The 135899-nt window shown below is 55.8% G+C and overlaps 8 protein-coding genes across 11 annotated transcripts in view; 1 reads left to right on the forward strand and 7 right to left on the reverse strand.

Annotated features, from left to right (window-relative positions):
• The first annotated feature begins 4550 nt into the window (after positions 1-4550).
• Positions 4551-6105, forward strand: H1-10 (H1.10 linker histone). Of its 2 annotated transcripts, none has more exons than XM_085590519.1 (2): positions 4551-5822; positions 5937-6105. In XM_085590519.1, exon 1 carries the CDS (start codon positions 4744-4746, stop codon positions 5398-5400), a length of 657 nt encoding a protein of 218 aa, XP_085446645.1. In that variant the 5' UTR covers positions 4551-4743; the 3' UTR covers positions 5401-5822; positions 5937-6105. The 2 variants fall into 2 exon arrangements, with proteins under 2 accessions (XP_085446645.1, XP_085446646.1); XM_085590520.1 differs by having other exon boundaries at positions 4551-5802; positions 5931-6105.
• A 2936-nt stretch (positions 6106-9041) lies between these two features.
• LOC110471541 (histone H2A type 2-B) lies at positions 9042-11438 on the reverse strand. Its single transcript, XM_021532257.3, has 2 exons — positions 11391-11438; positions 9042-11322 (listed from the first exon to the last, which is right to left on the reverse strand). Exon 2 carries the CDS (start codon positions 11254-11256, stop codon positions 10876-10878), a length of 381 nt encoding a protein of 126 aa, XP_021387932.1. The 5' UTR covers positions 11257-11322; positions 11391-11438; the 3' UTR covers positions 9042-10875.
• A 1600-nt stretch (positions 11439-13038) lies between these two features.
• HMCES (5-hydroxymethylcytosine binding, ES cell specific) lies at positions 13039-18474 on the reverse strand. Its single transcript, XM_021532268.3, has 6 exons — positions 18270-18474; positions 16412-16555; positions 15954-16073; positions 15244-15404; positions 14593-14785; positions 13039-14181 (listed from the first exon to the last, which is right to left on the reverse strand). Exons 1-6 carry the CDS (start codon positions 18450-18452, stop codon positions 13975-13977), a joined length of 1008 nt encoding a protein of 335 aa, XP_021387943.3. The 5' UTR covers positions 18453-18474; the 3' UTR covers positions 13039-13974.
• Positions 18475-18543: 69 nt separating this feature from the next.
• COPG1 (coat protein complex I subunit gamma 1) lies at positions 18544-39294 on the reverse strand. Of its 2 annotated transcripts, none has more exons than XM_021532286.4 (24): positions 39167-39294; positions 34946-34998; positions 34093-34173; positions 33924-33995; positions 33055-33134; positions 32107-32182; positions 31860-31952; positions 31458-31544; positions 31151-31308; positions 30419-30552; positions 29783-29850; positions 28850-29038; positions 28302-28397; positions 26694-26937; positions 26212-26287; positions 25816-25919; positions 25578-25703; positions 25120-25188; positions 24611-24753; positions 22999-23170; positions 21960-22057; positions 20502-20640; positions 19488-19586; positions 18544-18909 (listed from the first exon to the last, which is right to left on the reverse strand). In XM_021532286.4, exons 1-24 carry the CDS (start codon positions 39192-39194, stop codon positions 18779-18781), a joined length of 2616 nt encoding a protein of 871 aa, XP_021387961.1. In that variant the 5' UTR covers positions 39195-39294; the 3' UTR covers positions 18544-18778. The 2 variants fall into 2 exon arrangements, with proteins under 2 accessions (XP_021387961.1, XP_021387955.1); XM_021532280.3 differs by lacking the exon at positions 39167-39294 and adding an exon at positions 37350-37533.
• A 3429-nt stretch (positions 39295-42723) lies between these two features.
• COL7A1 (collagen type VII alpha 1 chain) lies at positions 42724-72163 on the reverse strand. The gene is made up of 120 exons (XM_085590522.1): positions 72060-72163; positions 71341-71431; positions 71052-71232; positions 70815-70974; positions 70628-70721; positions 70386-70544; positions 70023-70186; positions 69795-69924; positions 69583-69705; positions 68893-69042; positions 68090-68209; positions 67824-67970; positions 67543-67659; positions 67319-67468; positions 66987-67115; positions 66755-66901; positions 66466-66591; positions 66253-66396; positions 66046-66171; positions 65825-65971; positions 65616-65744; positions 65391-65537; positions 65111-65230; positions 64880-65026; positions 64666-64802; positions 64457-64583; positions 64235-64378; positions 64006-64163; positions 63861-63902; positions 63683-63709; positions 63523-63567; positions 63219-63311; positions 62862-62933; positions 62516-62551; positions 62388-62441; positions 62151-62219; positions 61953-62066; positions 61625-61651; positions 61452-61505; positions 61277-61339; positions 61104-61163; positions 60923-60958; positions 60742-60786; positions 60493-60528; positions 60342-60386; positions 60206-60241; positions 60099-60125; positions 59978-60007; positions 59749-59820; positions 59585-59644; positions 59441-59476; positions 59211-59291; positions 59049-59084; positions 58919-58963; positions 58750-58821; positions 58551-58595; positions 58418-58444; positions 58294-58335; positions 57604-57684; positions 57410-57445; positions 57276-57311; positions 57110-57190; positions 56885-56920; positions 56587-56658; positions 56309-56353; positions 56091-56126; positions 55926-55961; positions 55714-55818; positions 55539-55574; positions 55327-55362; positions 55116-55163; positions 54962-54997; positions 54656-54787; positions 54288-54497; positions 54159-54194; positions 53935-53979; positions 53695-53766; positions 53516-53560; positions 53322-53384; positions 53191-53235; positions 52908-52943; positions 52595-52630; positions 52366-52410; positions 52094-52126; positions 51873-51935; positions 51749-51784; positions 51562-51642; positions 51394-51462; positions 51266-51301; positions 51137-51178; positions 50935-50979; positions 50744-50788; positions 50585-50620; positions 50401-50460; positions 50151-50276; positions 49945-50016; positions 49701-49736; positions 49389-49448; positions 49182-49226; positions 49073-49108; positions 48912-48947; positions 48766-48822; positions 48464-48535; positions 48138-48209; positions 48021-48056; positions 47858-47938; positions 47720-47773; positions 47455-47508; positions 47316-47378; positions 47150-47212; positions 46804-46920; positions 46370-46447; positions 46237-46290; positions 45986-46034; positions 45873-45908; positions 45345-45434; positions 44917-45000; positions 44705-44824; positions 43843-44022; positions 42724-43717 (listed from the first exon to the last, which is right to left on the reverse strand). Exons 2-120 carry the CDS (start codon positions 71420-71422, stop codon positions 43668-43670), a joined length of 9084 nt encoding a protein of 3027 aa, XP_085446648.1. The 5' UTR covers positions 71423-71431; positions 72060-72163; the 3' UTR covers positions 42724-43667.
• A 12617-nt stretch (positions 72164-84780) lies between these two features.
• UQCRC1 (ubiquinol-cytochrome c reductase core protein 1) lies at positions 84781-93549 on the reverse strand. The gene is made up of 13 exons (XM_021532328.3): positions 93454-93549; positions 92940-93080; positions 92387-92473; positions 91269-91398; positions 90334-90532; positions 89680-89759; positions 89418-89533; positions 88869-89012; positions 87989-88149; positions 86959-87044; positions 86421-86509; positions 85851-85926; positions 84781-84999 (listed from the first exon to the last, which is right to left on the reverse strand). The coding sequence occupies exons 1-13, from the start codon at positions 93523-93525 to the stop codon at positions 84935-84937; spliced, it is 1446 nt and encodes a 481-aa protein (XP_021388003.3). The 5' UTR covers positions 93526-93549; the 3' UTR covers positions 84781-84934.
• A 4243-nt stretch (positions 93550-97792) lies between these two features.
• On the reverse strand, positions 97793-106128 carry SLC26A6 (solute carrier family 26 member 6). Of its 2 annotated transcripts, none has more exons than XM_085590524.1 (20): positions 104772-106128; positions 103234-103391; positions 102685-102824; positions 102478-102588; positions 102036-102208; positions 101793-101957; positions 101513-101665; positions 101248-101330; positions 101010-101157; positions 100797-100910; positions 100614-100691; positions 100389-100484; positions 100160-100266; positions 100002-100071; positions 99747-99839; positions 99540-99644; positions 98832-99008; positions 98654-98708; positions 98248-98369; positions 97793-98168 (listed from the first exon to the last, which is right to left on the reverse strand). In XM_085590524.1, exons 2-20 carry the CDS (start codon positions 103347-103349, stop codon positions 98145-98147), a joined length of 2130 nt encoding a protein of 709 aa, XP_085446650.1. In that variant the 5' UTR covers positions 103350-103391; positions 104772-106128; the 3' UTR covers positions 97793-98144. The 2 variants fall into 2 exon arrangements, with proteins under 2 accessions (XP_085446650.1, XP_085446649.1); XM_085590523.1 differs by lacking the exon at positions 104772-106128 and adding an exon at positions 103759-103854.
• A 128-nt stretch (positions 106129-106256) lies between these two features.
• The window catches only part of CELSR3 (cadherin EGF LAG seven-pass G-type receptor 3), a 31249-nt gene continuing 1606 nt past the window's right edge, over positions 106257-135899 (reverse strand). The window contains exons 1-36 of the mRNA XM_031505916.3: positions 134379-135899; positions 128207-128839; positions 126426-126648; positions 125943-126058; positions 125481-125569; positions 124914-125071; positions 124567-124730; positions 123975-124100; positions 123634-123803; positions 123226-123411; positions 122973-123083; positions 122544-122712; positions 122174-122315; positions 121878-121998; positions 121383-121566; positions 121198-121299; positions 120570-120584; positions 118861-118955; positions 117935-118144; positions 117308-117491; positions 116685-116834; positions 116196-116376; positions 115758-115925; positions 115230-115356; positions 114867-115073; positions 114591-114765; positions 113961-114073; positions 113584-113663; positions 112824-112950; positions 112078-112191; positions 111815-111951; positions 111616-111722; positions 110816-110989; positions 110471-110671; positions 109221-110298; positions 106257-108525 (exon numbers count right to left, since the gene is read on the reverse strand). The exon at positions 134379-135899 is cut by the window's right edge and continues 1606 nt beyond it. Coding sequence (XP_031361776.3) covers positions 108498-108525; positions 109221-110298; positions 110471-110671; positions 110816-110989; positions 111616-111722; positions 111815-111951; positions 112078-112191; positions 112824-112950; positions 113584-113663; positions 113961-114073; positions 114591-114765; positions 114867-115073; positions 115230-115356; positions 115758-115925; positions 116196-116376; positions 116685-116834; positions 117308-117491; positions 117935-118144; positions 118861-118955; positions 120570-120584; positions 121198-121299; positions 121383-121566; positions 121878-121998; positions 122174-122315; positions 122544-122712; positions 122973-123083; positions 123226-123411; positions 123634-123803; positions 123975-124100; positions 124567-124730; positions 124914-125071; positions 125481-125569; positions 125943-126058; positions 126426-126648; positions 128207-128839; positions 134379-135899 — 7886 coding nt within the window. The 3' untranslated portion in view covers positions 106257-108497. The remainder of the gene's footprint in view (positions 108526-109220; positions 110299-110470; positions 110672-110815; positions 110990-111615; positions 111723-111814; positions 111952-112077; positions 112192-112823; positions 112951-113583; positions 113664-113960; positions 114074-114590; positions 114766-114866; positions 115074-115229; positions 115357-115757; positions 115926-116195; positions 116377-116684; positions 116835-117307; positions 117492-117934; positions 118145-118860; positions 118956-120569; positions 120585-121197; positions 121300-121382; positions 121567-121877; positions 121999-122173; positions 122316-122543; positions 122713-122972; positions 123084-123225; positions 123412-123633; positions 123804-123974; positions 124101-124566; positions 124731-124913; positions 125072-125480; positions 125570-125942; positions 126059-126425; positions 126649-128206; positions 128840-134378) is intronic.

The raw sequence follows: 135899 nt of genomic DNA on the forward strand, positions 1-135899 counted from the left end.
ACAAATATGTATATGTGCATGCAGGGAGAGAAAGGGCATTGTGTGTTTTTAAGGCTACAGTGTGTGTGTGAATAACTCTAATTATATATGTAATAATATATAGAATGATGTATTGATATATATATGTGGATATATAGCAGAAGAGATTTTGTGTTAGTGTGAACAATCTTGGTGAATACACTTTTCCATATCTATATCCCTGCAGAGAGAGGTGAATGAACAGGTCACTCTCTCTGCCCTCCATATATGGTATATATGCATATATGTGTGTGTATATTTATAGAAAAGTGTGTGTGTGTGTGTGTGTGTGTGTGTGTGTGTGTGTGTGTGTGTGTGTGTGTGAGAACAACTCTCTCTCTGTAGATGCACATGTACCTATGTGTGTGTATATATAAATATATATATTGCAGGCAAACTTGTATGCAAAGAGCTCTCATCCCTTTCTAAGCACAGTTCTATGTATATAAGTGGAATGAGAGAATTACACTCATTGTGAACATCTGACATGTTTTTGCTCTATATATGTACATGAGTGTGCAAATAGTGCTTTCTCCAGTTATATATGTATATATATGCATATAAAAAGAGAATTCTATGTGTGACGTTTATATATATATATATATATACAAATATATGTACACATATTGGTTTATTTATTACAAAAAAGCATTTCATGGGTGAGACCATGTGTATATACATAGAGAGAATATATATCAGAAAGTGTTATATGTGAAAACAGTTCTCTGAACAGCTCAGTGTGTTTGTATGTGTGCACATCTATAAATATATAGTCTATGTCATATATAATATATAATATACTTTATGTTCAACATATTACATATACCATACCTGCTACTTCATCCTCCTAGCATCTAAGTGTATATGTATAGGTACATGGAGGGTGTGCACGTGTGTGTAGCAAGAAAATTGTGTAATTGTATGAAAGAACAACTGTCTCTCTGTGTAGATGCATGTATATAAATATGTATATCTGTGTGCAGGAAGAGAGGAAGAGAAGTGTGAGTGTTAGCAGCTCTTTAAGTACAATACAGAGTGAGAACTGTGCATGAAATCTGTATATGTACATATATATATGCATCTCTATATTCATATATAAGGCAAGAGAGCACTGTGTGTGAGAATGGCTCTTAGTGTCTCTGCTCATGTGTGTAACATATGGAGAGAGAATATATCAACATATATACATAGATATGCATATATTTATGTATTCCAGAGAGTATGTATGGAGAGTGGCAAAGAGCGAGAGAGAGAGAGAGAGTCATGGAAACTGTGTTCATGTGTATGAATTGTTCTCACTCATTTAGTTATTTATATATGTCTAAATATATAGATATGGCAAGAGAGAGGATATGTGTGAACAGAGACTGTTGCTGTGTGAGGATCTTTGTGTGTATGGGTGCATTTATTTATATATAACAAGAGAGAATTGTATGTGTGTGCAAATGGCTGTCTCTCTAATTATACATGTATAATGTATATATAAATATGTAGAGAATTATGTGAGAAAACAGCCTCTCTCTACATATAGAAGTACATATATATGTTACAGCTTTCTCCCTAAATAATATATTTTATATATATTATAAATAGTATTATATATAATATATATTGTATATATTATAAAATAGAAAATATATATTCAATACAATAATATATATAATATATATAAATATATATTATAATATATATATTTACGTGTATACTCATGTAGTGAGCAATTTATGTGTGTGAACAGCTCTCCTCTAACTCTGTATGTTCTGTTAGAATTATGTGTGAACATCTGTGTATATAAGGGTATGTATGTATATATGGAATATATACATATCTATACAGGAACAGAAAAGAAAGGACTGTCACGTGTGAAAACAGCTCAGTATATAGGTGTATATGCATATATATGAACAGAGAACAATATGTATAAGTAAAGATTTCTCTAATTATATTTGTATAAATTCATATATAGATAATTATTACTGAACACTCTCTGTACACATGTACACTACACATTCAGAGAAAGAATTATGCAGAGATGATACAATTATATAGGGTAGGGAGAGAGAGAGTGATATAAAATCTGTGTGTTTGAGACAATAGGTCTTGCTCTTTTCCTCGGGTATATATGTACATGTATCTATAGACAGCAAGAGAGAATAATGTGTGTGAACAGCTCCCACTCTGTGTCTCTGTGGATATATGGATGTATAATAGTGAGAGAGAATAGTGTGCAGGTATTTGTGTGCACACAGAGAGGGCAGGAGAAAAGAATGAGAGCTTATCCCCGTATCAGTATATATTATTATAATAATAATATAATAGACTGCATATATGTCTGCGTGTGCATAGTGAGAATGTTTGAACAGCATGCTCACGCTCATCCCCCATTTCTATATATGCCAACATGGGTGTGTATATAGCAGGAGAGAGCTGCCTGTGAACCTCTCACACTGTGTCTGTGGATTGGATGGATGGATGGATGGATGGATGGATGGATGGAGGAATGGATGGATGGATATGAGTGCCGTGTGTGTGAACAAGGCTTGCTGTGTCCATGTAAGTGTAGGTGTTTGTATGGGGACTGTGTGTGTGTGTGTGTGTGTGCTGGGGCTGTTTTCTCCCATTCTCTGTTTCTCTCACACACACAAGCAGCCTCCCCCACACATTCTAGTCACATAGATATACCTGCATGTACTTCCACACGTGTGTTCCATTCCCTAGCCTGTCTTTGGAGGGGAGGGAGAGAAGCCCTCGCTGGCGGCCCTGGCTCTCTGTGGCTGGGGCTTGGTGCTGTTAGCCTGTGCTGCTCCCAGCCACACAGCCGGGGGGAGATCAGTGCACTCACTGCCCAGCCCTGCCTGCACACCCACCCACCTACACACATGTATTGCTCTTAAATTTTCATTTGTTTATGTCAGTATTTCAAAATACATAGCTAAGTCTTTATGTGTATGCATGCACTTATATTTATTTTAAATTTACATGTAGTTATGACATTAAACAACTATCAGATATCACACATCCATAACAGACACAACATGCATACCAACCACACTCTATAGCCGGCTTAGCTGTAAGCTTCCATCCGGCCGCAGCGTTTCACGTACACGCGTACAGGTGTGTGTTTGCATGTCACACACACGTACACATCGTCCCCCCGGCCAGTGACAGCCGGTGACAGGGGCGATGCTCGGTGCTCCTGGTGCTCCCGCTGGGGATGCCGGGGCCTCCCTCGGTGCCCGGAGCCCCTCACGGCGGGGCGGGCCGGGCTGCAGGGGCAGAACCCGCTGCTCTGGGGCTTCTCTCGCGGGCTGGGGGAGCGGGGCCGGGCCGGGCACCGCGCTCCGGCTGGGGATGGGCTCACACAGCGGCCGGGCAGGATCCCGGCGCCCCACGGACCGCCGAGACCGCGGGCAGGCAGCCGGGGCTCGTCCCTGCGCGGCGGGGGCTGAGGGCCAGGAAATGGCGGAGAGAGTCGGGGGATGGGGATGGGGATGGGGAGGGGGAGAAAGGGAAGGCGGCGGGGCTGTGCGGGCTCGGCGTGCGTGGGCAGGGGGCGGGGTGAGACAGTCTGTGCGGTGTGACCGTGTGTGTGTCTGTGCATGTATGTGCGTGTGTGCATGTTTGTGTGTGTGCATATGTAGGGGGTGTGCACACCCGGGCACGCCCCCGTGCCTGTGCCGGCTGTGGGGCTGCCGCCGCGCACTCACACACCCGGCCCACCCGCGGCGGGGGCGCACGGATCCCACGGATCCCACGGATCCCACTCCCAGGAGCGGGGGCAGACGAGCCCCTGCTGGGCCAGCGCCGGGGCTCGGCCGGGGAGGCGTCGTGCGCTCCCTTCTCCCCTCCCCCCGAAGCCGCGTTTCCCCGGGGGGATTTGGGGAGATAGAGTGAATTATGGGGGATGGGGGGAGGGTGGGGTGTGTTCAGAGCATCGCTGCCTCCCCCTTCCCCCCAGCCCATACAGAGCCGCGCCTGCAGCGGGGTTCGAGCCCCCCGCCCCGCTAGCACGGCCCGCAGAGGCTGCAGGGGCGGACACAATTCACACACTCCCCCCACACCCACGGGCCCCCGGGAGGCTTCCCGGCCCCTCCCCAGCCCTACCGCGGCCCCGCCGCGCTTTTTGTATCCTCCGCGGCGGGGCGATGGCCGCGGGGAGTGGGGGTCACACCGGACACGCAGGGCTCCCCCGCTGACCATGGGGGTGAGGGTCGGTGGGCGGGCGGCCCCAGTCGCGGGGACGGGGACCCGGCCGCGGCGGGGCATCTCTGCGCTGCTGCCGGCGGCCGCGGGAGGGCGTCGCCTGTGTTAGCGCCCCGCGGAGAACCCGGGGCCAGCGCCGCCGCCACCGCCCCCCGCCCCCCGCCCGCGGCGGCCCCTCTTGGGCGGCGGGCGACGGCGACGGAGCCGAAGTGAGGCCCCAGTCGCCTCCGTGCCGGGCACCCCCCTCTTCGCTGCCGCGCCCCCAAAATCTGGGCGGGGGTCGTCGGGCGGCGGCGGGCCCGGGGCGGGGGGCGCGGCCGCGCAGAGCCCCGCGCAGCGCAGCCCGGGGCTGGCGGCCGACCAGGCTGTTGTTGTTCTCAACGTGGTCCGCCCCGCGCCCATATAAAAGGCGGCGGCGGCGCCCGCCCCGGCAGAACGCGCACCGAGTGGAGCAGGCACAGCGCGCTCGCCGGGCCCCGCCGCTGCCCCCGCCCGCGCCCCCGGCCCGCCACTCCCCGCACCATGTCGGTAGACCTTGAAGAAAGCGATCTGCCCCTGGCCGAGGCAGAGGAGGCGCCGCTCTCCCCGGAGAAGAAAGCGGCTGCTAAGAAGGCGAAAGGAGGCGGCGGCGCCTCGTTGTCGCCATCGAAGAAAAGGAAGAACAACAAGAAGAAGAATCAGCCGGGTAAATACAGCCAGCTAGTGGTGGAGACGATCCGCAAGCTGGGCGAGCGCAATGGCTCCTCGCTGGCCAAGATCTATAATGAGGCCAAGAAAGTGGCGTGGTTCGACCAGCAGAACGGCAGGACTTACCTAAAGTACTCAATCAAGGCACTGGTGCAGAACGACACGCTGCTCCAGGTCAAGGGCACCGGTGCCAACGGCTCCTTCAAGCTCAACAGGAAGAAACTGGAAGGCGGCGGGGAGGGGGGCGCGGGCAACAGCGCCCACAAGTCCCTCAAGAAGGCGACGGTCTCCTCGACCCGGCGGGCGGAGAAGCCGGCGGCCAAGAACAAGAAGCCCGAAAAGAAATCGCACAAGAAGGGAGCCGGCGGCGCGGCGGCGAAGAAGGACAAGGGCAAAGCCAAGAAGGCCACCAAGAAGGGAGCCGCGTCCCCCGGGGGCAAGAAGGTGAAGAAGTCGGCAAAGCCCAAGGCGCTCAAGAGCCGGAAGGCATGAGATCGAGGCGCTGGGAGCCTCCCGCCGCCCTCCGGACTGAGAGCCCCGCGGCACAGACTGCTCTGAGGACAGACCCCAGGGGACCCGCTTTGTCTTTGTGTTGCCGACTCGCCTCCGCAGCCGCCGCCGCGCGCGGTGAGCGGGGCTGCGGCTGCCCCAGCCCCCCTTCCCCTTCTCTGCCGCCTTATTTTGTCCACCCCTTCCCCCCCATCCCATTCCGCGGCTTCTCCCCGATCGCGCCCTTTTGTTTTCGGCCGTGCCCCTCCCCGCCTGTAGACGGTTCCCGGCCCCCACCCCCTCCCGCGTCCCCCCGGTTCTTCACGGCGCTTTTTCCCGCCCGGTTTCCATAGCAGCCATTTTGCACGGGGCCCCCCCCGCGCCACGTGGGCCGGTCCCGCTCCCGCCGCCCGCGCGCGCCCCGCCTGGCCCCGCCCCTCGCGCCGCGCCCGCCCGCGGCCGCACCGAGGCGCCACGGCGCCCCCTGGCGGCCCGCGCCGCCGCCGCCATGGCAACGGCGGGGCCCGCGGGAGCGCCGCCCCTCGGCCGCCGGCCGCACCTGCAATGGCCTTCAATGTTTTTGTATGGGGCTGGGGTGGGTGGGCTGGGGAGGGTTTGGCTTAGTGGGGTCATTTTTTTTGGTTGTTTTTTTTTTGTTTTTTTTCCTTTTCATTTATCGTCGTTTCAAATAAATTGGTACAAAACGATTGTCCCGTGTGCTCCCTGCAGGCGTCGGGAAGCGGGCAGGAAGGGGGCTGGTCCTGGGGAGGCTTTCCTGCTCCTCGGGGTCCGGCCGGGCGCCGATGCCCAGAGCCCGCACGCTGGAGGGTCCCCGGCCGTGGAGGCGAGGGAGGAGCGCCGCCCTTGCGCAGCGGCGCTCGGCGGAGCTCCTGGAGCAGTGGGGCGGGGGCAGCCCCGGCGGCCACCGCAGCACACAAACGCCCCCGGCCCCTCAGCCCTGGGTCGGAGCGGGCGGCCGGCCCCGGCCCCGGGCCGAGTCCCGCCGGCAGGAGCGGCAGCGGGGGCAGAGCCGGAGCGCCCCCGGCGCTCTATTTATAGCGCAGCCGGCGAGGTTGCGTAAATCCCGACAGGGATCTGGGCCATCTTGTGCTGCTGCGGGAGGGCGAGGGACGAGCTCCGGCTCATTGCCCTCCTGCCCTGGGGCTGCGGGAGAGAGAGGGGACAGGAGCGGCAGCCCAGCCCGTGCAGCGGGGATGGGAAGCGAGGCACGGAGGGCAGGAGCGGGTGGAGGTGCACGGTACCTCCCAGGCCGCCTGTGGGTAAGCCCCTGGCTGCGCTGCCATCGGCCCAGCTCTCAGCCCCACAGCAGGGCCCTGCCCCACGGCCTCCACCAGCCAGGGAGAGCTTCAGGCACTGCCCGAGAGCTGCTGCAGCCCTGGCGAGCTGCTGTGCTGGAGCATCAACATGCTCCCTGTGCCTAGGGAACACAGCATGGATCAGCCTCATAGCCAGCATCCTGCAGGAGGAGGAGGCAGGGACAGCAGCCAGTGGGCATAGGGACTGTCACACCAGGCGGTGGCAGGGCCTTTCAGCACTCCTGGAAAGGAACAGCCCCTTCCTCCAGGGCCCCAGTCAGGGGGCAGGCCTGGGCCTGCTTTATCCCTTTGTCCCCTGAGAACAAGCAGGGAGAAGGGAACCAAGTTTTACTCCCAGAAGAAAAGTCCTTTTTATACATACAGCAAGAAAAGCCAGCCATGCTCCTGGAAGAGACCAGCACTGGTCTGCTACAGGAGGCTGCAGCCTCCCTCCAGGTCTGTATTTAGAAACAGTCACGATCCTGCTGGCCCACACCAAGAGAGACAGATTGCTGCACTGTGGCACTGACCTGCAGTTGTGTCCTTAGTCAATAGCTGCAGGTTTGGGAGGGCCAGAGGGGATGCCCTCACCAAGGGCTGGGACACAGGAGGGGGAGGTTCAACCAACCCCATCTCAGGGCTCAGCTCTCCTTGGCACTCATCTGCATGGCAAACTGTAACCACGTCTCCAGGCAGAGCAGCAGGCACACTCCTGTGGGCAGGTAAAAGCAGAAAGAAGGCAGTGACCCTCCAGCTGCCCAGCACAGGGAAGGCAGCAGGGTGACACTGTGCCGATCCAGCTGGAGCTGTCTTACCTCACAGGCTGAGCCTGCCAGGAGCCATGATGCTGGGGCATCCCTGAATGAGCTCCCTTGGGTGCTGCCAACCATGAGGGCCAGGCTCTGGAGACAAACCCAAGCCCTGGGGACTTTCAAGAGCCCGTGACTCATCTCATCAAACTGCCAGAGCTGAGGGACACAGCTGGCAGAGACTGTGCTGCACGTGGTGATGCACAGCAGCCTCCCACAGCAGGCAGCTTTCAGCTCCCAGTCTGCTGGAAGTCATCCCAGCTTCAGGTACCCGAGAGACAAAGGAAGAATCCTGCAGCCTCCCAGCCCTCTTCTTAAGGGAAGCACGCACCAAGAAACACTCTTCCAGGTTCACTTCACCTCTGAGGAAGGCTCTACTCAGCCAAGCCCTTCACATTTTATATGCTCAGCTATTCTGGTGCTATGAAGCATTCAGAATAGCCAGGATCAGTAACACCCCTCCAGAAAGGACAAGACCTGTCCCTGAAGCTGCCAGCTTGACAGTGACCACATTTACTCCAGCTTTATAATGAAGACTAAGACTTCCAAATCTCCTGGTCACAATGTTCAGCTGTGAAGTTTATGAGGTGATAAAGGCCAAGCACTTCAGCAATGCTTGCTGCGACAGACAGGATTTCCTTTGGTCTGGCTTGCCACATCCCAGCTTTCCCAGCTGGTCTGTCACATGCCAGCAGAGGAAGTTCAGAATCCAGCTGGAGCTCAGTGTCGAGGACACTACGTGCCACCAGCACCCAGTCACTGCACCCTCACCACTCCACCAGCCCCAGCAGAGGCACACAGAACCCAGGGGGCTGCAGCACCCAGGCAGCAGCCCCCCGTGTGCTGGCAGTGCAGCCGGCAGGGCAGCAGTGACACTGCCCTACAGAAACCTGCCCAGCACCCCCAGCCTGCACCCACACCTCCTGCAGCCCTGCAGACCAACCAGCACCCAAGCCTAACACCACTTGGATTTGTCCAGGCTTCCCACAACCCTTCCTCCCTAGAACCCAACCATGGTGCAATACTGGTTTGTAGAGTAGCCTCCAGAACAGCCAGCTGGGAATGTCCAACAAAGGAGAGGGTGCGAGAGGAACAAACAGCCTTGCATCTCAAGGTTCTTCCCTTCAGGATTGCTTTTCTCATCTCTGCCTACTTGCCTGCAAGGTCACCCAAAGGCTCCTGGATCAGCCCATGGGGCACCTTCAGCACTGGGAGAGGGTCCTGGGTCCAGCCTCAATCCTCCTCCACTGCACCCAGCCAGGAGCAGCTGAAGCTTCCTGGCACTCGTGACAGACTGGCAGTGTGGCACTCCCACAGCAGGGAGAAGAACCAAACAGTATTATCTTCTCCCAGGGTAGGAAAAGACTCCCTAAGTGAAGGGCAAACACACAGTCTAGCAGTGGTCCTGTCTGGTGTTTTACTAGTCCTCCCCTTTGGAGAACACAGAGCCCAGACACCACAGAGCCTGCCAGATTCCATGAGTTTGGTGAGGTGACAAGACACGGCACATTTAAAAGCATTCAACAGGGAACCAGTTTAATCAGGTATCAGGTTTGCACCATTCTTTTCAGAATCACAAGTTCTGCATTTTTCTAAGAAATACAAAGCACTCTCAGGTTTACAGAATGCTGGTCCTGGAGAAAACAAGAGGGAAAGAACAAGACACTAGGATACAGACACTAGGATACTGGGCAGAAAGGGAACTGCTCATCCCCACGTCGCTGATGGTAACAGCCCCTGCAGGAGGCAGAGAGATCCCAGGGGGTCTGTGCTGCTGCAGTGGGGCTGTGCCCTGCTGTCCCCACCCACCGAGGTCAGGATACCCCCGTGGGATTGTAGGACACCTCCACACCCCCATCAGCACGACTCCAATGAACACAGCGCTCCCACATACCAGAATGAAAAACCCCTGCATAAAGCCAGCTGACAAGCATCCAGGTTCATCTACTCTAGGTAACATTAAACTCAGATCCAGGGTAAATTACTTCATCCACAAGAATAACAGCTGATTCAATAGCTTGAACACATGCTACTTACAGCACATAAATAGAAGATACTCTTTTTTTTTACTTAAAAAACGTGTGATGAAGGTCTAGGTCTGACTGCCTCAACACTGCTGCATGCACACAACTATGGGCCTCACAGAAGCGGCTGCGCTGGGCAGCAGGAAAGCTGTCTCTGCATCACCTATTCCAGGGGTCACGGGACAGCTGTCCTGCCCCCATGCTCGACATCAGCCACACAGCCAGGAAATAAATATGGCACTAGCCAGGAGTGGGCTTTAATACAAACTCTAGTGGTTTTCAAAAGAAATATTAATCCATAAAGGGTTACAGTTAACAGGTATCATCATCACTTTATTTCTCAGAGCCAGAAATAGTGCTGAACAAACAAACAACAACAAAAAAAGAGACAGAGTATGTAATTTCCAGAAGTGCAACCAGGGTACAGGGTAGCTCTCAGCGAGACGAAGGGCTTGTGCAGCTGGGAGAGGAGGGGAGCCATGGCAGAAGATGGCAGCTCCCGCTCCCGGCGGGCGCCTGACCTTGCGACGCTCTCCGAGGGGATTTGTCACCGCAGCCTCCACCCCACCCCGCTACCAGGACCCACGGCATGCAGGAACACCGAGCACCCCAGCACCCACCGAGCCGGGGAGCTGCAAGGAGGTGACTTTACAGGGATGTACCCAAAAATAGAGACCTTAAAATAAATAGGACCAAAGCTTCTTTACAGTAGGCAATGCACTAGTTTTACCATGAACAAAACTAAGACTAACAGCCACTTCTTGCCAATGGAGAAACTTTTTCTCCTCTTCACGTTTTCCGGCCCCCTTCCCTCGCAGCTGCAGTGCGGCCAGGATGGCATTGCTGAGGATGGAGGCGGGGGCACGGCAGCAGCGAGTACACACCAGGGCGAGCAGGGCCAGCCGGGGGGGCCCTGCATAGTCCCAGGGCTGGCAGAGGGGAGAGGCAGCCGGGGGTGCCTGCGTCCATCCCTTTGCCAGCTACAACAACCCTCAGCAGCTACCAGCAGCTCGGCACCGTGACCTGACCACACGGCTCCAGATGTCACCACTGCCAACGGCTGTGACCCAGCTGCCTTCTCCAAAACCAATTCTTCCAGAGGGAAGAGAGGCAGAGCAGGGGCACAAACAGGGCCTGACCTCACCCATGCTCACCCAGCACCCTGCCACAGCCCAGGCCAGAGGGGCTAGTGACGGGCTGGTGGGGTGCTGCCAGGGCTCACCACCCGGCCCGGGCTGGGGGGCAGGACGGGGAACCCCAGCCCCACTGGCAGGAGAGGTGAGGCAGCGGTGAGAAGGGAGCTGGGGGCAGGGGGTCGGGAGGCAGCGCTCACTTCTTGGAGCTCTGCGTCTTCTTGGGCAGCAGCACGGCCTGGATGTTGGGCAGGACGCCGCCCTGGGCGATGGTCACGCCGCCCAGCAGCTTGTTGAGCTCCTCGTCGTTGCGGATGGCGAGCTGCAGGTGCCGCGGGATGATGCGCGTCTTCTTGTTGTCGCGGGCCGCGTTGCCCGCCAGCTCCAGGATCTCAGCCGACAGATACTCCAGCACGGCCGCCAGGTACACCGGCGCCCCGGCGCCCACCCGCTCCGCGTAGTTACCCTTCCGCAGCAGCCGGTGCACCCGCCCCACGGGGAACTGCAGCCCGGCCCGCGACGAGCGCGACTTGGCCTTGGCCCGCGCCTTTCCGCCGGACTTCCCCCGGCCCGACATGGCCGGCAGGCAGCGGCCGCTCGGCCCCGCCTCTGAAGCAGCGCCGCGCACAGAGGGTCCCGGCGCCTGCGGGGAGACAAACGCCGTTACACCGCGCGGGGCCGCGCCGCCCCGCCCGCGCCCGCCGCCCTTACCGCAAGCGCTGCCGCCGCTCCGCGCCGCGCGCCGCCCGCCGCCGCACTGCCCGGCCCGCCGCCGCCGCGCCGCGGATATCGCCGCCCGCCCGCCGCACGCCTCGTCCCATTGGCTACCGCCGCTGCCGCCACGGCGCTGATTGGTTATCGTGCCAATCCCTGATTTGCATAGGGCTCCCGGCGCCGCGGCCCCGCCGCGGGCCGGCGCCCAGCGCGGGCAGCGCCGCGGCTCTGCCCGCTCCGCCCGCGCTCCGCTGCCGCCTGCCGCCGCTGCCGCCTGCCGCCGCTGCCGCCTGCCGCCGCTGCTCCCCGCGCCCCGGCAGCTGCTTCTGCCTGCGTCGGGGCCGAGGATGGGGGGAGGGGGCTTGGCCCGAGCGCCCGGTGGTGTCTCGGCTGCGCTGTGCCCCTTTGCCTTGCCCAAACCCATGGCCCCTTCCTCGGCCAGCGGGATGTCTCTCCCGGAAGGACACCAAAGTCTGCGGGCGGGGGCGATGCTATGGGGAAAGAACCCCTGACAGGGAGGGCAACCCCTAGCGAGTACTACCCTCCCTTGTCTCCTCACGGATCAAAGGGGAAAGTTTCTCCCAAACCAGTTTCTGTGGACAGTCAGGGTTGACTGTGGTCATCTCTGCTCCAGGTTAGAGGAACTGCCTCAAATAGCCTTGGGTGAGCAGCCAGAGTCCAGTTTAAAGGTGATGTAGCACAGCAATAACACATCCTCATTAAACACTCAGCGCAGGGGTTTTGTTGGTTTTTTTGGTGATGCTGCTGGTGCTCACAGTCCGGAGGGAGATAACCTGTACCCTGTGCCTTTGCATTACCCCTGCATCCCCAAGGGAAGGATTATATTCTCCAGAGCTGGGAAAGTTGAGCATCCCCCCACTCGTGCTCAGCATCTTCACTCCCTCCACAGCAACTGGAGACCTGAAATGAATTCGAGATGAGCTGGTGACCTTTAGAAAAGCCTCATGTGCAGTTCCCACTGACTAGACTGGGGCAGCTGAGCAGCTCATCCTGGAACAGTGAGGGGCAGGCAGGGAGAGAAACTTCCCATTGTGGCTCCTGCAAGGACAGGTATCAAGGTGATAGTGCCAGCAGCCAAAAATCTATTCTGCCAGGAGCTGCTAATACAGTGATTCTCTTGCCTCAAGTCATGGTGACAGCAATGAGGAGCCAGATAGCAACAGGCTTTCTGGATAGAAATCCTAATCCCACCCCAGCTTCCTGTAAGTCTTGAAACCCGCGCTCAGCTGCCTCTGTAGCACGCGAGGGATTCCGAGGCAGATTTCATTCTAAGAGCACTTGGATCTCCCCAGGTGTCCACCCTGTGGCTCCTGCCCTGGCTCTGCAGTCCCTCCCCAGGGATAAGGCTCAGCTACAGCCACCCTTGCAGCTCCCCAGGGATAGATGACTCTAGAGGAGCCCCAGAATCAATCCCAGGGAATAGTTACCACTGGCAAATGGACATGATGCACCAACATGGCCTCGCAGAACTCAGACCCTGAGAGCTCAGCAGTGGGTAGGTGGTTTGCTCCTCAGCAGCTGGAGAGGAGGTACAAGCTCTGCCTGCAAACCAGGAGCACTGGGGCTGCCTGCAGTGGGCAAGAGGGACGCAGACACGCACATGGACAAGGGCACGCCGCAGCCAGCCAGTGAAGCCCATTTTATTGTTTCCAACACAAAGGAAGTACTGATTTCTAGCAAGGATTTCAGCATGTAAGGCTTTTGGTCTGTAACATCTGGCTCTGTTTACAAAATCCCTGACCTCAAAAACAACGGCCCTATGCTGTTCTGTAATGGCACTTAGGTTATCTGGGCTTTAATGACTGGCCTTTTCAAATAAGGCAAAGTGCGTCCCTTCCCAGATCAAGGAAATCCTCTCTAAATCTTCAAATCCCATTAACAAAATGATAGTACAAACAACGTGACAGACACACTGTTTCACAGCAGGGAAACCTAAGCCAAGTCCAGCTCCTCCCAGGTGCCACTTGAACATCTCCCTGTTTAGGAGCCATGAATGCACACAGCAATGCTGGTGCAGAGCAGGGTGGATCTGCCAGATCTTCCCAACCTAGGGTTTCCTCATAATATTTACTGCTCGTTCCTCAGTACTGCAGCCATCTTTTGAGGGCAAGAGTCTTGGAAAGGAATTTGTACAGAATCAGTGTGGAATTAAGTGGAAAAGAGATATAAGTTTAACATCAAAAAAAGGGAAGGGGAAACCAAACAGAAAGAGACATGAACTATGAACATTGTCAGGAGGCAGAAGCTATTCCTCCCTAGCAGGCTGAGATGCTTCTCAGGGTTCTCAGGGCTTTATCTTTGCTTGCCTCCCTGCATGACTGGCAGGGAGGGAGGCCAACATTCAATATTCACTCCTATCAGCATAAGACAAAGCCAAAATCTTCACAAACAACAACCTTTAACAAAACATGAAAAAAGACAACAACCTAGTGCAACAGATCAACACCTGAGAGGATTGGACAATTTCAACACCAGTCTGTAAAGCCTTCCAAAAATACCATTTCTCACTCTGCTTAGGAAAATCAGGGGTAAAAGAGATGGCCAGCCATCTCAGCTGGTGCTAAGCCTTGTGCTTCTTCGCAGCTGGCTGTCCCTGCTTCCCCAGCCACTGCTGCAGGACATCTGCGCTGGTTTTCTTGGGCGAAGGGCTGTGGATGAACTGACTTTTCCACTTGGGCAAATCGTTTTCTTTCTTCTGGGGAGAGCCCTCCTGGGAGCTTTTTAACCAGCCCAACATCACTTTGTTGCTTGGAGTGGCTTTCACCTCCTGCATAGAAAAAAGACAGTGTGAGAGAAGTCAGAACCACAGAGAGAGAGGGCAGCTAGCCAGCTGCAAGAGCTGGTCCAGAGCGGGATGTGGAGGCTGGAGCTATGGCCCTGCCTGCAACCAGGCACATCTGTGGGAGGTTCCCCAGACTGCTGTGAACAGGCTTGTTCCAAGACCCATTTCACATGGAATTTGCCTCATTTGGCAGCAAAGTCCTGGCATGGGCTGACAGTTTTATTTCTGGAAGCAGAGGGAAGGGAATCTGTCCAGGGCTCAGCACTCCAGCATCAAGCATGGGTATGCTCTGCAGACACTGCCTACTGCCACTCCTCCTGCAGCCTGGCAGCTCTGACCCAGCTCAGACATCATCGTGGCTGAGCTCCCCTCTGCTAAGCCCCCACCAGCACCCACCTTCTTGGCTCCCAGCTCAATGGGTGCAACACACTCAGGTGTGTTGTTGCGGATGTTGTTGACAAAGGCGGACACTGGATGGAAAACAATGTTCTCTGTGGGCTGGATGAGTTTAACAGCTTCTTGGGTTGGCACTTCAGCAAAGTCCAGCCATTTCCTGATGGCTTCATCCCCATCCAGGATGGCTGGCATCCTAAGGGATAAAACAGTTGGAGCCAAAGCTCAGCAGCAGTATGTCAGTGTGGTGGCAAAAGCCAGACTTGTAAGCTAGCAAGGAGCTGGCATCTTGGGGGCAACAGGGAAAACTGAAGCAGCAGAATGCTCTTCTGCAAGGCAGAATGTGCATTCACTTCATCCAGGAAGCTGATTTACTGGAAGAGGCAGAGGGGTTGACTGCCAGGCCCTGATCAGGCGAGGAGACCAATTCCAGAATGTAATCCAATTCCAACTTCCATCCACAGAGCACAAAGATGGTAATTTATGGAAAGGGCATGAGCTGGTGGCCCGAAATCAATCAGTAGCACTTCTGCCCGAGAGCAGGAGGAGGCTGCTGCACTCTGTGCCTGTGTGTTGCCAGACTGGTGTCTAGAGGTGCAGTTCTCCTACTTCATCCCCCTCCACCCTGCAACCCCCTTGCCTGCTGTCACTTGCCTGTGATGGATGAAGCTCACATCCTTGGAAGCATCCACAGTGATGATGGTGTAAGTGTACAGCATTTCACCTCCCCCTGGTGGCTCCCAGCAGTCAAAAATCCCAGCCATAGTAAGCAACCTCCATCCTTTCCATTCTTCATCTCCCTCCATCTCCTTGTCCTGCAGGAGAGAGGCCCCATTGTCCTGGTCACCGTGGTCAGCCAAAGCAGCACAGGTTTGCCAGTGCTGAGGCAGGTCAGTGACTCAGATCTGAGTAATGAACAGAACTAATCTGAGGCTCTCCAGGAGTTTCTCTACCGATTTGAGGTAACTCCAGGAGAAGTACCAGGACCCTCATCTTCCCACAGGCAAGCCAGTCTGAATATTCTAGCCACTGGTTCAGCCAAATGAAAGAGGTAGTGAAACTCCCAGCCTAGTCCCCTGTGAGCCACACTGCCCACCCATGCAAATATCTGGCACGTGGGGAGCAGTGACCGTGACAGGAGGGACGCTGCGTCACCTTTCACAGCCTGGAGACCGCTGCGATGGGGACCGCCAGCCACAGCAGGGTGACAGAGCGCCGAGCCCGGCACTGAACTCAGCCCTGCTGGGGAACAGACTCCCAGGGATGGGCAGAGCAGGACAGAATTGGGCTTTTCCCCAGGCAGCTGAAGGGAGCAGGGGCCAGAGCTGGGTGCAAGTGTTCGGACACAGCAAGGGACTCCATACCATGGCATCCTTGGTCTGGGGGAAGTAAATGAAATAGGGTTGCTTCCCCCCACTGTGCTGCTGCCACTCGTAGAAGCCATCTGCCAGGACCACGCAGCGCTTGCCCTTGAGGAGAGCACCCTGGGGAGAGACAGCACAAGTGAGCGGTGAGCAGCAGCCTCAGGCAGCCTGCAATGGCAGAAGGGCTCCTGAAACCACCCAGCCCTCTCAGTCCCTCCCAGGACTTTCCTGAATTGCCCCTGGGATACACAAATGCCACAATTAGTGCGATGTTGAACTTTACCAGTTGAGCTTTTCAGTTCTTCTGTTTTAGTGAAAGCCCCAGCTTTGCAGTACAGGGACTTCCTCCCCTGTGCAATGGCAAGTGATGATCAGTACTGGCCTAGCAGATGTTTCTGGCCTGGTTTTGCTGACTACAAGATTTCGTCTAGCAGGACACAAAGGTGGCAGCAGCTCACCTTGTAGGAGGACTTGCTCAGCATGGTATCGCTGCGGCAGTTGGAGGTGTTGAACTGCAGTTTGGAGGGGTTGTCCTGTTTGAACCAGGAGGGCACCAGGCCCCAGCGCATGTCCATGAGGACCCGCTCGGAGGAGTCAGCATCCTTTCCAATGAACAGAGAAACCTCAGGTCAGAGCAACATCACAGAGACCACAAGCATTCCCATAGCTTCAGAGAGGTGTTTTGGGAAGTCCTGTGGAAATGGCTTTGTCCCCTAAAAGTGGGGATCATTCTCTGTCAAGAGAAGCTGGGGCTCACTGCCGCTCCCTCACAAGCCATGCAGAAATAGCCACTAATTATAACCCTTTGCATATTCTTAACAGCCTTCATGTAAGAATTAACCTTCAGCAGAAAGTACATGAATATTTTGCAGGAATAAAGAATTGTCTCCGTGAGGCTCACCCAACTCTGGAAGAATTAACACAGCTTTTTTTTTTAGTGGAGATAGCTGGAGACATGAACTCCCGAGCTCTTGAGTAAACAGCCGTGTCGGGCTGGTGTCAAAAGTCCTCAAAGCCTTCCCTGGTGACACCAAACATCCCAAAGCAGCTAAAGCCTCACTTTCATTTTAATAATGTGATTTCTGCTAACCTGGTGCACTTTAACTGCTTCCGTTTTGCGTATTACCTGCCTTTGGACAATGGAAACAGTTTGTGGCTTTCGATTCTCCCCCAGCTTGCTCTCACTATGCCCACAGCTGCCGGTGCTGGCAGTGCCTGCGGGGCTGTTTGCTCCCAAAGGACTGCAGCAGACAGACACACAAATACACCTACTCTAGGTGTGTGTATGCAGGGATGTGTGTGCAGTTCTGTGAAGTCTTTCAGAGCCTCCCTCAGGGCAGAAGTGGCAAAAAGGGACACCCTGAACCGCACCATCATCCCAACAACTTGGAACAGTGATGAACAACTAAGCAAGGGTCCGCCTGTGACCTGTACCACACTCCCTGCCCCATATTCCTCTGCTCCATCAGCTCCACGGCCTACTCTCGGGGGGATGTGGGACCCCTAAAGCAGGAAGGGAGGGCATGAGGCTGATGGCATTGCCCACCGAGTGTCCCATTTGATCACCTGTGCCACTAACGGCTGCAAAGCACAGCTGCCCCACCAGCTGGGGCGGGAGAGCACAGCGGGTCCAGATCGGGGGTTCCGACTGAGCTCACCCCGCTTCAGCCCACTGAGCGCCAAAGAGCAGCAGCTGGCCGGGCACCCTTCTGTGTGAAACCAAACGAACAGCACCAACGGCCCAAGAGGCTGCCCAGGTCATCCAGGGGAGGTCGTGTGAGGCTTAAATTATGAAATTATGCAGGACAGCAGTCACCACAGGTGTACAGCTACTATCCTGCTCCAGAGTTAAGATTTTTCTCTCTACTCTCTCCTAATACCAATGTGACCTGAACACAGGCTGCAGAGTTACGAAATTTAAAAAAAAAAAAAAAAAAAAAAGGTGCCTCAGGAAAGCAAATTAAAACCAGCAGAGCAATTACAGACATTTGCAAAACAATTCTACCAAGGCTAAGTACTTATACACATTTCTGCAGAAAACATAAACACTGTGGTGGAAGCACTGTACCGATTCCCCTCCTCCTTCTGAACATGTACATATTAACAAGAAGCGACATTTTAGCAATTAGAAAATTCAACACCTGCCACGTACAGCAAAGCGAAACGAAACAAACCACGGCCGCTCAGAGCGAGTCCCTCGCCCCCCGGGGAGGCACGGTTCCCTCCGCTCCGCTTTGAGCCGCACGATGCCCAGCACCCGCCCCCCGCCGGAGCCGGGACGCGGCCCCGGCGCCCGCCGAGCCGAGCCGCGGGTACCTGGTGGAGGTGGCGGCGGGAGAGCAGCACGGGGCCGCTGGACTGCGGGCCCTTGTTGTAGGAGGGCTGGTAGCGCTCCTGCCGCACCCACTCGGGCTGCCGCCGCCGGCCGCGGCGGTCGCGGTAGGCGCAGGCCCGGCGGAGATTGTCGGCGGCCAGCGAGCAGGCGGTGCGGCCGCACATCCCGCCGGCGCTCGGGCACCGCGCTCCGCGCCCGCCCGGCGGGGAGGGGCTGCGGCCGCGGAAACGCCGGTCCCGCCCCCCACACAGCCAGGAAGAGCCACAACACTGCTTTATTGGAAGCACAGCGGGAGACAGGGAGCGGCGGCCACGACGCTCCGGTGCGGGGACGCAGCGCGGCGTAGGCGGAGATTAAAAACACGGTAATTTTATAGACAAAGCCCCAAGTACAGCTGTACTGCAGAGAACACAAAAGCTGCTGTAGTGAGCGTGGTCCTTATTCTGCTGTCAGTGGGGGCGCGGAGTTAGGGCAGTCCTGGGAAGGGGGTTTATCCGACGGAAGCCATGATCACATCCACAGGGAGCTCCTCTGCACTGCGGGCCGTGACCTGCATCGTCACCGTGTCGGTGAGAACGAGACGAGACCGCACCAGGAGGTCATGGCCACCCCGGAACACACCTGGAGAGGGCAGGGGAGGAAGGGGTGAGCACGTTGCAGGCTGCTTTCCCCTGCAAGTCTGAAGATGAGCACTGATGCAAAATCTGGCAAGTTTTAGTACTGGGCCAGGAGAGACCCTAAAGCATTCATTATAACATACCGGGGACTCCTGCTACTGTAAAGCCCATGAAACCAAAGTGTGAAATAAACTCCAGGTGAGAAGAGAGCCAGGATTGTCCAAGAGCTCCAGTACCCATCTGTTCTGCTGGGTAAGGCTGATGTCTTTCCCACACCAGGCTCACTCCAAAGCAGGATGCCACAGGTCACAAAGACAGCAAATTCCACCCAGCTGAGCCTGGGGCTCAGCCTGGGGCTCAGCCTGGGGCTGATCCCGACATCCTTTCCACCACAGCACCCTCCCTGATCCCAAGACCAGTTGCTCTGCACTGCAGAGACAGAAATCATGGCAGGAACAAACCTCAAAATCCAACCCAGAGCACAGTGGACTCCATCAAGCACTCCTGCCCTGATTTTCAACAGGCAGCTCTGTGCAACCTCCCAGAGCTGCTCCTCAAGCAGAGCCTCACCCCATAGCTCACCTGCCAGGTACAGCGTGTGAGAGTTCTTGTTATCTGGCACTTTATCTGACCGCTCACAGGGCTGCATCCCCAGGAACTTCACAATATTGCTCACTGCCTCTGTTAGAAAAAAATCAATAAAATAGGTTCTGTGTCACAGGTATCTTAACAGGGGCACATAAAGAGCACCTAAAAGTGAATCAAGCTCTCCCTACATGTTAGAGTTCACATTCCTTGTCTTGAGGGACCCACACTGTTGGTCAGAATTGTGGTTTTGGAGGTCACAAGGACTACAAAGACAACACACAAAAACCCTCACCACCATAGGAAAGTTCTGTTACCTGATGTGGCAAATGTGCAACATAAACAAGAACAAGGGCAGAAGAATTCAGCTGGCTGCATTTACTGCACAGCCCTGTCAGCCTTCTCGCTTCTCTAGAGACTTGAAAAGGGAGGAGATGTCTTGCAGGAGACACAAGTCTCCAGGAGAAATATGAAAAGGCCTCAGCGAGACTTATTTCAAACCCCAAGGGGCTATTCAAGGGAGCACAAAAATGGCTACAGGACACCCTGTAAGGCATCAAAAGGACTGAGTTTTCACAAGCTTTTGAGTAAAATAGGACTCTGATACACGATGAAAGAGAAGAGGGTTTACCCCACCAGCCTGCTCACCAGCTTCATGTCTTTTGATGTTTTTATTTTTTATTACTAGTCTCAATAAGAACAGTGGGAGTTCATAACGTGGTCTATCTGCTTGGCAGGGTTAAATACAAAAGCAAAGCAAGATATTCTCTTGCCTCCACAATCCAGTCTGGTCTCTGCTGGTCACAAAACACACTAGGTTTTTTGAAACCTGAACGAACTTATTATGACAGTAACTGCAGCTCCCTATTTAACAGCTGTGGTGTAAAGCTTGTGAAGGGTTTTGCCCCATTAGTCTTTCTGAGAGATCTAGAGTGAGCCACACTGGGCCTCTGGACTCTGCCTGCAAGAGAGAAAATAAGAGCTCTCCTGTGCTCACAGACCCTTCCTTACCTTCAAGGGTTTTAATAGCAGATAAAGTAAAGGTTTCTTCCTTTTCAAACTCATCACCCACTTCATCCCAGGCTGCTCCAAAGTTTGGCTTCAGAACTCGCTGGATGTGATCAGCCACTGTGACCTCCAGGTCTTCAAGCTGGTAGTAGAAGAGGTTCAAGTGAAATATGGTTGTTCTTAACCCTGTTATCCTCAGAGTGAACTTTAGACTGGATTCCTTGAGATCAGATGAATATAGGAGACTGCCTCCACTTCCATTTCTGGTTTGCTACTGAGGAACTGCTAGGCCTGAGAAAGGCACAGTGATGCCATTTCCAGGGCTTGCAAACCACGTTCATGCTCTGAGCACAGCCCTTGGTCTGAGAGAGATCAAAGCACTGGACAAATGACCAAAACAGAGGGAAAAACAAAAGCTTATAAATAGCTGCTTGAGCATTTGTTTCCCTGAAATGCATGTAGGCTTGTGTTTTGCCTTTCTGGCTTATCATTTTGCAGGCCAGTACAGTGATATGCTGTCAGACATGTGTGATCACCTAACACTGGCACCAGGGTAGCTGAGCAGCTGCTGTGACTGCACCTGTGCAAGGCAGAACCAGGCTTGTCCCACCAGAGTATGTAATGAAGGACAGGCAATGCCCTGCAGGACACCAGCCTGCATTAATTCCAACATTTGCTGCAGAAAAGAATCTCCTCCTGATTCTAGCTGAAACACATGGAAGAGTTTAAGTATCATTCAATTGCCTTGGTGACTGGTAGGAAGCTGAAAGAAGTGTTAACCTTGTATGTTCCATTGTGAAAGACTCTCCCCACTCTTTCTGGGAAGACAGTGACTCACTGCACAGCAGTGCCTCTAATCACATTCACAGCAGTGACAGGCAACACACAGAAAACAGTCTCTGGAACTAAGCAGCCAAGCTGAGGCTGTGAACAACATCCCTTCCTCTCGAAGGAAGAGAGGTGCTTCTGCAGCAGCACTGCTTTCAGCAGGGTCAGTGCTGGGGAGGGAAGAGCTCCACCTTCCCCAGAATAAGAACAAGAATGCCAACTTTCCTGTGCCAGACAAGCCTCTAGACAATTAATTGTGCCACCACTGGGGCAACTTGTGGAGAACAAAAGATGCCTGATAGCCCTCTGTCTCCATAACCCCGAGCGTGCCATTGCTGGAGCCCATAGGGCACAGTCAGCCAAAGCTGGAGGATGCACCATGGCCTCCCAAAACATACATATCCTGCACAGTCAGGTGCCCATCTACAGTGCAACAGGAGAACACTCCAAATGAGACAAAACAAGCGCTGCAAACTCCCATCTGCATCAGAGACAGCAAGAGCTCCTTCTACATGATGCTGCCCACTTTGGTGATGGTGATCACATCATTGCTTGCAGGGATCCAATTTCAGATTGCAAAATCTCACAAAATGACAGCAGTTTCCATGGTCAGGTGCATGCCCAGCTTCTTACCACATACTCATCCTCATAACCCTCGTCATCCGTCTCGCCCGTGTTGGGATCACAGTCCTTGACAGTGAACTTCATCATGCAGCTGAATGTGCAGGCCACTGGAAACAAGAAAGCAAAGGCAAAACTCACATTACCACCATATCCACACTCCCGAGGTAGAATGGGGCTGGGAGGTTTGGGGCAGCCAGGCTCTCCCCAGCACTGTCAGCAGCACAGGCTTAGCCACTGACCTAGAAAGAGCTCTCCAACAGTTTCTGTCTCTCAAGGACAACCTATTTATTTATAATATTAAGCAAACAGTGATAAAGACAGGCTCACAATGGTTGTACAAGACCATAATCCTTAAATCAAGTCCTATTACTAATGAACCTCACATTGTGTTGGGAATACTAACTAAACGTGTCCCACCAGCACCTTGTGAAGAAGCAAGATCCACATCCAGGGATCAGTTCATGTGCCTCTGAAATGAAAGCCCCTTGCACTGCAATGCTGCAGCTCATTAATACCACTCAGCTGGGAGAGGAAGCAGTGACTCATCCCTAGAAGATGGGTACTGCTGAGTGAACAGCAGCAACATGACAGGAGAGCAGTTCCAGAGCACAAACCAGGGAGACCAAAGCACAGGTAAAGCCTGATTCATGTTCTGGACAGTGGCAAAAAGGGATGGGAATGTTCAATTCAGACATCCCATAAATTCTAGCGGTTTGTCTGAAATACCCTTTTGCTACTCAGAGCATCTGGGCACTCTCAGCACTTTACAAGCATCAGCCTCTCCACACAAAGAAAGGGTGAAGGACATGCCAGGGTGCACAAAAGACAACTCATCTGCCAGCTCTCGCAGCCCAACTTGGCAGTACTACAGCACAAGGGAACCAGCAGAGGAGAATAAAGGCTTGACAGCCCCCAAAACAGCAAAGACAAATCATGCTCAGCATCACTCAGGGCTGCAGCCATACCCAGGCTATAAATATCTGGCTGGGATGTAAGGTAGAATGTGTGGGGATAAGCAATACAGGAAAAAAGAGTACAGTCTGTTTACCTGCTGTCGGATCCTCTTCAGACAATGCCACCAGCGTGTAGCAGGTACCTGGCTGGTTGTACACCAGGGTTTTGGCAGGTATGTAGCCAATGACCTCATACCCCTCTGTTGGCTCCATCTGCACTGTGACATTCTCCAGGATCTGATCATTCAGGGTGTTCGTGCAGTCAAACTAAACAGGAGAGGGGAAAGCAGAAACAGCTTGGAGCTGCTCACGACTCATTGCAGAGCAGACTTAGCTTAGGCACAGTGGGAGCCTGGTGTCAGCCCGTGAACCCCCAGCTTTCTGTGCTTCCACAGTGCACCTCACCACCAGCTGGCTCATTACAAAGCACCTTGACTAAAGAGTGCTTATTTAAGTGCTTTAGGGGAGAAACTAAAACCCTGCTGGGTAGTCCAGTGCTCCCCGGTTGGTTCCTAAAAAAAAAAAGTGCAAGCTTTTAAAATGAACCAGTACGCACCAATCCAAGGCCTGCCCTCTGCAATTCAGGCAGGATCACAAATTCAGTGAGGGCAAGGATGTGCCAGATTTTACCTGTTTCAGTTCCACCAATTAGTATGGAACTTTTTCTTCCAATTTCCAGTCATTCCTGGGTTAATTCTTTGCTCTACCAAAATGTTCTTGCCTATGTCATCCCACTTGAAGCTACAGGAACACAGAGCCTTTACAGCAGAGGGCAAGATGATTGTTTGCATGGCCTGAACAAGGTACAGCTTGAGCAAGTTTCAGCAAGTCTAAACTTGCTGATTAGACTTTGTTCCATCTGCAATGCCAAATCTCTTAAGTTCACACAATTGCATCTGGTGGATGGACAACAGCAACAAAGGTCAACCCCTGTGAGGGCTGTTTAAGCAGTTCTGAGCTTTGAGGAAGGAGCTGGCTAAGGACAAAACACTTCTGCTCACAAGCTAGCAAAGGACTCACTGTGCCTCAGACTCCCTGAAGCCCAGGCAAGGGTACTGGCACATCAATCCTAACATCTCACATGCAGCAGCAGTGTGGTACAGCCAAAGCCAGGATGTACAGAAGAAATCACCAGTGCTACAGGCTAAAACAAAACATAACAGATGAAGAACTCTCCCTCACTGGATCCCTTTCTTAGGTACTCTTTTCAACTTCTCAGATGTAGTAAGCTTCACTCTTTCATGCTCAAACCATAGGCCTGGGGACTCTGAAGAAAGAACACAGATCCCCCTGCCAACTCCTCAGTGAGAACAGCCCTACCTAGTGCTTGTTGGATTTGACTGTACCTGTAAGCATTGCTCAGACACACCTCCATAACCTTATTAATTTTCTTTAGGGTTCTACTACCATGGATAAGAAACTAAGGACTACTCATTGCATGTCGTGCTTTGAAAACAGACTGTGGGTGCTGTATCTCTGGAAGTGTTCAAGGCCAGGCTGGAGGGAGTTCTGAGAAACCTGGTTCAGTGAAAGGTGTCCCTGTCATAGCAGGGGGGTTGACACTAGATTATCTATAAAGTCACTTCCAACTCAGGCTATTCTATGATTCTGTGATATCCCTGAGGATGTCTTCACAATGAAGCTTTTAGCCAGTCAGGAGCTTATCTTGTAAGTGTCTTCAGCACCACACCCCCCATAGCTACCCACCTGGAACACCATGTGGTTGACAAAGGTGTGCTTTGTGCAACGAACCACATACTCTGTCTCCAGCTCTGTCAGGGCCACAGGCTCTGGGGAAGACTTGAAGAGTGGGCCCAGTCCCCGAAACTCTGGGATGGCCCCCAGTTGCTCTGAAACAGAGGACACAAATTACTGCTTTCCTCAAGACATAAAGAATTATTAGCAGTTTCAAACCCCTTGTTTCAGCTGCCAGAAGCTGCTCCAGCAAGGAATTATCCAGCAAATACTCATAAACATTCCCTAGAGACTTTTAAAATGAAAAGGAGACATCCTTTGCTCATGACTACTGGAAGACAGAAAAAAGAGGACTGCAGGCACCCCCACCCTCCAGGAGTGAACAGCTGACCTTAAGTTGGGAGCCCATGTCACTCCCTGCAAGAAGGTAAGAAGAAGCCAGACGAGCTAAGGCAGGCTCAGCAAGAGGTGGCTACAGAGTTCTCACACATGGACAGAGGAGAGGCCTTGCATCAATTTACCTTGGAATATTTCTTGCCGTGTTGCTGCCACTTTCTCTGGCTGTTTCACTACAGCAACAGGGGCATTTTCTGCAAATGAATAAGAAAACAATCTAACAAAAACAAACCCAAAAGATTTGAAGGAGAAGAGTAAGAAATTACTAAATCAGAAAACAGATTAATGTCTGTAGAGGGATTTGACTGAAGGAAGCAAGGGAGCTCATTTGCTATAGAGTAGACACCTGTACTTGGCTTCCTAAGCAGCTTTAGAACTGCAGCAGCTCCAGTGAAGATTGCCAGATACTACTATTATTAGCAGCTAGACTAAACTGAAACATTAATGTGGGAGAAACCAGATTTTCAAGCCTTAGTCCTTCCAGGAGATGCAATCCCACAAAATTCAAATAGGATGGAGCTCAGCAATTCTCAGCAAGCCCAATTCAGGCAATCACTAGCATTCAGGGGACCTGATTCCTCACCTGCTCTTTGCTCAATTATAGGAGCTGTTGCCAAAGGAACAGATTTCAAGTCAAAGGGTTTCTCAGAGGGCTCCAGGGTGTACTGATGCAGAGCCCTCTCCAGGCCAGGGATGGACACCGTCAACCCTGGGGACAGAAGGGACAGGTCACTGAAACCACAACACTGCCAGGTCTTTAGTTTAACTCTTGTTAAACCAGGAAAGAGGCGCAGACTCATTTTAAGGCCTTCCTGTAGTACCATTCAGGATGTAGCCAGCATTGAGGGCCTTCTGCTTCTGCTCCAGAACATTCAGGTAGAAGGTGGCTCTGTCTCTCACTTCATTGTCATCATCCATCACACACCTGAGGGGGAAGTGGAAAACTTTCTTCAGAATCCACAAGACTAAGAAACATCACAGGGCCAGAAAAATCATGCCATAAGGGAGATCCAGCAATCTCCCAGTAATTATATCAGAAAAGCAGTAATCTGCCACACATGGCTTCTGTCCACTTTGTAGTGCTGAATGCACTGGTGATCCCATCACAGGATCACACCCCCTGCACCTTCTCAGACCCACAGGTAGAAGAGACTCAAGCTCTCAAGCAAACAGGGTATTTCACCCAGGAAGTTGAAAAACTCTGAGGCCCAACTGACCTTCTCAGTAACACCAAGATACTGGGTAACATCTCCTCATTTTGAGCTCCAAACTTGGCAAGGGCACTTACAGCACCTGTAGCAAAAGTAATGAAAACTGAATTAGAAAGCAAAGGAATCAGCTGAAGTGTCCTCCATTTCTTGACCTTGATCAAATATCATGTCAGAGATGCTACACTAATAAACTGTGTACATTAGTAAAACTGTGACTAGAAAGAAGCAGAGGTGAAGTGGTGCCTGCAAACCTTCATCTAGTTTCAGAACCAGTGCATATTCCTTCCCACTTCTCAGCCACAGGCCGCCTCTTCCATCAACACTACTGCAGGATCTTGGCTGTACAAAATGATCTGCTCAGGCCTAGAGCAAATCACAACCCTTAAAGGCAGAGGCATTCATACACTATGGTTCCCTAAACATCTGTCCAAGGGCGGAGAACCTTCCAGTCTGTCACTTATCAGAGAACTTTCCAGTCTGTCACTTACCTGCCCGGACTTCTTCATGCTCCAGAACAACCCTGTTGTAGATGAAGCGAATGTATTTGGAGGGGTTGTTGGTTTTGGGCCCTTCCTGCCCCAAGAGGTGGAGGATACGAGTGGCCAGCACAGTGAACTCGCAGTCCTCAATGAATTCACAGAGGTGAGACAGGCCTGTCTCTTTGCTCTCTGAGTTCTCCTCAATAATGCTGATGATGCAGTCCACGATGGCTCTCTTGTATTCAAAGCCACCCTGAGGAGCAAAAGGGAACTGCTCAGTTGGAAATCTTAAAAGTATTTTATAGCCTCTGAGCTAGCCAGAGAGGGCAAACATTCCTTTGAAAGGTCACTCACACTCAGTGCTTTTAATGTGTGTTTGAAAGGAGGAGGGCAGTAATTCTGCCCTCACTTTTGACCCTCTTTACACCCAGAGGGCCAGCTAATATTTAAGCTCTCTTGCCAACTTCCTTCAGAATGGCTGCACTGGAGAAAAAAACCCAATTCCTAACCCAAGAGTAAAAGGATTCATCTGGCTGAAGGGTTTTTATCTCCATCAAAATCCTTTGTTGCTAGAATTAGTACTTAAAACCAGCCATATGGAAGGAGAAAAAACCCAACCCTCTCCCTTTTAGCACTAGACATCTGAGGATGAATCACAAGAAAAATGTATGAAAGATTTTATCTGCCACAGCAGGACACAGCAAATAGCTCCATTAGTGTGGGATGATAGGCAATCAATACCTCCCCAGGTACAGCCACAACCTGACATGCCAGTAAAGCTTGGCTATCTTCAGACATTATTTACTAATGCCCTCAATACACATCAGGGGATTAAACTGCACAGTACCCTCTGCCAATTACATGTACAGTGTCAGGCATTTGGATCTTTCTGGAGTTACTTCAGATTAAAAAAAACTTTAAAACAGAATGGTTTGAAGTACAAAACCACATTCAAAATGATATCATCCACCCACAGAAAATCTGAGAAAGGAGAATGGTCCATTTTTCACAGGAGCAAAATGAGATGCTCCCGTTTGTTCCCAATTGAGAGTCTGTAATTGACAGGAAGTGATGTCAGAGCAAGCAGTGGTGCCAGCTGTGCTGCAGGCATGTTGGATCATTTAGAAACAACCTCAGCAAACCTCTGTAAAGCTGTCTTTCTGCAATTTTTGTCTGACTGAATGCAGAGAATGGTTAGAGGTACTTATGATCCCTTCACTGCCAGAGCACAGACACCAGAACAAAAGTGGTCCTGTGTCATCAATTAATAGGTCATTATTGAATCTTTGTGTACAAGACAAAACTTCTTGGAATTTGCTGTCAAAGTATAAAAGAAAGCTGGTTCAAATGCAAAACACACATGGACTGCCAACAGATCTGCTGTTGCTTGCATTTGCTTTGAGTGTTAATAAACCCGCATAAAAAAAAAATCACAGAATGAAAACCGCACTAAAAATACACCTGCCAGTATGCTTGTAACTATTGTGCACAGCTGGGCATTTCTGCCTTTTAGAGAGAGGCTTTCACTGCACAGCCTTATCCGTAAAAGCCTGACACTCATAGGAAGTACTGTTCACGCACACAAGTAAGGCAGACACAGTTGTCCTGCAAACTTACCTCCTCCCGAAGCATCGTGAAGAGGAAGTTCATGAGGACAGCGTGTTTGCGTGGGTACTTCTGACACAGAGCATTGATGGCCTGCACCACTACCACCTGCAGGAAAAGGAGGCAAGTAAAAAACAATTCTGTTTCACCCTGCAGGACAAAATAGCTGAATTGTATCAATTTTCTGCTGGCTTCCCTAGCCTGGAAATCATGTTTTTGTCTTTATTTATTCAACAAATGCAGTTCCAGGAGGTGCAATCCTGAGAATTGGAGGAGATAGATCTTTATGCACCGGTCCCTAAAGAAAGCCCACACTCACTGGAAGAAGAAGGAGATTTGATTCTCAGAAGGCATCTCCCCAGAAGACAGCATGTGACTTCAGAGATGTAGGACTGAGGCATGGCTTAGGCAGACAGCCTCAAATACTTTATTCTCCCTGCAAATATTCTGCTGCTTCTGGAAGCAGCTCCATGAAGGTTTAGAGCACACACACAAACACAGACAAAGACCATGAGGTTTCTTCAGGAATCTGGGTGTCCCTCCTTCTCCCACTTCCTTACTTTGAACTCATCTGAGATTTCTGACATGAAAGAGGAGATCTGCTTCATGAGGCGGTCAATGCTGCTCTCACTGCCAGTTTTCAGCAGCGTGGTGATGGCCAGGGTGGCTATGCTGCGGTTGGAGTCTGTCACAAGGTTCTCCAGGTCCAGGTTACAGGCAGTCACAGCAGATGGGTGCTTCATGGCGACCTGCAGCAGCAAAGGAAGAATGAAAATCCCTCAAGAGATGCAAAACGCCCAGATGGCAAAACCCAGCAAAACTCACTCCTTCCCATAGAAATAAGTGGTATAGACTTTGTCTGAGACACATGAGGGACATCTCAGACAAACAGCTAATCTGGAGTTAAGGTAACAAGCTATTGTTTCCTGCAGAACTGCACCCCTTGCTGGAAGAGAAGCAGTAATAATAAACGATCTTTTATTATTTTTAACTGTGATTTTGCTCTATATAGTAAGAAAAGAAAGCTATGAATTCCTAACAAAAATTCAGCCAGACTAGCTGTGCAAAACAGCTCCGTGGGTGGAAGCACAGCAGTTACCAGACACTGCCATTCTCTCTTTTTCTTTTATAGTGTTTATAAGGAGAAGGGAAAAGCTGGAGCAAAGACTACCACAGAGCAGGTGAGAAGCATCATCAAGGTTTGATCCCTCTTTTACAAGGAGCTTCTTTACCATGGAAAGCTCAGAAGGGAAAGCAGTAACACTAAGACTAGTGACATTCTAAAAGACCAGTGACAATTATCAGGGTTTTTTTCCTTCTGTAGAGTGTTCTTTAAGTTTTATTCCAGACAGAATGCAATGAAATGTAAGGCTGTAGCACAAGACAGAGATTATTCACACAAAATCATCACATAATCTGACTGCCTTATTCTGAAGTCTGCACCTCCCTGCACATGAGACGCTATTGGAAGCTCCCAAGAGACTGGCTCCTACCTTGTTGAGGGTACGGACGGCTGCATATCTTAGTGCTGCTTTTGGGGAGCTGCAGAACAGCTGCAGAACTGCACGGTGGGAAAACCAACAAAGGCAGATGTTTAGGCACTCTAATATTGAGAAGCATTTCCTATCTAAAGCAAGAGCTTCAGCAAAGAGACAGTTGCAAGCATAACATAACTAGAAAAATGCTTAAGAAGCAATTGTACCTTTAATAGATTACTCCCTTCTTGTCCCCTTTGCCTTTGTCACATTACTGTTGCCAACTAACTCTTAGCTACCTCCCTCTTCTTCCACAGTGCTACTACTCTCTGCTCCTTGTGAAAGTCAAATTCATCACCTTGTCATCTGTCATCTTTCCTATTAAGTTAATTTGAACTGCTGTTCTCCATTTCACACAAACCCTGCTCCTTTCCCAGAACTGACCCATGAAGTAACCCACACCTCAACACACTTTTACAAGAACAAAGCTATTCACACACACCACAGGCTCTCAGCAGCAGCATAAAACAAAAAAGGATAGAGCAGCATAAAAAGCCTGAAAGTACACAAAGCCCTTGTTTCTTGGGACAATCAGCAGGGTCACCACTGGAGGCTCAATAATTCCCTCACCATGACCATGAGCACCACACTTACCTGAGACAGCTGGAGCCAGCTCCTTGGCAGTGCAGTTGGGCAGGTTAACAATGGCAGATGCAGCTTCATACACCACCATCTCATGCTTGTTTCTCAGGCAGCTCTCAATGAAATCAAACAGAGGGCTATCGCGGCTAAGGGACAAAAAACCCCACAAGATTGAATTAAAGCAAAGGTACTAACAGAAGCTAAGAATTTAGCAGCATAAACGAGCAGGTCCCACAGCCCATGGAAAGGTAAAAGTAGCCATAAACCCATATTTTTTGTCCCCAGATTTCACAGTGGTCATTATACTGTACTTCTAGCATGCTTGACAGGCTGCCTTCTGAGAAGACACCCTTGCCTTACAAACCAAAGGGAATCTCCCTCAACTCTCACACAGTAGGAAATAATTGTACACACCACAGCTCTTATCCACCAGGAAGTCACACTGCATACATGCTACATAAGCAATTACAGAAGACAGAGAAAATGAAGTAAAACAAAGGACAGCTATGCAAAACAGTCCAGAGAAACAAGATAGTATGTGATGTGCAAGCAAGACTCACAGAAGTAATCACAAAACAACCATTAAGACATCCTATATTTTCTCTGCTTTTATCCAACAATAAGAGGGTAGAAGCTGCAAGCTGCTCTTCAAAGACAGAACAAATGAGATGGCAAGTGAATCTGTAAGAGGAGATGGAAGCAGGACCAGGAAGTTCTTTCAGCAGGGCAAAGGAGCCTGCTCACCTGCCAGCCTCCTCCTCCAGCAGCTTGCTGGCTATTCGGATCATCAAGCAGTAGGCAAATGGGGACTTGAGGCCGTGGCGTGTGAACTTGCTGAGCATCTTGTTGACTGCCAGGCGGTCATTCTTCCGCACATGGTACAGCAGGCCCAGGGCGTGATACTGTGCAGGGAAAGAGAATGTCACAAACCCACGGTGGGTTCTTTCCCCTTTTGTCCCCTCTGCACCCAGAGGTGCCCGGCTGAGCTCCAGCAATTTGCTCTGTGCCCAGCTGCTGCTGGCTATTCCCCTGGTGGAGGTGGCTGTCCTACCTGCACCATGATGTTGTCACTGGAAGCTGCCTCCTGAGCCTCATTCACCCAGCGCTTTACCACATCATAACTGGTCTTCAGCAAGTGCTGGAAGGAGAAGAGCAACAACAACCCATGAGATAAGAACGGAGGAAGCTTTGGGAATTTCAGGTTATACTAAGAAGCAATGAGTCTTCCCCATGACCGTGCTGGCAGCAGCAACTTGTAGAACAAGGCAACAGCATGCAGAGATCTGGCCGTGACAGCCACAGCCTCAAGAGGTTGATGATCTCTAGCAAAGTCATCACCTGTCCCTCAGTTCACAAAGACAGGAATAGCAACAAAATCCTGAAACTCCCAAGATGTCCAGTCCCACCACAGATGACTGCTTCCTTGCTTGATTGTCCCTCAGGGAGTACATACCAAAGAAGACACTAGAGCAGAGCTGGACACACTGGGTACTTTGTCAACAATCGCCTGCTTCATGTAGCGCTCAATGGCCTGCAACATGGTACTCTGCAGGGAGAGGGAAACAGCAGCTGATAAGGGAAAGCCATTCCGAGTGTGAAAGGGAATGCAAAGGCAAGAAAAGCAGAGTGGAAAGTGGGATGGGGTAAAGTAGGAAAAAGTGAAGGGCACAGAGCTGCCCCATAGGAAAAGCAGCACTTACATCAGTGATCTGACAGAGTGCTCTCACAGCAGGGCCTCGGTAATTGTCATCCTTCCCAGTCATGTCTTTGGTTAAGCTGGGAAAACAGGAAGCTCTCAATAAGGCACTCCCGATCCAGCAGCTCTCAAGTGCACACAAAGTGCACACAGAGCAGCAGGCAGCCAGCATCATGGCTGAATGCCAAGCAGGCAGCTGCAGGTCTCAGGCGTGGGGAGGCAGGAGGAAAAGATCAGTACTCAGATCCCAAGCCCATCAACAAGTTGCTTGGTTCCTGTTCACCAGGTGAGGCTAGAGCACATACATCTATCCCTGAGGCATTTGTCCTTCCTACTGAACACTCATTCCTGCTCTTTTCCCAGGGTCCTGGTCAGTGTCAGACCATCTGTGAAGGGCCAGGAGTTCATCATATTACAGCACTTGAGACTTTCTTCTGCCTCAGCCCTTTACAGACCCTGTACTGGTAGGTTCCTGACTCCCTGACAGGGCATTTCACTGGCATGATCAGCAATTCAGGAATGACTCACAGAGGGAATTTTGTTCCCTGCTGAAGTCGTATTCTGTGCTGTTACAGCAGAAGAAAATCCTTGTCTACCTGTTGAAAGCCTTGGGATTTATGCCAGAATTCTTCAAAACATTTCAAGGCATTCAGGCAGGAGTTAATGCAAAAGCCTTTGCAAAAGGGGAAAAAACAGCAGTGCTACCATATCATGTAACCCAAGAGACACTCTAAACACCCATTGGCATGGGATACGGGGACACAGCATATTCTGCATACATCACTATGAGTTTAATGTCTGTGTTTTATTGGTCTTTTATAAAGGAAAGCTTTTTCCTCACCAAGGGCATTCCCTATCATCACCCTGCTCAAGGACTACTTAGTTCAAGAAGCTGGACAGACATTACTGAAGGGCATGTCAATATTACAGCAAGAAAAGTGAAGTTACTGACCTGCTAGTAACAATGATCACATCTTCTGCAATAGAAGACATCTCTTTGATAGTGAGGTAACACATCCTGCGAAGAGTTGGCTGGCAAGGAAATAAGGAAGAAGAACATCAGCTGAGATGAGCCCAGATAGGAAGGGATCTCAGTTTTCCCTGCTTACATAATTTTATCATGAACAGCACAAGAACTTGATACCTTCAGAGTGCCTCACTCCCTGAGCGTAAAATATGTACAAAGTCCAAATTGACTAACAAAACACTTCTTCTTCTAAATCCCTCAGTCTTAGGGTGAGGCCATAGAGATACCAGATTTAGCTGCATCTAGTTTCATGTTCTACTTGTCATTCACATGGACAAGGAGGCGGCCTTGAAACTATTTGATGTTTTGGTAGTTGAAAGCCTCGTGTTGCTTCAAAAGCAAGAAAACAAACAATTTATATTCCTGAGTCTGGGGATTTCTGCACTGGTCTCATGATTTTAATGCCTTGCAGTTTGGGGGACAGTTAATGACAGTGCTACTGCTGTGAGTAGGCACGAACTCCCAGTCTCCTCCAAACACACAATTGCTGACTCTCAGTAGGATATTTTAATGCTGGGCACAAAGCACAGTAAAATCCATCTGCCTACCACAATCTCATTAGTTAAATGGCAATTTAGAGAGAGGAATCTCTGCCTCAAGAGCAGTGCCTACTTCAGTTAAGCTGCTACAAGATCTGGGAAGGGCTAAGAAGCTGATTACCATTTCTAAACTTTCACCCTACTTTCAGATCAGCTAGCTTCAGACAGGACAGAAAAGCTGATTGTATAAAAATGTGTATTTCAAGGGACAACCTGTCCCACCAGATAAATACAGAAAACCAAAGGCAGACTTACATCACTGGACTGAAACAGCTTGGTCATAGCAAAGAAGGATTCGGTAGCTTCCATGACACCAAGGTGCTCCCCCTAGTTGTGTGGAAAGAAGAAAGGAAATCCCAATGATCACAACCAGCTTTGGGCCTGATGCACATATCTGTATAGGTGTATATTTTCTCTCTCTTACCTGGTTTATGAGATACAAGATCTTGGTGAGGATATGAGCACATTTTCGTGGGTTTATGGGAGTCTCATTAAACACTCGAGCCTGGAGACAAAGCACAGACAAGGACTCACCCCCCTTGCAAACAGTGTCCTGCCTGTCCCAACAACAAACTGTGAGTGAGGTATGGCAAGACACTTAATGACTTTGGATCAGATTTCCTTTAATTCCTATTAAACATGGACCCCTTTAAACAGCTGGTTTTGCAGTCTGAGATTACAAATCCAAGAGCAATAGAGGTTTAAAGGCTAAATTGTCATCACACTTTCCCCCACACTGGTCTGCACTGTGTGCTAGCTAAAACACCACTCTTCCAAAACGTGAACTTGAGCTCACTAGGGCTACAGGAACCAACACCGTTCCCAGCCTCACAAGCAAAAAGAGAATGCTGAACCAACAGGGGCTGGGGATTGAGATGTTCATCTGCTCTTGAAAAGAACAGCATTTCTTCAGAGAAAATTCATAAAACTGTTTAATAACCACTCACACCCCTCTCACTAATATTGTTGTCCACAAGAAATTTGGGGTATCCAAGGCCAATTTCCCAATCTTCCTGGTTTGGGGTGAGCTTTCCCAGATAATTTTTTCCCTTTTATTAGCATTTAGAGTTCAGAGTCTTTAATTTGTTACAGAGACCATTTCAACCTCCTCCCTTTATCTGTCCAATAACAAAGTAAGAACTGTTGCCCGTTTCTTTCAGAGCAAACAGGACTGCAAGAAACCTTCATTTCCTTGCAAAAGTTCTCCAGTGACCTACTCAAGAGAGGGAGAGACTCTGTCCAGTGGGGTACACAGAGAAGATGGTCTGAAGATTTACCTCTTGCAAGACTGCACTCTTCTCCAGGTGCTGGAATGGGTTGGAATTCCCACCTGCAAAACAGAGAGAGTAAAAGTCTCTCCAAGGATAGTGCCATGGGAAAGCAACTTTTTAACCATGCCCATACTTTAAAAACGGTCTGAGCATTTTGGGGTGATTTTTTTTCATGAACACCAAGCAATGAGAGCACCCTCTTTGAAGTAATATTAATTGGATGTCTTCATGGCAGTCAGGGACGACAGACATAGACTGATTAGCTGTAAAATAACTGTGCTCCACTGTATCCCCAAAGAACTATTTCCACCCCTGGGCTGGGAGCTTGCTGGCAGTTAGAGCATCAATAGGACAGGCCTAGAAACAAAAGCTTAGACAGAAAGAGGTATTGCTTGCCAGACTGGTGAGTCAGGAGTGTTTTATCATCCCCTATAAACCAATCAAAAATCCACCAGTATTTTTGGCTCTATCACTAATTAAGAGAACAAGACAGCAGACTAGATAGGCTGGACACAAAGTAACTTTCATTGCTCAACAAAGTAAATTATACTAAATAATTAGAACTGCCAGCAATTAAGGATTAAATAATCAGAGGGAAAAGCACAATCATTCTGCATGGTCTCTATTAGATTGCCTCCCAAGCATTGAGTGACCTGCAGCTTTTCAAAAGCTGCTAGTTATTGATAGGCAGGTTTTAATTAGAACCTATGTTCAGCCTGCCTGGGACAGAATGCAGCCTTTTTCAGGGCTGTTCTAGTGTTTGTGCCAAAGCCTGGTCCACTAGAGACAACATCTCCTGGGCCAAAATCTGACCTGACCCAAGCTTGAAGCATCCTAGGCTGGTGCCAGGAGCCCTTCCCAGAGTAAACCTTACATAGAAAAGCAAACACATCTGCACTCTGGCTCCTTCCTGGTTCATAAAATGCCCTCCCTCTGGCTCAGAAGAAGTTTGCAAAGGCAGCAGGTGGCTGAAGAAAACACACACATGTATGTGAGGTTGAATAGGTAGAAAAAAACAAGGGGAAAGAGCAAAAATGTCTCTAGTATGAGTATGAACCAGTTCTAGGATAAATATGCTAATGTGTTCCAAAAAACCTGCCCAGCAGCCCAGTATTTCCATGGTCCAGCATGTCTACAATCCTTAAATCAGCCATGAACAATGCTGCATCACTTCTTTTTCCTTCATAGCACTAAGGATCTTGAAGTACATCGTACATGGGGTCTCAGTCCTCACAGCACCCTGCATCAGTTTTCTTCCATGGAGACGGAGAAAGATGCAGGGAGAGCAGAGGTTGTATGTTCATAAAGTTCCTAATATTGGATAACTAACAACAAGTTATTTTGATTTGTTGAAAAACTTAATTTTGTGGCCAAAATTACATGTCACAGGGAGTGGGAGCAGGTCATCCAAGGCTAGCAAAACCATACATGGAAAGCAAAGACATAGAAGCAAACGAACTGGATACATGCATCTCCTGACAGCCCTAGCCATAAGTAATGTCAATACCTTGATGGGTGTGGCAGCTGCAAATGAAGAACAGCCCCCAAAATTAAAGCTAAGAGTAATTCCTCTCCAACAGCTGCCTCACTAAATTCTCTGCTTATCAAGATGCCACTGGAGGCCTTGGAAAAGGGAAACAAGGGCAAAGCATTTCATGCCCATTAAGATAAAAAGAAAGCAGAGTAACACAGAACAATCACCAAGACGTAAGCTGAATCAATTTGCTTCAGGACACACTGATTTGTTAAGCAGAGCAAGATGTGTAGAAAGCTTCACAGGAAGATGAAAAAGATACCACAAAGCTAAACCACGAAAGGAAACACTGTCTTATGATGCATCGTTTACACCTGAATTACACACCACATAAAATATCAACCTCTTCCTTACTAATCGGTCTAAAGTTTTGAAAAGTCAGGCAACCACTTCATGTTTTCTTGGTGCTCTCAGGTTTTCTGATCCATTGAAAGTAGCAGTGATTGTGGGGCCAGAAACGATGGATTCTACCTGGCTATAGCACCTGGTTCCAGAGCTGGGCAACTGTGAACAGGGCTAATGTGCTCAATATTTAGTCTCAGGCTCTGCACCTGGTGATGTGGCAGTAACCTCGCTGTGCTGTGCCGATGCAATCAGTTTAGCCTCCGGCTGCAGCTGCGAGGAGGAGGCAGCAGACTGCTCCGGCGCTCCCACGGCGCTCCCACGGCGCTCCATGCGCACCAGCAAGCCCCCGCTGCCAGGCTGGCACCGAGCCTCCCCTCCCAGCTCCCTCTGTCCCTCACTGCTCCCCTCACGGCCACAGCAGAGGTCTCTTCCCTCTCGGCTCTCCCCGTGCCACGAAGGGGTCCCCCTCGCCAATCCCCTCCGCACCCACAGAGGGTCTCTCCCCTCACAGCGCCCCCGGCCTCCCCTCACCCGACTCCTCGTCCTTCTTGTCGAACTTCTTCAGCATGGTGCTACCGAGCGGCCTGTCGCTGCAGCCCTCCCGTCCGTGCCAGCGGCAGTCCCAGCCTAGATCCCGATCTCGATGCTGATCCCGATGATCCCGATTCCGGTCCCGGTCCCACTCCCGGTCCCGGCACCGCCCCCGCCCCTTCCTGCCCCGCCCGCTCTGCCCCCGCCCCTTCCTGCCAGCCTGTCACTGCCGCTGCGGCCGCCGCACTGCGCAGGCGCGGGGCCGCCTCCCGGGCGGCTGCGGGGCGTGGCGCGGAGCCGTGACTGACATGGAGGGGGCGGGGCCAACCGGCAATAGCGCGGTCTGATTGGCGGGGCTGGGGTGGGGGTCGGCGCTGAGGGGAGCGGGCAGGGGCGGCCCTGGGGACACCGGGACAGCGGGGGACAGCGGGGGACAGCGGGGGACAGCGGGGATACCGGGACAGCGGGGGCACCGGGACTGCGGGGGCACCGGGACTGCGGGGGACAGCGGGGGACACCGGGACTGCGGGGGACAGCGGGGGACAGCGGGGATACCGGGACAGCGGGGACACCGGGGACACCGGGACTGCGGGGGACAGCGGGACACCGGGGCTGCGGGGGACAGCGGGACACCGGGGCTGCGGGGGACAGCGGGACAACGGGGATACCGGGACAGCGGGGACACCGGGACAGCGGGGACACCGGGGATACCGGGGCTGCGGGGGACAGCGGGACAGCGGGGATACCGGGACTGCGGGGGCACCGGGACTGCGGGGACAGCGGGGACACCGGGACAGCGGGGGCACCGGGACTGCGGGGACAGCGGGGATACCGGGACTGCGGGGGCACCGGGACTGCGGGGACAGCGGGGACACCGGGGCTGCGGGGGACAGCGGGGACACCGGGACAGCGGGGGCACCGGGACTGCGGGGACAGCGGGGATACCGGGACTGCGGGGGACAGCGGGACAGCGGGGATACCGGGACTGCGAGGACACCGGGACAGCGGAGGCACCGGGACTGCGGGGGACATCGGACTGCGGGGACACCGGGACAGCGGGGATCCCGGGACTGCGGGAGACACCGGGATTGCGGGGACACCGGGATACTGCTCGGTGCTGTGCTGGGGCAGCCCTGGGGACACCGGGACACTGCTCGTAGCAGCTGGGCTGTGGAGAGCACACGGCCCGGGGCAGGAGGCACTGGTACCAGCGAAACACTGGTGATGGGGGCTGGCACTGGGACCCCTGAGCTGGGCAGGGGAAGGGCACTGCGGAGGTGAGGGGGCACTAGGGACAGATGGGCTGAAGCGTAGGGGCACACTGGGTCTCGGGGAGGACAGATGAGACACTGTGGCAGGACATGGAAAGGAGATCCTCACAGGCTCAGCATCGCAAGAACAATTGGAAGTGGCAGGGAGGAACTCCCTTCTGCAGGATGGACAGTTGTCACTCAGGCTGCCTGCCCTGGAGTGTCTCACTTGGATGCACCAGCTCTGGCAGGTCTTCCTATAACCCCTGTCCCCCACTGCTACCAGCACCCTGTCTCTACCCTGGCCCACAAACTCGGGCTCAGCCCCACAGCACACACCCAGGGGGTTCAGGGGGGTATCTCAAGGGGCCAGGCATCATCTGAGCCTCAGGTCAGGCAGGGATAGCAAAAAACCTTTTATCCACCTTGCCACCTCACCCAAACCCACCATCTGCTGGCACATCCCTTCCTGAAATCTGTCCTTTCCATGGGATGTGGGGTCACCCCAGCTGCTTCTGCCCCTTTCCCAAAGCCATTGCCCAATCCACAGTGCAAGGGCTCACTCACCCTGCAGCAGGTAGTCTTCGAAGAGCATGGCCGTGTCCCCCACCAGCTCCAGTGGCCCCCCTGCAGGTGTCTCCCGGCCTCAGCCTTGCTTGCACCACCCTGTACTTTGCACAGGGCGGCCGCACTCTGCACTGCACTGCTCTTATCTCCCAGCTGTGCTGAAAGCAGCAGCTCCAGTGGCACAAGACAGTTTCCTTGTTGGCCCAGAGCTGCTGTGGGCTCCCTGGGCCAGCTCCACTGTTGGTGCAAGGTCTGACACCCCTTGTGTGGAATTTAATGACCCCCCATGCTGGCCCTAGCTGAGCACGTGCTCTCACAGTATCTCTGGGGAAAGGGAACACAAAATGGGTGTGTAAAGGGGTGCAGAACAAATATAAAGCATGAGTTGTGTTTGATGCCACATTTTATTGTGCATGCTCACTCAAAATTCCAGCTTTGAGGCTTGGCCAAGCTTTGTGGAGGATTTTGTGTGCTTCAGTCACCCAGAGAGAAGAAGCACCCAGGAAAAACTGCATGGCTGGATGCAGCCCCTTTGGAGACATCTAGGTGGTGGATGAGCAGGGAGCAAAGCCAAGCTTAGAAATCCCTGTAGTGCCGGGGGCTGGGACCAGCTGTGCTCAAGCACTGGCCAAGGTAAACCCAGCTGTGTCTTCTCCAATGGTGCTGAGGTGAGAGTTATTAAATCAAATCCTCCCACGGCTGCTGCTTGTGCCATGAGCACTGGGACCAGGGGGATGAGGTGCCATGTCCAGTGCCCTGCACACACACCAGTGCTGCTCCATGCCTCCCTCTACCAGTGCCCTGGCAGCCCCGCTGCCCTCTCCAGCCCTGCTAGATGCCAGCCAGGACAGCTTATCTCCTGCGCCCCAGGCGGGCCATCAGCTCGGCATTGGCAGCCGCCTTGGCCTGCAGTTCCTTCTCTCTGGCCAGGTCGAGCAGGATTTTCAGTAAGTGAGTGTGGACATCGAATGACAAGGACAACTTCCTCCCCTTTTTCCTGGGAGCCGCTCTCTTGGTGGCTGGGCTCATCAGCCAGGGCACTGTTTGTCTTTCTGGTCCCTCTAGCAGTGGCAGGCTGGCTTCAGCTGGATGAGACTCTGCTCCAGAGCCATCGTCACCGCTCCTCACTTTGGAGGGATCTGGCAGCATCTTGCTAGGGCTGGTGCTGTCCTGCCTCATCAGCTTCCTTCCATCCACAGCCTGGGGGGCTGGTGGGAGCCACTCACGGCTCGGTCCCTTCCAGGCCCTTGTTGGTGTCCCCAGGAGCAGCAGGAAGGAGAGCAGCATCCTGCCTCGCAGTGTGGCCAGGGGAGCCTGCGGGGAGCATGTGGCTTGGCATCACCCCCATCACCCTGCCACGGCCCCACAGCCCCCCAGGCAGGACACATCCCCACCAGGGTGTCACCCACAGAGCCCCCCCACTCCCTCACCAGCTGGTGGGGCTTCACCCTCCTTTCAGGAGCCCTTCATTATTCCACCTTGGGGAGGCTGAAGGGGAAATGGGAAGCAAATCACCTGGGTGTCCTTGTCCTTTCACACAGCCCCTGGCCAGATGCTAGCCATGCCCTCCATTTCACACCCTTCATGCCTTTGTCCCCCAGGGAAGGAGACAATCCTGCTCAGGAGGGTGCCTGCCAGGGTACTGTGGCTGCTCCCCAACCCATTCCTGCCCTTTGGCCAGGGTTTCAGGGCTGGGGTTTCAGGGCTGGGCAGGCAGTGGAGCATTCTTCCTCCCATGCGTTCCCTGGCAGATGCCATTCCCCACTGTGTTGCTGGGCTCTTTGGGGCAAAAGCCACCCACCAAAGAGGGACACGAGCCACTTGGACTAAAATACACAGCATATTAGTCACGTTGAGGTGACAGGGAAGGGAGAGTGGCCACAGGCCCTGAGCTGTGTCAAGCCTCAGCAACTTTGTCCACCCCCTCCCTCACCCTGGTCACAGGGAAGCCCCAGGGATTGCAGGATGCTGTGCTACAGGGTGGGGGTCAGGGTGCTGGGATGTGGGGTGGGGGTCAGAGCAGGTGCACAAATCCTGCTATATAGCTGCCTCTCTCCAAAATCAGTCACCCAGCAGAGTATCTCTGGGGTGAAGCCCTTTGGAGAGTACCAGAATAGGCAGCCAGGGGTGGTTAACTCGCTGCAAAATTAGGAATGAAAAGCATCTAACCCCCTGCAACCTCTTGCCCAGCTAAAAGCCCCCGAAAAGCACCGCTGAGGGCACAGCCTCACCATTTGCAGCAGGTCCTTGTCTCCTCGATGTTCAGGCAGTGCTCCCAGGGTGCAGGGACCACAATCTGGGCATTTACTCTGCTCCCTGCCAAGCCCTGGCTCTTATCCTGTCCCAGCTCCACCTCTGACCCGCAGAGGGGGTGACAGTGACAGGGGGAAGGTGGCGGGGGGGTGGTGTGTGGAAATGTTTTTAATACATTTTGCCTAATGGCAGATGAAATCATCCCAGGATGTGGGTGGGTGTGTGCCCCCTTGCAGCTCCACCAGCTGCATTTGGAGGGGATTCCAGGAACCTGGGACATCTCAGTTGTTTCATGTTTGACTTGCAAGATGTTTTTTCTCCATCTAATTAGACCTCCCTGCTCCTGTCAGGCTTGGTAATCACTTAAGGGAGGGAGAGAACATGCATATTGCCAGGATCATGGGCAGACCTCGGGGCATTGTGACTCACAAGGCCCCTGGACAGCTCCTGGTACCAGTCTGGCACTGTGTCCTGACAGACTCCCTGGCCACGTGGAGGACATACCTAGAGACATGTCACCTCCCTGCTGTGCCAAACCCAAGCACTGCTTTTGCCACTGGTTTGCAGGAAGGCAGTGACTTGCAGCTCACTTTTATGCATTCCAACTGGGACACCACTGATTTCCAGGCACCTGCACCAGCCCAGCCTGGCCCAGGCCCCTCTGCCAGCTGCCAAGGTGGGTAGCAGCCTGTAGGCATTGCTGTGGGGTGAGCCCCATATACAAGGGCTTGGCTCCAAAGTTCCCCTTAGGGAGTGTGGGAGCATCCCAAGGCTCTTGGGCTGGGTGGGCACTGCATGAGGTGAGTTGTGGGTGCTCAGCCCCATGAGCTGGCCAGGACCAGGAGTCAGGGTGCCCAGGGTTCAGACCACTGGATTGCCCACCCTCGTAGTCTGAACCGATGGGTGACCCATCCTGTGCCACCCTCCCCAGGACAGCAGGGAACAGAAATAATGCCAGCTTTGTTCTTCCTCCCAGGGACAGCCAGGAACTCACACCCAGAAGCCAAAATTAGCTGGCAGCACTGATTCACACAGTACATCATGCAGCACCACAGACCCACGTGCTGACACGTCAGGGCCTGGACAGGGGGTCATGGCCTGGCTTGCATCAGCTGGGCACGTGCTGGGCACAGGGATGGGGCACTGGGCAGCTGGAAGGGTGAGGAATCCCAGCCAGCACTGCCAGCTGTGGGCAGCTGGAAAGGACAGCCTGGCTAGGGGGGGCAGGGGGCATGCCTGAGTCAAGAGCTGCCCCCAAACTCCACAGCATCCCCAGCAACATGGCAAGAAGTGTGACATCTCCCTGTGAGCACAGCTTTAATCCACATCCCCCCTGCATTAGTACACATAGTCATTTGCTGTATATAGATACACACAGAGAACAGCAGTATGTGTGGGGGCCACCAGCAGCCCACCCAGCAGCCCTGGGGCTCTGGGGCAGGGCAGTCAGTCCCTACTCAGCCCTGGGGATGGGGGGAAGCAGTGGCTGCAACATTACTTTCACAAAGCCTTTGAGAGTAACTGGGCGAGCAGGAACCTCTTCTAACATAGCACCATCCTCAGGGTTTCCCTGACAGGCCAGGGGTGCAGGTGAGATCCCCCAGATTAAAGCCAGAAGTGCTGCTGGCAGGCGTGTGAGCTGGAGGGTAGCACATGGCAAGAGACTCCAGTCTCCCCACAGGTCATTGCCAAACCATCACAGCCACAAAAGGGGAACTGGGCCCTAGTTGAGGTTAAGGTGGAATTTATTCAGATGGAGCTCATTGCAGGTGGGGGTGGGGGATGTTGTGCAGGGTGGCACTGCCTGGCACAAGGATGTGGGCAGCCCTCCCAGCAGGGAGTGGAGAGGGAGTCTGGGGGCCTATGGGGGGCAGGAAAGGGTACAAGGCTATTATGGGAGGGGAGGGAGCCCAACTATGCCAAGTCCTACCTCTGCTTCCAGAGAGAGGGAACAGGGCTAAGAACCATTCTGTTGGCAACAAATAATTTAAAAGTCAAACTGAGAACAGCCTAGTGGGAAAGGGGGTTCAGAACCTTGGTGGGAGGCAGTTTCCCATTTGACATAAATTTCACCTTAATGACAATAAACTGATATGAAATGAAAAACCCATGAGCAGCATAAAGACAGGTTAGAAATAGCACCAGGTTCCTGCTGGGGCTGGTGCCACCACGGGCAGCCCAGCCCCGGCCAGGGCAGCAGCTGGGCCCCAGTTGCAGGCAGCCCTGCCTGCCCAGACTCTGCCTGCACCTACACCTTTGGCTGCTCTCCCACCTTGCTGCCGGCACTGCCACGGGAATCTGTGGAGAGAAGCAAGGGGCTGTCAGAGCCGAGGCAGGACCAGCACTGTCCCCCCAGCTCTGCATGCACAAGGTGGGGATGCTGCCGGGCCTGCTGGTGCCAGCAGCTGTGCCAAGCTCGGTACCTGCCCCCGGCTGCTGCCCACAGTGCAGCTCACACTCCTCCTTGCTGTCGAAGCGGTTGAGGTTGCCCTGGCAGCCGCTGTAGACGAAGGGCCGGCACTGGGAGACTCTTTGGTTGTAGTACCACCGCAGGGTGTAGCGCTGGCACTGCCCCTCGTCCAGCGGCAGCCCGCAGGGCTCGGCTGCAGGGCAAACGCTGCTGGTGAGGACAGGCAGGGCTGGCAGCTCACCGGCGGTGGAGGCTGCCAGACCCACGTGGCAGAGAAGGGGAAACCCCAGAAGGGCAAGACTGAGCATGGGAAGGGTTTGGCTGGAGGAGACTCTCTGTGCTCTGCCCAAGTGCTGGAATTGAGGACAGGAGACACCACTCTGGGCAAGCTGTAGCCCGGGACAGCTCTCAGTAGAGAGCTGGGAGGTAGGTGGCGTGGGGACATGATGGCCACAGCACCCCTTGAAAGGATTATAGAGGGACTCTCCAAAGGCTGCTGCCACTGGGGCTTCCCTGATCTCCTGGGGCCTTTGGTATCCCTCCTGTGACTCATGACCAGAGCACAGGAAACCTGCCAGAGCAGCAGCTCCCACCAGCCCAGCACACCACCAATCACTGCTGGTGACAGCTTTGGTGACAGGGATAGAGCAAAAGGTCTGCATGGTGTGGGCAGCACAGTGATAGGAAAGGTGCAACCCTCCCAAGTACCAGCAAGAGGGCAGGAAATCCCAAATCCCTCCAGACAGATGAAACCAGGCACAGGAACGCACTGCCCAGCTGGATGTAAAGACACCTCCCCAGCAAAACCTGGGGCAGCTCCATGGTTTCCCCCAGTAGCTTAGCTCTCAGTGCCAGGTGAGTGCAGGGAAGCTCACCATCCACTGTGGGCTGCTCCAAGCTGTCCATCTCTGGGACCTCATCATAGTCATCCTCCTCTCCATCCATGCTGTCATATGTGAGGTCGTCATTGTTGAGCACGATCTGCCTGTCCTGCCCTGGGAGACAGCACCACACATGAGCAGTCCTCACCACACACATGGAGCACAGGAAAAGGGGGACAAGGACTAAAAGCACATGGATGACACACCCTCATCTTCCTCAGCGTGTGACAACTTCAGCACAGGGACTATGTGATTGCTGCCAGCAAGGAATGGCTGAGTGGAGAAGGACCCTGTCAAGGGGATACAGGCATCAGGGAAGAGGCAAAGGAGTCTGGGCTGTTTTCCCCTTATTTCCCAAGGGAAAACCACCCCTTTCAAGTGTGGAGCAGTCTAGCACTACCCAACCCTGGTGCAGCTGACAGGGTACATGAACAGGGATGGTGGATCTGGAGATACCCTCTCCTCTCTCTGCACCACAGATCAGGGCTGCCATGGGGGCTTCTGGAAGAGGGACAGGCAGGGGAGGAGGGACAGCACCCACTTGGAGCCCAGCAGGAGAGGGATAGGGGAGGGCACAGGGAGACACACATGCCCATGTTACCAGATCTCACAGATCCTCCAGACTCTCCATCACCTGTTTGGTCATGCTCTTTCTCCTGGCGGACGATTCTTCCTACTCCCTGGGCAGGGTGGAAGCTGCTCCTGGCTTGAGCCCCCCAGCCTCCTTGGAGAGAAAGCACCCACCTCATCCCAGCCCACCCCTTGCCTCCATCCCTCCAATCCCACTCCTCCAGCCTACCCTTCTCTCCAGCACTGCTGAGCCCTGCGAGACCCCTGCCCCAGTTCTGACACCCGAGAATAGATGGGGTACAGTTCCTGTGATCCCCTCAGTTGGGCAGACCCTGGCAGCACCCAGACCCCACTGGCACCATCCTGAGCCAGCTGTCCCAGGGGATCCCTGTGCCATCACTTCTGGCACACACTATCCCTTCTCCCTGTGCAGGCTCCTACACTGATGCTGACCCTTACTGAAGGGTCATGGAGGGTGCCAGCCACCTCCAGCTCCCCAAAACCAGTGGCACACCTGGGTGCCTGGGCTCCTTTTGTGCCACATGTGTGGGGCAGGGAGATAGGAAGGAAGAGCTGCAACCTGAGTGCTCACGTGAATCCTGGTGCTGTGGAAAGTGGCCACCACAGGCTGTAGGAGAGACAGGATGTGGGTCAGGGGCAGCAGGTCCAGACCCCCAGCCCCAGGGCAGCAGTGGGGACACTCACCACAGTGCTGGCTCATCTCCTGCCTGACGAAGGCACGGATCTCCTCCTCCTGCCGGGCACATGAAGGGGCAAGGATAGTTATGGGGGGTGGTGCAATTCAAGAGGAGGAAAAAACCTTTCCCCAGGGTCTAGCAGAGCCCAGAGGTGAGGGCAGCCCCTACATCAGTGGCTGTGGGATGGATCCAGCACCCCTTCTCACCCCAGTGACCTGAGTGCCACGAGCCTGTGCTGGCTGCCTTCTGGCTTCTTACCGTCATGCCTGGCTCTCCCTTCTCCCCACGGAGCCCATGGGTGCCAGGACTGCCCTGGGGACAGCAGAAAGGAGGTGGGAAGCTGGCCCTGGCTGGAGCTCATCCAGGCAGGGCCAGGCACTCACACACTTACCTGCTCTCCTCTCTCGCCAGGGATGCCAGGCATGCCACGTGCACCCGGCACTGACTGCCCAGGGGGGCCTCTCTCTCCCTGCAAAGGACATGTGCTCAGGATCTGGTGCTGGTGCTGGAGTCTCTCTGCTCTCCCCAGCACCATGGAGGTGCTGCTTTCCCCATGCCCGCACCCCAGGGATGCCAGTGTAGGTGGGGATGGGGACAGGTCCAGCTCAACTCAAGGACAAGCAGGGTTGCAGACTCCTCCCCTCAGACTCCATCCCCTGGGCAGGGGGACACAAGGGAGGAAGCCAAAGCCAGCGAGCTGGCAGGGCAGGACAGAGCTGGGACATGATCCAGATGCCACCCACCCCTCACCCACTAAGGGGACCGGGCCCTCCCATCCTCACAGCCCCAGGGGGGGACCATGTGAGACCTGTGGTGAGGACTTACCTTCTGGCCCTGCATGCCCTCAGGACCTCGAGGGCCGACGCTCCCTGAGGGCCCAGGGGGGCCAGGAGCACCGTCACTGCCCCGGGGACCAGGGCCACCCATAACACCTGGGGCACCCTGGAGGAGAGCAGAGGGTGAGGCCAGGGGTGTCAGAGCCCCTGACTTCAGAGCAGATGCCATGGACATCCTCTTACCCCATAGCTGGGCATCCCCAAAAAAACAGCACTGGTGCTTTCTCATAAAGAGCAGGGAATTGTTGTAATTCATTGTTTAGTGACATAATCTAGAGCAGTGCTGAATGGGAGCATGAGGGATATGCTCAACCAAGGCTGCATCCTGGTCTCACCCGGTCTCCTTTCTCTCCCTGGTCTCCTTTGGCTCCCTGCTGCCCATCAAATCCCCGGTCACCCTGCAAAGAGGAAGGGACAGGCAGCAGGGGACACACGGTGGGGGGCCAGACAGCGAGGGGATGAAGTGCCAGCACAGCTTTTCCCAGCACTACTTTAACCTACCTTGGGTCCCATGAGCCCTTCTTTTCCAGGAATGCCTGGTGGTCCTGACAGACCCAGCTCTCCCTGGAGGACAAAGCAGATGTCCATCAGCCACCAGCCACACTTTCCCATCCCACTCTGGTGTCAGCGTGGTGCTTACCGGCTCTCCTTTCCTCCCTGGCAGTCCTGAGCGCCCTGGGATCCCTGGCTCTCCCTACAGCAGGCAGGAGAGAGGCAGGGCAGTCAGTCCTTCACCCCTCAGTGCTCACCCCAGAGCCACAGGCAGAGGAGGGGACCCCACGACCCTGCAACAGGGTCAAAGTCTGGCCTCAGCCATCTCCCCACTGCTGCTGGCTGATGGAGGGGATCCAAAGGGCCACAGCCTCCAGGCAACATCCTGCAGCACCCTAGAGGCACCCACTCACCTTCTCGCCTTTGTCCCCGTTGAGGCCACAGGCACCTTTCATGCCCCGGTCACCCTGCAAGGATGGGAAGTCAGAGCCATGCCAAGCCAGGATTAGTCCTGGCCAGGAGAGCCCTGACAGCCAGAGAAGCCAACCCACCTTGAGGCCACGCATGCCCAGGGGTCCCATGTCCCCTTTCTCCCCCCGGGCCCCGGGGATCCCGTCACGGCCAGGCTGACCCTGTGAGAGAGCACACAGCGTGAGCAGGGTCTGCTCCTGCCCTGCAGCGGGGTGCCAGGGGCACAAAGACACAGCTCCTCACCGGCTCCCCAGGCTCTCCTGGTGCTCCAGCCTCTCCCTGGGGAAGGCAAAGGCATCAGTCAGGGCAGGTGAGGGGGATGGTGCTATCCCTCAGCAGAGGGGCTGCACAGCTTCGTACCTTCTGCCCGCTAGGGCCGCGTGCCCCAGGGAAACCCATGGAGCCTTTCTCTCCTTGTTCACCCCTCGTGCCCTGCAAGCAGAAACCCAGATCAACACAGGGCAGGAGGGAGAGCTCCAGCCACTGCATGGCCACAGCACGGCCATGGTCACCTCCAAGGCCAGGTCTGGCAGGTCCCCTTCCACCATGTCCCTGCTAGCAGCAGCACACAGGGCACAGGGATGCCATCATGCCCCGCTTCCTCTGTCCCTTGCCCTGTCAATAGCCCTCCATGATCCCCAACCCAGCAGCTCCCAGCCCTGCACAAGTTCCCCCCAGCCCTGTACCTTCTCTCCGAGCATGCCTTGCTCCCCCTTGTCCCCCTTGTCCCCTTCTGTGCCCTTCAGGCCACGCTCTCCCTGCAAAGGAGGAAACACAGGGAGAGGTCAGGGGATGAGAAGAAGCTCAGACACACATCAGGATGGGGAGGACAATCCCTGGGAGAAGGAAAATGGGGGTTTGTAGGGTGGCTGAAGGAGAGGGAACAATATGCTCTGCAAGGGAGGGTACCCCAGCAGGGAAAAGCTCCTCCAGCTCTTCCCAGAGGTTCAGGAAGGATGGGGGGAGGGAGGAGAGGGACAGCTCTTACCGGCTCCCCCTTGCTGCCCCGTGCTCCAGGCGGCCCCTCCACCACCACAGTGTCGCCCTGTACACCCAAAGCAGAGAGAGGTGGGGATGAGAAGGGGGGTCAGGGCTGCTGCCTCCTTCCCATTGCTCCCCACCCCAAGGACTCACCTTGTCTCCTTTGGGTCCCGGGGCCCCGAGGTCTCCCTGTAAGGATGAGGTGAGATGCTGCAAAGATGCACAGCAGGGAGCAGGCAGCACCTCCCTGGGCACCCCAGTACCTGGAGATGCATAATTCTCTCCCCATCTCCTCAGCCCGCAGAGTCCCTTACCTTGTCCCCACGCTCCCCGCGGTTCCCCGGCACGCCCTGAGGGGGAGAAGAGAGGTGTGGTCAGGAGGGGGTCTGGATCGGGGTGCAGCTGAGAAAGGGGGGTACTTACTGCTGGCCCACGATCCCCTTCTGGCCCTGGGCGCCCATCCTCACCCTGCAAGAAGGGATATGAGAAGGGGGTTTAGGATGGGGGCACCCCAGCATCACCCCACCCCAGGGACAGCTGCAGCTCTGGCTTAGAGACCTGTCAGGGCTGGCACTGTGAGCCTTCCTGTCGCTGGCTGTGGGGACATGGCGGGGACTAGGCAGTACCTACCCGTGGTCCTGGGTCACCACGTTCACCTCTGGCTCCTGGCAGCCCAGCCCCTGGAGCACCCTGCCAGATGAAGGCAAGAACTCACCCCCATCCTCACTGCCCACAGCTCCTCCCAGCCCTGCCAGGTACCCCCCACGCCAGGAGACACCCCGCAGTCCCCACCACCTCTCTGGTTGCCTGGCGCACAGGAGGCTCCCATGTGCCACCATCCAGAGTGGGCTCAGCACCCTCAGGGGTGAGGGGGCTGCAGGGACACTCCACAAGAGAAGCAGCTTCCCACCTCTCATACTATAGGGCTGCCCCTGGTCCTACCTTGTCACCCTTCAGGCCAGGGGCCCCTTGTATGCCCTAAAAGAAAGCAGAAGGGTGAGCAAGCCACGGGAGGAAAGCAATGCCAGACACATCTCTGGGAGTCCCACCGTGGTACTGCACACTCCAGCACCAGCCTGCCCCAGGGGCCAGGGAGGTGCCAGTTGGTCCCTGTCAGCCTGTCTGAGCCAGCAGGGAAGCCAGGGCAGAGCCCACATGCCCAGGAATGCTGTGGCACCATACTCACGGCCGGCCCTGGGGGCCCCACAGGTCCTGGTGGTCCAGCGGCACCATCCCTGCCCGGAAAGCCGATCAAGCCCTGGCAGGGAGAAAGCAGGAACGGGCAGAGGCTGTGGCTGGGAAGCAAAGGGGCTTGCAGGGACATCGCTGACACTGCACAAGGGTTCAGGGTCGCCAGGACCAGTGATGCCGTGCTCTGGTTGTAGTCTTTACCCTCTCTCCTGGAGGACCTGGAGGGCCAGGCTGTCCATTGTCCCCTCTCAGGCCTGGCTGTCCTGGCATCCCGGCAGTGCCTGCTAAGCCTGGGGGTCCTGGTAATCCTGGCAAGCCAATGTCACCCTGAAGTAGGGAAGTAAAAGATGAAGCTCCTCACGAGTGTGTTTTTCCTTCAGCCAGCCAAGCTAGAGCATCACTGGGGCATTAGGGCCATGATCAGAGCCAGGGTGACATAGACAGGGGTTACCTTCAAACCTGGAGGCCCGTCCTGTCCTGGTGGTCCCCGTGCACCGACACCCACTGATCCCTGCAAGGTGGCAGAGAGCATGTGGCACATCACCTGGCTGGTGGGCACAGGGGTGCCAGGGCCATCATGTCACCCAGAGCATCCCCCAGGGTGGGGCATCCCCCTGGGAGCAGGGGACATGTACCTTCTCCCCTTTGGCTCCAGAGGATCCCTTGGCTCCCTGTGAAGACACCAAGCCCCCAGGAAGACCTGGGCAGTAGGTGGCAGGGGCACAGATCCCAGCCCCCACCAGCATCCACTGTCCTCAGTACCCACCCATCACCCCAATATGCCTCCTACTCACGTCTTCCCCAGGATCTCCTGGCTCTCCAAGCTTTCCTGGCTCCCCCTGGCAGGGAAAAACAAGTAAAAAGCAGATGTGTGGGACTATGAACTGGGGGAGCAGCCGCAGCTGGATCCCCACACTGTGGCCAAGCAGCCAGGGAGCTGGGGACCACACAGACCCTCTCCACTGACCCCCAGGGCAGCACTCACCTTCTCACCCTTGGGGCCTGGCAAGCCTCGGTCACCCTTGGAGCCCTGTCAGGGACAGCAGTGTCAAGGGAGAGGGCAGCCACAGGGCTGGCTTGCCCCTCAGAAGGCAAGGGTGGTGGGAGGGGACAAGGTTAATGGCAGGGAAAGGCCAGTGAGGGGAGATGAGGGTAATGGGAGTGTCAAGGTTTGTGGGGTGACTCACGGGCTCTCCCAGCAGCACACCCTCCAGCAGTGCCGGCTCACCCTGCAGGGCACACACAGGTGCTCAGATGTGCCCACTGCAGATGCCAGCGCCCAGCAGACCCTTGCCCACCCCAGCTCGGCTCTTTACCTTCTCTCCCTTGGCTCCAGGGGGGCCAGCGATGGCCTGGGACAGAGGACAGAGTGGGCAGGTGAGCAGAGCGGCATGGGGATGCCATGCCATGCCTTCTTGTGATGCCTTGAGAGCTCTGCACTCACCTGCCCCGGAGGTCCAGCATCCCCTGGCTCTCCCTTGGGACCAGCAGGCCCCGAAGGTCCTGGTAAGCCCTGGCACAAGTGGCACAGCCCTCAGCCTCCGCTGTGGCCAAGCCAGGCTGAGCTGAGTGAGGGTCCCCCTGGGATAGGGCAGGGTGAGCACCAACCTACCATCTTCCCAGGCACTCCTGCCTCGCCATCCTTCCCTGGCACGCCATCCCTGCCCGGCACGCCTGGCTTCCCGCTCTCCCCCTGCAGCCAGTGAGAGTGGGGGTGGGGTGTGGGGGCCCTACAGCCCCCCAGGCAGCCCCAAGCACCCACACTGATGGCAGCCAGATGTGGGGGGCAACACACTCACCACTTGTCCCGGCAGCCCAGGCACACCTGGCGGGCCCTGCAATGGAGACATGAGCAGAAATCAAGCAGCATCCCAGGCACCAGGAACAGCCAAGGCGTGGGTTTGGGGTGCTGCAAATACCTACCCCTGGGCCAGGGGGGCCAAGGGGTCCTGGCAGGCCCATGTTGCCCTGGGGGCCAGGCAAGCCCTGGAGTGGAAACAGACACGTCAGAGAGGGGATGGAACAGCCAGGACCTTGGCTGCCCCTGTGGGAAGATGTGTTGGGGTGGGACTGGCTGATTTTGGGGAGGCTGGATGGCTTTGGGCAGCCAGGTGGGTACAGGCATGGAGGATATGAGTACTCACACGGATGCTGGAGCCAGGTTCCCCTGGATCACCCTGGGAAGAACACGCTGCATCAGCCCCACCACCCCAAACGACCAGCTACTTTGGTCACAGGCATATCTTCATAGCTGGATCCAGGAGGGGGTCCAGCCAAATGTCCCTACCTCCAGCCCAAAACTTCCTGAAATGTGGTCCTCCCTCCAGTCCCCAAATCTGGCAAGGCACCCTTTCCCTCTGCCAGGCTGGACATGGCAATGCTGATGCTGATGCAGATGCCAATGCCACTGCCTTACCTTGGCACCAGCTGGGCCCTGAGTCCCTGGTGGGCCAGTGCTGCCCTGCAGGGGACAAAGGGACATTATTGGGGTCGTGCTTGCTGGTGGCACAGAACAGGGAGGGGGCAGCAGGACCACTCAGTCCCAGCAGTGCCACCCCACCTCTGCTCTGTGGGGAAATGCCCACCCTGGCTGACATCACCCTTGCATGACAGTCCCCTGCACGTGGTGCAAGGTGGCTCCTTACCGGAGGTCCTGGGGGTCCTGGGTCTCCCTGATTGCCCTGAAGGGAGGAAGAAATGGGATCACTGCAGAAGTGGGTTTTCCCCAGTGGGAGCAGGGGGTGTCCCCAGGGAGAGCAGACCCAGACAGTGCCAGCAGCTCTTGTAAGCACCAAGTAAGACAAGCCTGGACAGGTCCTGCTAAGATGCAGAGGGCCAAGGACCCAGCCCAGCAGCAGGGTGACCCCCACGGTTTCACCAAGCATTCAGAGCCAGGAGCCCCCGGCTGTGTGCTGAGGGGGTGGGACACAGGGACATGGGAGACACACAGACACCTACCGGGCGTCCCAGCACGCCAGGAAAGCCTGGCAAGCCCTGCAAAGAACCACATCAGAGTCAGTGGACAAGGGGAAAACCAGCACTTCCACAGCCTTGCCTGCCCTCCATTCCCAGTGTGTGGTACCCAGCCAGGGCATTTAGGAGGGGCAGGAATAGGGAGAGGTATGGGGAGAAGGAGGTGAACGAGCCATAAACTCTCCTGCTGGTGCTGGTAGTGCCTGGTGTGAGACCACAGGAGCTCCCCTAGTCCCAGCCTGCATCTCTCCACCATGTCCCCACTCACCGGCTTCCCCTCAGGGCCTGCCAGCCCTCTCTCACCCGGGAGACCCTGGAGCAAAGGATGGAGACAGGGATGGGTCAGTGCCAGGCAGGGTCCAGGGCCAGTGTCAGGCAGGGCAGCAGTGCAGTACTCACGGGGTTGCCGTCCCTGCCCTTCTCACCAGGCTCTCCTCGTTCACCCCTCAAGCCACCTTCACCCTGCAGTGGGGACAGGCACAGGGTCACAAGACAGGCAGGGACCTTCCCATGCCCTCCCAGGGCCTGCCAAGGGTGTGCCCAGCAGTGCCCTCACCCAGGGCTGTTGACATGGGAGACTTATAACCTCAGACCTTATCTCCTTTGGGTCCCCGCTCGCCCTCAGCTCCTGGCTCACCCTGTGTGGGGAAGAAGACAGATGCCATCAGCCCTTGCTGCCCCTCTGCCCCACCACCATCCTCAGCCCCAGCTCATGATGCTGCCCCAGCTCAGCTGTCTTGGCTACCCTTCTCCTTTCAGACCAGCCACACACCTTGGCTCCTTTGGGTCCGATGGGGCCGCGTTCACCTGGGAGACCCATCAGGCTGCCCTCCACCACGTCCACCTGTGGGCAGGGCACAGTCAGGGCCAGCACCCTGGGGACCTCAGGAAGGACTCCTCAGGGGCAAAGCCCTCTCCAGGTCCCTGAGCCAAGGGACTGGATGTGGCCATTCATCCCCAGAGGGGCAGACTGGCACCTTGACGATGGTCCCCAGCAGCAGCCATCACCTACCTTGGGCCCTGGAGGCCCTGGGGGTCCAGGCAAGCCATCTCTTCCCTGAGAAGGGTAGAGAAATAGGCTGAGTGTCAAAGGGCATGGGAGAGCAGAGCCTTCCTGGTACAGCCACTCCTGGCCTCCACAGGGCATCGGCCTGCCCCACAGAGAGCCCTGCATCCCCTCAAGAGGGGCACAGCACAAGAGGGGATGGAGGGCCCCACGCCCCTGTCCCAGCTCACCTGCTCACCTCGGTCGCCCTTCTCTCCTCGGTCACCCTGTGAAGACACCGTGGTGGCTGTCACGGCGCTATCCCCAAGCCCCCAGACCAGGTCCCCCAGACTTCACCTCGCACCTCCACACACACTCACCTTCTCTCCGGACCTCCCGGATTCCCCCAGCTCCCCAGCCCGGCCCGGCACCCCAGGAATGCCTGGCTTGCCAGGCTCCCCTGGCTGCCCAGGCGGGCCCTCGGGACCCCGCTCACCCACGGCCCGGCCCATGGGGCCCTGGGGGCCGGGGGTACCTGGGTCTCCCTTGTCACCTTTGGGTCCTCGCTCGCCAGGGAAGCCTAAGGAGCCCTGCAAAACAAAAGCTGCGCTGCCAGAGCCAGCCCTGAGGCGGGGCTGTGAGCCCTCCCAGCACCCCAGGGCTGAGGCGGCTGCATGGACCCCCAGCCAGCCCAGAAAGCAGGAGTGGGGCAGAGCTGGGGCTTGGCGCTGAGCCCAGCTCCACTCACCTCTCGGCCTGGGGGCCCCCTTTCTCCTGGATCCCCCCGACTGCCCTTCTGGCCCCGCAGCCGCTCAACCGCCGGCGGAAACGAGTCCGAGCTCCCGTCATAGGCACCCGTGAGCTCCTTCAGGGACGAAACCTGGGAGAGACAAGAGAGCCACCAGTCAGGGCAGAAGTGGAGCCCAGCTGTAGCAGCACCCCACAGTCGTGCTAACCCATCCTAAATTGCTCGGAACCCATACCACCTCCCATGCCCTCTACCTGCTGCCATGTGGCAGGAAAAAGCCCCAGCCTGACAGTCAGGAAATAATACCTTGATGCCAAGCCCTTCCAGGCCACGTTCAATGTTCTGCAAAAAAAAGACATCAAAACCAAAATAGGTTCCCACCACAGAGGCTGTGGATGGTTCTCTGTCCCTCAGGGCTCATGCTGCTGTCCCAGCACAGCAGGTCAGGGTAGGGACTCACCACTGTAGTCCCAGGCTCTCCACGTGCTCCAGGGTTGCCAGGTCGCCCCTAGGTTTAGAGGAAAAGAGGGAATGAGAAGATGCCAGAGGTGCAGCAAGAGGGGTGAGCAGTGCTCACCCTTGGCAGGTTTCAGAGTTAACACTTTGGTGCTGCCTGGCTGTGGTTGTGGCTGGGTGCTGGTAGCTTGCCAGGCTCAGTGCTGGCTACTCACCGGCTCCCCTGGCAGTCCAGGCTCCCCTGGGTCCCCCTGAAACACAGCAAAGGGATCAAGGGGAGCAGTCAGGCTGCCCAGCACCAACTGCAGCACCAGGATCCAGCCCTGTTATCTTGGGGGTGGGGACTCCTGCTAGGGACTTATTCCCTCTGGCACCTGGTCCTCTCCAGACCTTTGCCTTGGGGGACTGGGGGCAGGAGCACACTTACCTTTGGTCCAGCCACCCCACGGAGGCCTGGGGAGCCCTAGAAGACATGGAGGTGACACAATAGCACCTGGCCCCCATGGACACAGGGCAGTGTCCTGAGGGAGCCATGGATGGGGGTCCTGCCTGCCTCAGAGCAGTCTGGACTCCAGGGCACCATGGGCTGGAGAACTACACACCTGGCCTGGGGGGCCAACCTGCCCTGGGACACCAGGAAGGCCAGGGGGCCCGAGGGGGCCTGGCACACCTCTGTCCCCCTGCTCGCCCTTGGCACCGCTGCGGCCCTGCCAAGAGAGCAGTGTCACTGCCAGAGCCTGGGACCCAGGTCTGGGCCTGATGGGGGCATGTACCCAGCACCCCCATCTCACACTCCTCTTTGGAGACTACTCACCTCTCTCCCAGGTAGTCCTGCATCACCTTTGTCTCCCTAACCAGGAGAGAAAGGAGTTGGAGGGATGCTGCCCCATCCGCATGCCCCAAAATGGTGCTCCAGGGTGGGGCACACATGGGATCACATGGGGACCACACAGGAACCATCTGTGGATCACTTCCTTACCTTCCTCCCATCCTCTCCTGGTGTCCCATCTTCTCCCTGGGAACAAAGGCTGCCTGTCAGCACCCCACTGAACCATCTCAACACGGGTACAAACCCGAGGGTGGCTCAGAGCATGGGGTTCTTTGCCACATCCTCCCCTTGCCTTATGTTGTACTGGGATCACTATCCCTCAGCATCCTGGGAGAGCCCCAAAGTCAAGCCCTGTTTCCACTACTCACATTCTTGCCATTCAGGCCAGGTTTGCCATCCTCACCGGCTTTGCCCTGGGAGGAAAAGAAAGGCAGTGAGGGAGCCCCACAGGCTCTCCACCAGCCAGAGGCAGCAGCAGCCAGGGGTGCCAGGGCCCCACTGGAGCCTCAAGGTGCATGGAAGGGGGAGCTGGGCTCAGGGCCAGCCCCACCAGATGGATCCAGCTGAAATCCACAGAGGGCATGGGACCCTAGGATGTGTCCCTAGGGTGCAGGGTGGTACTTACAGGCACTGGGCTGGTACTTACAGGCACGCCAGGTGGTCCCAGGGGACCCATGGGGCCAGGTGGTCCCTGCTCCCCACGCAGTCCAGGCAGCCCCTGTAGGGAAAGGAGATGGTGGGAGCACAAGGCAGCAGGGCACCCATCTGCCACAGCCAGCCCTGGGAGCAGGGAGTGTGACTGGCAGTGCCACTCTGCTGGGACAGGGGAGGGTCTTGCTGCACTGCCCTGGACCAAGAAGCATGGGACAGGACACTGGTCCTTTACAAGTCTGATGGCCCCAGCAGGAACACAACCTAAACCCACCCTCTCCAGAGGTACTTACATCCCGGCCAGGATCTCCAGGCTTTCCTGGGTCCCCCTGCAGACAAGGAGGAAGTGAGGACAGGGACATTCCCATCCTGCTGAAGGTCCCTCCTCCAGCCTGGAGCAGAGGTCTGTGGCCATTTATCCCCAGGCACAGCTCCTCCCACCCCATCACCCCTCTGTCCCACAGCTCTGCCCGTGGCACCCAGGCACAGGCATTCCCCCCAGCTGGGACCACACTCACCCGCAGCCCAGCAGGCCCTGGGGGCCCAGCTTTGCCTTCCAGCCCATTGCGGCCATCCAGCCCTGGTGAGCCACGGTCCCCCTGGAAGGGAGCAGGGAAGGATGGTTGGAGCTTTGGGGTGGGATGGGAGTGCTGTGGGGCAGCCCCCAGCCCCCAGTCCTCTCACCTTCTCTCCCGGCAGGCCTCGGTCCCCAGGGTCACCCTATGGGCCAGAAGAGAATGAGCCCCATTTCCCATTAACAGGAGCAGCAGAGGGCACGGGTGCCCTGTTCAGACCCCCATGGGAAAGGGGACACTTACCCGTGTGCCAGGGGGGCCACGGGGGCCCTCCACACCCTGCAGGAAAGAGACACGCTCAGCAGTGGGGCACGGGGGGAAGGAGGGGAGCCGGGTGCTCAGCAGGCAGGCCCTGCACACCAGGACCCCGGCTCTCCTGCAGAACATCACCCACCATGCTGTCCCCATGCCTCCCACAGCAGGGACGCGGCACCTACCCTCTCTCCAGGCAGTCCAGGGGAGCCAGCATCACCCCGGGCACCCTTGGCACCGTCCTCACCTGGGTCCCCAGGGTCCCCCTGCCAGGGAAGGGCACGGTGGTCAGAGGGTACTGTGCTCTACCCAGCCTGTGCCAGAGTACACAGTGCTGGTGCCGTGTGGTTTAGGGGTGGAGTGAGAGGAATGGTCTCAAAATAAGAGGCACAGGCTAAAAAAGAAGTGGCTGGTGGGTGGGCAGCTCCTGCTGGGGGAGTAGGGGCCAGAGTGTGGTTCAGAAGAAAGGCACCGAGTAGCACTGCTGAGCCTTGGCCACAGCTGGGACCACAGTGCTGCCCAGCACAGAGCACAACCTGTGGCCAAAACTGCCCTGAGCCTAAGCTGGGTTGTAAAAGCAGAATGCCCAGAGTGTTGGGTGCTGCCACAGGATCCCTGTGGGGCTGAGGAGCCAGGAGCACACCAGTTCCTTTGGAAACCTCAGCCCTACAGGGCCTCCTCCCATCACAGGGTATGAGTGTCAGCCCCTGTGCTCCCCATGTGCCTCTCAGTCTTGGTGCACATCAGCTGCACACGGCAGAGGCTGTTTTGGGCAGGGAGGGCTTGATCAACAATGATGCCAGTGGTCAGGCAGAGCCCAGAGGACAGCAGAGGGTATCCCACCACCAGCATCCCAAGGACTCATTATTCATTACCTTCTCACCCTTTCCCCCCACTCCTCCGAGCCCAACATCGACCTGTGGGGCAGAGAGGAGCTGTTGGAACACACGGGACTAGACACCAGCCCATGGACAGGGAGAAGAGGGAGGCAGAACTTACAGTTCGTCCTGGGGGTCCGGGAGGCCCCTGAAAGAAGGGCAAGGGAAGCAGATTAAGGGGAGCTGGCACAGCCCTGGGGAGGGCACAGCTGGGTCTGGGGTGGGGGGCCACATATGGCCCTGCCATCACTCACTGGGTCCCCACGGTCACCCTTGCTCCCTGGTGCTCCAGGGCTGCCCTGCAGGAAAGAGGGATGGAGTCAGAGGGGGAGGGAATGGGGTGTGGGTCCTGTGGGATGGGGGTACCCCAGGGGTAAGGGTGGGTGTGGGGCAGTGAGGTGTTGGAGTGGTGGGTGTCCATGGAGCAGTGGGCACACACAAGGGGCTACTTACATTCCTGCCTTCAGGTCCTGGGTCCCCCAAGTCACCCTTCTCCCCGGGGGGGCCACGGTAGCCAGGAAGGCCCTGGGTGGAGGGCAAAGGGAAGATGTGCATTAGCAGGAGCCACCCCAAGGCCACGAGTCTCTTTCCTGCCCCAGGTGCCCAGCACCCCAGCACTTACCCGGGGACCCCTGTCTCCAGGCTTGCCAGGCAGACCCGCTTCACCCTGTGGAGAAGGAGGGGATGACTGGGGGGCAGTGGCATCAGAGGCAGTGGGAAGGGGGGCAGTGGTCCTGGGGACCCTCACTTACCGGGGTGCCTTCGTCACCTTTCTCTCCTCGCTCTCCCTGAGGCACAAATCAGTGGGCACCGGCCAGGAGAGAAAAGTACAAGTGACCAGCATCCCCCTGCTCCCTGCCAGCCCCGCCTCTCCTCAGGGCCGCGGTGCCCCACAGCCCCTTGTCCCACACTACCTCCTTGCCTCGCAGCCCGATCTGCCCAGGGGTGCCTGCTCGGCCCGGCTCCCCCTTCTCCCCGGGCTCTCCTGGGTCACCCTAGGCAAGGGAAGGGGCAACACTCAGGGCAGAGTCTGGGCAGCTGGGGAGAGAAGGGGCACAGCCTGCAGGAGCAGCCCCTCTGGAGCCAGCCAGCCAGCCAGACAGATGGATGGATGGACAGATGAATGGAAGGGCAGTGACATCACCTTTGGGCCACTCCTGCCTGGGAGGCCAACGGTACCCTGGTTGTTGGAGAGGAAGAGCAGGTGTCACTGGGAACCTCGGTGACCCCTTGACAGGAGAGGGACCAGGGCCATGAGCTGGTGCCCCCAGGGTGCCCCCAGACTCACCCGATCGCCCTGCTCGCCTTTGGGGCCAGCTGGCCCTGGGATGCTCAGGCCAGGGGGACCCTAGATGTGAAAGGACATAGCATGGAGCAGCAGCACAGGCACCATGGGTCTGGAGAGGGCTGTGCCATGTGCCCTGTGCTTCCTATCCTCAAGGCAGTACTCACACTGGCACCTTTATCTCCTGCTTCACCCTTGGGGCCAGGAGGACCTTCTGGTCCTGGGAAACCTCTGTCACCCTGGAGCAGACAAAATCAGCACCCCAAACCACCCTTTTTTTTCCCCCACTGCAGCTGTGGACCAGGCCTGGGACCAGGATGAGTCCAACTGTGCAATCCCCCTCCCCAGCCCACAGCCATGCCCAGAGGGCGGAGGGCACAGCTGGGCCAGGGTTACCTTCTCTCCAACACCAGCCACGCTGGGAGCCTGGAGGAGAAGCAGAGGAGACCATGCTGGACACTGCCCATGGTTCCCTGTCCTGGGGCTGAGGCAGGCACAGGTGGGCAGCAACACTTACTGGTCTGCCAGGTGGTCCTGGATCGCCCTGCAGAGAGACAGGTGTCACTGCCAGGCCCTTCCCCAACAGACCCCTGCCACCCCACTGGGACCCCACTTTGCCCTCACCTTCTCCCCCCGGGGGCCAGTCGGTCCTGGAGCTCCCTGTGGCAAGATTAGAGACCTCAGGAGGCTGGCAGTGCCTGGGAATGTGCACCCAGTGCATGGCAGCTCCTGGCTCCACACACCCACTACCCTGGCTCACCTCTCTGCCTGATGGCCCTGGGTGCCCTGGGGCTCCTATCTCACCCTGCAGGAGAGGAGGAAGAGGAAGGTGTGTGGGCATTCTGCCACCCCCTGCCAGGGTGGCTGCTCCAGGGCAGAGCAGGCATCACTCCACCATGCCATGCACCTACCTTCTCACCCTCTGGGCCCGGCACACCGCGGTCTCCCTGCAGAGCAAAGCAGAGGAGGGCTTCAGAGAGCCTTCCTCCCTCCACATCACACTGCCCCCACCCCACACACCACCCCAGAGCTCTTCATGAGCCAGTCCTGAATCCCATGCAAGACCACTGGCTTGTGACAGCCATTCCCAGGCACTGCCACCACCAGGTCCCAGGGACACCAGGACCGGCCAATGCCCATCTGCTTTGGCACCTTCTCACCTTCTCGCCAGTCTCTCCCAGCTCGCCTGGTGCCCCACGGTCTCCCTGGTATAGGAGAAACCAAGGTTCAGGGGCAGCAGGACCTTTGGGGGACACCCTGGGTCCTGGCACAGAACCCAGAACCCCCTTCTCTCTGCCAAAGGCATGGCAGGAGCGTCCCTTGGGTCCCTGCCCTGCTCACCTTCCTGCCCTGCTCCCCCGGTGGTCCCCGAGGACCCTGAAGAGAAGGGAGACATTGTCACCCTCGGTGTGACAAGGCAGATGCCCAGGCTGTTCAAAGCACGAGTGCTCAAGTGTGCTCTCAAGGCTTGGCTCTTGGCATGGCCAGCTCCTGCCTCCTTACCTTCTCTCAGGAAACTCACCCTGTCTCCTGGGTCCCCGGGGCGGCCAGGTGGCCCTGGGAAACCTTCTGTGCCATCACCCTGGGGATTTGGAAAGGTGACAGCCATGCTCATGACATGGGGATGCCCATTAGATGGGAATCCTCGCTGGAGAGTGGTGCGAGGTCCAGCCCCAGTGGGAAGCACCTTCTTACCTTCTCTCCCTTCAGGCCAGGGGGCCCAGCAGGTCCCCGAGGCCCGGGGTCCCCAGGCAGGCCCTGCAAGAGAGAAAATGTCAGCCCCTGAGGATGTGACTCAGCCCTGGGCACACATAGCCACTGCAGCCCTGATCCCCTCTGCCAACCCTGTTGGCCAAGGGGCTGAACTCACTGGGGGTCCAGGGTCCCCTCGAGGTACTGCCCCATCTACGAATCCAGGGGGGCCCTGCAGAGAGAAGGGTCAGCTCCTGTGTGGTTGCCCTGAGGGCTCAGTCCTCCCCAGCACCCTGAGGAACCCCTCCACCCAGCAGGGTAGATGAGTCAGGGAAATACACAGCCACTCACCCTTTCTCCTCGGTCACCCTTTTCTCCCTGCAAAGGTGAAAAAAGCAAATAAGGGAAGTTCTGGGCTGTTCCCATGCCCTCCTTGTACAGAAGAGGAACATGCTGGGTAGAGCCCATCAGTGGCATTAGGGTATGTGCATGCCAAGTGCCTCTCCCCACGCTGCCCAGTGCCAGCAACAGCTCAGGCACGAGCATCCGTGTGCAGGCACAACCCACGAGCAGGGCCAGGAGGAGTCCAGCAGGGAGCAGCTCCAAGCAGCTGCCTGTTCCCCCTTCCCTCTGCCCACACATCCCCCAGCCATCCCCATGCAGCACTGGGGACACGTACCTTCACAAACTCCCCAGGAGGTCCTGGTAGCCCCATGGGTCCGAGTGGACCGGGGGGGCCTGGATCACCATGAGGCCCCCGTGAGCCAGGGATCCCAGGTGAGCCGGGGCTGCCCTGGAGGACAGAGGTGCTCCATCAGCTGAGGTTGGGCTGGGGGTGCTGGCAGAGAGCCCTTCCCATCCTTATTCCCGCACCTACCGGCACACCCGGCTCCCCCTTCTGGCCTGGCAGCCCCCGCACTCCGTCCGTGATCACCCTGGGCTCTCCCTGCAGCAGGGCAGGAAAAGTCAGTGACCGCCTGTGCCCCGTAAGGCCAGAGGCTGGCAGGGAGATGGGGACACCTGGGGCCAGGAGATGCCAGGTACCAAGCTGTGCCCACCAGGGTCCCCAGTGCTCCCCAGGGACCCTGTGGGCAGCCCCCTGTCCATCACGTACCGGTTCACCTTTCTCCCCCTTTGGGCCAGTAAGTCCCATGGGCCCACGCATCCCCTGGGAAGGAAAGATGAGAATGAGAGGGGGTGTTGGGTGTGAGAAGGGTTGGGGAAGGCTGGGGCCATACTCACAGGATCCCCTCGAGGACCAGGGGTGCCCTGGATGCCCTAGAAAACAACAGCTCAGGAGGTGAACACATCCGCCAGCCAGGGGAGTGAGGATGGGATGAGATGGAATGAGGTGGCATGGCATGGCATGGCATGGCATAGCATGGCATGGCACGCCATCTCCAGCCAAAGCAAGGCTAGACAGTACACTTTGACTGGGATACACACACAGGAGATAGCAGTAACCCTGCCAGCTGCTGAGATTCCCCCAGCAGAGGGAACAGGGAAGCAGAGGCTGGCTCAGGGAGCAGGCAGGGCCATGGGAAGGGCCCATTGTGCAGCAGCAAAGCCAAAGGACACCCTTACTCACTGGCTGCCCAGGTGCTCCAGGATTCCCAGGGCGTCCAGGGCTTCCTGGTCTCCCATCAGCTCCAGGAAATCCCTGCAGGACAGAGGAATATCATGCCAGCATCTGGTGTACCCCAGCACTGCCAGGCTCCTTCAGCTCAGGGCAGCCCCAAGGCAGAGCTGGGTTCCAGGGTGCTTTTCCCCATGTGCTGAGCTGGGATGTGAGGGTGCAGTGTGGAGTTGGACTGGGGTTCTTCAGTGGGACTTCCCCTCCAGCATAGGTGTGGAGACCAAAGGGACAAGGGGCAGTGAGAGGCCCCATGGAGCCAGGTCACTGTGTCCAGGGGTCCTGGGGTGCCTAGGGGCCAGAGGTACTCACCCTGTCTCCCTTCTTGCCCGGACCCTCGGCACTCTCTCCTGGTGGACCCTGTGGCCCTGGTGGTCCTGGAGAGCCAGGAAGCCCGTGGCGACCCTGGAGACACAGTGGAGAGGACAGGCTGGGTGGCAGGTGATGGTCAAGAGGTGTTGCCTGTGTATCCCTGTAGCAAGGGCTGGATATGTCCTTGACCCAGACCCACCCACTGGCAGGGCAAAGGGATGAGGGAACATGAGGACATGGGGATCATGACACTGCCCTCTCCAGGGAGCTGCCCCTCTTCTTCCCTCCTCCATCAGGTTATTACCGGCTGCCCAGGGAGACCTGGTGGTCCCATACGTCCTTGCAGTCCCTGCAGAGACAAAGCCAGCAGTGAGCATCCCCTGTGAGCTGATATTAGCGCGGTATGGGAGATGCAAACCTCCCAAAGCCACCAGCTGGTGGCAGGGCGTCACCAAAGCACTCACTGCTTCACCGCGGTCTCCCTTCTCGCCCTGCAAGGGGACAGAGGGAAGGGGTTGGGGTTGGCACTCTTGTACTTAACTCCCCACTGGGCTTCTGCCGTCACCAACTAGGGGTCCATGACCCATGCTGAGCATCTGTGGCACGGCACAGCCCAGCATGGCACAGCCTTGAGAAGCTCACCTTGGGGCACTTCACAGAGCAGGGCTTTGGCTCCGGCGCCGGCTGGCAAGAAAAGACAAGCCTGTGTGAACCCAGGGATCTGAGATCCTCTGGCTTACATGGGGCTGCTCCCCCTCTCCATCCCCCGAGGTACTCAGGCCCTTACCCTGGTGGAGATGATGGTGCAGAGGTCATCGGTGAGCTCTCCCTCCAGCTCTGCCAGGTCTCTGCCATGGTAGATGTACCGTGGGTCCTCACTGGTGACCATGCGCCGGAGCTGCTCCCGGTCTGCCCCCTCCATGCCCACTGCCAGCACCTGGACCCCTGAGCAGAGAGCACCCTCAGCACCCCACAGAAGTCCCTGCACACCCTGATGAGACCCTATTAATCCTCACCCCCAGCCTTGACGTCCCTGGCCACAGTGATGGCATCATCCCCAGAGGGGCTGTCAGCCAGAATCACCAGCACTGCTGGCACCCCGAGACGGCGCCCTGCACCAGGACTCAGCAGGTAGGTCCTGGCAAAGCTGATGGCTGCCCCTAGAGAGGGAGAAGGAAGAAGGGACAGTCAGCAGGACCCCAGAAACCACTGCCCCAGCTCCTAGCGCCTCCCCTCACCGATGGCGTTGCCGCTGGGATCCTCATAGCGCATGGCACGGATCTGCTCCAGCACGGTGCGCAGGTCACTGGAGCGGTTCAGGAGCAGCCAGGGTAGGCTGCGGGAGCTGTACGTGGCCAGGGCCACCTGCAAGGGTGCAGGGGAGCAAGTGGGCACCACGGCCCATCCATGACCCCCTCATGCCCCCGGTGCTGTGGCAGCAGCTTACCTGTGTGCCCTCAGGGCCCAGGCGCCCCAGGGCAGACACGGTGTTGGAGAGGAGGGTGCGGACAGCATTGGCACCAGAGGAGCTGTTGCGGATGCCGTGTACTAGAAAGACCACGTCACCGAGGGCATCCCTGCAGACTGCAGGACAGGAAGGGGTGAAGCCACCACCAGAGTGGAGACAAGCTCAGCTCACCCCTGCGGGGACCCCACAGTACCTGTGCGCTCACTGACGGACACCTCGGCACCTGGCGCGCTCCCCAGCAGTGGCCGGAGGGTGAAGGTGTAGCGCTGGCCCAGGCGCAGCCCAGAGACCTGCTGGGAGCTGGCAGTGCTGGGCAGCGTCCGCCCCTTCTCCCCACCAGCTGCCACCCAGGGGACAGTCAGAGGGATCAGCAAGCCCTCGCGGGGATGCTGCCCACCATCCTGGGGCCACCCACTCGTCTCACCTGCAGGAGGGCTCCAGGAGAGGACATAGCCAGAGGCACCAGGGACTGGGGTCCAGGTGAGAGTCACTGAATCCCTCTGCACCTCTGTCACCCGCAGGCTGGTGATGTGGCTTGGGGCAGCTACCAAGGGGGAGGAAAGGGTATCCCAGCTTCATGGGGCAGTTCCCAACGTGCTCCCTCCCCAGCCCAATGCTGGGACAGTCCAGTCCCTGGGTGCCCCTCTGGGCTCAAGCCATGTGTCAGGGGGTTTATGCTGCCTTGGCCACAGGCAGTCCCTTACTGGTGATGGCAGTGATGGTGGCTGGCTCGCTCTCCTGGCTGCCTGCCAGGCTGGTGATGCTGATATGGTAGTGCCGGCCTGGTTCCAGTCCCGACAGGGCATAAGAGCTGGAGCTGGCTGGGAGCTGCTGGCTCTGCGGGGGCCCCCCTGGCAGGGGCAGAGAGGGGTGAGGGGATGCGGGTGGGGGCTGTCAGGGATGCGGGAGCTCCAGCCAGCTATGCTGACCTTCAGCCAGGCGCCAGAACAGACGGTACCCAGTGCTGCCAGCCACTGGCAGCCAGGTCAGGAGCAGGCGATGCTCTGAGGCCTCGGTCACCTGGAAGCCACTGACAGGGCGTAGGGGAACTGCCTCAGCTGTGGAGCAGAACGGCAGGTGTCAGGGGCAGGAGTGCCCAGTGCCACCCTGGGGTGCTGCCCCCTGCCCCAGCACTCACGGGTGGTGACAACAACGGAGACGGGGTTGCCTTCCCGGTTGCCAATGAGTGCCGTCACCTTCACAGTGTAGGAGACGCCTCCCTCCAGGTTGGGGATGTCAAAGGAGTTGGTGTGGCCAGGGACTCGCCGACTATTCTCCAAACCTCCTGCCAAGGACTGTGGCATCAGGCCACCCACCCTGCTGCCCTCACAGCCCACCCCCATCCCCATCCCACAGTACCGTCCCTGCGGCTCCACACCACACGGTAGGCAGTGGCTCCCGGCACACCGACCCAAGTGACACGGGCAACATTGCTCCTGGATGCCTGCACCTCCAGCTGGGTCACCTTCCCCACCTGCTCTGGCACTGTGACACCAAGAGGGCCACTGTCACCCTGGGTCACAGCCAATGGCACCAGACAGAACTGTCAGGCAGGGGTTATCTCACCTATCCGTCCCGTGGCAGTGACAGGGCTGCCCTCACGGCCATCCACAATGGCCGAGACACTGATGGTGTAGACAATGTTGGCATGCAGCCCCTCGATGGTGAAGGTGGTGGGGTCAGCAGGGAGGAAGCGGGATTTCTTCAGACCTAAGAGATGGCTGGGATAGGAAGGGCTCCAGCACTGCTGCCACAGCACCCCGTGGTCCATACACTCACCGTCACTGCCTTGCCACGTCAGCAGGTAGCCCCCGGCACCTGGCAGCCCTCGCCAGGTGACCCGCAGCTGGCTGGGACCGGCCTCCATCACCCGCAGATCCGAAATGCTGCCCACATCTGGATACTCTGCACCACCCCATAGCACCACAGCATCACCTTGGGGAGTCCAAAGGGACCCCACAGCCAAGCTGCCATCCCAAGGGGTTGCAGGGGGATAGAGACAGCTGCGTGCCAGAGTGGGAACATGCAACACCAGAACTCCTGGTACCAAACCCTGATGTGGACTTACTGAGGCGCACGGTAAGCATGGCAGCGTTGCCCTCCCGGCTGCCTGCCAGTGCCGAGACACGCACCAGGTAGGTGACGCCCTCCCGGAGGTCACCAAGCTCCAGCCCTGTCTGGCTGCCTGGGATGCGCCTCGTCCTCTCCGTGCCATCTGCCAGGAGCAGGGCAGTGCAGTGGCTCGGTGTCAGCTGCTCAGGATCCCCCAGGTGCCACCCGTGCCCTGTCCGCAGACTCACCCTGGTTGTTGCGCACCACCACTTTGTACTCGGTGGCACCGGGGACACCGGTCCAGCTCAGGCGTACCCACCTGCCCGATTCCTCAACCAGCCGCAGGTCTGACACAGCACCCACGGGTGCCTCCACGCCTGTGAGGGGACATGTGAGGCACAGCTGGAGCGGCACAGCCTGGAGAGCACAGCCCCCATTCTCATCCTGGGCTGTGACCAGACAGCTGGGGGTTCTCTTGGTCAAGGCAGTCCTCAGGCTGACCAGTGTCCATTGGGACATCCCTCCATGCCAAAGGCTTGGAATGTTGGGGACAACTCAGGGGACCCACAGCAGCACTCACCTGTCTGAAAGGTGGTGACAGGGGTGGCCACCTCCCCACCATCATAGAGCGTGTAGAGGGTGATGCGGTACTCGGTGCCCGGCTTCAGCCCCATCAGCTGGTAAGTATTGGTGCTGCTGGGGAGAGACACTGTTCTGGGGGGCTCTGGTCCTGCAGGAAGGGAAGGATCACAGCCAGCTGCTGACATGGAGGGCCCAGAGGGGCAACAGGCACCTCGAGCCTACCTGTGGCTCTCTTCCACTCCAGACGGTAGCCACGAGCATCACGGGCACTGGTCCAGAGCACTTGGATGGAGGTGGGGCCCAGGATGTTGGTCTGCAGCGTCTGGACTGAACCTGCCTCTGCAAGAGGGACCCCATGGGCCAGGTACCTTGTGCCACTCTGCTGCCAGCCACCCAGCCCGTGTCTCTGGTCCTCGCACATGGCAAGGACAGGGCTATGAGGGCTGTCCCTACCCCCTCCCATGCACAGCAGCAGGATGGCATCACTGGTACCCAACACTCACCTGTCCTCTGCCGCACAGTGGCTGCGGGCCCCTCCAGCTGCCTGAAGAGTGGGGCCACTGTCACCACATAGTCGGTGTTGGGCTGCAGCCCCACCAGTGCATGTGATATCTGCCCGGCATCCAGGTCCACCCTGTGCCTGTCCTGCCCTGTAGGAGCCAGTGCAGCAGTCCCTTGAGTTCAGGCAGCAGGTGCCACCAGCTCCCTGCTGTCCTTCCTCACAGGGGCCTCCAGCAGAAGGGGCACAAGCTCTGGGAGAGGCACCTACCTGTGAGGGTTGCCCAGGAGAGGCGGTAGCCGGTCGCACCACTGACAGACTGCCAGGCCAGCAGCATGCTCTGTGCTGAGACGTTGTGGACAGTCAAGTGCTGCACGCCCACCAGGTGCCCTGTGGAAGTGAGGTGACTGTTCATCTCCCACACGAGAGTGGGCAGGGGGCAGCAGGAAATGCAAACCACTGCAAACCTGCTGTCCCCAGGAAGCCCCTGCTCATGGATGCTAACTACACTCAGGTCACTGAGCGCAGCCCACGCTCAGGCGGCTCCTTCAAAGCATCAAACTCGTGCAAAATGGAGCTCAAATGCCTTCCTCTTAATGCCTTAAATACCTTCTGCGGGTTAAGACTGCCTGGGGCAGCTGAAGGAATTGGTTTGCCAAAATCTGATGCTTGCAAAGGTGTTGCCCTGGGGCCTCACCCCCACTCCTGATGCTTTCCAACAGCCTCTGCCCTGGTGGAAACCACACTTTCCTCCCACAGAGCACTGTACTCAAACCCTGAATTTTTTCAGTCAACATTTTTACATCATGGGAAGAAAGCTCTGGTGGAAACACTCCCAGAAGGCTGCAAAGGAATTTGGGAGCACACAGTGCTGCATCCTGCCCTGGGAGCAACTTTTGGGGCCCAGAGCATTGCATTGTAGCCATGCTCACCTGCATCCCCATCCCATCCCCACAGACAGCCATGGGCCAGGCAGCCCCATCCCAATGGGGCACAGTGATTGGAGGGGCCATCCCTGTGCTGGGAACCCATTCCTAACCCTGGCTGGGCGCAGGGCTGGGCACAGTGCTTACGTGTCCGGGCGGTGAGGGTGGCAGGGACAGCGGGCTGCTGTGCATAGCGGGGCTGGAGCATCACCATGTACTCGGTATCGGGCTGCAGGTCGCTGAGTGTGGCTGACTGTGCGCTGGCTGTCAGGCTCTTCTCCTCTCTTTGAGGTGCTCCTGGAGGGTGTGGGGGGCACAGGGACATAGCACACACCAGGCCCAGCAGGGAAGGGGTGCCTGTGGGCCTGCACCCTGCCCTGAGGATGCCAGTCAGTGCCAGGGGTGGGGAGCACTGGGAAGTGCTGGGACGTGGGCCAGGGCAGGGGCACCCCCTGGAGCGCCCGAGGCCAGGGTGAGGCTGCCAGGTGTGTGGCTCCAGCCCCGTCCCACCCAGGGACGGGGGTCTGCTGCCTGACCCCCATGTGCAGCAGCCATGGGGGCACACGCCAGGCCCCCAGCCATCATGCACGCCCAAGCACACACCCTGAACCTTGCACATGAAGCCTCGGGGTGTAGGAATACACAGGCTGCCTCCACACCTCTGCGCACACGCGCGCCCCACACCCAGCGCACGCGTGCCGGCTGCCGTGGCGAAGGTGGGTGGATACACACCCACAGCACTCCGGGCATGTATCCCTGCATTAACGCTCCCCCGTGCATCACTCTGCCCAGGGGGCTGCACAAAGGCAGGGTGCCCAGGCAGGGACCACCCCTCACCTTGCACAGCATAGCTGAGGCTGTAGCCCTGCAGGGGCTCGGGGCCAGGCTGCCAGGCCAGCCGCAGAAAGGTCGGTCCAGCCTCCACCACACGAAAATCCAGCACGGAGCCAGCACGGCTTTCTGGAGGCACAGAGAAGCAGAGATGAGTCCCCAGCCCCCTGTGGCACCCAATGCCTGCACTCACCCCCTCCATGGATGTGGACACTCACGGGTTCGTGCTCGGCCAGACACTGACTCGCCGATGCTGTTGGCGTACTGGGCGGTGACAGTGACCAGGTACTCCGTCCCAACACGCAGTCCCCGTAGCACAGTGTTTGTCTCCCGTGGCCCCACGCTCACCTGGGCAGGAACAATGTCACTCCCTCATCTTTCCCAGGTCACACATGGAGCCACCAGGAGCCCCCAGGAACTCTGAGCAGTCAGGTGGGGGCACTCACCTCCTGCCTCTCAGCCATGATGGGCTGCCCTAGCCCCGTCAGTGGCACGTACTGCACCCGGTAGCCAGTGATGGGACCGCTGGCTGCTCTCCAGCGGATCTGCAGATGGTCCAGGGCCCGCTCTGGGATCTCCAGGTTGGAGGGGCCAGTGTGCCTTGGCCCATCTGTGGGGTAGCACAGGGGCTGTTGGCTCCACAGTGCACGAAGCAGAGAGGAGATATTGCTGTGGCAGCACAGGTGGCCCAATGGGATGGGGTAGCCAGGAGGTAATTTTGGGGGTGGGTCAGATGCTAAGGCTGCACGGTCTGGCACCCAGCACTGTCAGCAGCTGTGCCCCTCAGGGAGGAGGATGGGGGCCCATACCCAGCAGGCGCAGGGTGCCCCCAACAGTCGTGCACACCCTTCGTGTTATCAGTGGCACCAGCGTGTCCAGCAGCTTGAAATCACCGACATAGAAGAAGAAGGCATCCGTAGGCATCGAGGCCACACGGATCAGCTCCTTGCGGTCAGCATTCTTAATACCTGGGACAGAGGGAGATGACGGGTGAGGGAAGAACCTGAACTAAGCAGAAGACTGTTTCATGTGGTGCAGAAGCCTCACTCACCCACAGCAAAGACCTTGATGCCCTGGCTCTTCAGTTTCGCTGCCGGCCCCTCAGCATCATCCTGGGACTTGCCATCCGTGATGAGAATGCAGATCTGCAGGGCCAGGAAAGAACTGTGGGATCCAGTGTGGGGTCCATGGACCTGACACTTCTCCCCATGTTGCCAGGGTCATTGCTCTGCACATACCTGGGGGACCCCAGGCCGGCGCTGCGTGGGACCAAAGAAGTTGTCTGCAATGTAGCGGAAGCCAGCGCCTGTCCGTGTATTGCCACCCTTGTAGCTCAGCTGCTGGATGGCCCTCCGGACACTTGTGCCATCAGTGTGCTGGGAGAATGAGAACTCCACCCTGGGGAGTGCAGGGGGACACTGTCACTTCCCAGCCCTGCCACCCTGCACCCCACATGCCCCCTCCCTTGAGCTCACCGTGGGTCATCACTGTACTGTGCCATGGCAAAGCGCACTGCCTTCTCACCCACCACCTGCACAAAGGGCCCCACCAGCTCCTCCATGAAGGTGCGGACAGCACGGAAGTTGTTCCTTCCGATGCTGGATGAGCCATCCACCAGGAAGGCGATGTCAGCCTCCAGCACATCCTCACACACTGCTGTGGAGCAGTGACAGCACTCAGGGCACAGACTGGCACTGTGGCACATTGGTGTTGAAGCCCTCTTATTGTCCCACCCACCGTGTGGACCCAGTGCTCAGCACCTACCTTGGCTCCTCTTCTGTGCCACGGCAGCTGGAGGACGCAGGAGCGCCGGGAGCACAGCCAGGAGCAGGAGTTGGCTGCTCATCGTGGGAGCCTGCAGGATAGGATGCTGCCACCACAGTCTCACACCAGCCCCAAGCCTTGGGGACCGCAGTTCGGGAGGTTCCCAGCACCAGCCGTGCCAGACGCCAGGCAGCGCTGGGAGGGCAGGGTGCCAGTACCGACCCAGGCACCCCACGGCGCGGGGCGAGCCCCGCTTCGGGCCGGGACAGGCGGGCACAGCTGGCCCGTGAACAGCCGGCGGGGCTGTCCGCGGTGCGGGGGACACAGAGAGCGCCTGGCCCGGCCACAGCCCGGCTTGTGCCACCGCCGCCCCTTCCCCTGCCCCACGCCGCGGCACCGGCGGGGCGCACCCGGCCCTGCTGCACTTGGCCCCCGGCCCGCAGGGGCTGCTCCGGCCCCAGGAAGGTGCTCTAGGGCAGCGGGGAGCCAGCCCTGCCAGCCCCCTGCCCCGCCGCTTCCACGAGGGCACCGGGCGCGGTACCCCCGCCATGGCTCCGCCGGGTCCCGGCCCGAGCGCAGCCCGGGCCAGGCGGTGCGAGCCCCGAGCCCCGAGCCCCGCCGCGGGAGGGTGGGCGAGCACCCACGGGTGCCCACGGAGGCTCGGCCCTGCCCGCAGTGCCCCCCACCCGCAGGGACCCCCGCCGCAGCTCCACGCTCACCCACCGCCCCCGCGGGGCCGCTCCGTCCCGCACCGCTCCGAGCCGTGCCGAGCCGTGCCGAGCCGTGCCGGGCGGTGCCGGCGCGCACCGGCCCCCGGCGCTCCCGCCCCTTTATGGAGGGCGGCCCGGAGCACGGTCCGGGGGGAGCGGAGCGGCGCGGCCCCCGCCCAGCCCGGCCTCCCAAAGGGCTTTTCCCACCGCTCCCCTGAGAGGGAGGAAGGAAAGAAAGCAGCTCCTCAGGCTCTCCCCGCTGCAGGGCGGCTCCGGGATGGGAATGCTGCAGGAGAGGGCTGGACACCTGGGAACAGTTGCTGCTGGATTTGCCAACGAAACCTCCGTGAGGGGCTAAGTGGGCTCCAGTAATGCTCAAGGCAGTTTTCCCTCCAGCATCTGCATCTTTCAGGAAGGTGAGCAGCTCTGGCACCTGCCAGCCAGGAGCTGGCTACCCACTTCCATCCATCCATCCATCCATCCATCCATCCATCCATCCATCCATCCATCCATCCATCCATCTCAGGGGAATGTGTCCTGGAGACTTGGGGACTGGATCCAGGCAGACCTGGATGGAGCTGCCACAGGGACTTGAGCCCCTGGCACCATGTGGGTTAAAGCCTGGCTCTGAGCACTAGCCCTGGGAAGGAAGGTAGTGGTGAAGGGCTGCTCCCCATACCAGCGCAGCTCCCACGAGGCTGCAGGACAGCCAGGCCTCGTCCAGGATCTTTCCTGCACACACAGCTGGGGGTACCCTAGCACCCATGGTTCTAGTATGGGGTCTGTGCTGGAGTCACCTGTGGGAATATCATCCTGCCCTGCTCGAACCAGCATCTCACAGCAGACTTGTGGCTGAGACTTACCCCAGAGCTCGAAAAACTTGTTGGAAAGCCACTGGTGATGTGGCTGCAGTTGCTGGGAGGAGGCAAAAGGGAGAAGATGCCCAACAAGGCAGGCAAGGACCTCGTGTTGCCCTGGTCTCACTTCCTGCCCATCCTGTGACTGTAGAACACTGCCCTGAGGCTCCTCCTCAGCCCAGGGTGCACCATTGCCCCTCCGGGTGCTCCTCACCCCCAGGGCACCTGTGGGACCACACTGCTCCTTGGGACACATCACACAGCACCTCATCCTCCCCAGTGGTGCCTGTACCCACCTCTGTTGACCCTGACTCAAGGAACCTGCCATGCTCCCCATGCCACCTGTCCTCTGACCCCTTGGTCAGCTCACATCCCCTGTCCCCAGCACCCCACGTACCTGTGCCCTGCCAGGCACTGCCCCAGGGGCTCCCCTCCGGCTCCTGGCAGGGCAATGGACAGACAGGTCCAGGGGCATCTTCTTGTGGGCAGCAAGAGGAGCAACAGTGGGGATTTCTGGGGCCCGGGGCCACCTCGCAGCTGGGGGCCGGGGGCAGGGCCACCGGCCACCGAGCAAAGATGCTCCAGGGTCGGCTGCAGGCAACTTTCCCAGGCACAAGCTGTTCCAGGCAGGGGAGGAGTGGCGTTGCCCTCGCTCTTCTTAAAGGTACAGCAAGCAGTGCAGCCCCTCCTCTTCATTAGCCTTCCTCTCCTTAGACCTCAGCCCTGGCCCCCAAAGCCGGCGGGCGGGTTCCGAAATTTGCCGTGCCCGCAGGTTTGCCCCTGCCTGCCCCAGCCCTGTGGGTCCGGCCGTGAGTTCAGCATCCTCAGGTCAGGACCATCCCTCAACCCTCCTCCCGCCAGAGCCCGTTTAATGAAGACAGGGCGGCCTGCCCCAATTAGACAAGGGGCTTCGTTAAACAGGGAGCGGAGGGGCCTGCCAAGGGCTCTGTGGCTGGCCCCGGGCCCGGAGCTGGTGGAGCAGCCCCACGGCGCGGTGCCGGCGACAGAGCACGGGCGGCGGGGGTCACCCGGCGAACGGGGGCAGCGCGGGGCCGAGCCTCGCCCAGCGGGCACCCGGGGCAGCGACATTTCACAGCCGTGCCAGGGGCTCTGCCCACCGCCTCGGCCCCCAGGACCGGGGCAGGCACTGGTTTGGGGTGGTCCCCAAACCACAGTGGCCCACGGAGAGCCCGGCAGCATCTTGACCATCCTGTCAGCAGCATTCCCCTTGGATGTGCGCCGGAGTGGGGCACTCAGGGCTGTTGGGTCCCCAAAACCAGAGTGTCTCCAGCTCCGCGGTGTTTCCCAGCTTCCCTCCGCATACCAGGCGCAGGGAAGGAATCTGCGGCCCCCGGCGCGGGACGGTGCTGCCTCTGCAGACGGGGAGCACCAGGTGTGAGTGACTCACGGGCACCCCCGCGCCGCTGCACGCCAGTCCTCCGGGAGCATCCTGAAAGGAGTAAACACTTCTCAAAGCCTGGAAGGCTGGCAGCCCAGCCACTAGTCATTCCCAGAGCCCAGACCTGGGGCTCCCCATCTCCCACCCGGCTTAGCCCCAGAGCATGCTGATTCCTCTACACAGGCACTGAACAAAGTAGGGCTGACCCTGACCCCAGCTCCTCACCTGTGCATGCCAACCCGGTTCCCAAATGACACTCAACAGCTGGCCACATCGGGAGACATTCCAGGACACCTCCACAGGTGGTCTTTGCAGGGCACTGCCCAGGCAAGCACTAACTCTGAGTCTCACAGTGGTCTTGATACCCCCATGGAAGGGAAACCCCTGGTTTGAGAGTGTGTACAAGGGAAGCACAGGAGCTGAGCTTCTCCCCGCCCCAGCTTGCCAGGCATGAGGCCTCACTGCTGCCTTAGTGAGAAATAAGAAGAAAATCTTCAGCCCCAGGTGAGGTTTCAGCTCTCTGGGACGGGATGAGTCACGCATCATGGTGAGGTACAGAGCCTGCTGCACTTGTGCTGCTGTGGGGATTGTTGCCCCATCCTCTGCCCACCCTCTGCAGCTGCTGCCTCTGGTTCTGATCTGACGTGGGCTGGGATTCAGCACAACCCTTACAGGATTTTATTTTTCTGGCCCTGCTGTGGCCCTGCAGAGCTCCTCACTCCAGCACGACATAAGCCTTCCCAACCCGTGGGGATGCATGGGACAGCTCTGGGGCTGCTGGGAGGGAGAAGCCACCTCTCCCAGCACTTTTACACTGGGGAGGGGAGCAGCACCGGGCTAATGCCGAGGCAGGAGAGGAGTGGAGGAGCTGGCCAGAGCCTGGAGGGGGAACCTTGTCTGCCACAGAGGCCAGTTGAGACATGCTCCAGGAATGTCTCCAGCACCAGCCACCGCCAGCTCCATGATGTGGCACCCAGCCCAGCATCCCAGGAAAGGGGCCCATGACCCCTGGCTATCACCAGTCAGCTTGGGGAGAGCCCAGAGGGACAGGGTGACACTCACAATGCAGCCTTAGGGACCCCACAGGACAACCCAGCAACCCAAGAGACCACAAAATAGACCAGGGTGGGAAATTATCTACCCTTAATGCCTGCTGACCTACCCTGATGGGTCTGGAGTGGGAAGAAGCCATGCCAGCCCTCCATGCTGCACTTCACAAGGGAAACAGACAGAAACCTCCCAGCTCCTCCGTGCCAGAGGGAACAGCTTAGAGCACCCTCCATCCTGCTGCTGCCCAAGGCCACATCCTTGTGGCAAAAGGAATCAAAGTATAATATCAGGATAAAGTAATGACCAACGAGCTGCCCTCATTGCCCTTGTGACTGAAAGATGATGGAGACAAGGTGTCCCATGGTAGCTGACCCCCAAACTTGGGGTCAGGCTGAGCCTGCTGTGCCCCCCAGCAGGGCTCCCCATGGGGGGGGGGGGGTGCCTGTCCTGGCTCTCCCACAACTGCTCTGGAGGGATGGAAAGTTTTTCCTGCCTGTAAACTGTTGTGTCTGGAGGCTGCTGCCAGCACAGCTGCACATCAGCATCGCACGAACCTGTGCTGGACTGTGGCCAGGCCCCACTGGCCATGCAAAACGGGCTCAGGAGGGAATGGTGACACCACAGGGATGTGACTCTCCCTTTGGCCAAGCAGTGCAGGAGAAGGCAGCCCCGGTCAGCGTGAGTGCAGAGGCCAGGCTGCTTCTCAGGAACAGCAAGTGAGGGGAGAGCCAGGCACCACCAGGGCTCTGCCAAGGGCTGGCAGTGCTTTGTAATGGCATGGGGCCAGCATGCCAGAAAGGGAAGGTGACAATGGGGATGATGGAAGCAGAATAAGGAGCCAGGAGCAGTAAATGAGGCTCTAGACTCCCTAGTTAAAAAGCTGCCCTCAGCTGCATCCTGTGGCTGGGCTTTGGGTGATGCTGGGTATACCCAGAGAGGCTGGGGCTGGGTGTCAGGGACCCAGGGGGAGGCAGGGGGAAGGCGTAAGCAGAATGCAGGCAGGGGCTGAAGTGTCCCATGCTGCAGATGGCCATACACACAGCCTGGCTCTCTGCAGGAGTCCAGCTCCTCGACTGGCTGAGGCACGAGCTGCTACCCTTCACTTCTGTCCCTGCAGTCCCCACTTGCAGCTGGGTCCAGGCTCAGTAAAATCGACCTGCCTTGCCTTTGAGAATGGGCATGGAGGAGATGGTAGAAATGCAGGAATCAGGTGCAGCAAAGCTCCACCAGCACCTCTTCATGGAACCAGTGCTGCCTTTTCCTCAAGCTGACAGTCCCATGGGGTGCTCATGCCCCAGAGATGCCCAGCCAGCCCAGCACATGCAGCTATGGAAAGAAAACTCCTGCTTCTTTGTAGGGACGGATAAAAACTCCCTGCCTTGGGGTTACGAGGATGGAGGTGCTCCCAGCTGCAGGGTTTGCAGGGAGCAGCAGGCAGCGGCTGGCAGCACCCGGGGCGCAGCCGGGCTCGGGGAGCACGAAGGGAGACGCAGGGACCCATTGCAAAGCGAGAGCGGGCCCGGCAGAGCAGAGGGAGCGGCTTCCTCTCGGGTGCCCGCAGGAAGGAGGAGATGAAGGGAAGCCGAGGGAGAGCTGCCAGCCCACGTCGCGCACACTCGGGGCGTGTGCGGGCTGGGTGGGGGTGCGCAGAGCGTGACTCGACACGCCGGCGGCGGAGCCAGCCCGTGCCCGCCCGCGCCCGGCGCTGCGCTCCGCGGGGCTCCCGGGCACCGGGGCTGCCGGCGGCGCAGCGCCTCGGGCCGGGAGAGATGCCGAGGTGAAAGGTGGCATTCCTGCAGCCGGCGCCTGGGAGAGCAGCTCGGGGCAAGGCCAGGTCACTGGTGCTTCCCTGCGAGGAAATCATCTTACCTGCGCACACCAAGGGGCCACGCCTCTGAGCCCCCAGCAGCATCCCTCCAAGAAGGTGTGTGGCAGATGGGACAGGTCAGGTCCTGCTGGGTGCTGGGGGGCTGTCACAGCAGGGGCTGCTCCTGGCCTTGCAAAGTGCTCTGCTCCAAATTTGTCTTCCAGGGGCACCATGTCTTCAGGGGACTGGAGGGGCACACAGGAGCAGCCAAGCAGGCGTTGTCTGCAGGAGGCCAGGACAGCGCCCAGACCTCCAGAGCCAGGGCACTTGCAGGAGGAACACAGCAGCCCCTGTCATGTGTGGGGACAGGCTGCCCATCAGTTCCCAAACCCTTGTCCACCATAAGAGTGGTACAAGCACCATGAAGCCATGGCTGCCCCATCCCTCCTTCCCAATACATGCTGGGAGCAGATGTACAGGGGTAGATGGGCAAGGCAGCACCACCTCCCCTGCACACGAAATCTGTTCTGCTGCCTAATGTTGAGCTTTTCTGGGAAATAGCCCAGCTCCCAGCATAGCAGCCAAGGACACAAGGTCAGCTGAAGCCTAACCCAACCATGGGAGCCCCCATGGACCCTGGAGAACCTGCAGGAGAAGGCAGAAGCATGGTATGGGGTGCAGGGAGGGAGTAGGGTGCTGACAGAGGCTCACAGCAACTGCCAAGCAGGGGGGAAGAAACGCAGAGAGGCAGCATGTGGGCCTAGGGAGCTGGAGCTGTTCCAGGGATGCTGCCAGCTATGCTGCAAGAATCTGCTCCTTGCAGGGGCCTTGCACAGCTTGATGGGGCTGGTATATTTGTTCTTCCTTTCAATGGCAGCAACAGATGCCTCCCTGGCTGCAGGAGCTCAGGATAGCTGTATTCCCAGGGGAGGAGTGATGCCAAGAGGAATACCTTGGCTATTCCTTGTAAGTGCCAGTCCTCAGGGGCCTCTATCCCAGCTCCCAAGGATGGACATGCTGGACCTCTGTCCTAGGACCCTGCTGCTGCACCACAGCTCACAGTGGACTGACACTGCCTTCCCAAGACATGGAAATAACAAGCCACTAATGCCTTGTGCTCCGTGCCCCCTCCTGCTAGCCCACAGGCACTGGTACCACTGGCCCTGCAAGAGCAGCCTTCCAGTTTGTGCTCACAAGTGATAGCAAGAGACTCACACTCTGGAGCTGCACAAGAAGGAGTTTGCCCACCTCATCTCACCAAATCCAGATTTCTCATAGCCCCTGTGCCAGGGAAAGGCCGTCCCTCTCTCACTGCTCTTTTGCATGATCCTGCTCTCACTTCCCCACTTCTGCATCTGGGATGCAGGCTTGATGGCTGGGAGAACAAGGTGGTTGCTCAATGCTTCCTCTCTGCCTCTATTCAAGTGTTTCACAACCTGCATCATAAAAACTACCTGCAGCTCTATAAAATTTTGGCAGGACTCATGAAAGAGCCCCTGTCCCTCTTCTGGGGCTTGGCTGTTCCTTGCTTGCGCAAGGGGAGCCTGGCAGAGCCGTGGGGAGCATCACCTGCAGCTGGAGGGCAGGTGGGAGACGTGCAGCCCAGCAAGGACCTGCAGGCACGTGCTGCTAGGGAGGGGATGGCTCAGCTCACACCCGGGCGTGGCAGGGGCCTTGCCCGGCACAGGCAGGGGCTCAGGAAGGGGTTCTTGCCACCAGAGAGTTTGGGCCATGCTGCAGCCTCTGGGCAAGGGCTTTGGTAGGCCTTGGGCACTGATAAAGGCACGTGGATAGCACAAAGCTCTGTTACCCACGCTTGCCCATAGCTGGGGTGTGTTGGCTAACGGTGTTGGATCCCCAGCAGCCGCAGGATGCTGCCCTAAATGTTTCACACATGACCGATGATCCATGGGAAGGAGGATTAAAGTCTGTTTATCAGTCTGTTAGGGTGGTGAGGAAAGCGCAGGGAGCCAGCAGCCAGGGAATGGACGCTGCAGGAAGGGTCAGGCTCACCCCTGCGTGTGGGGCAGCAGCCAGGCTGCAGGGGAAACTGCTCCAGAGGGATTAATGCAGTTCACGAGACCAGACTTGCCCTGTGTCTCTCCCCCGCGAGGCTGTGCCATTGCTCCTTCAGCTCCTTGGCTGGGTGCCCGACTCCAGAAGAAAGGAATAAAAAGGACGAAGTACCCGCCCTGCCCTGTCGGGTGAATCGCTGTCTGTCACCATGGGAACTCCTCCCTCCCCAGACCTCCCCAGGATGATTCCACATCTCGTCGAGCAGGAGGGTGTGTCCCCAGGATGGCACAGGCCGGGTGGACACGTACATCCCACACAAGCGCCCCACAGCTGTGGGGCAGGATGCTGTGGAGCTCCGGGGGGTGGCTGAGCAGCACAGGTGAGGGTCCCAATGGCGATGAGGGTACGATCTGCATCCACCCAGTGCATCCCCGGAGCAGTGACAACTTAGGGGCTCTCAAGAGCTCCAGGTCCTTGCAGAAACCACATCACCAGCACTTCTGCACCCCTCTGCGTGGTCACTAAGAAGGGAAGAGCACAGCATCCTGTCTCTGCCCCCTCACCACCTTAAGGACTCACCTTGAACCATGAGGACCTCATCCTCCATCCCCCTCAGCAGAGCTGGGGCAAGGTCACCTGTGAGTCACTGCTGCTCGTGCGAGGCAGGACAGGAGATATTTGTGTTCCCACGTCATAGGGGCTCCTGCCAAGTGCTGCACATCTGGAACAGCAGTAAACAAAGCAGGGGAAACCACAAAACCAGAGTGGACAGCAGCCGAGAGAAGCAGGGACCTCCAGCCTCAAAGCAGCCAGCGGGGGGAAGGGCTGGAAAATGCAGAACTGCCACGTGGAGTTGGGATGCCCAAGACTCAAGCACACTCACCTGCCATCTCCTCCCCCAACAGCCTCTTGGTGTGCCAGGGCATCCTTCATGCCAGGGGAGCAGAGGCAGGAACTTGCCACAGGCACATGCTGCTCCAGTTCCTAGAGCCACTCTTCACCAAGCGTCCTGTGAGAGGCCCCAGGGCATGAGCAGTTATCCCCCCCTGGAAATCCCACCCAGTCTGTTTCTCCATCACTACAAGCTTTGCTCAAGAGTGACATGACCTGAATCAGGGGCCATGGGTTTGGTACACAGGAATCTGTACAATGCTGAGCTCTACAGTGCACCCCAATAAACTGAGAGTGCACTTTCCTGAAGCTGAAATACATCCACTGCTAAATCTTGAAGCAACATCACTGTAGTTCCCTAGATTAAACATTCAAATGAGGAAGAAAAAAATCCCCTCCAGAAGAGCCAACTCATTCTTCCCTAAATATAACAAATCAAAGATAAGCAGCACATTCCCTTTATAGAATTATCCAAGAGCCTACTCGGGATAAAAGTCACATGCAAAGCAGAAAGCAGAGCACAGGACTGGGGCTGCTTTACAAAATGCTTTGCACACCTAAGTCACTGTGTGCTGAGGGCAGTGCATGGGGAGCAGCTTTACTTTTGTGCATTGCACCTGGTGTCAGCACCCACCTTAACACAGTGCCCCGAGAACCTGAATGCTCCACGTCACACTGCAGGCTCTTGGCAGAACCAGGAATAGCACTCAGATATTCAGGCTCCTGTTTCAGTATCTTAAACCTTGCTCAAACCTTGCTTCAGGCATTTAATCCAGCTTCCTTTGTTGTCCTCATGCTGTCTCTGCTGTGCAGCTCTGGCACTACAGTAGGATATGGAGACTTAAATAACCCCAGACCGTGGCAGAGGCTCAGCAGTGGATGGTAGGACTGAGCAGGAGCAATGTCTCCAGGGCACATGGCAGGTGATCCAGCACAGGTACTATTGACACCTCTTTGTACAGAAAAAATCCCTCTTGCTCTCACAGATCAAGGCTGGGAACTCCTCAGGCTGCCATTCCAGCAGCTCCATCTTCCATTCCTGGGCAGATCCTTCTCCATGCCCCACACTTCAAATGGTTTTTCTGGGCATCTCCAGTCATGGTCTGAATGGGCAACGCAGCCAAACCTCAGCCTGGCAGCCTGACTAAAAACCTCACAGCCCCGAGGAAGGAAAATGTGTAAGGGGAAAGGACAGGAAAGCAGAGACTTGCACGGAAAAGTGAGAACCATCCAACCTCTTTGGATGGCGTGTGGGGTAAAGCAGCTTTTAATGAGGGTGTTCAGGGCTGCAGCTCACCCCTTGCAGGCACACCACCGCAGACAAAGCCAGCTCCTGCGCCATGTGCCTCACGCAGCCCGGGCTGGCTGCTGCTGGCAGTCAGGCCTGGATGGGCCTTTTGTCCACTGCTTTTCCACGCAATGAATACACTAAAGCTTTACACGAGGCATTTCCTTTCCTAAATAGGAAACAGGATTGCTGGAGATGTGTCCAGATACCACTGCTCACTGTTCCCCTCTCGTAGAGTACAAAGTCTCAGCAGTGAAGTGCAGGGGTCCTGGTCAGGACTACCAAGCACCATGTACCTGCCTCAGCCAGGCAATCCTGCAGCCCTACTGAGCAACACTTCACACAGGAAGAACCCATCCCTTTCCTGAGAAAACCACACTATTCAGGGGCTGGATGGGGGAGAAAGTCCCTGGTCACAGCCACACCAACACCTCAGTCAATCCCTGTACCAGGGGTCTGAGCAGAGCAAGGCCCCAGCAACACAAGACACTACAGAGCTGCACTGCTGCCCTGTATTCTAAACCCCACTCACCTGTGGTTCCCACTGCCATTTTTCATCAGCCTTGGCAGGACAGCAGATAGAGAAGCAGGCCCAGAGGGCTGTGGGCTCTCCTCCCAAAAGTTCTCTGGCACCAAAGAGTGGCACAGCTCCAAGCCTCTCAGTTCTGTGAAAGCCTCCCTGCAGCTCCCTGCTTCCTCAGGACAGGCTTGGCTCAGCACCCATGATGAGTATCAACTGTACTTTCCAGGGTGGGTAATTAGCTCAGGTGAGGCAACTCTTGACAATTGGCTGCTGTGGCCCCTCTTTTGGCAAGCACCCGAATCACAAACAAGCATCTCATATATCAAAGGGGCTGCCTGCTCCACAGGCAGATCCACCCTGTACATCTGCTGGGCCCTGCACTGGGGGGACCAGCAGCTCTCCCTGCAGAGACCAGGACAGCAGGAGCACTCAGCACAGGGCTTAGTGAGCACTCACCATTTTCACTGCTAGAGTTTACATTCCTGGAATAGCTCTGTGTCGTGGAGACAAGCCACTGAAATCCTGTGCAGAAAACTGCAAAGCCTTGCACAGGGTGCACACAGCAATGCACAGTATCCTCCTTTCCAAATTCTCTCTTTTAGCAGCCAACAGATGGGATGCCAAGGTGTCGTGAAGTAAAAGTCACAATAGCTTGAAAGAGGGGACTTAATGTGGAGAGGGTAAGACCATGCAGAAGGGGAGGGATCAAAGGCCAATCCATATACCAGGCTAAATTTATCAGCACAGACTAATGGGATCCTAAGTAACCTTCCAAGTAGCAAAATAAAACACTTAAGCCATTGAAAACTAAACTGGTCAAAGAGCCCCACTGAACAATCCTGCATTGTCCATGGAGCCAGGAAACAGATTTATTAGGTCACCCAGGCCATCTCCAGTTACAGTGAACTTGGGATGCTTCTAGGGATGATTCCAACTCCATCCTCTGGCACTGTCCTTCACTGGGCAGCGGAAACTGTGGGAAGGGGAGGGGGAGAGGTCCAGCAAAAGATCTCTTTTTCAAGGTTCAGGAAAAGCTGAGATAGGACACCTCTGTCATGCCAGACATTTCCCAGTTTGGATCCCCTTGGACTGAGTCTGCTCTGATGGAGGAACAGAAACACCCCCATACAGCTCCAACACCAAGAGACCTGCCAATGAGATTACAGCTACAGTTCTTCCAGTATCAAAGCATTTGGCTGCCAAATGCTTAATGACTCTGCACCAATTCCAGGTTACACTTCCCAAGCCCCTGATAAGGCTCAGAGCATGGGTGTCTTTGCCAAGCAGGAACACTTGACTCCTGAATGGGCTTCCCTTCCCCACCTTTTACATCCCCAGTTGTCGTTTGCCAGGGAAAAAAATAATATGGCAAACCTCTCAATCCTTGGAGCTGGTGAGACACTCATGTTTCTGGAGGCATGGACTGCCACAGCACACAAACACAACAGGCACTACAAGGCACAGTGCCACCACAAATGCAGCCTGAAAGTGCCAACATCCTGGGCACAGCTCAGCCTTAACTCTTAACAGGCACCAAACAGTCCTCTGCATCCAGTGCCACTCACCAGGGCATGGCTCCTCATCCAGATCAGCCCAGATACTCAAATTCTACATGGAAAAAGCATCCACAAAATCCATTTAAGGCTGCATAAGCCAGGCAGCCTAGCAGAGCTGCAGCCTTTGGTGAGGAGTTGGTCCTTGCTAAAGTGCTGAGAGTAAGGCTCAGCACCCAGCTGCTTTTCCAGAAAAAACAGAGCAACTTGGAAAGCATCCCTTGCTGAGGGGTTTGAATGTGCTCCTAGAATAAACTAGTAGAGAAGAGCTTGAGGAATTAATTACTCTAGGAAAACATACATTTCCAAAGAGATACCTCCAAAGAAGAAAACCTGCAGGAAATGCTAAGCAAGGATCTCTTTCCTTGTATTTCTCACCAACGGCATAACACTTTGGAAAATTAACCAGGAGGTGAAAACATATAGCAATGGAAGATAAAAGAGGATTACAGTCTGACTGCAGTCACAAAACCAAGACAGAACCATTTACTGGTTCCACCAGGCTGGCATAAGTGAGTTTGTTTAGTTGTTCAGCCCTCAGCACAGTGTAACAAGCCAGAGCTTGTGACAATAGTTAAACCCAAATTGCATCAAGAGCATTTAACAGTTTCAAACTTGCCCAGTATACGCAATGGGCTCAGACACACTGACTCTCTGATCAAGAATCCAGATTCAGCACAAATGATTTAGTACACTGGATTAGTCTCAAGTGTAATGACTAACTCTGAGAAACTTTTACACTATTTTTAAACCTCCCTTGTCAGGGCAGAACCTGGAAATTAAATGAGAACCTCAGAGACATTTATCCCAAAGAGAAAAATCAAACAGGAATACCTTCCAAGGATAGTTGTAACAGGCTAGTGCCACCTGGTGGGAAACTTTTCTCCATCCCCCTTGCTCAGCTTTCTGTTCCATTTTCCAACTTCCCAGAGGCAAGACAATGGAGCAGCAACCATTTTAACACCAAAAGGCACGGCTGGGTAGCTCTTCCAACTACTCAGACCTAGAGATTATCTTATGGGTATAGGCCAGTAAGAAGCTTCTCAGTTATTGCCTAGCTGAGCCTGACTACATGGAGAGTAAAAGAAGAATGTGCAGACCACTCCACCACTACACAATAATCTCTGCTCATTACTGAGCTGGTTTACAGATAACCAGGAAGCTTAAGATGAGAGGCAACACATCTCCATATAAAAACATATGGGTTAGTATAACATAGCCCCTCTAGACAGATGTTTGCCTATCAACAGCTCCAGCTCCTCACATCCTATCTCCCCAGTTTGGCAAGACCAGCAGTGTCTACACACACCACCCAGGAAGAAGAGTTGACTACCAGCAGAACCAACTCCACATAGGATGTATTTATTTTTATACATTTAACACAGAGAAGACAGCTGCTTTGAATGGACTCAGCTTGCCCTGGTGCCCATAACATTCGGTGCCAGAGGGAACCTGTCACAGTCCACAGCTTCATTACTTCCAACCTGCAGGCAACACATCCTAGAGACGGACCCAGTACATGCCACTGCGGATGCGGTTGTAATCCAGGAGTTGTTCAACAGGACCTGAGTGAACAGGAGTAAAATTACTTGGAGACATAATAAAAAAATCACTGCTGTACAGTTTCTTATGCTCTTTAAAGCAGATGGTGGCAGAGCAGCCTGTGCTTGCAATCCATAGCTGCTCTGCACAAAACCAGGCAGCAAATAAATTCTGTTTAAGAGTTTGAGCAAACAGCTCAAACCTGCATCAGGAAAACCAGTAGATACCAGCTCCTGACAGAATAAGGTGTTTCTCACACTGCCCCACAATGCTCAGTACAGCTCCCATACAGGTATCAAATACAGGGAGCCACCAAGTCATTTCAACATTTCAACTTCCTGCTCAAACACTGCCTCTTCCAACCTGCTCCACTTTGAAGGCCAGAGGAAACAGCTGCAAGGAGGGGAATTCTCAAAACACAGGATGGAGGCAGCAGAGCTGAGTTGCTTAGACAGGTTTTCTGAATGGAATTTGTCCTTGGCCAGACAGACATGCCAGAGCAGCACAGGAGAATCAGGTCCCTTCACTTCCCTTACATAAACCACCCTGACCCCAGGGTAAGGACACCTGGCAGACGTGCTGGGCCCGCACCCAGTTACAGGACTCCCAGTCTTAGTCACAGCTCCACAGCAGGCAGAGGTGGGAGGACAGCCAGCAGCTCACTGCCACTGCATCTCCATCACCTGCAAGTCTGATCTCGTGGCATATGTGCCTTGGCACACCTCATGTACAGAGGCAGGAGGCTAACAGTGAAGAACCAGAGTGGCTTAAGGAGTCAGGACACACACATGAGGACTGCCTGCAACTCGCTTCCACTCAGCTCTCATCCCTGCCTTGTTTTTTAAGTGTGCACTGATTGTCACCTACTACTCACCAACTGCTGCAAGTGCTGGACATTTGTCATAAATGTATTTACTGCACACATCTCTCACCATTCTTGCATCAACAGCCTAATAAAGATCAAACAAGCAATTAATGACTCTTCCAGCAGACCTACATTTCTCAAAGTCGCAACTAACTGTTGCCATTACATATCAAGCTCATTAAAAGATACAATCAGGCTCTGCCTGCAAGCATGGCTAATACACAGCGCATTCTCCTGTGGGCACAGAAGACAAGGCCAAAATCATAAGTCTTCTAAGGAATAGAGTGGCTGCAGAAATTCCACAATCTAGGTGTGGGCCACCATTAGGAAAACTGTTACAGGAATTTCAGGTTGTGTGCTTAGCACAATTGTATGCTCTCTTTTTGGGATGGACTCTAGTCACAGGGACACAGGATACACTGTGTCTAAGCCAGAGATTCTGACAGTTACATCAGTGTCAGCAGGATAACCACTGGACTCCAGGGAGTCTGATTAAGGGATAAGTAAACCATGTGTTACTGCAACGGACTAAGGCCAGACAATGCTCAGGTATCCCAGCCAGAACAAATGGATACCTACAGAAATCCTGGCATCCCACTCCTCCAGAGGGATACGGCGTCCGTAGTGTAAGAGATGGCTTCCAATATTCTCACACACTCGTGTGGTACCTGGATGTAGAAGACATTGCATGATCAGTGCACCAAGAAGCCTTCCAGAATTGCACAGCCTGATCATCAGCCAAAGCAAAGAGTAGAAACTAAGCATAAAAACCTCTGCTAACAAAGCATAGTTCTAATTCCCACTCTTTGCAGCTCCAGCAGGAGCTATGTGATGCACAGATTTCTTTACTCTTCTCCAAAGTGTTACAGCCAAGGCAGACCAGTTTGAGGGTCTCAGTTCTTAGGCTACCAGCAGTATGTCACTCCTGGGAGCACAGAAGGCTAGGGTCAGTGGCTCTGACAACATGGCAGGAGGAGTGTGGAGCAGGAAAAGGAAGTTTTGCCCAGTGCCTGCCAGCAGAACTGCAATCTTTAGCACAGTTTCTGTTGTCCAGGAGAACCTCAAGCAGATACCCTCTGAAAGCAGCACAGTGGTCAAGCCATGAACCAGAACATACCATCCAGCTGAGCCACCATGGCATTTCGGAGATAGTTCTTGGCTCTTGTGACTTCTGACTCTGTGGTACTAGTGCACAAACGCATCCTGGAGAAGACATGAAGACAACAAAAGCTCTTAAAGATGTTTGTCTGCTCAGACAGAAAGTGAATTCCTCCCTTTCCCCAGCCTCCTTAAAAATAAGCTGGTATCAACACCGCTTGTCTTGCAGGCTGACGTTCATCCTTGATCTCCACAGAACAGCAGGAGGCAAGAGCTCCAGCATACAGGCAGGGGATTCAGCCAGCAGGACACATGCTGAGCTCAGCAGCCCTGGTGCAGGCTCTGGCTTGCCCTGCAGGCACAGCAGCATGTGCTGTGCACTGCCCTATCACAGGAGAGGGAAGGCGTGTCAGCCATTCCCATGCATGGCAAGCTGCTATGGAAACTGATGCTGAAAGAACAAGACAGCTCCACAGTCACTCTGGACTCCAGCTGCTACATCCCTTCTTCTCCTGCCAGTGGGTCACATCTCTGGGGCAAGGGCTCACTCCACCTGCCCCACACAGAATGGCTTGTAGCTCAGATGTAGCCTTGAACTGGTTCATGACACAATAAGATGGACAGCCAGAAGGCTCCCAAATGCTGGCAGGATTCCAGCAGCAGGTCATTCATCAGCCACAAGACAAGAGCCTGAGCAGCAGGAACTCCGCCTGCTTTGCTCAGGCTTAACAAGACAATGGAGATAAGTCTCTTGGGCACCTAGAAAGCCTTGTCTAAGGAATGATCTCACTCATATATAAAAAGACCCAAAGCCTTGGTGCTAATACTTGAAAGCATGAACAAAAGACCAGAGAAGCCCTAAGGGACCAAACAGCTCCTCAAAAGCCACATTCTTAAAGATTTACAGGTTCAGTTAACCAGAATGCAAGTTACCATGAAGTTCATAAAGAGACAGAGCTCTCTGTACACTTAATATGCTCCCCCAGCAGCCGAGTCTCGCACAGGAGGCTCAGATCTTGAACAGCAACTTGTGCCAAAGTTGTACTTACCACTCTCCCTGAGCACAAAACATCATATCATCTACAGACAGAGGATCAGAAACAAAATGGAAACCGAAGAGGCCAGTGTCAGAGTAGGAGGTGTTGAATGGCTCGAAACTGTGACAGAGATTATGCTTCACAGCAAGCGTAGCCAGCTTGCTAGATTGATTCTGTAAATAAGGAGATGCTGTCAGCCATTTCATTTTCAGCTTCCTCAAAACTCAAATTCTTTCCCACTGAGCTGTTTTCACAAAGACCATAGACAAGACAGAGCGGAACACTTTACTGAAGGAGAGCTTAATTTAGAGCCTTCATGTGGTCAACAGATGAGAATCACTGCTGGAAAAGCCACAGACAATGGCCTAGGAGCCCATCCAGCAGAACCACTTCCTTTCCCAGCAGCAGATGAAAAGCTGGTATGCACACCACCGCAGGAGTGGGAAAAAAATGAGAAGGACATGGTCTCCCAGCAGCAGGGGTTAGCACTGATATACAGGCTAGACAGATTCCAGACAATAATGGATGCAATTCCGAGGTTTTAAACAAGTTCCATTTGCTCTGCAGTGGTAAGACAAGCTTGCATCATGAGACTGTACTCTGTCCTGCTTCCATCACCACCCCCACTGAGTGATTAGCTGTGAGGGTGGGAATAAGCTGCTGTGAATTCACCAGCTACACCTCTTCCACAAAAGGCTCAGCTCATTTGCCAGCATCACCTCTCAAGAACTGTCCCAGATTAGATTTGATTACACTTTTATTCTACTTTCCAGGCCCCTAACCCCTTCACAGTTGGAAGCTAACCACAACAGCACATCCCCCTAGGGTCTCCATAATATTCCACATTAAGTATTGCTCCAGGCTCTCCCTGTGGCACTCCCAAGACTCTTACCGTCCCACCTCCAAAAGTGCGGTCATAGCGCCCTATGATAGCATTAGCCACATTGAGGACCACGTTGTCTGGATCAGCCCATCCTGGCCCCTCCACAGCAAGAGCAATATGGGCAAGGGGCAGAGCATCATCTCTGGCACGGATCTGGAAAATCATCAAAGAGTGGGGGAGAACTGCATCAACACTGTGATCTGTCTGCAGCCTGCTGCAATGCCAGACTGACAAACTGGGGCACTTGATGTTAGTCCAGTAAAATCAAAGAATCCCAGACAGAACTGAACACAAACCAGCTGTTCTGATGTGAGTTTTACAGTAGATCAAATGAGCAACAGCCTCACACTCCTAATGAATTTGGGTCCCATCTAAAACCCACACGTGGCAGTAAGCCCCAAGAACAGAACATGGGAGTACTACCAAGATGGTGCATCATCAGCTTCTCTGACACACATGAACAGACTTTTCCACTGACAAGCAACTGTAATTGGTTTCACATTCATTCCACAGCTGGGCAACAGCTGCTCATTTTGATGGGGACCAAAACAACTTTACCTCGCTCCCTGTGAAACGACAGTGCTTGAGGGTAGGCACAGAATCCCCCTTGTGTGTAAGAGGCGCCCCAGTGAAGTGCTGCTTAGCTGCATCTACCAGCTCTCTGTGGGAAATACCTGGCAACGACAAAGGAGAGATCTCCAGTCTCAAAACAGACTAATTTAACAAAATTATCTGATTTTACATTAGTGATGTGAGACAAGTCTGATCACATGCTTGAAAATACTGAGGCTTCCCAGGATTACAAGAATCTAGAACTTACCTCCAGCAGCTGCCAGGACCATACGAGGTGCCTTGAAGTGAATATCAACATATGAAGCCAGATCTGCTCGAGTCAGCCTCCTGGAAAGAACATAGAGATCCAGAACGTCAGCATCTCCAACTCTGTAGGAGTAAGAGGCTTAGAAGAAGCAAGTTCACAGTGCAGAGACAGCAGCGATTGTCTTTGTTGTGGGGTAACAATGCTTTTTAGAAGTCTGCACTGTGTACTGTGTTTGCCCTGTGCTCTAATTCTACAACACAAACAACAAGAGCCAGCAGCCAAGATGGAGAGTTGTAGACTTCAATATGGACTGGAGAGTATCGAACCCAGTCACTGAGCTAACACAAAGCCACTGCTTTGATGACCACCCCTAGCTCTCTAAGTTTTGTAACAAACTGAGAAGTATGGGAGAAGGCTCAACCTGTCCCTCCCAGCCTCAGGAAGGGCTGGCATGGGGTGGTTCTAAGGAATGTGTGCATCATTACACCTTCACCAGCGCCAATGGGGAAAACACAGTCAGGGCACAAGGAGAAGCCCATGGGCTCAGATCACCTCCATGTACACACTGTGCAGCCATCATGCCCAGGAAGCAGCAGTCAGGCACCCCAAGGACTGCACCCCTAGGCTGTGCACCACATCCAGCCAGTTGCTCACTTGATGTTCTCTGTGGTCCCTTCAACGGTGTGGGCCAGCGAAGTCCCCTGGTAAGCAGTGGCATGAAGGTAATCAAAGGTGACATCTGCCAGGTTGCTGTCCAATTCCTTCAGCTCCTGAAGGATGACGCCACGCTCCTTCTCGATCTGAGAATCCTCCAGTGCACAGTTCTGCACAAGGTCACTCAAAAGCTCTACAACTGCAACACAATTCCTACATCAGTATCCCACTGCCCGACTGCTACCCAGTGCTGCTGAAAGGAGACACACAGGAGTGAGCAAAAACCATGCTGGGGGAGAGCATGCAACGTAACAGAGCTGAGTGCTACCCATTCCCAAAGCATCTGGGAGGAACAAACAACACTGGTTTAGCAAGAATTCACCGAATCAGCTTGCCAAGCACCTTCACCCAACAGAGTGCAGGCAACATCTGCAGATGGTAAAATACATCAGAAGCACGTTCTCTTCCAGACATACACTGAATCCTCAGTTTGTGATGCCTACAGCATAGCCCATGTCTACAGTAAGGCTCCTACTCAAATCACTGTCTCTGCCCAAAACCAACCCAGAGAAGGCAGCAAGTGGCATTACAGAGCATGAGGAGCACCTGCAAGAGCTGCACTGAGAACTCCTCACACGGCAGTTGTGGCTGACCTCAGTTGCTAAGCTTCATAAAACAACCACAAACCAGTGAATCCCTTCTGGAAATGCAGTGCAGCCTGACATACTACAACTCCTGGTTTAGGGACACATGAACACACAGCCTTGAAGCACCACATCACTGCTCTCTTCAACTACCAACCAGAACCTCCAATTTACTGCTCAGCTTCAACTTCATTCTCGGGGCTGCTGACAGAAAAGATGCTTGGGGGTGAGAAACAGAAGCACATGCACTTACTTAACTTCCCAATCAGACTTTGCTTCTGGCCATCCTACCTTTGGGCATGTCCTTGGACAAGGCTTTGATGTAGAAGGCAGTTTGCTCACGGGAGGTGTACCCATTCAGGTGAGCTCCCAGACTCTCCACTTCCTTCTCAAAAGCTGAGCCAGGACGCTTCTTTGTGCCCTAAAAGAAACCAGATATACTCAGTTATGAAATGAACAAACTTCCCTTCAGGTCAAAATTAAAGCAATGAAAATAACAATAAAGACTGTCATGTGATCCATAAAAGCCAATAGCAGCTGCATAAGACAGGAGAATACTTGGCTTATCTCCTCTAGATAAAAGATGTCTGAGATGTATTTTGAAAGACCAACACAAACTGTCAATAAAGCTTGTGTTTACTGAAACACAATAAAGCTGCCCAAAAAATAAAGGCTGTCATTACCGCTAACCAAAACAAAATCAGCAGGTAAGGAAACAACCTATGCTGAGAAAACAGCATTTCAACAGCACCCTGAAAGTAAACTAAGAACAAATCCAAACCAAAAATAAGCAGGTTTCTAGTTATCCAAACAGTGACATACAGAAGATAAGTAGATGCAGAAGACTATTTGTAATACAGGGCCCATCTCTTAAGGAGCTGGCCAGAGCTGTAGTTGCCTATGAAGGCACAGGCTGAACTTGAGTCAGCAAGTCCCAGGCCTCGATGTCTTCTGCCCTGTTCAGCAGACACTTGCATAATTTAAACAGCAAGAATTATAGCCTCTGAGCTTTGCTGGACCAGTAAGAAAAGCAAAATAAAATAAATGGCAACAGGAAATGCTGCTTTGAACTCTCTGTGCTAACCTAAGTAAGGATGCTTTATAGCACAGTGCTCTATGTGTGCTACACTTTTTAATTATATTTTTTTCCTTTAAGAGAAAAATCACCAAATAGTAAATAAGAATTATTTTTAATTTATGCATGCTTGCAAAGTGCTGTACACTCAACCAATAAGCACCACATAGGCTAGATGCTTTTTTCGACTTATTTGTACACTGTGTGCAAAGACTCCAGGACTCAGATGACCTGATTTACACCCTCTGTCAACATCCACAGCTCCAAAACGAGAGGCCAATGCATGGACAGAATATTCAGGGCAGCTCTGTGCAGACCTAGCACAAATCCTCACCTTAAAGGCCATGTGTTCCATAAAGAAAGCAGCCCCGTTGGTCTTTGTGTCTTCATAGCGGCTCCCAGCCTCGATCCACAAACCCACCTGGCAGCAAGAGCAGCGAGTAGCAACATCAGAGAAGAAAACAACCAGCATCCTAATGACACAAACACAACAGCAGGGACAAGAAGTCTGGTCCACAGACATTACACTACAAGAACCAAAATAAGAACAAACTAGCAACCGTTCCCTGCACATATTTTGGCTTTTTCTCTCTGAGCTTCAACACATCTGGTTTTGCCAGAGAGATAACTTTTATTTCTCACTTACTGCTCATACAAAAACTGTAAGGCTGAGCAAATTTGTAGAGCATAAGAACTTATCTAAAGACAATACAACACCAGTCTGAGCATCCTGCTGCTATATTAATCCCACCTGTTCACAAGGAGAAGCAGTGGGGTCTCTGGCAAAAGCACTGGTTCAGACAGGGGCCAGTCCCTTTTGGGAGACCAGCTGCAGGCTAGGCAAGACTGATTGTTCCACATGAGCCCCTAACTTATGTTAAGCTTACCGTGCAGGTTGGCTGATTGGACTCCTCCGAGGCCACACGAAGGCCGTTCTCCAGCGTGGTGACCTGGGTCTCAGGAATATTCTGGAGTGTCTGGGCATAGGTGGCAGCACCTCGCTTCCTTGTCAAAGTCAGCAAAGCCGCCTGTAAAAATAAAGGCTGTCATCACAACTAACAGACTGTTCCCCTCGGGAACTCAGAGGTCTGAAGAGGTGGGAAACCCCAAGGGAAAAGCCGCACGAACCCGTCGCACCCCAGTGCCGGGGCAGAGAGCGGACCGCGGCTCGGTGGCAAACCCCGCAGCGGGTGACAGTGACAATGACAGTGACCGCCGCCGCTGCTCCCGCCCGCCCAGCCCCGCGCCACAGAAACGCCGCCCGGCCCGCACCGCCCGCCGCGTCCCCATGACCTTCCCACCGGGACACAGGCGGGGCCCGGCAGCACTCCGCACTGCGGGGCCGCCCGCGGCCCGGCCGGGCTCCCCCCCGCGCTGCCCCCGCGGGGCGCGGTGACTCACGGCGGGGCGCGGGCCCCACAGCAGCGCCCGCCCGGCCGCGCTGCCCGCCCGGCACACCGAGCGCGCCGCCATCTTCTTCTTCTTCCGCTGGCCGACGGCCCCGGCGCCGCGCGCCTGCGCACAGACGGGCCGGGGCGGGGCCGGGGCGGCGAGCGGCGCGCCAGACCGGCGGGCGGGACGCCGCGCCCCCTGGTGGCGGGAGGGCGCGGCGGTGGGGCGCGGGCGGGGCCCCGGGAACGGCGGTCCCGGGAATGGGGGTCTGGGAATGGGGGTCCCGGGAACGGGGATTCCGGGAATGGGGATTCCGGGAATGGGGATTCCGAATGGGGATTCCGGGGGATGGGGGTATCGGGAATGGGGATCCCGGGAATGAGGGTCCCGGGGATAGGGATATCGGGAATGGGGGTCCGGGGAGTGGGGTTATCGGGAATGGGGGTCCGGTAAATGGGGTTATCGGGAATGGGGGTCCGGGGAATGGGGATCCTGGGAATGAGGGTCCCGGGGATGGGTATATCGGGAATGGGGATCCCGGGAATGAGGGTCCGGGAATGGGGGTCCGGGGAATGGGAGGCCCGGGGGATGGGGATATCGGGAATGGGGATATCAGGAATGAGGGTCCGGGAATGGGGGTCCCGGGAACGGGGATTCCGGGGATGGGGATCCTGGGAATGAGGGTCCGGGGAATGGGAGGCCCGGGGATGGGATATCGGGACTGGGGGTCCAGGGAATGGGGGTCTCGGGGAATGGATATGTCGGGAATGGGGGTCCTGGGAATGGGGATCCCGGGGGATGGGGATCCTGGGACTGGGGGTCCCGGGAATGGGGATATTGGGAATGGGGGATCCTGGGAATGGAGGTCCTGTCATGAGAATGGGGGTCCCTAGAAAATGGTGAGAACAGGTTCTGGGGCATTTGGGTCCCGCAGTGGGGAAGAGGTTTTACAGCGACTTCTGTGAGCCAGAGAGAAGTTTGGTAAGAGGATCCATGTTAACCCCTGAAAGAATTTTCTACCAAGGTTCCTTGACACAGAACCCAAGAAGGAAAGAAGGATAAGTAAGAGAAACCTACAAGTGTCTCTTCCAGTAAGTGCTTTGTTTTTCTTTCCTGATCGATGAGTAAAGTGTAAACATATGAGTTTTGTAAGAATGTATAAAAAGCATGCATGCTATAATAAAACCAGGTTTGAAGCCTCCTGAAAACGGAGTGTTGCTTTATATTGTGACCATCTCAACTACAGCACCATGGAATGAGCATTCCAGGAATAGGAGTCCAAGAGAGTGGATATCCCGAAATGGGCATCCTGGGCATTCTCAGAGGGACGAATGACAGCACAGGAGTGTACAATCTTTTTTCAATTTTTACGCAGCAGTGAAGCCAGCAACACGGCTAACACCTTAAAATTAACACAAGTCCTCCAAGGGGTATTTCTTGCCAAACACAAGGACTTCCTTTTGTGTTTGAAGGTTTGAAATATTTAGCTTTGGAAAATCAATTCATTTACAAATATAACTGCAGGAGGGAGCCACCATTCTTAGAATTACTGGTATAACCTTTAGTTGGGATCCATTCTTGTGAAGCACATTTTAGTCTTGTTCCGTAAGAAAACAGGCATTGTTGTGTGGGTTTGGTGAAAAACATCTTAAATGTGCTCAGAATAGAATTAGAATCCAAAAGAGAAAGTTTTTAAGGAAAGCCTGAGATATTGCCTGTGATGAGATCCCTTCTAAGAGGTTCACTTAAGGGACTCATTGCTCCATCTGAATACTGGCAGATTAGTCAGAGGAGAAAAACAATATTTTTTAATGGTCCATTGGGAAGACAGGGCTTGCAGGGAATTTGGTACTTTCTGGTCTATTGCTTATATTCCAAGAAAGAGTACTAAATACTGAAACAACCTGTGGAAGATGAAGTGATTGTAAATGTGAAAGTCCAGTTCATGGCAGTCTCAGAAAGGAACCCATCAAAGCCCTTGAAATCCCAACACACAATTTGTGGGTTGGCAGTGTATGCCAGCTGTTACCAAATCACAGAAAATTGCAGATTACAAAAAGTGGCCATTAGGTCAGATACAGAATGAAGCAATATGCATCAGCAACAACCCTGGTAAGTGGTATTAGCAATGACAGTATTCTTACTGACATTAGCAGAAATTTGCAATGAGTCTATGAAAATTACAAACTAGGTAAAAGAAAACGGGACTGATGACTATTTTGGCGTAGTGTTTCCTAACAGGGAGTTTCAAAATGTAAAGATTGTATCAGCCTTTAATCTGAAGGAAGATATTAAAATTACAGTAAGGAAAAGGCATCAAACGCTAGAGAACCTAGACAGCATAGTTATAGACAGAAATGCCACTGACACACTGAGAAAATGCACACCAATGCAGCAACATGGTACTAAACCCCAGAAATGTCCACTGCTTCACTGTCTGGCATTTCATTAGTATGCACATAGCAGCTTTGCCACATTTCTACTGACCCCCTTCTTAGCAAACCACTAGTTTCTTCAGTGCCAAGATTTTAGGTACATGATCGTAGCAATACATATCTATTCCCTTCAAGTGAAACAAATTGCGGAGAGAAAACCCTGTCTGAGATGTTCAGTCATTCCATTTTCTAGACAGACTAAATAAAAAGAAAACCAAGCTATAGGATTGTGTACTTGCTATTACAAAACACCTGCTGGCATCTCAAAATAAGCTAGCAAAAAATCAGCATAAATGACACGTGGGGCAAACAACCGTTTTAAGAGAATAATGGTGTGATAAATAAAAACAATAGATTTCCAGGCTATTGAGGTACTTCAGAAAAGGATTGAGAGCAGAGGCTGAACTAGTGGGAAAAGATTAGAGGAATCCCAAGAAAAACACGACCAAAAATCCTGAAAGATATGGGCAACTGACCTGTTTAAACCTTCAGGAAATCAGTGGCCAGTGATTTAGACAGATGATTAAAGTAACTTGCAGGCAATTTGCACCTTCTCCTCCTTTCTCACCCCTCACCATCACAGGGTGAATTGTGACCATGGAGTCAAGGTTATTTGGATTGTATTTTTAGCTTTAGGAGAGAAGTATAGCAGCTGAAGTACTTATTACTGATATGATACCCAAGAGCACAGATTTGACACATTTCATTCAAGTCCAGTTACAAATATTACTACTAAGAGGATAGGATTGGTCTTTTGCATTACACTCTTCTTGTTTTACAGCCTGCTCTGATCCTGGTGAAACTTTTTAAATGGTTCTCCCTAAAAAGGAGGAAGTCAAATTAAACCTCCCTTCCTATTGGTGCAGGTTTCACTTTTTGTTTGTTGAGCCTAAAAATGGAACTGGAACTAGCAGGAATGACTGTATTTAAAGTGTCCTGACTTTAAGACCATCTCAGTTTGATAAAAGCCTACATGCTATTGACTAAAGAATACTCTGTTTCCCCCAAGAAATTTAAGCAAAGTTTCTTGTAGTAAACCTCAGTTAATACAAAAGAGTCACAAATAGCAGGAAGACTTATTTCACCATTTAGGGAACCAACCTTCTCACCTTCTTTTGGGGAAAGCATCATCTGGTAGCTGAAGTAACAAACTTGAAAACATAAATCTCCCCAATACTGAGAAGCTGCTGACACAGGAACCACCAAAGCTCTGTGACTTTCTCCTTTACATTCACCAGTCAAGCTTAGAAGTCTAAAATTGACTGGGTCAATCAAAAACAAATGCTAACCTAGACAGAGGTCTATGAAAAGTCCAAAAATAATCTGAGTTCTTCTTAGAAAATGAGAAATGGAACCAGAACTACCAATCTGGTTACTTGCAACATATCCCTAAAACTTACTCCCTTCTATTCATCCTTAATATATAGCCACTGGTACAATCAGGAAAAGATGAAAGTTATTAATGTCAAGCAAAGGAAGGACAATAAGGAACTATTCCTATTAATCATCATATAGGCAGTAACTCTATAATTAAAGGCACAGAAACAGAAAAAAAATTAATAAATCCTAGATATTGAAATTGTGGAACCATCTTTACTCCCCAAAACCCAGTATCAGCCTTCTCTTGACAGCAAGCACTTTCCCCTTTGGTGTAGGTATGACTGCAGCCACCAGGTGCTGGTGGCCCAGCACCCTTCTGAGCCTTCTGAGGATGGGGAATCCTGCCCATATGGCTCCCTTGGGCACAGCCCCACGGGCCCAGAGCAGGTCATGGCCAGAAGTGGCAGAAAAGAGCCAGAGGGAGGGTGCTGGGGAGCCCAGCCGCAGGGAAGCCGTGCCCAGCAGGGCCGGGGCGCAGCGGGGTGGTCTGGCCCAAAGAATCTTTATCGAGGAAAGGGCATCGAAAGCAACCCTGGGGAACACCACGGAGCTTTATTCATGATGCCAGCCCGCTGCTGGGAGCAGGAACCCTTTGGCCCCTCCACCACCCCCCAGCCACATCCTGGCCAGGTGGGGCAGGTCCGTGCTGGGGCAGTGTGGAGGCTCCAGGCAGCCCCTCGGCGTGACAGCCAGCAGCAGCCCCGGCCAGCAGCAGCCCCACCACAGCAGGGCTCATGGACAGGGTGAGCCCCAGCACTCAGAGTCCAGAGGGGCTGGTGGGAATCTGGGCATCTGGGCCCCAGGGTGGCCGAGTTGGTGCCATCAGGGTGGCAAAGCCTTCCTTGCCTGCCCATCTCCTGGGGAAGACATCTTCCTCTCGAGGGGCTACATCCTGGTGCTGTGGTCCACCTAAGGAGGGCAGACAGGGAGAGGTTGGTGTGGCTGCCCTCTCCATCACATGCTGGGGACAGCAGGGCTGGGTGCTCACCGAGGCCTGGTGCCGCTCCCTGCTGATGTGCACCACGGCATCATGCACCGAGGGGAAGAAGGAGTGCTTGGTGATGGTTGAACTGAAGAAGTTGCCCTGCTCCAGCTGGGCCAGGACAGATACTGTGTGGAGGGATAAGTATCTAAAGAGATGGCACCTAGCTGAGCCCCCTGCCACCCACCCGGAGCAGTGTCCTCCCGCCTCCTGTGTTGTGGGGGACACCAGGGTCACCACCAGGGACCCAGCTTCGAGACTCAGATTGGATCCATGGGACAACCTGCAGCACCCATCCCCTGGGGAAGCCCTGGGGATGGGAGCACCACGGAGGGACCCCCCAGGCTATCAGCTGTGTGCCATGGGCTGGCCATGCCCGGCCGGGGCTCATGACTCTGCAGATCCCCCTCACCCGGACAGCTGGCAATGAAGACATCCACTTCTATCTCACGGAAATCCCTGAAGATCTGCAAATGGGAAAAAACATTTTACCCAGGAAAAGGAATGGGCAGCAGCCATCAGGGCACCCCAGAGGGCCCCAGAAACACCATCAGCGAGGCTGCTGTCCTGCCTGCTCCCCAGCCCCTTACATTCTTCAGGATCTTGATGGAGACGGTGTCCACAAAGCTGACGGGGCTGAAGTCCAAGATAACAGCGGAGAAGCTGGGCTGGGGCAGCCCTAGGCTGCGCAGGGTGGGCTCTGAGGGTGCACTGCTCTCTCCTGCACTCAACTCAATCACTGCCAGGCCTGGACCGTCCCCTGCATTCTGGGGAAGGGAAGGAGACCCGGTGTTATTGCTCCAGGAATGGCAGCACCCTGGGCATGGCAGTGTCCCCCAGGCTCACCCTGGTGAGGCGCTGTGGCTGTATGAGGGCACAGGCAGTGGGTGGCCCCAGGAGAGGGTGCCCCTCTTACATCTTCACCAACTTTTGGGCTCTTTTCAGATGTGTCAAAATCCACCCCTCTCCCCAGCACCAAGAGTGGTGCAGAACTCTGCAGAGTTGGGCTCATTAGCTGGCACCAGGCCACCCTTTGCCCTTGCTCTTAATTCTGATTAACTTGCAAAAGGTTAATGACTTGGCAGCTCTAACACATAATCATTAACAGCCCAGCTTTCCTACCAGCCTTGGGGGGTGTGACTCAGTTCAGTCCAAGTGCCTTTCTCACCCATTGGCCCTAAACAGAACTGGGAACTGTGTGGGCCACCAAGCCCCACCAGTGCACTGACAGAAGCGTCAGAGCCAGGGAGGGAAGAGGTGCAGGATGTCACTGGATGTCCCCTGCATCAAGGAAGCACCTTTTTCTTCTTTGCCTTTTCCTTCTCCAGTTTCTTCTGCTGTTTCTTCAGCTTCTTGAGGGCCTTCTTCTTCTTCTCAATCAGGCGGTCCACATCAATGCCGCTCTGCAAAGCAATGTGGCCTCGTGTCCCCAGCTGCCCCAACACCACCCTGCTGCTGGCAGGCAGGAGATATAGGATGCACTCTGAGGCTGGTGGCTCTCCTACCTTTTTCTTCAGGGCCTCGGCATACAGCTCCACGTTGGCAAAATAGATGGTTGAGGAAGAGCGGAAAATCTTCACGCCAGGGACCTCCTGTGCCTGGGGACAGATGGGGAGGGTGCTACTCCAGGGATGGAGCCACCTGTTCCCCTCCTCCCCAAAAAAATGCCCCCAGCCCCTCTTTCCAGTGAGCCACTACTGGAGATGCTTTGAACTGCCCCCCGCTGCAGGCAGCTCTTCCCCCACCCCTGGTGCTGTTACCATCTCGTATTCCACCACATCCCTGTAGACATCGGTGTCAGAGATGCGCCCCAGGATGGAGTAGTGCGGGCTGAAGGGAGGAGAGCAAGGGACTGAGGTCACCACAGGCTCCTCCTGCCCTTGGGATGTGGCACTGACCCCAGCCCCGGGGTACTCACAGCTGGGTACGGAAGATGACCGTGAGCAACCCAAATGCCACCGAGGCCGCCAGGCCGATGTCCAAGTTCAGCAGGAGGGTGGCTATGAATGTCACAACCCAGACCAGCTGGAGAGGGGACACAGTCAGCTGCAGCACAGCCTCTCCACTGGCACCTACAAGCCTCAGGGAGGGTGGAGAAATCATCTCCAGGAACAAGAGCACAGCCCCAGGGCTGGCCAGCACCTTACCAGGTCCACCTTGTTGGACTTCCAGAGAGTGCTGAGGTCCTTGAACTGCTTGAACATGCCCTTGAGGTTGACAATGATGATGGCAGCTAAGATGGCCTAGGAGAGAAATCTGCAGCTATGAGGAAGCTGAGGGCAAATCTCTTTGCTGCTCCCCTACCATGTCACCGTGCTGTGGGACAGCCACAGGTGTGGGATGTGACACTGAAGCTGTGGGACTAGATGTACCTTGGGCAGGTCCCGGAAGAGTTCTCCAATCTTCACAATGGTCACCAGGATGACCAGGGATGCGATGACACCAGCTACCTGTGCAGAAGGAGAGCGGGAGGCCAGGGGTGAGCCCCCACTGCTCACTGTGCCTCCTGCCCCTGGCTCAGCCCCAGAGAGGGAGGCAGCACTGCCCAGACTCACCTGGCTGTTGCCCCCTGTGCTCTCCTGTACCAGGCTCCTCGACATGGAGCAGCTGATGGCAAAACACTGGAAGAAGCCTCCTAGGAAGTTGCAGAGGCCCAGTGCAATCAGCTCCTGCAGGGACAGAGTAGTGGCAGGGGAGCACCATGCTTTCATCTGGCTGCAAGAAGGGCAACATTAGCTTTCACCCAGGGTGGGGGCCCAGGGCATCACCTGGTTGCTGTCCACTTTGTAGCCATGTTTCAGGGCAAAGATTTTGCCCAGGGAGATGCAGATGGCGTAGCCTACCACAGCAATGGCAAAGGCATTGCCCACCACCTGCCCAAAGTAGCTCATGTTAGGGACCACAGGTGGCTTCAGCCTACATTCAAGAGAAATGGGGCTCAAACAGGGATGCTGTGGGCAGCACGGTGCCCTGGCACAGCCCCCTTCACCGTCAGGCCCTGCTCACCCGCTGGGGATGTTGCCCACCACAGAGATGCCAAACTTTTCTTTCAGGTTGACCCCATAGGAGATGCCGGTGGAAACGATGATCTGGGGGAGAATAACTGGAATGAGGCAGGGTCTTCCTGCACAGGGACTGTGGTGGGGGAACAGATGCGCTGGAGCAGCACTTGCCAAGGAACCCAATCCCACTGTCCCCGCCCTGAAGGGGACAGGGATACACCAGGGATTCCTGGATGCATCCCCCAGGAGGTTGGGGCAGCTCTGGGTACCGTAATAAGCTCGATGGGGATGGGCATGGGCAATTTGGCAGCAAACTTGTGGTTGAGCTCCTTCACAATCAAGATGGCCACCATGGCAATGATGGAAGTCACCAGGGTGCCCACATTGGTGTCTGGCAGCTTCTTGCAGAGATCGATGACAGTCTAGAAAACACAGGAGGAGGGAATGTGCTCAGGAGAGCAGATGCCTCCCCAGTAGGTTTTTGGAGGCCTCTATGTGCCCCACAGGTGAGCACCAGGGGTCCTTGGGTGCCAGCAAGCCTCCACTCACCACAAACAGCGAGAGCGGCCCCGAGTGCTCGCTTTGGGAGACTCCAAAAACATTTTTGAGCTGGGAGACGAGCACGTGCACAGAGGCAGCAGTGGTGTAGCCACGCACCAGTGGGTCTGAGAGGTAGGTCACCACAAATCCAAACTGCAGGAGCCCCAGGAGCACCTGGAAGAATAGATGGCAGAAATGTCCCACAGGTTACGGTCTCATGTTCTCTGCTAGACTAGGCTGGGACCACCTTACCTGGAAGATACCCGTCAGGACAGTGATGGTGGCCACCAGCTCCACCCTGCGAGCGTCGCGCAATTCCTCATTGACCGTTGCATTGCTGCCATTGACGGACTCCAGGAAGTCCTCGCTGGGCATCAGGGATTCTGTCAAGCTCCCAATCATGACAGAGATGACGGCAAAGGGACCTGAGAACAGGCAGAGTGTGGGCAGGGATCCCAATGTGGGCACTAGGACCTCTCTGAGAGGACCTCCTAAAGGGTCAGCTCCTCTCTCCTTAGGCCAGGCTCAAAGCAAACACACTATACTTTGTCTCTGGCTTGGCCAACCCCCTTCTTGGTAGAGCAAAGAAGAGGCAAGAAAGGTCCCCCCAGCTGTTGGTGTGGTAATGCAGCACCATGGACCTCCTTGCTCCCTCCCCACCATTGCTGTGCAAGCACATGCTCCCTCAGCTCACCCACGGAGTTGTGCCTTGACGTTCCGAAGAAGAAGTAGAGGAAGACGGGATAAAAGGAGGAGTAGAGACCCGTGACTGGCGGCAGCCCAGCCAGCAGTGCATAGGCAAGCCCTAGAAGGTGGAGAAGAGAGAAATGTCACCGATGATCAAACCCTAACCACCCCACCTGTGGTGGGCCCCTGGTAGGCTGGGCATGGCATCACTCACCCTGGGGCAGGTGCATGATGCCCACACTGAAGCCTGAAACAATGTCCCCCAGGAGCCAGTCCTTGATGGGGTAGCGGGGCAGCCAGCGCAGGAAGGGCAGGAAGCGGAACAGCAGGGACTTGGCAGCAGAGCCCGAGCATCTGGTGGGGAGGGAGCAGGAGCTGAAGTTGAGCACGAGTGCAGGGGGCTTGGGACATCAGTGAGGGTGGATGAGGCCCCATGGGAGGCAAGGGGATCTGTGGGACCATCAGCTCCATCCACTGGAACCTGGTGTCCTCAGCAGGGCAGGAGGAAGGGCAGGAGGCAGGGAACAGTTATCTCAAAGATCACTGGCTGGTTTTAATAAACAGGAGGAAGCAGAGCATGCACCTGACTGGTGGCTCCAGGCAGGAGGACAGAGTGGGGACATGGGTATCTGGGCAAAGGGAAATGAACCCCCAGGTCTGCAGCTCCCTGTGGTGGTGGGGCTGGGGTGTAGAATAGGGCAAGGTGGGGCACACCTTGTGTGGAGCAAGGTCCAGGCACATCCCACTGGCCACATGGTCTTACCTGGTCTTGTGGAGACAGCCACGCAAAGAGGGCTTCGTGGGAGGTTTCCTCCGTGCCACCTCCTCCAGTTCAGCCTCACTCAGCACCTCACGGGGCGCGCGGTGGCTCAGGGCCATCTCTGCTGCCAAGGCCACCTGCCTCTCCGGAATGCCAGTCCACTGCAAGGACACAAGGGACAGCTCAGCCGCATTCCCACGGTCAGGGGCAGCCAGCATCCCACCCATCCTAAAGCCCCTCCTCCAGCTCCACTTGGCCACAGAACCATCCCATCCTGTCCAGGTGGACAGGAATGGCCCTGAGGATAGGCATGAGCCGAGTTTTGGGAGTCCTGAAGCAGCAGCACTGGCTCAAAACGGAGTGCAGTAGGCAGTCAGCAGGAGGGCAGGGAAGGCTTTGGCAATCAGTGCTGCCCACTCCTGCCCCACAGCAGCCCCGTCCACCCCATCCACTGAAATGCACGAGTGGGGTCTGCCAGCAGAGCTGCCCTGGGGGGGCCCCTTCTCCACCTGCCCCCGCAGGACCCACCTCGGTGCCAACCACCTTCCCCTCCGTGTACTGCAGCAAGGCAGGGCAGGGGGCCAGCACAGCTGCTGAGCAGAGCCTCATCCATCCCACAGCCCCATCTGCAGACTTTGTCCCTTTACACATGAGGGGAGCAGGAATGTGAAACCCCGGCAAATGTCACGGCTCACCATCCCTCCACCAGTGCCCTCCCTTGACCCCTGCAGTGCAGAGCGAGGTAAGCCTGTGTGCAGAGGAGCAGGGATGAGGTCTCACCCCTCACAGGGCTGGGATGGTGGGTCTGAGCAATCCCCATACAAATCTACAACTTGTCCTTGCTCAGAGCTCACTCTGAGAGCTGCACCTTCATGCTGGGCCCACCCAGCTGGTGGCCTGATCAGTCTTAAGGTGCTCATCCACTTGCAGCTGGACCCACAATCCCCTCCCTGAGTGCTGGAGTCCCTGTCTTACCCCCAGCTCTCCTACCTGCTGCGCTCAAACTGGTCAGGAGTCACCAGTCAGGTGCGTGCTCTGCTTCCTACTATTTATTAAAACCAGCCAGTGATCTTTGAGACACTGTTCCCTGCCTCCTGCCCTTCCTCCTGCCCTGCTGAGAAGTTCCCCCGCTTCCCAGCCCCATGGATGCACAGCACCCACCATGCTCCCGTTGGTGCCCTGGTGTGCTGGGTTCCCCAGCTGTGGCAGAGCCAGCACAGTCACCACTGTGCCCAGAGCCATCCCATTCTGGGGACTGTCTACTACAGCCTCAGCTCCTGGTCTCCAGCTACATCCAGGATGCTGCCATGCCTGACCACCCATGTCATGTGCAAGCCAGGGGGCTTCTTGCCACTGGGCACAACCTGGTGCCAACCTCCTGCCAAGACCTGCCTCCCCAGGGCACTGTTGTCCCCCCACGGCTCCCATGGATGTCCACTCCCCAATCCGTGCCCTGGAGCAGGAGTTGTGACCAGGACAAAAAGGTTACCCACAGCCTCTGGTCATGGCATCCAGGGTATTTTCCCCAGACCCTTGCTTACCTGCTGGGAACAGATGTGCTATGCTCTGTGGACTACCCTGGTCTCACACAAATCGCACAGACCCAGGTGTTATCTTGTTCCAAAGGTCCCCCGCGGGCGCTACAGTCCCACTGAACCCATCACACCTCCCTGGGCTGTACCACAACTTAGAGTTGCTTGCAGGGAATTTCTGAGTCACATTTGGCCCAGGCCCATGGGGACACGGCAGCGGAAATCCAGGCTCAAATTTCTGACTGGTAGCAAGGTGTGTGCAAAGGCAGGGGGCAGGGCCAGGCATTAGACAATCCTGGGTCCCCTGGGTGGTGGGATAGGGCTGAGAAGCAGCAGGAGCAGTGACATCCAGGACCACAATCTCCAGAGTTGGAGCAACTTGTCTCCGTCCCTGGTGCCTTATTGGGGCAGCCTGTGGCCACCTTGGCTCTCTCTGCAGTGAGCACAACCCAAGTCCCACAGCCTTCAGTGAGGCTAAGCCTCTTCCCTCAACCCATCCCTGGCCCTCCCTGTCCACCCTCGTGTCCATCAGTGTCAGGTAAAGGCATGTCCAACAGAGGCACCCACATGTGACTGCTGCCTCATTTATCCACTCCCCATCATCTATGCACTCCCCCAGCACAGAATGAGAGGCCATCACAGGGCTCCAGCTCCAAAGCAGATAACACCCCATGTCATTTATTGCCCCTTTATCACTGCTCCTGTCCCCGCCCATGCCATTCCTTCCCACACTCCAGCCCCGCACGTGCACCCCAGGCTGGTCACTCTGCCTGTGGCACCTCCTCGCCACTGCAGCCCCCCAACAGCTCTCCCTGGCCCTCACCCCCAGCCAGCCTCTGGAAGGACTGCAGGACAGGAGTACAGCTCCTGGCACTGCCAGCACAACTCCTGAAGGCTGCCCTGCACTCACTCCCAGCAGCTCAGGTGACAGAGCTCATAAGGCACAAAGGGATGACAATTGATGGTGACCTTCGCTCAGGGCGCCGTGGATCAATGCTGCCCTTTGGCTCACCTGCTATTTCCTCTTCAACAGGAGGGGAGGGACGGAGGGCACAGGATCATGCTCAGCCTTCTCTGCCCACACTTCCTTATCCTTGCTGGCAGCTAGCTTGACCCTGCTGAGGTCACGCAGCCTTTGGAAAATGGATCTTCCTCCCTTATCCTAGGTCAGGCTGGGAATGCTGCCAGCTGCCAGGCATGAGCCCCACAGCTCACCACAGCCACTGTGGCATTGCAGCTCTGCCAGCCAGGCCTGGAGCCACTGCCACCCCCATCTCTGGGCGAACAGCCCGGACACAGCCCGTCAATCACCTCACCTGAAGTCCCCAGCCCCTGGTCACCTTGCCTCAGGCCACAGGGACTCCCAGGCAGCCTAGGAACTGGCCATGAGCTCCTGCCCAAGCCCCCTCCCAACACCACCTTGAGCCCAGGTGCTGCATCCATAGCCCCAGCCATGAATCCCCAGCAGAGGGAGAGAGAGCACAGAGGCCAACACCATTTTATAGACTTTTATTTCCAAATCTGGCGCTTCCATTATACACTTTTACACAGCCAAAAGGGGGGTGTGGGCATCTCCCCACTCCCTGCCAACAGAGTCAGGAGACAGAGAGAGGAAAAAAACCCCAACCAAATCCCCTAAAGGAAAAAATCCAAACTCAAGGAGGATGCTCCCCAGAGCCCAGGTCACAGCACTACAATCAGGGACCAAGCTGCAGACTGGTCTGAAAGAAGCAGATTTCTGCTTCTTGACTGGCCCAGCTCCACAGGGATGGCCACCATCTCTGCTGCTCTCTTCTTTTTGGCACTTGACACTTGCTCTCCTTTTGGCAGCAGCACAAAGAGCCCTGTGCCCAACTTGGCAGAAACACGGGCCCTACAGCACAGCAGGGACAGGATCCCAGGACTCTGGTGCTGGCATTGCACAGCTGGAGAGAAACTTGTAAACGAGCTTGTTTCCAAAGGCAAAGATGGGCAGCATGGAGGTGCCTGGCTGCTCCCAGCAAGGGGGGCCAGCAGGCTTTCCCTCTGCACACTGGTCCCAAATGGCATGTAAACATGTCAGCAGGCCTTTCTCTCCTCATCCTTGGGAAAAGGATGACAGGGAACCTGCCTCATCAGGGCTGTGCTGGGGACCCAGGGCACCCCCAGTCAGCAGCCCTTCTGTTCCCTCCATACTCTCCCCACTGACTCGGGGAGGCAGCCAAGAGGCCTTGGCCTCCCTAGAGACATGAGGACGGCAGCATGGGTCCTCTCCTGTAAACATGGCAGGCTGGGCTACAGTAAGATGCCACGGCAGTGTGGTAGTAAGGCAGTAAAGAGCACATGGTCATGCCCCGAGAGCACCTGGGGGGTGAAAAAGGGAACGTGCTGGCCCCGCTGAGCCAAACAGCCTGGCCTGAGGCTGGGGTGGGCACAGAGGAGTGCCACCTCACAGCACAGCCAGGGGTCAGGTCCCAGGCTGAGCAGACACCATCTGGGCAGCCTGAATTTCCGGAGAGGGGAAAGTGCTGTTTATCTCCATCTCCCAAAATTCAGGTCACTCTGAGCTAGAGTCCTTTGCTACTCAGGGGAGAGCAGGTGTACACAGAGCCCCCAGGGAACCAGCTAGATACAACTTCTGAGGGCAGTGCTGGACCCTACAACTGGAGCCACATCATGCTCCTGTGGATGTTAGTCCTCTGCAGAGTGAGGACTGGCTCTGGGAAAAGCCAAGCCTGCTGCTAAGCAGGGCAAAGGTCATCCAGCTCCCTTACCAGACCCGCAGACCAACAGAAGTTTGTTCTGTAACATGCAGGTTAAAGAGCACAACACCCAGTGGGTAAAAACACAGTGCTCATTGCTGAGCCAAGGAAACCAGCACTGATGAGAGTGGGACCATCCTGGCACAGGACAGGACTGCACAGCAGAGCTTGTCTCCTTCCCAGCAGGTTCCTAGTGCCGAATTTGCTGCCCTGTCCACACGTGCTCTTGCTGGCACACAGCCCCAGCTCACAGAGGGGCAGCCCCACGGGGTGATGCCATGGCAGGGCAGAGGGAGGCCTGGCTGCAGGGGCCGAGGGACCAGGCAGGAAGAGACAGAGTTTGGAGCTGCACAGTGGGAGGGCAGGGGGGCAACGGGGCCAGCTGCCCTGCAGGGGGGATGGGACAAAGCAGTGCCAGCAAAGCCTTAAAGACTGCCTGGCACTGTTTCTCCAGTCCACTGGGATTATGTTCTAGTAGCCCCAGGGAACTGGCAAGGGGCTGTTGGTGAAACAAATGCTCCAGGTCCTGGGAACGTACCATCCGTAAAAATAACCATAGAAATTTCTCTTCTCTCTGATTACAAAGATACAAAAGGATAGAAAACCCTCCCTGCCCCCATGTCCTAGGCTCCATTTCTGTCTCCCTGCCACTGCCCACCCTTCACACACACACAGGCACACCCCACACACAAACAGCTCGCAGAGAAAGAGCTCGGCCCCAATGGGTCGGAGATGCCACGCTCGCTCAGTACTACCTGTCACACCAGGCAGGTGATGGAGAGCATGGTGGCAGCTGAGAGCCTGGAGGCTCCTGGCAGTGGTGGTGTGGGCTGCTGGCCCCTGAGCCCACAGGGCAGGGGAAAGCAGGGTTGGTTTTGGGCCTCTGACAACCATCAGTTCTGGCCCCTGCTCCATGGGGATACCAAACCTCAGCTGGCAGTGCCTGGTGAAGAGCCCTGCTTCTTCCATCTCTCTTGTGATCAGTTTTGGCCCCTCAGGAATGGCCGTCGTTTCTCATTATTCTTCTCAGAGGAAAGAAAAACAGTGTTAAGCCATGGCATCTCTCCTGGGTTCCAGCACCCTTTCCCCACTATGCCAGATGAGGACAGGGCAGAAAACCTCTCCTGTGCCAGGGCAGGAACAACTGTCTCCAAGTCCCTGAGATAAGGGAAGAGGGAAGGAGGGATGGGGTGGGGTGGAGTGGGAGTAATACCATCAGGAAGCAGAGCTAGAGGGAAAAAGTGACATACTGGAACAGGGTGCCTGGGGAGAAATGTGGCTGGGGAAGGCAGGGCTTCCCTAGGACTTGGGCTCCCTCCTCTCCAGCCAGCCTGGCCCTTGCATACATCCATTGGGACTTAGAGCCAGCACTGACCAAGGGATCAGCCCAGAGGCCAGCCTAGCTGCACAGAGCATCTTTCCTGAGTACCCACAGGCCACAAGCAAGGGCCATCATCTCTTGGGCAGAGAGGACAGACTCAAATACACAGAGGCTTTTGCTTGTGCTGCACCACAGCATCTGGAGCTGTCATACATGAGGCTTCTCCCTGCCCAGTGACTCTTCAGTCCAGGAGACGCCTGTCACTCACCCAGGGAGCTCACCCTTACACAACCCTCTCCCTCCAAACTAAACACCTTTGGGAAGGAGCCAGGCAGGTGGACAATGCACAAGATCAGCTGAACAAGATCTGGCCGAGGAAGGAAGGAAACCACTTACTCTGAGTCTGGTGACAGCTCTGAAATGCTGTGGGAGGTGGCAGAATGAGGTGTTGAGGGACACACTGCAGAGGGCGTTGAGGTCTGCATGGCAGAGGGGGTGGCGGTGGTCTGGGGGCCTGAAGGTGTGCTGGAAGATTGCACCGAGGACAGGACGGAGGAGTTAAAGGAAGCAAGGATGGAAGAAAGGATATCTAACTGTTCAGTGGAAGGATGTCGGCTGGGAATGGTCTCCAGGTTCTCCCTGGAATGCTGTCTCCTTGACAGCGGTTCTAGGCTTTCCCTAGACAGCTGCCTCCGAGAGAGACTCCCCAGGTTGTCCTGCGAGGGCTGCCTGCTAGGCACTGTGTCCAGAGGCTCTCTGGAATTAGATCTTCTGGACAAAAAGTCCAGCTGCTCCCTTGAAGCTTGTCTAGCTGATGTTAGCAGATCCCTTGAAGGCTGTTTTCTAGAAAGCAAATCCAATTGCTCTCGAGAAGTGTCGCGACTTGGCAACATGTCTATTTGGTCTCTGGACACTTGCCTACTTGGCAATGTGTTTAGCCACTCTCTAGAGACTTCTCTTACTGGCCCACAGTCTAGCTGCTCTCTTGACCCAAATCTGCAGGGTAAAGTGTCAAGGCAGTCTCTGGAGCCCTGTCTCCGGGGCAGTGTGTTCCCATGATCTCTCTGACTGGGCCTAGCAGCAAGTAGATCCAAGTTTTCCCTAGATGCATGTCTGCTTGGGATACTTTCCAGGTGTTCAGTAGATCCATGTCTGCTGGGGATAGTGTCCAGCTCCTCTCTAGACCCATGCTGACTGGGAACAGCTTCCAAGCACTCTCCTGAGTTGTGCCTGCTCAGCTGCTCCCGGGACATCTGTCTCCTCATCAGCATGTCAAGCTGCTCCCGGGACGAGTATCGGCTGGCTGGCTGCGACAGACTGCCAGCCCCAGAGTAGATCCTGCCATAGGAGGCAGCGGGGACCGCCCTGTGACCCAGCGTGGATGTCTTGTACCACGTCAGCTCGTTGGTCATCCTGCCAACAGACGGCAAGCCCTGGAGAGTTGGAGGGTACTGGAGACGGTTCTTCAAAATCCCTGTACCGGACAGAAAGAGAAATCAAATATTTGCACAACAGCAAGAAGAGCAGGAAAACCAAGGATATGCCTCCTCAAGGGCATAGCCACACAGATCTGATGCTGAGCTTTCAGTGTCACGTCAACCTGAGACAGACAAGGTCACCCTTGCCTGCTTGCTCCAGATTGTTACCTTTTCTCTGCCGTTGGGTCTGGGTGAGGGAGTTCTCATCCCCACTGGTCAAAGCCAGGTCTGGCTGATTATTGTTGGCTGCATCCTTATTGATGTCAAATCCCAGCTTCCGCTCAGAGCCCCACTTCTGCAGGGAGCAGGGATGAACCTCGCACTCGCCCAGAGCTGGCCAATACGACATGAGGTCATTGCCATCCACATCTGATGAAGGACACAGCAAATCAGACCCCAGAGAAGAGGGAGAGGATATTTCCATGAGCAGCAATTGAGCCAAGACAAGACATGCATGGCTTGAGCCCCAGGAGCTGAGCTCATTCTTTTCCCTGCCAGAGGCCCGGGACTTGCCTTTGGGAGCGGTGTTGGCAGGGTTCGTGAGGAGGCGTTCGCTGTGTGCCGCCCGCTTGAGCTGGCGCTGGAAGCGGCCCCGCAGGCGAACGTTCTCCTCGCTCTCTGAGGACGGGATGGAGAGGCTGTGCTCTTCATCCAGAGACAGGTCACTGTCCGAGTCCGAGTCCTGGTCTGTGGGAACATGGTGTGTCAGGGAGACATATGGAATGAAGGTGGGAGAGGTTCCTGCTGACAGCACCGGGAAGGTAGAACCACCCCAGGCTGACCATGCTTGTGAGAGTGTCTTATCCTTTGTTGCCTCTCCCTCAGCAGCAGCCTGTGCCAGCTCCCTTGGCCCTACCACCGGGTACCTGTGAGAGGAGCCCAGCTCCATCTAATTGCACCTTCCTGTAGGGCAGCTGCAAATAGCACTAAGACCCCCTCTGCCTCCTCTTTCAGGCTGAGTAAACCCACATCCCTTAGTCTTTGCTTGCCTGTCCCACACTCCAGCCCCAGCTGGTCCAGCTCCAGTTATTCAAATGTCTGTGCTGTCCTGGAGAGTCCAGTGTCCCCAGAGATCCCACAACAGCCCATGTCCTCTCTGTTGCCTCCCCCATTTCTACCCTCTTGGGGACTGGCTATGCCCTTTGCCATCTGTCCAGGAGGAGGCTGTGCTAAATGATACAATGGCTGCCTTTCCCTCCTATCTACCACGTGTTTGGAAGTCGCAGCTGAACACGGGGTGCAAGATGTAACCATACAGCCAGAGCCTGCACCAGGAAGAACTTCCCAAATTCGGGAACAGGGCTGAGCCTTACCTCCCCCAGCATCACGGTGGAACATTGCCATGTCAATGTCTGTGGGGCCAGCGTGAGCCAACAGGCTGTGATCCAAGGCTGAGCCCTGACGTGCTGCCACGTTGTCTCTGAAAGAGAGGAGGCTCAAACTGTCACAGTGGCAGGAGCCTCAGGCTCTGCCCAGGCACTGCTGGCCCCCAGAGCCCTGGCTGCTGCCTACCTGAGGTAAGCTCGCTGGCTGGAGTGGGTGCGGGCAGAGCGCACGCTGCTCACGGAGGACACCGTGGAGGCCCCCAGGGTGATGCGGATGAGCCCGCTCTCCTCAAACAGTGCTGTGTTGTTGTAGGCACTGGGGCCCTGGGGAGGAGGGAGAGAGGGCACGTGCCCTGTTAAGGAGTTGCCACGGCAGCCCAGGGAAAGTGGGGACATCCCTGTCACCTCCTGTCCCAGACTTGCACCCTGGGTTGCTCTGCTCTCGCCCACCTGTGTGCTCCTCGTGGCCTCCTCGCTCTGCCCCTTCTTGCTGAGGCAGGCCAGCTGCCATGCCTCCCGCACCTCCTCGTTCAGTACACAGAACAGGACCAGCACTGCCAGGCCCTGTGGGGAGAGATGCCATGAGAGACAGCCCTTCACGGCCAGCTGACCTGCTTGCCCACAGTGCTAGCAGTGGGACAGTCCCTGGCTCCTCCTGAGTCCAGTGTGGCCACTGGACTGGGATGCACCAAAAACCCCAGAATACCAATGACAGTTAACACCTATAGTGATTGTGGATAAGGGAGGAACAGGTCCACCTGCCTGGCAGTGGCCAAGGAGCAAATGGCAAAGTCCCCTGCAGCAACATCAGCCCCAGTGGTGGGAGAACGTTGGCAGGGTGCTGCCATGGATCATATTTTGAGTGTCCAATACCTCCATCACATTCCTTACTCTGCCCTCTCAGGACATGGAGGCTCCTTCCCTCCAGATGGTACTTGCTATCCTCTGGATGCTACCTCTGAATCAAATGCCTTGCAGCCACCTCCTGCTCTGTGTGACTGCTCACCACGGACACGGCAGCAAGGAGTGGCAGGAGTCACTCAATGCCACAAAGGTGACAGCAGAAGGGACAAGGAGCTCAGCGAGATGTTGGGAGCTCAGCAAAGGGCACCCATTCTCCACAGATGGCCGTGGGGACCACAGGGATGCTCTCCTGGGCTGACCCGTGCCCTCCCCAGCAGAGGCTGGGCAATTACCTGGAGGCTGCAGAGGACAGTGTAGAAGTAGTGGAAAGCCAGGACACTGTTGTTGACAGCCAAAAGGCCAAAGAGCCAGGTAGTGCTAATAACTAGAAGCAGAACAAAGGAGCTCCGTAACGTCATGCTGGAGAGAGAGAGACAGACAGGGACAGAGACACACACCGAGAGGTTAGTGCGTACTGTTAACCTACAGCCTAGTGCTCCCAAGAGATCCAGAGGGGAAAGCTGCTGCAGAGACCTCCCTGCTGTGCCCAGCACTGCAGGCACATCCCTGCACAGTGGCCCAGCTTCCCCTGGCTCCCAGGCCTTCCCTTCTGGATCACACATGGCAAACACAGGGGCCAAAATGACAGAGGTCATTTCGAGCCACAGAGAGCTCAGCCATACTCCAGGGCTGGCTCAAGAGGGAGTGGGGAAAAGGTCTCAGGAGCATGTAGGAGAGGAAGAAAGAGGTGTTCATAGCTGATAAGGGCTGAGTGCTGAATCCAAGCAGACACAAGGGCTGGCTGTGAGGGCAGGTGGTGAAAAGGGACCAGTTGGAAGGTCAGTGTGGAAATGTGGACATAGGAACCAGAAAGGATGAAATTTAGGAAGGGTTAATGTGGCTGGCAGGGGTGGGAAAGGAGAGTGGCTGCAAGGCTGACACTGATGCACAGAAGGGCCCTCTGCAATGGTAGAAGGAGGAGGATGGTCACTGAAAATGCTAAAATCCACTAGCTGCCAGAGCTCTGCTGGGAGTTTGGCCACTAATACTCACAGAACCGATTTCTTCTTGGTCTCCTTTTGGCCTGGGGAACAGGACATCTTGGCCACAAGCAGGAACATGACCCCATTCATCTGAAAGTGTTGGCACTGATTAGAAGCTGTGCCAAGGGCTGGTTCTGACCTGACCTCCCCAGTGCAGACTCCAGGTTTGCCAGGCCCTGCAAACATCCCCTCCTTTCCCCTTCAAGCCCGAGCTGTGGCCTCCCCCAGGTCTGGCTAAAGTGAGGAGGGACAAAAAGAGGGCCTCTAACTGAGGGAGAGGGACACAGAGAATGGGACAGGCAGTGGGCAGCCAAGGAGGGGTGAGTGCCCATGGTGCAGAGAAGGGAGGCAGGAGAGGGTTGTGGGTGAAACAGGACAGGGTTTTACCACAATGACGACAGTAATGGGGCCTGCAAAGCTCCAGACCAGCTTATCATGAATGGAAATCCAGCAGAAGTCAGGGTTCCCGTAGCCCTCAGGATCCAGGCCAACAGCCAGCCCTGCAGGAGAAAGGGAGAGGTCAGGTCCAGACCCGGCAGCCTTGGACTTGTCCAAACCATGTCAAGCCCATGCCAGCACTGTCAGCAGTGAAGGGGCTTTCTCCTTGCTCCTTGCCCCCTGCATAGGCTTCTCCACCACAGGGGGAAGGAGTCAGGACTGAGACTCAGCAACAGAGGTTTTATTTCCTTTTCCTCGGGTGTCTGTGACACAGCCCAGTCCAGGAGACATGCACCGCCAGCAATAGGTCACCCAAGTATGCCAGCTTGGGAAACCAAGAGACTTTAACTAGAAGACCTGAGGAGATGTGCTGAGGAATTACTTCTCCTTAGGATTCAAGATGACAGCCCTTGATATGTGATCCCCTGACCACCACTGCTTGCTGCCAGCACTACTGACCATGGCAGGCCCACCCTCAGCTCTCCACCCATGACGAGCTGGGCAACACCAGGTGGTCAGGAGACTGCTGAGAAGCAGCAGAGCTGGTTTGGGTGTGGGTGCAGCACAAGCAGCTCTTACCAGTGATGATGGCAGGCACTCCCCAGCCGATGGCGTAGTAGAAGCGCATGGCCCCGAAGTTGACGTTGCGGGCTTCAGTCTGCATGCGGTAGATGTGGAGGCCCTGGACGAAGAGCCAGGCGAAGGTGGAGAGGAAGAAGCAGTGGAGGAGGATGGCAATCACAGTGCAGAGAAACTGGGGAGACAAAAGTGACTTAGAGATGGTGCCACTGTGCCAATGCTAATGGCATCATCCACACCTCACCCCCATGGGTGAGCTCGTTCAAGCCCACAGACCTGGTTCTCAGTGCGGTCGATACCCAGGAGAAAGAGCAGCTCAGAGAAGAAGAGGGTGACTGATATGTTGCAGTGGATGCCACGTGTGTTGGACTTGAGGCCTTTGAGGCAGGTCAGAAAGGAGAAGGTCAGCAGCAGAGACACCAAGGAGAGAGACACCAAGGAATAGGTGACAATTGCCAATGTCTCCAGATCACCTTCCAGTTGCTGCAGCAGCAGAGAACCAAAGTGTTAGGGGCAAACACAGGAAGCTTGCAGAACTCTCAAACTGTGTTTGTATCCCACATGGAATTTTTTGCCTGTGCTGGGATCCAGCTGCTAACAGTCCCCACCATCACCCACAGTCCCACAGGCTGAGGTTACCTCTCGGTGTGAGCTGTCCATCAAAACCCCAAAGGTGCCAAACTGGGAGCACTGGCAGTGGACATGGGTGGTGTTTCGGTACACGAGCTCACAGTCCCTGGCTGTCCAGAAGCCAGAGGGGTTGGTCCTGCAGTCACCAAAAAGCAGAGTGCACTTAGGAGAGAAGACACACAAATCATGTGGGGGGCAGGAACCACAGAGAAGAGGGGTGGCTGACAAGGCTCTTCTGCCAGCAGATACAACTGCACTCCTAAAGCAGAAATACTGGAGCCAGAGTGTGGATGTGGCACTGAGGGAAATGGGTTAGGGGTGGACTTGACAGTGCTGGGTTAATGGCTGGACTCAATCATCTTAAAGGTCTTTTCCAAACTAAATGATTTTGACTCTGCTGTGCCCTCCCAAAAGAAACAAATCCCATGGGAGAAGGCAGAATCTCCACATCCACGTGCTGCTCAGGGAAACTCAGGGAACGAGGAGGTGTGTGGGGAAAGCAGCTCAAAGAGAGTGGCCCAGCCATGCTCAACTCACGGGTTGGAGTGGTTCCACTGGACACAGAGAGGTTTGCTCCTGTTGGCTGTCTCCAGCAGGTAAAATTCCAGCACAAGAGGGGTGTCCAGGGGTCCTTGCAGGAAGGTGTGATTGCTGAACACAGATACACTCACAATGGGGGAGTTCATCACAGGATTCTTGGGGAGCCTGCAAGGAGCAACAGAGCTCTACCATCACCATCACTGCGTGGCAGCTACAGACCCCCAGAGACTTCTCAGGTGTCCTGTTCTGACAACTCAGAAGAACTCTGCTCAGTCTACAACATGGAGCTGGGAAACATGGCACAGAGCAGCACCAAGGCTGGGAATCAAACCTCACCACTGAAGACTGACTTGACAACTGCCAGAGGGAACAGAACAGAGTCCAGCCAGCCCCTCTGCACTGGTGCTGGTGGGGGCAAAGGGGAGGAGGATGTACCTGACGCTGCGGCGATCCACTTGGTAGCGTGCAGGCAGCAGCCCCCCAAGGGTGCGGTACATGATGAGGATGACCACAGTGAGAGTGGGCTCGGGCTCTGGCAGCGCCTGCCTCGGGGAGGAGCTCTCCACAGTGTAGTTCCCTTCACCCCCAGCCAGCGTGGGCACTGCTGTGGGGACAGCTGGGGCACACAAGGGGGTGGTGAGAACACACACACACACACAAGAAACCACACACACATGCCAGTGTGTGCTGTTCTGAAGACAATTTGCAAGGCCATCAGGAGCTTTTGGGACATGGTGAGTACGTGTAAAGCTCAGGATCTCAAGGTTGGCTCTTGGACCTCTGACAGAAACTGTCTTAGTAGGGTATATGCAAACTAAATGGCTTTCAAAGGTCCATTCCAACCCAAACCTTTTTATGATTCTACACCTTTCCTGCCAGCCGTACCCACCCATATTGTTTCTCGAGTGATGCTCTTGTGCTCACCTTCAGCTTTGGGAGGGCTCAGCACTGACAGTGGCAGCACCACGTGGGTGTGGGGGTCCCAGGCGGGCTGGCCCCGGAAGAGGCTGCTGTGGTAGCGAGGATAGCGCCGGCGGACGTGGGAGTGGTTCTCCATGCGATCGATGCTCAGCACTGCGGAGGAGCAAGGCAGTGAAGTCACCTCTAGGGTGGACACCTGGACAGCAACCCAGTGCACCCCATGATTCAAGTCCCTGGCAAAGGGACCATACAAACCACAGGCTGAGTTGGGGCTATGACCTCTATTTGGGCATGACATTAAATCTCAGTACCCACAGTGCTCCTTCCCAGCCCAGATCCTTGCTCTGCCATAGGGCAGACTACTCCTGCCACCAAGGCCAGCTGCTTTTTCACTGGAGACTGGAAAGTAACTGTGAGCAGGGAGCACATTCTGGGCTCTGCTAGCTCTTGGAGGTCAGCTAGTCCAGGCAGGGATGGGACCAGGACATCTCTCGGAAATGCCTCCCCAGATTAGAGAGAGCCATCAAGGACATTACCAGCACACTCCCTGAGACGCAGTGAGATGAGAAGGGAGCAAGGTGTGATGGAGGAGTGACCCTCCACCACCTCAGCCAGCTCCTACTCACTGATGTTGGGGGTGACGACACCGACGGGGTTGAGGTAGGTGAGTTTCATGTTGCTGGCCAGCGTGCCCGAGTAGTCCCGCAGCTGCTCCATGAGGCTGGCGCTGCCGTGCTCCCCGTGTGGCAGCATGGCCCAGTGCTCCCGGTTCTCGGGCGCCAGCACGGAGCTGCCTGCACGCAGCAGGTTCTGAATGGGACACACGTGAGGACAGAGGGTGAGCACGGCCTTTGGGCCTCTCCTGACCACCCCAGACTGCAGCACTGTGCTCTCTGCACAAGGGCTCTGGGAAGAGAGGTACTTGAGGTACTTTCTAGTCCCCCAGCTCAATTCTCATCAACCAGTGCCGTGTGGGGACATCTTTCCTGCACCCTTGCCATGAGGGACCTGCCAGTAGCAGTAAGACCTCCCTTTGCCTTCCCAGGCTGAGCAAACCCAGTTCTCTGCATCTCCTCAACCACTCTTTGCTCCAGCCCTGACCATGCAGGTCTTGCTTCCCACACTGCTGCTGCGAACTGAGGAGCCCAGTGCTCCTGACAGGGTCCCATCACATCCTCAATCCTCTCAGAAACACAGGGTGGCTGCTAAGACAAGCAGCAACAGAAGCCACTCTGGCCTGGGGAAGAACTCACCTCGTTGAAGTGGGCATCCTGTGTAGCTGTCAGGCCAAAGCCACGCTGCTGGCTCTCGAAGGCCATGAGGCGGGACAGCAGGCGAAAAGCAATGTGCACGTCATTGCCAAAGTAGTGCTCCATGTGCTCTGTCACAGCCCGGAGCCGGTGGGCCAGCTTCTTGGCTTCAATTGTGTTCAGCTCAGTCTTGTTCCTCTCCAAGCCCTCTAGCTGTCAGTGGGGAGAAAAGAGAGGGTTAAACAATTCAGCAGGCTCCAGGAAATTGGGATGCTGCAGGCTCTGCTGGACACAGAGACTATTTCTGAAGCCGTGACAGAAGGCATGTGGTCTAGAGACCACCACTGAGGTCTCTAGAACAGGGAGAACATCTGGCAGGAAACCAGCCCCCAGCAACATACAGGTCTGCACTGGCCTGGCTAACCCAGTGCCATACACCACAGAGCCAAGGAGATGAAAGGACAGGGCAAGGCCCTGGCAATACTTCCCTGGAAACTCTCCTGGCTTCACTTTCAATTCAGCCTAGATGACATGTAAGTGTTGAATACACTTGCCTGGATATTTCAAAGGGATTTGTCCCTGACAAAATCAAGGGGGCTACAGAGGTCTCGTGGAGCAGACACCCCACTAGCTTTGAATCACTCAGCCCTGCTCAAGGTTATTTATTTTCCCCTCAAATACTCTGGCAGGACACATATAATTTCTGAGGGGACACAGATTAAATGAAGCCATATGAACTTAAACTCAGACCACTGCTCCCACAGGCAGGATTTGGGGGAAGGAGGTGAGAAGGGAAAGGCACCGAGCACTGTAGCAAGGCCCTCTCATACCCCAGGCACCCCTGGAGAGCTGAGTGCTTTGAATTCTGGCTGTGAGCCCTTGTTCAGAGGGCTCCTGCTCTGTCAGGGCTGCAGAGCTGAGAGGATTACCAGCACAGACAGCTCCTTGAAGGCAGGTGAAGTGCAGTTGAAGAGATCTGGCTCCAGCCAGCCCTTCTCCTCATCACAGTGTCTGATGGCTGCACCTAAAACAAGAAGGAAGGGCTTGTTGGAAATTCAGCACAGGAGACATGGCTGCCCTGCTGCATCCTTCCTGCAGAGATCCTTGGCACCAGCAAGTCCCCAAGAGTGGCACTGACAAGTGATGGGGAGGGCCTGTAACACCTCAGGGCCATCATCCTGCTTTGCACCAGTGCAACCCATTCTACTCTTGGTTTGTAAAACCTCAGCAAGCTGCTGCCATCCCCTCCCTCCAGGAGCTGGGTGCCTATGTGTGTTTTGGGGCTGCATCATGCCAGATGCCATCACACAGGATTGCAAGAAGACCTGACTTGGCAGAACAAGCCTGGAAAAGCCCAAGGGGACATGACTGTGTCTTTAGGCACATCTGTCCCCAAGTTATGAAAGCCCAACCAACTCTAGGCATCCCCCAGCTGACAGCCTGCAATACCTGCTGAGGTCCTGCTCTCCCTACAGGGCAAGGCCACCCCAGGAGCACAACAGCCCTGGTGTTGGAAAACCAGTCCCTGAGATGAGCCCCTGCAGCCAAGGGGGATGGAGGAGTGGGATGGTGGACCCCAGTGTGGAGGATCCAGCAGTGTGGGTTCAGCATCCAGTGCAGCCCCCAGTGCCTGGTTGGAGCCCAAGCATTTGTGTACAGCAAGGGAGTTTCTAAAACTGAATGGGATGAGATGTTAACCACCACCAAAAATGCTGCTAAAGCCAACATAGAGAAAAGAGTTCTCATCTGGGTGTGTCACCACAAACACTTTGAGCAAGAGAAACCAGACAACCCCAGTGTACCCAGCAGGACTGTGGAGCAGGTCCTCCTGGGGACAGCATCAGGGCACAGGAGCCCACCCAGGTGCCCATGGCTGGGAGAGGGTAGCAGGGGAGGGCAGGGAGAGGAAGCTTAGAGCAGACTCCAGTTGCTGCTCAGAAAAGCCCCAGGGACAAGCGTACCCCCTTCCACCACCTCCAGCTCCCAGCAGTCCTCCCAGCTGCAGAAGCACAGGGACCAGTGCCACTGCAGCAGGGAGCAGGAAGAGCAGGAAATCTCCATACTGATGGCATTCCCCTTGCACACAACAGAGATTGACTCAGATGCAGATCTAGGCAGAATCTGACCCCCAGGTCCCTGTGCCTTCCCCTGTCAGCCAGGCAGAAGGAACAGGACCTTGTGCTGTGCCTGTCCATCAGTCCCTGCTCGTGTCCTACCACTCCACACTCAAGTAACTTCTCCTTCTTCCACCCCACAGCCATTCCTCCCAGCCTCACCACCCACTGCTCACCACCAGCTCCTTCCCCGCCCTAAGCAAGCGCCATCCAGGAGAGCCAGCATCCATCCCAGCCAGGGAGCAGAGCACAGACCTGCCCAGAGCCAACACTGCAGGCTAGGCACAGAGGGTGGCAAGGGCTGCATGCAGCTGCAGCTGGGCTTGTGCTGGTTAGTGAGCTGGGAGCAGGGAACACTGTGTAGGAGCAGTGAGACCAGGCAAAGCATTGGGAAGACCCTTGGCAGCTCCAGAAGCAGTGGGGAAAGCGCAGGGGTGTGCAGGGTGTCAGGCAGGGAGCAGGGAGGGAAAGCCGTGTGGTGCAGCCCTTAGAGCACAGGGGGAAGGAGATGGGAACAACCTTACCTGCACCCCTCAAGCCTGTGCACGGAGGGCGAGAGAACCAGGGAGAGAAGCGACAACAGTTAGGAGCCAAACCTGCCTCCTCCGGGGGCGAACGGCTGGGGAAGGACAGGGTTTGTATTGTCCCCTGGGGCTTGCACTGCCCTACACTCCCAGACACCCTGCTGACACCTTTTCTGTCACTGAGGACAGCTTTGCCTCCTCCAGCTCAGGATGCTGATTCCTACCCAGCATTCACCTGACAGCACACTGTGCCCCGCTTCTCTTGCAGGGCACACAGGGATGAGGCTGGGGGAACCACAGCAAAGCACTGTGCCAGGCCTGACCTCAGCCTCAAGCCTGGTGAACCCAAAAAGCAGCAGGAAGAAGACAGGGACCAAGACTGAGGGAACAACACAACCCCATGGCTGGGTGATGGGTCTTACACCCCATAGCTTTTTCCCAACCCCAGTCCTATGGCCAGCACCCTCTGCTCTCTGCTCTTCCCCAGGCTGTGGCATTTCTTCTTCCAACTTCCTTCTCCCAGACTTCAAGCCCAGCTGAATGGGACTGGGGTAGTGCAAAAACAAAGTGATATTGCCAGGGCTGTTACAGGACAGCCAGGCTGGCCCCTCCCCTCTCCATCACTCACCCAAGGAGCCTTTGGGACACAGCACTGCAGCCGAGAAGCCAAACTTGGTCTGGGGCCACCACACACCTGCCTTCAGGCTTTTGGGGCAGCCGTCATAGAGCACTGTGGAGACACACCGGTCACAGGCCAGGCCACCAACACCAAGCCCCGTGGCCCAGCTGCCACACGCCTGTGCCCACACTCACCCTGGCAGCCACTGGGCGTCACCTCGGCAAAGGGGCTGTCACAGCTGTTGCACTGGCGGCCGATGACCCCGGGCCGGCAGTGGCACCGGCCGGTCTCCCTGTCACAGGAGCGCGAGGTGGAGCCCACGGGGTAGCAGTCACACGGCAGGCAGGTGTCACTGCCTCTGGGGCGGTAGTGGAAGTCCTGGGAAGAGATGGGGACAGTCGTCAGAGAGCCCAACAGGACAGCAGCCAAGGCTGGCTGGGGAACCCCTGGAGCCAGAGAAGGTCGAGGCATTCCTCATTTTCAACCAGCCCACTGCCCCCATCATCACCATGCTGGTCCAGGAAGGCTGTACAGAGGAGTTGAGCAGGGATCCAGCCCAGATACGGGTACACAAAGCAGGACCTGGGCAACTGCCAGGCCTTTGTGGGGGGAGAAGGAACAGCATCAAGAACAAGCAGGGTTTCAGAGAAGCCATGGTCCATGTCCCCATTGGCACAGCTGTCCCTCACCTTGCAGTGGCACTGCCCGTTGGTTTTATTGCAGTCGGGGTCAAAGCCCTTGTTCACATCACAGTTACAGGGCCCACAGGTGGGATTTCCCCACCAGCCCTTTGGACACTGCTGGTCTATCCTAGGGAGAGAAATATCTTTGATATTACAACAACCAAATTCCCCAGGCCTCATTCTGCCACCAGTCAGCAGCTCCAAGAAGGAAGATGGCACTGAAAAGTCCCTGGTTACATATCCAGGATGAGAGGCCAGCATGGAGCCAGGCCCAAAGGCCACGGTCCTGCCCTGTATCTCACCTGTGCTCACAGTACTGCCCAAAGAAGTTCCCACTGCACTCGCACACGTAGCCCAGGCGTGAGCCCGGCTTGCGGCGACACACCGACTTGTTCTTGCAGGGGTTGAGGTGACACACATCCACACAGTCCCCTCCGTAGTACCCTGAGGTGAGGACAGAGACCACCATGTAAAACAAATGCCTTCTCCCTCAGGGGTGCCAGAGTACCAACAGTGAATTCAGGGGGCTCAGGAGGGATTCTGTCCTCCAGAAAAATTGATTAGTGTCTGACAGGGATGTGACTTGCCCAAGGCAGGAGGGAGTCATAGGGGCAGAGGAGAAGATAAGCAGGCACGAAGAGCAGAGGAGTGGCAGGGTGCTGCAGGTCCTACCTGGCTGGCAGACACAGGAGTAGCTCTGCCACTCATCCTTGCAGACACTGTTGGCCGGGCAGGGGTTGGAGTCACAGGGGCTTGGTACACTGCAGCCAGCCTCCACCCGCAGGGCATGGTTGGGCTTGGGCAGCATGATCCCGGTGACGCTGTCACCCAGTCGCACACCCTGCAGTGCAGGTGACAAACTCACAGTGAAGTCAGGACAGACACACGAGGCTCCAGCTCTCCTGCCTTCCACAAACCCCCAGCAGCAGCCACTTGACATCCTCACTATTTAATGTACCCCATGGCACCTCAGAGCCTTGAATGCCCAGAGGGAAAGTGACAGCAGCAAGATGGATGCTGGCAGCAGTTGCCAGATTTGCTTTTCCAACTCTCCACATAACAGACCCACTGAAAAGGGAAGGCTCAGAGCAATGGACTCACCTGTATGCAGCCCCTCAGCCCATTCTGCACCTCGCCAGAGCCCAGGACTCCCCCCACATGCAGGTGTTTCACCTTCAGGCCATGCAGTTCATTTCCCACAACCACCGTGTCCTGCAGAAGGGAGTAACATCAGGCAATGGGCACCAGCCCTGGCCCAGCCCTCTCAGGGGGTGCAGAGGCACAGCCCTGCCTGCATTTGCCAAGCATCCCCCACAGCTCCTGCCCTGGTGCCAGGGCCTTAAGCAGCACCTACCTGGTAGAGCCCGAAGTCCAGGGTGAGGGTGATGACGTAGCGTGAGTCTCGTCCACTGTGCACGTCCCGCAGCTCCAGCTGGAGGTCGTGCCATTTCCCATCACTGAGCTGCAGCTGGTCCAGGAGGAGGCTGGTGCTGCGCCCTGACCCCCTGCTCACCATGAAGGAGAGCAGGCCCCCAGCCAGCTGCAGAAAGGGAGCAGCAAAGACCTCATCAACTCTGGTTCCTTCCAGCCTAACCCTCCATCAAAGCATGGGCAAGGAAATCCATGCCTGCTAAATGCCTCTCCCCTCAACTACCCTCTGCTTGGGATGGAGCCAGCAGGGAGAACAAGGGCCCCATGCTCTCCTGGGGCAGACAGCAGCAGGGGCTGGGCCGCAGTGCTGTGGCTGAGGCTGTGGCCATACCTGGCAGAGCAGGGTGGTGTACTGGCCTGCGTGGGCCTGCAGAAGCACCCCATCCTGCTGGCGCGTCCGAAACGCCAGCCCCAGGTACCACGGCACCGAGATCTTCACGTCTGCCTTGAAGTCCCAGCTCAGGACACTGTTGCCCTGAAAATAGTGGGCATGGTGCATGGCTGGAAAGGAAAGCGGAGGTGAGGAGAAGGGAAGGGCACTTCACAGGGAACACTAGATGCAGGGACAGCAGAGTTAGTTCATCTCACATGGGTCCATTATTGTGCTTCCACAGCAACCCCAGCACAGCCTTGCACCCCACCCTGCCCGTGCCCAGCAGTGCCCACTCTCACCATGGTGACAGTCTTTGCCCCCAAAGCCAACAGGACAGAGGCAGGAGTAAGTGCCCCAGCTGACAGAGCAGGTGCCGCCGTTCTTGCAAGGGCTGGAGTCGCAGAACGTGTGTTTGGCATGACAACCTGGAGGTATCAAAGCCACCTGTATCAGCCTCAGCCAGTGCACCACCTCCCCCCAGCCCACATGGAAAGGCACCGCTGCCTGCTGGCCTTTTCCCAGGATGTCAGAGGGGCAAGCCCTGCTGCTCAGTGTCTCCACACAGACCCTGCCTGCTCAGCTGAAAGGGTTAAGGCTGTTGGTGCTCCTTATGCCAGAACGAAGATACTGTAGAGCTAGACTGATGATCTGGCATCTCCCAGGTCAGCCAGCTCAACAGGCTCTGGACTTGGGATCAGGGGACATTCCCAGAATGTTATCTGGGGTGAACATTGGATCATTTAGAGGGACCTGAAGGCTTTATTCTCCAGTGAGAATCTGCTCAACTCCAGCTGTGGTACCACAGTGCTGCTACAGCCCAGCAGCATTGCTGTGTGAGAAGGAGAATCATCCATTCCTGGGCAGGGCTGGCAGGAGCAGGGGCAGCAGTACCTGCAGCAGTTCCGTTGTTGGCGATGTAGGAGGCCAGGTCGATGCGTTTGCTGTCGATGAACAGGTCTCTCATGCATCCCACAAAGTCCCGGTGCGTGATGGGGAAGTTTTCTGGCAGGTTGGGGACCCCTCCAAGGAGCAAGGGACCTGTGAGGTCCAGGGACCTGCAGGATCAGAAGCCCAGGGCTTTAAGAGGTACAGTGACCTCACCTCAGTGAGCTCCCCAGTGCACAGGGCTGGGAAGCAGATCTCCTCAGGGACAGGCAACACAGCCAAAGTCCTGGATGTGAAGGCCTGGCTCCACAGGGGACCACCTCTCCCCACCACAGCAGTTTCAAGGAACTCACTTTTTTGAGCTGGTCTGCACACCTTCTGCAGCACAGGAGTAGTTTCCAATCTCGCTGCCAAACTGCAGGGCCACTGAAGCATCACATTCATCTATTGTCAAGATGGCCACCTTGTCCTTGGAGGGGCCCTGCACCACCCCCAGGGTGCTGACCTTGGGCTGAAAGCAAATGAAGGGTGTCAGCAGCACACATGTCTCAGACCCAGGCACCCAAGGGTTCACACAACAGCAAGGAAAGACCTGAGCACAGCCCAGGCTCAGCTGTGCTTCTGTGAGCAATGCAGAAGGGAAACCTCCAGCTGAGCCCAGCAAGCAGCACCAGAGAGGGACATGGGCAAAGACAATGCATGCAGCACATTCCTGCAGCCTCCAAGTGAGGTCCTGAGTGTCAATCTGTCCCTGTACCCAGCTGTCTGCTCCACTGCATCCATCCCTAAGGGCTAAAAACCTCCTCTACCTTCTCTCCAGAGCCCCTGCCATGGGCCAGAGACAGAGACAGGAGAGCCAGAGCTGCTCACTCGTGGGGAGAGAGAGCCATGAGTGCTGGGGACAGCTGGGGCACACGTACCTTGTTGTAGTAGCGGAGCTGCAGCGTGTGCCACTGCCCATCACTCACACCCCCCGGCAGGTAGGGGCTCACTACCGTGCTGGACTCTCCTGAGGAGACAGGGATGATGGCAGGCTGAGGGAAGCCAGACAGCCTTCAGATGTTCCCCCCCTTCCTAAGGCACCAAACCCACTGTGCAGCTGATGGACTTGTGAAGCTCACAGTGGCACAACAGGACAGAACAGCAGCAGAGACACCAAAAGGGTTTGTCCCGGTTTGTGCTCACAAACTGCACTCCTAAGCCCAGGGAGAGTCCTGATACACACAACTCATCTCCTGTGCTATGCACTGATGCTCACCAACACCTCTTAACCCTGCTTCCCTTAGCACAGGTTCCATCCAGGGCAGCATTCTTCTCTTCCTACTCAGGACAGACCTTCTCACAGCTCCCATGACACAAATCCCACAGCAGGCAGGGCGTACCTGTGGAGTATTTCAGCTGGACCTGCCCCTGGATGATCTCCACTGCCAGGAAGTCGTGCCTCTCGTTTAAACGCCCATTGTAGAGCAGGAGGCCACCGGGCTCCACAGTGCTGAACCTGGGGCAGGGTAAGAAGAAGGAGGGCAGGGTGTGTGCAAGGAGCACGTAGAGACCCCCTCTCCCCCGTGGCATGCACCAGCATCCCAGCAAGGGACACCGAGACCTGAGCATGGGGGCCTGGCATGGAGGCAGAGAGCTGGCAGCAGCAAAGGGCAGCAGCACTGCAGGAAGGCGTGAGTGATGCCAGTGCAGATTCAGAGCCCTTTGGCTAAAGGTGCCAGGGCAGCCCCATGGGGAAGCAACACAGGACCATGGAGAGCATCAGGCAGTTCCTGGCTTGGCCCAGCGTGCTGAGCACAAGAACCAGCAGAGCAGGGCCAGCTGAGCCCAGGCTGCCGGTGTGCAGCCGAGGAGGGAGAACTCACGAGAGGGCCAGGGTGAGGTGGAAGCGCTGGCGCAGGCCCCGGAACATGATGAAGGATCGCGGCGGGAAGGAGCGCGTGGACACCTCGCAGAAGGGCGCCTCGAAGCCGCCCGCCGGGCACTGGCAGCGGAAGCCGCCGTCGGCGCCGTCGGTGCAGGTGCCGCCGTTGCGGCACACGCCGGGCACGCACCGCCCCGCGCGGCTGTCCACTTCACAGTTCTCGCCTGCAGAGCAAGGCCACAGGCTTGGGACGCGTACGCAGCCGCCACCCACGTGCTCCTTGTCTTGGGAATGCAGACTGCAGCCCGGATTCAGGACAGGGCAGCTGAGGGGAAGCAGTCTGTGGAGCAGCTAGGGGCCAGTGAAGGATATGATACCCCAAGTGTTACCCAGGCGTTCCCCACAGTGGCCAGTGAGCTAGCAACCACTGCCAGCCCAGCAGGAGCCACTGGGCTGGGTGTGGTGCCAGGTCTGGCTGAAGGGACAACTTTGGATCCAGTACAGCATGGGAATGAGACAGGAGGGCACTGGCCACAGCTGGGCTGCACAGTCCTAAGAATAGAGAAGCCAGCCAGGGAAGTCCTGGCAATGCTGAGAGTGCCTCCTTGGGCCCTGCCACCACACAAACCTTGGACAGGCATCTTAGTCCTGTCTCTGTGGTGTGGGGACAGCCCTGTGCCACTGAGCTCCTGTCAATAGCTATAGAAGTATCATCCATGGCATCGGGAGTTTCCAAAGACTGCATGCAAGTGGGAACCACATGGGGAACAGCAAATACCCTGGCACCTTGCTGGCATGGCTAACAGGGATGCCCCCTGCCAGCTCAGCAGTGCAGTGCAGGGCGCCTGTCAGCCCCTTTTCCTGTGCTATTCCCACAGAACCCAGGGAACCACTCAGCTGAAGTCCTACGCCCCAGGCCCTGCTCCCATTACTTGCTCTGTGATACACAAGGAGGATGAGGAGACAGCATGAAGTGACAGGCAAATGAGCTCATTAACCCTTCTGCTAATGGTTGTTCACGCTTCAAATGCCGGAGGTTAATTACCACTGACTCTGCTTATCTCACCAGGAGCCACCTACAGAAGAGCTCCAGGCAGCCATCTGCTGCCATGCTCCCTCCCAACAGCGAGAGCAAGGCAGGGGATCCCTCCTCAGTAGCCAGAGGCCACCTCCCCACATCCTCCAGTTGCCAGTTCTCCACAGCCTGTTGGGAACTTGTGGCAACCAGACTCTGGCTGGACTGTGAATTCCCCTGCCAGCCCCCCAGCTAGGACCAGATCCACCCGGATCAGATCCTGCCTGGTGGGGCACCTAGGCCCAGCCTCCCCTTCTGTTCTGGCTGGGTTGCAGCTTAACCACTGCACATGGGGCCAGTGTGGCTCCACACCTCTGCCAGACCAGCTGAAGACTGGCACAGGCTGAAACCACAGACAGACTCCAATGGTCCCGGAGCTCATCACCCTCCTAGCAAGGGGCACAGCCGAGAAACCTCCTGTGCTCCAGCCTAACGTAGTCTAGCTTAGTCCTCCTGCTCTGTGAGAAGGGGTGGAAAGTGACGGCCAGGGTCCCCAAGAGTCCTCCATGCCAACTCCTTACAAGACAGATTTCTATGGCAACCTCAGCCCTGCACATGCAGCACCATGGAAACACAGAGCTGGGAGCAGAGCTGGACCTCTGCAGGCACAGAGAGGTTCTGACATCCACTGCCCTGATGGGAAGAGCACCTGCCATGGTGACAGCAATGCCAAGGGACACTCCCAGGGCCCCAGCCCCAGCACTCACCGCTGAAGTGCTGGCGACAAACGCAGGTGTATCCCCCCTCCTTGCGGGTGCAGACGCCCCCGTTCAGGCAGGGGTTGGAGTAGCACAGGTTGATCTCAGTTTCACAGTAGTCCCCGGTGAAGCCCTGGGGGCAGCGGCACCGCAGGCCGGCGATGGGGTGGATGGGCCGAAAGAGGGTGGAGTGAGAGGCGATGAAGGGCGCGGAGCTGTCGAACTTGAGGACGGAGATGCACTTCATGTAGTTCTGGCAGGGCTCCCGCAGGCACACGTTGTCGTCAAAGGGCAGCACCTCCAGCATGGAGGTGCCGGTCAGCACCATGCGCTTCATGTACAGCTGCTCCTGCAGCTCCTCCGAGCTGAAGTAGCGCCCGCCCCACGGTGCCAGGGCTGAGAAACTGACGTTGAGGACCGTGCCACCCACGTCCGTGTCGTTCTGGATGTTGAAGATGAAGATGTCCTCCTTGGGCGTCGCAAGCACGGTGGCCACTCCTTCCAGAAAGGTGGAGAGCAGCGGGGAGAGGAACCGCTCCTGCCACATGTTCTCCAGCCGCACCGTGATGCTGTTGGCCAGCATGTCCTCCGTGATGATGATCACACGTAGGACGCACTGAGCTGTCACGCTGTGGATCCCGTCTGGTGGAAGGAACAGGAACACGCTGCAGGTCTCTGCAGGTCTCCTCCCTCCCAGCCCAGGGCAGAGCCCTACACCCCAGTGTGGCCCCCAATAGGTCCAAGTCCTTGGTAAGGAAGCTTGGAGTCACAGCCACAGAGATTGGTAGGGGACCACCTGGGATGGAGGGGAAGGAGTTGGTGTGGCTGCACCTTCTCCCCCCCATCAGGCTCTCCACTGAAAGAACTCTCAGGTTTTCTCCTTGTCCTGGATCTCGGCAGCAAACTGAGCTCTCAGGAACAAAGGTGCTGAGGAACAGAAGGAAGTCCCAGCAGGAGGTTTGGCAAACACAGGAGCTGATGCCAGGGCCTGGGGTGTTTTGCTTCCCTGCTGTGCCCTGTCTGCCTTCCCCATGCTGCCTTTTCCTGTGCTACTCTCGTGCCATTTCCTTCCTCTCTCCTCCAGGCTCTCCCAAGCTTTCGTGCTGGTCTCCTTGCTTCCCCCGTTCTCACCATCTGCTTTGCATCTCTTCCTCTCTCAGCCCATCTCTGGTTTGTTTAATTCTCTTTAATCTCTATTTTCCTTGGAAACAAACTCGTCCCTTTGGGATCGCGCACCACACGAAGAATCTGGCAGGCAGGAGCAGTGGAGCACGCAGGGACACGCGGAGCACGGCCGCCTGCTCTCTCTCAGCACCTTGGCCAGCAGCAGCAGCAGCAGCAGCAGCAGCAGCAGCAGCAGCAGCAGCAGCAGCAGCAGCAGCAGCAGCTCACTCACCGCCCACCGGGTGCGCTGCAGGGGCACGGGCAGCACAGCCCAGCCCAATCGGGCAATGGTGCTGTCCGTGCTGGCAGGTCTGTGATCATGGGCCCCTGCCCACCTCACCTACCCAGCTCCCAGGGACCCAATGGATCCTGACACCCCAGGGTACCCCAGACACCTCTGCTAGCAACTTTGGCTGGGTGGGAGAAGCCTGTCTGCTGACCCCCAGGAGGATGCCTCCAGGTGATAACCTGGTCCCCTTCTTCTGGGCTTCCAGCACAGGCTCCACCAGGCAGACCCAGACTCCAGCATGGCAAGGCAAGACTGTGCCAACCTTGGTGGCCCCACAAATGCTCGATGGGGCTCATTAAGAACCTCACAGCTCTCGAAATGAAGCAATCCATCTTGCAGCCCATTGCCAGCACCCCAACACTGGTGCCCCATGGGCATTAGCAGCACACAGCTGTCACCTGTTTTTCTCATCTCCCACCCCACATTCACCTGAGAGCCTTAAACCCCCACATTTCCTTGGAAAACTGGCTCTCCATCATCATACCAACACAACAGCTACATCGGCACATCTCAACAGTGACTCCCACGACTAATCCTGGATCCCAAGCCTTGCTGTAACCTCCCCTATGTGCTTCACCTCCTCCAGCCCAGTGCAAGGAGGCACGAGGAGCAGCAGGATTCCTGGCACCCCAGTCAGGTGTGCAAATTCCAGCCGCTCGTCCCTTATCCATGCCCCAGCCTCATGTACAAAGCTGCCTTTACTGCTCCTCTCTTCCCATGGCTGCTCTGCTGCGAAGCCTTTTGATTTTCCTCATCCCTGTTTGAAGTTTGCAGTGCAGGAGGATTTACAAATTGAAACATCTCTCTTTCCTTCACCTCTCTCTACTCTTCAGAAGGTGAAAGCTTTTTAGTGACCCTGCAAATTCCTGCAGAAGCAGCAGCCTGCACACAGGGACTGGTGCTCTGGAGATAAGGCTGGCTCCAGGCTGGGGGGCAGCAAGCCAGGAGCTAATCTCCTGGAGGAAAGGGGGGTTGCTTCTCTCTGAAGTCACACTGCTCCCATCCCATATGGAAGCAAGGTAAGAAAGCATCTCTATGTGTGAAACCCTGTCCACTCTGGCACAGAGGGTAGCATGAGCATCAGCAGCAAAATAGTTCCATTCAGCATCTGGTTAGACATGCCAGGGTATGTAGATCTGTCTGGACTCAGGGCAAGGAACTGGCATCATCACCTCCATTCCCCAAGGCATGTTCTCTTTGCAAGAGGCTCATGGGGTACTGAGACCGCCCAGACCCTGGGAGGCAGGAGTATGAGGAAAGCTACAAGTCACACTTGGCATAAGATGCTCCCCAAGCCACCATCAGCCTGGCAGCTCTCCCTGAGGAACCACCTGGTGAGACAGTATCCCAGGATGCCATCACTTTGACACCAGATCCCTCCTCCACACAGCTGGGTCATGTCCCAGCTCCCTCTCGTCCCCTCCCCTCCTCTCTCCCTTTGTCCCCTCCTCGCAGTTGGCTTCTCTGGTCAAGGCAAGCACGAGCTCCCTCCCCTCTCCTCTGCAGCTCACAGCTCACCCAGAGGCAGCCACAAGGCCTGGGGACAGCTCTTGCTCTCCCCAGGGGCTGCTCAGTGCCCAGCAATACCTGCCTGATTTATGGCCGCTGTTAAGCCTTGGCTCACACTGCTGAGGGCATCCCGAGGCAGGCTAGAGGCCAGGAATGCCTCCCAGGAGCAAGGAGCCTCTGTCTGGGGAAGAGAGTGAGCTGGAGGGTACCTGATGCCTTTGGCATCACCCAGGCCACGGCAGGAAAGCCAAGCACCCCAGTTCCCCACAGCAATGTGGAGCCAGGCCTGGCCCCACAGCCCTCCTCAGTAAGCCCCCTCTAACACTGTCCCACCTCAGCATCACACCCAAGGCTGCCTTCCCTCTCCAAGCAGAGGGAGGCAGATGGTTAAGAGAATGACCCACTGCAAACGGGGAAAGAAAAAAAAAATAAAGCTACCAGAAGAAAGCCCAAAGCTGGCTGGAGGCACTGACCCCCCATGGGAGGCATTTTAATCACGAACGCTCAGCCTTTCTGATTAAATCCTGTGGCTGGAGAGCTGGTGCCTGGTGAATATTCATGCAGCAGAGTGAGGAGTCCTAGAAACACAGCTACAGAGAATGGAGCAAGGAAAAGGGACAAGGGCCTCTAACCCTAGTGCTGGACAGCATTGAACCATTGTGTTTGCAATTCCAAGACTGGCAATTACCAGCTTCAAAAGCAACGAAGCTAAAGAGCTCCATGTCCTCTACTGCTGAGTGGCAGCAACAGTGTCCAAAGAGCAAAAAGCCACTATTCGGACCGCAATGGCAATTCCAGAGATGCACACAAGGGTGCTCTGGGGACAGGCAGGGTGACTTTCATGTTTGCAGGTGAGGAACAGTAAAACACTTCCAGGCAGAGAAGGCAGGGAAAGAGACGGGTATCGGTATAGCGAACATTCCTCACCACTGCTGAAGGATTTTGGCAGACCTCTCAACATTTTGATAATACTTGACCAGTTAAGAGATCTTGAAAGTAAATCAGGCTCCCATCACCCAGCACAGAAGATGCATGCCATTCTCCTGCAGCTGAGCCTCCACACTTACCACCAAGCCCAGAGAAACCAGTCTGAAATGGTTTGAAGGCAATATGATGTCAGTCTCTCACACTGCCCTGATTTCACAGTGCTGCTGGCCATGGACAGCCCCTCCATCCCACTGTCCTGCATCCTCAGCAGCCAAGAGCAGATTTTAGCAGCCAGAAGTGTCTACATGCCTATGAGAAGCTGAGGTCAGTTTTATGGCTATCAGCACTGCTGGAAAGGCACTGGTTTGTGATGGCCCAAGTCTTCTGCCTCCTACAAGGGGCTGAGCTAAGAATACACACAGCTCACAGGCAGGCAAAATGGCCCCTTGCCCTGTGTTTTAGGGGGATTCAGCCTCCCTCTAATGCACCATAAAGGCAGGGAAGCCACTTCCTCCTAGGATTCTGACCCTTGGGGCACCCACAGAGATGCTACTGCTGCTCCCAGCAGCAGGAAGGTGCTCTGTCAGGCACAGTGTCTGGGGCAGACAATGCAGCCAGGTCTGAACGTCCTGGCTGCCAGCTCTGCAAACCCACCCTCTCTGTGCTCACAGCGACAGCATGGGGCCGGCGGAGCTGCCAGCTGGGCGGGGGGCTTCCAACAACAAAGACTGAAAAACCAAACTAGACCTCCACCTCCACAGCCAATATAAAAGCCAACAAAAAGCCTATTTCCCAGCATCTCACTTCCCTCGCCAGAACAGCTCTTCCCCTTCCATCTTCTCCCCTCCTTGAGCACACCTCTCCCATTCTCCCTTCCCGCTGGAAGATGACGACATTCTAATTGCAAGGGCCCCCTTGCCACGAGGCGGCTCGATACAGGACTTCAGGATGTGATTGTCTCCTGCCTTTGTGCAGGGTTAAGTCTGTAAGGAGGCAGGGCTTGCATAAACATATTGGAGTAGAAGCTGGAAAGGTCAAAACCACCCCCACCTCCAGCAACGGGCATGTGTTCGCCTGCAGCCGCTCTCGGCCAGCCCTGCGGCCACAATTAGCCCCCACAGAGCCCCAGCCCACTGCCAGGCTGGTGCTGCTCATGCAGGATTACCTTGCACAGATCTCCTTTTAAAGCCCTCGCTCCATCTTTTGAAGGAGATCCTCCTCTCACAGAATAAGGCAGACTGAGAGAGCTAAAAGGGAAGGCAGCTGGTAGCCGATGGTCAGGGAGCATCACGATTTACAGTGTGGCTCCTCAGGCACTCCTGGCCATTCAGTGCTTGGCCCCTCCAGAGCATTGGAGCTCTTGCCCTCTCTCCTGCAGCCACTCCACGGTTCAGCAGTGGACAGATGCCTCCATTTCAGATCATGCATCCACCAGCTGAGAAAGGCTAGTGGTGAAGGCAAAGCTCAGGCTCTGGGAGCCCCAGGTCCAAACCCTGATTGCCCACAGGCAAGCCCCATGGATCTTTGTCCTGTCCTCAGCTGGGCTAGAGGGCATCCCAACACCCCACAAAGCCACCTCTAGCTACAGCCAGCATCTGCATTTGGATACCCCAACAACAAACACTATGCAAGAGTTCCAGGCACTGCACTCAGGCTTGTCACAGCTGTCCCCTGAACACTGAGCTGGCTGCATAAAGGTTCTACTAGGCATTAGAAGCCACCCTGCAAAGCAAGTATTGGCAGGTGCCACAGCCAGAATCTGGACTGAACTGTATGCTACCAGCAGATGGGTGTTTAAGCAGGCTCCTTCTGCACTGAGCTCAATCCCTCCCTCCTGTGCACAGCCAGGGAAGCACTCAGTCCCGGCAGAAAGAAGGGCCACCTGGGCTTGGGAGCAAAGCAGTGTACCAGCCCCTGGGCCAGCAGCCTGGCCATCCTGGGAGCTGCCTCCTTCCTGGCCCAGCACCCTATGGCACACAACACAGTCTGGCTGGCCACACCACCTCCAAAGGTACCTCACTAGCAGCCAGAAGTGATCCCACAGCTCAGTAACGATGCTTTGTTCTTGCAGACCATTTCCAGCCCCAGCCCCTTTACGGAGCACTGCTCAACAGCCTGCCTCCCATCCACCCTTACACCACTCCAGCAGCATTCTCTGACTGGAATGGACTCCCAGTCCAAATCTTGTTACCAAGCCCCCAACCCCCAATGCAAAATGGGTTGCCCCAGAGGGACCTCATAGAGCCCCCCACAGGTACTGTTACCAAAGATTTAATGATTTTCACTCCCTACCTGTGACAGTCATCAGCATGGAGGCCACAAGTGGACGATTGTTGTCCAGCTTACGGCTCAGCCTCAGCTCCCCGCTCGATTGATTTACAATCAACAAGTGTAGTTCATTTCCCCGCTCAAAGGTGTAGAAGAGGTGGTCAGATGCATCTGGGTCATACGCTGGGACCTTCCCTATGACCCCTGAGGGGAAGGTGTTGGATTTATTAGACACGTAGTTATTGAACAGGATTTGGAAGTTCTTCAGAACAGGGCTGTTGTCATTCTGGTCAATGAGTTTGATGTGGACTGTAGCTCTGCTGACCAGTGGGGCAGAGGTGGCCTGCACTACAATCACATATTCAGATTTTGTCTCATAATCCAAGTCTATCAAGGCTGTGAGCTCCCCAGAAAAGATGTCCATCTGGAATATCTCAGGGATGTTGCCTTCCACAATTTGGTACATGATCTGGGCATTGGGTCCCTCATCCGGGTCAACAGCTGTGATCTGGGCCACCACAGAGCCCACAATGCTGTTCTCCTTAACCAGGACCTCAAACTCTTCAGCAGGAAAGACAGGGGCATTGTCATTCACGTCCTGAATGGTGACCTGGATGTGCACAGGAGTTCGCTGAGGAGGAATGCCCCTGTCCACAGCGTAGGCAGTCAGCTCATAGACAGGAACGTTCTCGCGGTCCAGCCTGCGCACGGTGCGAATGATCCCCGAGGTGGGCTCTATGGTGAAGTCTCCATCCCCATCCTCCCCGTTCTGGAAGGTGTACTGCACTCGCCCGTTGGTGTGGGCATCCCGGTCAGTGGCAGAGATCTGGAGCACACTGGTGAAAGGAGGTGCATCCTCAGAGATCATGCCCTGGTAATGAGGGCTGACAAACTGGGGGGCATTGTCATTAACGTCATTCACCATGATTTCAACATATGTGGTGTCTGCCTTCTGGGGGATCCCATTGTCCTTGGCAGTGATAGCCAACGTATACGTGACCTGGTCCTCATAGTCCAGTTCTGCCTGGAGAGTGATGGCCCCAGAGTCTGGATCAATACGAAACTGAGGGACATTGTCTTCCAGGTAGTACGTGATGCGGGCGTTTTCCCCCACGTCATCGTCCGTGGCACTGATCACCACCACGGTGCTGCCCACAGGCCGGTCCTCATTGATGCTCACAGAGTAGTGGGCACTCTGGAACACAGGCCGGTGTGTGTTGGCGTCGGTGATGTTGATGTGAACGTGGCAGTTGTCACGCAGGGTGCGATCAGAGGCTGTCACGGTGAGCACGTAGCGCCTCTCCTGCTTGTAGTCCAGCGGCAGAGACAGAGTGATGAGCCCCAGCCCACCCTGCGTGCTGATGGAGAAGCGGTTCCGCGTGTTGCCTCCTGTGATCTGGTACGTGATGGCACTGTTCACATCCCGGTCGACTGCCGTGACGCTGAGCACGCTGGTCCCCACAGCTGCGTCCTCGTTCAGGCGAATGAAGTATTCCTTCTGGGTGAACTCAGGGCGGTTGTCGTTGACATCCATGACAGTAATGG

The sequence above is a fragment of the Lonchura striata genome, chromosome 12, assembly GCF_050655825.1.
Source record: "Lonchura striata isolate lonStrDom1 chromosome 12, ASM5065582v1, whole genome shotgun sequence".
NCBI lineage: Eukaryota > Metazoa > Chordata > Aves > Passeriformes > Estrildidae > Lonchura > Lonchura striata.

Bases quoted from the DNA above. Each gene is read 5' to 3' on its own strand.
- COL7A1 (XM_085590522.1), bottom strand. From the start codon at position 71,422: ATGAGCAGCCAACTCCTGCTCCTGGCTGTGCTCCCGGCGCTCCTGCGT. The intron at 67,971-68,089 runs GTAGGTGCCTCT...TGGCTCCTACAG, and splicing joins CTCCTGGGCAACCCTCACAG to GGCAGGACAGGCACAGGGTG. The intron at 59,085-59,210 runs GTAGTGTGGGAC...TTTGTGCCTCAG, and splicing joins TCGGGCTGCGAGGCAAGGAG to GGAGAGCGAGGAGAGAAAGG.
- COPG1 (XM_021532280.3), bottom strand. From the start codon at position 37,386: ATGCTGAAGAAGTTCGACAAGAAGGACGAGGAGTCGG. The intron at 34,174-34,945 runs GTAAATCTTCAG...CTTTGTCTCCAG, and splicing joins AGAGTGCAGTCTTGCAAGAG to GCTCGAGTGTTTAATGAGAC. The intron at 20,641-21,959 runs GTAAGAAGCTGG...TTCTACTACCAG, and splicing joins GTTATGAGGATGAGTATGTG to CTTGAAGACCTGGAGGTCAC.
- H1-10 (XM_085590519.1), top strand. From the start codon at position 4,744: ATGTCGGTAGACCTTGAAGAAAGCGATCTGCCCCTGGCCGAGGCAGAG.
- SLC26A6 (XM_085590523.1), bottom strand. From the start codon at position 103,839: ATGAGGCTCTGCTCAGCAGCTGTGCTGGCCCCCTGCCCTGCCTTGCTG. The intron at 102,825-103,233 runs GTAAGACCATGT...CCTCCCCACCAG, and splicing joins GGCTGTCTCCACAAGACCAG to ATGCTCGGGCTCTGCTGCCA. The intron at 98,370-98,653 runs GTGAGGGGGATC...CCCTCCACACAG, and splicing joins CTTCATTGCCAGCTGTCCGG to TATCTGTCCTGGCCCAGCTG.
- HMCES (XM_021532268.3), bottom strand. From the start codon at position 18,452: ATGTGCGGCCGCACCGCCTGCTCGCTGGCCGCCGACAATCTCCGCCGG. The intron at 16,074-16,411 runs GTGAGCTGCTGC...GTCTCTCCCCAG, and splicing joins TGAGCAAGTCCTCCTACAAG to GGTGCTCTCCTCAAGGGCAA. The intron at 14,182-14,592 runs GTGGGTGCTGGT...TTTTCTATGCAG, and splicing joins TTGAGCTGGGAGCCAAGAAG to GAGGTGAAAGCCACTCCAAG.
- UQCRC1 (XM_021532328.3), bottom strand. From the start codon at position 93,525: ATGGCGGCGCGCTCGGTGTGCCGGGCGGGCAGCGCGGCCGGGCGGGCG. The intron at 92,474-92,939 runs GTAAGCTTAACA...TCTTGCTGCCAG, and splicing joins CCAATCAGCCAACCTGCACG to GTGGGTTTGTGGATCGAGGC. The intron at 91,399-92,386 runs GTGAGGATTTGT...GGTTTCTTTTAG, and splicing joins TGGAACACATGGCCTTTAAG to GGCACAAAGAAGCGTCCTGG.
- LOC110471541 (XM_021532257.3), bottom strand. From the start codon at position 11,256: ATGTCGGGCCGGGGGAAGTCCGGCGGAAAGGCGCGGGCCAAGGCCAAG.